This window comes from Schistocerca nitens, chromosome 5 (assembly GCF_023898315.1).
Source record: "Schistocerca nitens isolate TAMUIC-IGC-003100 chromosome 5, iqSchNite1.1, whole genome shotgun sequence".
NCBI classification, from domain to species: domain Eukaryota; kingdom Metazoa; phylum Arthropoda; class Insecta; order Orthoptera; family Acrididae; genus Schistocerca; species Schistocerca nitens.
The window spans coordinates 821,928,921-822,073,099 of NC_064618.1; the positions used below are offsets into that span (position 1 = coordinate 821,928,921).

The 144,179-nt window shown below is 41.4% G+C and overlaps 1 protein-coding gene across 1 annotated transcript; it reads right to left on the reverse strand.

Annotated features, from left to right (window-relative positions):
- Positions 1-25,793: 25,793 nt before the first annotated feature.
- Positions 25,794-73,033, reverse strand: LOC126259812 (ras-related protein Rab-24-like). Its single transcript, XM_049956851.1, has 5 exons — positions 72,821-73,033; positions 71,241-71,329; positions 53,884-54,010; positions 30,253-30,400; positions 25,794-26,151 (listed from the first exon to the last, which is right to left on the reverse strand). Exons 1-5 carry the CDS (start codon positions 72,932-72,934, stop codon positions 26,039-26,041), a joined length of 591 nt encoding a protein of 196 aa, XP_049812808.1. The 5' UTR covers positions 72,935-73,033; the 3' UTR covers positions 25,794-26,038.
- Between the last annotated feature and the right edge of the window lie 71,146 nt (positions 73,034-144,179).

Sequence of the window (144,179 nt, forward strand, 5' to 3'; positions counted from 1 at the left end):
ATATATTTTTATTTTCATTTTCATTTCACCTCATGTTACACTTTCCACCTTCTAATACCATGTCACCCTCACAACACCCCCACAACGACCCCATTAAGTTTTATTTACATTCCCTCCGCAAACATGCCTTCGCGCTAGCCAGATTACGCTCCCATATTCTATTTTCTCAGGCTTGTCTGACATTTGGCATTACCCCCGAAGGCCTCACACTTAAAGTTCCCATCTCTGGCTGCAACCCTTCTTTCCACCAGTCCCTATACCAGTTCCAAACTGAACAATCCATTGCCCTCACCCACCTAATCCTTCACCTACACATCAACTCAGCCAATGAACACACCCGTCAACTCCTATCCTTAATAAAAGTCCTTAATCTTTCCTCTCCCACATCCACACTGGCTGTTCAGAGCATCCTCCTACAGGCCAACAGTAAATTAGAACAGCATGCCACCCTCCACCTCAAAAAACTATCCAATCTCCTGGTTTCCCACCTCCGGAAAGGCAACTCACTCACCCTTCACAACCTTTCCAGCAAACCTCAACCTCCTCTCTTTGCACACCAACCCAGTCTCTCCATCTACTCAATCTCCCACTTCCAGCTCCACTCCCTCCAAAACCTCAAAATTCCAATCAACACAACCTGGAACCACAACACCCTAATTCAGTAGATAACCTTTCGTCCAAACCTCTCTCCCAATCCGAAACCTCTGTCCTATCCAAAGGCCTCACCTTCAGCCCCACTCCCAGATTCAACCAAACAGCCCTCGTCAAAGATTTACTGTCCTACACTCGTACTCTCTGCTGGAAATATCACTTTGCCATGAAGAAAAATGATCCTAATCCTACTCCTAATGATCCAACTCTCCAAGACACCATCCAAATTGAACCCTGCGTGGAACAGTTCCGTCCTCCGTCGCAGCGGGACCCACCTCCTCTTCCTCAAAATCACCCTCTCCAAACCTTCCAGGAATTTCTGACTTCCAGCCTTGCATCTCAATCCTTCTTAAAAAACCTTGATCCTACTTCCAACATCACCACTGCTGAAGCCCAGGCTATCCGTGATCTGAAGGCTGACCGATCCATCGTCATTCTTCCGGCGGACAAGGGTTCCACGACCGTGGTACTTGATCGTCGGGAGTATGTGGCTGAGGGACTGCGTCAGCTTTCAGACAACACCACATACAAAGTTTGCCAAGGTAACCCTATTCCCGATGTCCAGGCAGAGCTTCAAGGAATCCTCAGAACCTTAGGCCCCCTACAAAACCTTTCGCCTGACTCCATCAAACTTCCTGACCCCACCGACACCCCGCACCCCTACCTTCTACCTTCTTCCTAAAATCCACAAACCCAATCATCTCGGCCGCCCCATTGTAGCTGGTTACCAAGCCCCCACCGAACGTATCTCTGCCTACGTAGATCAACACCTTCAACCCATTACATGCAGTCTCCCATCCTTCATCAACGACACCAACCACTTTCTCGAACGCCTGAAATCCTTACCCAATCTGTTACCCCCAGAAACCATCCTTGTAACCATTGATGCCACTTCCTTATACACAAATATTCCGCACGTCCAGGGCCTCGCTGCGATGGAGCACTTCATTTCACGCCGATCACCTGCCACCCTACCTAAAACCTCTTTCCTCATCACCTTAGCCAGCTTCATCCTGACCCACAACTTCTTCACTTTTGAAGGCCAGACATACCAACAATTAAAGGGAACAGCCATGGGTACCAGGATGGCCCCCTCGTACGCCAACCTATTCATGGGTCGCTTAGAGGAAGCCTTCTTGGTTACCCAGGCCTGCCAACCCAAAGTTTGGTACAGATTTATTGATGACATCTTCATGATCTGGACTCACAGTGAAGAAGAACTTCAGAATTTCCTCTCCAACCTCAACTCCTTTGGTTCCATCAGATTCACCTGGTCCTACTCCAAATCCCATGTCACTTTCCTTGACGTTGACCTCCACCTGTCCAATGGCCAGCTTCACACGTCCGTCCACATCAAACCCACCAACAAGCAACAGTACCTGCATTATGACAGCTGCCACCCATTCCACATCAAACGGTCCCTTCCCTACAGCCTAGGTCTTCATGGCAAACGAATCTGCTCCAGTCTGGAATCCCTGAACCATTACACCAACAACCTGACAACAGCTTTTGCATCTCGCAACTACCCTCCCGACCTGGTACAGAAGCAAATAACCAGAACCACTTCCTCATCCCCTCGAACCCAGAATCCCCCACAGAAGAACCACAAAAGTGCCCCACTTGTGACAGGATACTTTCCGGGACTGGACCAGGCTCTGAATGTGGCTCTCCAGCAGGGATACGACTTCCTCAAATCCTGCCCTGAAATGAGATCCATCCTTCATGAAATCCTCCCCACTCCACCAAGAGTGTCTTTCCGCCGTCCACCTAACCTTCGTAACCTGTTAGTTCATCCCTATGAAATCCCCAAACCATCTTCCCTACCCTCTGGCTCCTATCCTTGTAACCGCCCCCGGTGTAAAACCTGTCCCATGCACCCTCCCACCACCACCTACTCCAGTCCTGTAACCCGGAAGGTGTACACGATCAAAGGCAGAGCCACATGTGAAAGCACCCACGTGATTTACCAACTGACCTGCCTACACTGTGATGCATTCTATGTGGGAATGACCAGCAACAAACTGTCCATTCGCATGAATGGACACAGGCAGACAGTGTTTGTTGGTAATGAGGATCACCCTGTGGCTAAACATGCCTCGGTGCATGGCCAGCACATCTTGGCACAGTGTTACACCATCCGGGTTAGCTGGATACTTCCCACCAACACCAACCTATCCGAACTCCGGAGATGGGAACTTGCTCTTCAATATATCCTCTCTTCCCGTTACCCACCAGGCCTCAATCTCCGCTAATTTCAATTTGCCGCCACTCATACCTCACCTGTCATTCAACATCATCTTTGCCTCTTCACTTCCGCCTCGACTGACATCTCTGCCCAAACTCTTTGTCTTTAAATATGTCTGCTTGTGTCTGTATATGTGTGGATGGATATGAGTGTGTGTGCGAGTGTATACCCGTCCTTTTTTCCCCCCTAAGGTAAGTCTTTCCGCTCCCGGGATTGGAATGACTCCTTACCCTCTCCCTTAAAACCCACATCCTTTCGTCTTTCCCTCTCCTTCCCTCTTTCCTGATGAGGCAACAGTTTGTTGCGAAAGCTTGAATTTTGTGTGTGTGTTTGTGTGTCTATCGACCTGCCAGCGCTTTCGTTCGGTAAGTCACATTATCTTTGTTTTTAGATATATTTTTCCCACGTGGAATGTTTCCCCCTATATATATATATATATATATATATATATATATATATATATATATATATATATATATAAAGAAAGATGATGAGACTTACCAAACAAAAGCGCTGGCAGGTCGATAGACACACAAACAAACACAAATATACACACAAAATTCAAGCTTTCGCAACAAACTGTTGCCTCATCAGGAAAGAGGGAAGGAGAGGGAAAGACGAAAGGATGTGGGTTTTAAGGGAGAGGGTAAGGAGTCATTCCAATCCCGGGAGCGGAAAGACTTACCTTAGGGGGAAAAAGGACAGGTATACACTCGCGCACACACACACATATCCATCCACACATACAGACACAAGCAGACATTATATATATATATATATATATATATATATATATATATATTATATATATATATATTATATATATATATATTATATATATATATATAAAGGAAAAAATTTATAGTACAATAGATGGAGATAGGAGGATATGCATTTCTGGCGTTACAACTAGACGGTGGCCATGTTGAGCCACTTTTAACCAAAGTCGCAGTAGGTACACTTGACCACTTGTGGTCGCAAGCACAGTTAATAGGACACATAACACTTGACCAAAACACAGTGTGGTAGATCCAGCCAGAGATGCCACAGGGGTAAATGTCATTTTTGGTTTCATTTTTCCTTATTAAGTTTTGCAAACTTTGCGATTAATATTGTGGGATTACACAAGGTCCTTATTAATTGCAAGAGATAGGAAAAATTTGATTGTTTCTGTTGGCCCTGCTGATTGGGTACACTTCTGGATCTGACTGACACTGCCAATGTCGCTGGCCATGACCAGCTATTTTCATTGTCTGAGCAGTTGTGGCATTGTCTTTCCTCACACATGAAATAGTCTTGTACTACGTGGAGTCTGAGAGTGGTTCTCCTTAATTTTCCTACGTAATATACAAACTCTGATGACAGCATTTATGTGCATCGCCTAAAGAACCCAAGCCTGGTGAAATTATCCCAGTATCTGAGGTGAGTACTGCATTCCTTCACCAACAATGTGTCATTGTTTTGCTCATAAAGCCTGGTGTCATCATTAAATGGATTCCTTACCTGGTTTATAGATAAAATTTGTGCACTCAAAGAGTGTACTTTTAACGATGCACAGCACATCAGTTTTTCACTGGGTGGATGCCTCACTGATTTGACGTATGTAACTCATTAATTGCATTGCACTTAACCACTTCATTGTAACACCTTTGGGATGCTTAATTCACTGTGTCATGATTTTTTCTGATTCACATGCTTGGATCAGACATGTTTGGACTTCACATAGAACATTTACGCATATATACAAATATATGAAACTTAAAGCTAATTACAAAATTGTTGGAAATGAACTTTACATACAGACATCTCTATGAAGGATTAAAGTTTTTTAAATCTTACATATTTTTGACATTTAAATTACTGGTCCCATCTAGCATCACCTTACTAGCTTGTTTTGAGGTAAACTTCCTTCTTAAAAACTATTCCTTTTTCCCTTTTATATTTATTATAGTTGTCTCTTTCAGACAGATAGAAAATGTGAATACCAGAGAGAAACATCTGTGAGCTGAGTCTGAAAATCATGAATATTGCTGTCATCATACATGCAAGAACATTTACATCACATAAGGAGAGGATAGGAAAGAACTTCATTAAGCAACTTATTAGTCAGCTATTTGTTAAATTTTGTCTATTACTAGCTACCTTCATCTTCAAAAGTTATTGCATTGAGCAAACATTAGTGTGGACATATATCTTTTATAATATTTCTAAGAACTTGTAATCTTGTACCTTAGTTGTTGTTGTTGTGGTCTTCAGTCCTGAGACTGGTTTGATGCAGCTCTCCATGCTACTCTATCCTGTGCAAGCTTCTTCATCTCCCAGTACCTACTGCAACCTACATCCTTCTGAATCTGCTTAGTGTATGCATCTCTTGGTCTCCCCCTACGATTTTTACCCTCCACGCTGCCCTCCAATACTAAATTGGTGATCCCTTGATGCCTCAGAACATGTCCTACCAACCGATCCCTTCTTCTGGTCAAGTTGTGCCACAAACTCCTCTTCTCCCCAATCCTATTCAGTACCTCCTCATTAGTTATGTGATCTACCCACCTAATCTTCAGCATTCTTCTGTAGCACCACATTTCGAAAGCTTCTATTCTCTTCTTGTCCAAACTATTTATCGTCCATGTTTCACTTCCATACAAATACTTTCAGAAAAGACTTCCTGACACTTAAATCTATACTCGATGTTAACAAATTTCTCTTCTTCAGAAACGCTTTCCTTGCCATTGCCAGTCTACATTTTATATCCTCTCTACTTCGACCATCATCAGTTATTTTGCTCCCCAAATAGCAAAACTCCTTTACTACTTTAAGTGTCTCATTTCCTAATCTAATACCCTCAACATCACCCGACTTAATTCGACTACATTCCATTATCCTCGTTTTGCTTTTGTTGATGTTCATCTTATATCCTCCCTTCAAGACACCATCCATTCCATTCAACTGCTCTTCCAAGTCCTTTGCTGTCTCTGACAGAATTACAATGTCATCGGCGAACCTCAAAGTTTTTATTTCTTCTCCATGGATCTTAATACCTACTCCGAATTTTTCTTTTGTTTCCTTTACTGCTTGCTCAATATACAGATTGAATAACATCGGGGAGAGGCTACAACCCTGTCTTACTCCCTTCCCAACCACTGCTTCCCTTTCATGTCCCTCGACTCTTATAACTGCCATCTGGGTTTCTGTACAAATTGTAAATAGCCTTTCGCTCCCTGTATTTTACCCCTGCCACCTTTAGAATTTGAAAGAGAGTATTCCAGTCAACATTGTCAAAAGCTTTCTCTAAGTCTACAAATGCTAGAAACGTAGGTTTGCCTTTCCTTAATCTTTCTTCTAAGATAAGTCGTAAGGTCAGTATTGCCTCACGTGTCCCAGTATTTCTACGGAATCCAAACTGATCTTCCCCGAGGTCGGCTTCTACTAGTTTTTCCATTCGTCTGTAAAGAATTCGTGTTAGTATTTTGCAGCTGTGGCTTATTAAACTGATTGTTCGGTAATTTTCACATCTGTCAACACCTGCTTTCTTTGGGATTGGAATTATTATATTCTTCTTGAAGTCTGAGGGTATTTCGCCTGTTTCATACATCTTGCTCACCAGATGGTAGAGTTTTGTCAGGACTGGCTCTCCCAAGGCCGTCAGTAGTTCCAATGGAATGTTGTCTACTCCGGGGGCCTTGTTTCGACTCAGGTCTTTCAGTGCTCTGTCAAACTCTTCACGCAGTATCGTATCTCCCATTTCATCTTCATCTACATCCTCTTCCATTTCCATAATATTGTCCTCAAGTACATCGCCCTTGTATAGACCCTCTATATACTCCTTCCACCTTTCTGCTTTCCCTTCTTTGCTTAGAACTGGGTTTCCATCTGAGCTCTTGATGTTCATACAAGTGGTTCTCTTCCCTCCAAAGGTCTCTCTAATTTTCCTGTAGGCAGTATCTATCTTACCCCTAGTAAGATAAGCCTCTACATCCTTACATTTGTCCTCTAGCCATCCCTGCTTAGCCATTTTGCACTTCCTGTCGATCTCATTTTTGAGACGTTTGTATTCCTTTTTGCCTGCTTCATTTACTGCATTTTTATATTTTCTCCTTTCATCAATTAAATTCAATATTTCTTCTGTTACCCAAGGATTTCTACTAGCCCTCGTCTTTTTACCTACTTGATACTCTGCTGCCTTCACTACTTCATCCCTCAAAGCTACCCATTCTTCTTCTACTGTATTTCTTTCCCCCATTCCTGTCAATTGTTCCCTTATGCTCTCCCTGAAACTCTGTACAACCTCTGGTTCTTTCAGTTTATCCAGGTCCCATCTCCTTAAATTCCCACCTTTTTGCAGTTTCTTCAGTTTTAATCTACAGGTCATAACCAATAGATTGTGGTCAGAGTCCACATCTGCCCCTGGAAATGTCTTACAATTTAAAACCTGGTTCCTAAATCTCTGTCTTACCATTATATAATCAATCTGATACCTTTTAGTATCTCCAGGGTTCTTCCATGTATACAACCTTCTATCATGATTCTTAAACCAAGTGTTAGCTATGATTAAATTGTGCTCTGTGCAAAATTCTACCAGGCGGCTTCCTCTTTCATTTCTTAGCCCCAATCCATATTCACCTACTATGTTTCCTTCTCTCCCTTTTCCTACACTGGAATTCCAGTCACCCATAACTATTAAATTTTCATCTCCCTTCACAATCTGAATAATTTGTTTTATTTCATCATACATTTCTTCAATTTCTTCGTCATCTGCAGAGGTAGTTGGCATATAAACTTGTACTACTGTAGTAGGTGTGGGCTTCGTATCTATCTTGGCCACAATAATGCGTTCACTAAGCTGTTTGTAGTAGCTTACCCGCGTTCCTATTTTCCTATTCATTATTAAACCTACTCCTGCATTACCCCTATTTGACTTTGTGTTTATAACCCTGTAGTCACCTGACCAGAAGTCTTGTTCCTCCTGCCACCGAACTTCACTAATTCCCACTATATCTAACTTTAACCTATCCATTTCCCTTTTCAAATTTTCTAACCTACCTGCCCGATTAAGGGACCTGACATTCCACGCTCCGATCCGTAGAACGCCAGTTTTCTTTCTCCTGATAACGACATCCTCTTGAGTAGTCCCCGCCCGGAGATCCGAATGGGGGACTATTTTACCTCCGGAGTATTTTACCCAAGAGGACGCCATCATCATTTAATCATACAGTAAAGCTGCATGCCCTCGGGAAAAATTACGGCCGTAGTTTCCCCTTGCTTTCAGCCGTTTGCAGTACCAGCACAGCAAGGCCGTTTTGGTTATTGTTACAAGGCCAGATCAGTCAATCATCCAGACTGTTGCCCTTGCAGCTACTGAAAAGGCTGCTGCCCCTCTTCAGGAACCACACGTTTGTCTGGCCTCTCAACAGATACCCCTCCGTTATGGTTGTACCTACGGTACGGCTATCTGTATCGATGAGGCACGCAAGCCTCCCCACCAACGGCAAGGTCCATGGTTCATGGGGGGGCTTGTACCTTAGAGCAACAGAATATTCGTTAACACATTTATCCCTTGTACCTTAGAGCAACAGAATATTCGTTAACACATTTATACATTATGTGCAATTTAATGTAATGCATGAATAAGGATCTTCGTATACTTCCTTTCATGACATTTGCACAGTAGCCTAATCATCATTATGTTTGGTGTTCAAGGTTTGTGTCAGTATTCCATCACACAAACTGTCATTAGTGCAACTTTGATCTATTCTTCCTCTTTGTAAGCAATACAACAGAGTTTGAGCTTGCCATTGCAGTGTGAAAGAACAAGTGAAGTTTTTATTACCACTTGTACTTATAAAGTAATGGATTAGGGAAATCCCTTATTGAGTACCTGCCATCTAAACTTAATACGAGGGCGGTTCAGAAAGTAACCTCCGATTGGTCACAGTGCGGGTTGTGGGGGGAGTAGCGACGCCATCTGTGCGTTCACGCACTCAACAGGTCAGTCGGCATCAAGCCGTGGTCGAGTGAACGTCGTACCTGCGCTAGTTTAGTTTTTGTGGCAGTTTGAAATGTGTGCTGCAATAGAAAACCCCACCAAATGTGAAATGCGTGCTGTCATAAGGTTTTTTACAGCCAAAGGACATTCTGCAGCAGCTATTCATCGTGAGCTTTGTGCCGTGTACGGACCAAGAGTTATGAGTGAAGGAGTTGTCCGTGAATGGGTACGTTTATTTAAAAGTGGACGAGAACACGTTCACGATAACGCCTGTCCTCACTCTGCTCGCAGAACAACGGCCCTTCTTGAGTCCTTCAAGTGGGACGTTATCAACCATCCACCTTACAGCCCAGACCTGGCGCCAAGTGATTATCACCTCTTCATGCATTTGGAGAAATGGCTCGGGTCACAGCGGTTTGATGACGACGAAGAGCTCAAAGATGCGGTCACAGGCTGGCTCCAGGCACAAGCGGGTGATTTTTATGCAGAAGGAATTTCAAAGCTTGTGAAGAGATACGATAAGTGCCTCAATCGCTATGGAGACTATGTAGAAAAATAGTGCAAAGATGTAGTTGTAAGATGTATATATTAAAATATTTTTATTTAACTTGGTGTATTTTTTTAAATCAACCGGAGGTTACTTTCTGAACTTCAATTGGGATGTGCACTCAGAACATACCCTATGCAATATTAATTATTATATAAATTCTTAAATGTACGTGTCATCTCTCATAGCTAGACACCTTTTCCACTCATACATACACAATACATACATATATGTATAAATTTTTCTAGACACCTCTGTTTATTTGTTTTCCAAATAACAAATTGCTCTATTACCTTCTTGTTTCAACATTTAACAGTGAATTTACCTGTAGTGAGGTGTTTTCAGGATTATGTTTTGTGTCATGACATTTTAACTGACATTGCAGCTTGCTTCTGCTCACTGTGCCACATTGAATACATTCACGCGTATAGTTGTGATTCCCTTTGGAGTTCTAGCACAGTAGTAATTCAGTCAGATATAAGTTTTGTTAGCTATACTTTTTTGTAGTTTAATTGGTTGTATTTCATAGCAAACTTAGCATATAGCATTCTTAGATTAAGTAGGTGTAGCTAGTAGAGTATAAAGCGTATTTAGTTGTAGTATAACTCATTTTTTTTGTTCACTTAACAAATAACTTTGTTGTACATAGTCTTTTCTCCCCCTCCCCCCCCCCCCCTCTCTCTCTCTATCTATCTATGACAAATCATTCTGTTTCTGACTAAAGTTAGTAAACATAAGATTTATTTATATGAATAGTCAAAGAGTTTGTCAACTTATTTTTAGAGCTACCTTTTAATTCTCTACTTACGTACTTATAGTGTCAAACTCAGTCTTCAAAGTTCCCATGCCTTCGTGTAGATTTCTAAATTCTTCGCTTTGAGAGTCGACCTTGGCACTTAACAAACCCAAATTTGTCATTTGAATATTTAGAGTTTCCCTCTGAGCATTTAAAGCTTCAGTCTGAGTATTTAATTGAGAATTTACTAAGCCTAGTTCTTTACTTAGAGTCACACTTTGAGCTTTGATTAAATTTACCAACTCAGCCCAGTCAGGCATTTCTTCGCTAATTTTCATGGCCATAGCTGGGTCTTGAGTTTCCCCAACCTGTTGTATATTTTCCATACTCTTGTATACTTTAGCTCTTGTAAGCATTTAAAACTAACTTTAAATATGATAACTACACAAATAAAGTTCACTCAAAAGAATCTTGTATCACTTCATTCTAAAGTAATGAAGTTTTGTTTCACACTCACCTGACATAGAATTCTCATAGCGTAGGTGAGCAGATGTGGAAGCAGGTCGGCACTGGAGAACAGCAACTGGTGCCAGTGGTGTCAGATGTACATTGGTTTCCACGTCTGCATCCCCGTGATGTGTGTGAGAGCTGTATACTCTCTGCACTGTATCTTCTTGGTTGAAGCATTCTATGCATATTTCTTCTTAGACAAATACATCAAAATCTTCCTTGCTGTTTTATCGTTGTGAATTTTTCCTGTCTTCACCATTTTTCATTCAAATTTTGCTCCATTAGATACTTGAACATATTCCAATGTCTCAGAGTACATTCCTTGTCGTATTATATTTGGTTGCTAGGGCAACACACAGCTTCTTTTCATGTTTTTAATGAAAATTCAACTCATTCAATTCATTAAAAACAAGAAAAGAAGTTGTTGTGTGTTGCCCTAGCAACCCATGAACCCTCCCCCATGAACCATGGACCTTGCCGTTGGTGGGGAGGCTTGCGTGCCTCAGCGATACAGATGGCCGTACCGTAGGTGCAACCACAATGGAGGGGTATCTGTTGAGAGGCCAGACAAACGTGTGGTTCCTGAAGAGGGGCAGCAGCCTTTTCAGTAGTTGCAGGGGCAACAGTCTGGATGATTGACTGATCTGGCCTTGTAACACTAACCAAAACGGCCTTGCTGTGCTGCTACTGCGAACGGTTGAAAGCAAGGGGGAAACTACAGCTGTAATTTTTCCTGAGGGCATGCAGATTTACTGTATGGTGAAATGATGATGGTGTACTCTTGGGTAAAATATTCTGGAGGTAAAATAGTCCCCCATTCGGATCTCCAGGCGGGGACTACTCAAGGGGACGTCGTTATCAGGAGAAAGAAAACTGGCGTTCTACGGATCAGAGCGTGGAATGTCGGATCCCTTAATTGGGCAGGTAGGTTAGAAAATTTAAAAAGGGAAATGGATAGGTTGAAGTTAGATATAGTGGGAATTAGTGAAGTTTGGTGGCAGGAGGAACAATACTTTTGGTCAGGTGAATACAGGGTTATAAATACAAAATCAAATAGGGGTAATGCAGGAGTAGGTTTAATCATGAATGAAAAAAATAGGAGTGCGGGTAAGCTACTACAAACAGCATAGTAAACACATTACTGTGGCCAAGATAGACACAAAGCCCATGCCTACTACAGTAGTACAAGTTTATATGCCAACTAGCTCTGCAGATGATGAAGTACCTGATGAAATGTATGATGAGATAAAATAAATTATTCATGTAGTGAAGGGAGACGAAAATTTAATAGTTATGGGTGACTGGAATTCGAGAGTAGGAACAGGGAGAGAAGGAAACATAGTGGGTGAATATGGATTGGGGAGAAGAAATGAAAGAGGAAGCCGCCTGGTAGAATTTTGCACAGAGCATAACTTAACCATAGTTAACACCTTGGTTCAAGAGTCATTAAAGAAGGTTGTATACATGGAAGAATCCTGCAGATACTAGAAGGTATCAGATGATTATATAATGGTAAGACAGAGATTTAGGAACCAGGTTTTAAATTCTAAGACATGTCCAGGGGCAGATGTGGACTCTGACCACAATCTATTGGTTATGAACTGTAGATTAAAACTGAAGAAACTACTAAAAGGTGGGATTTTAAGGAGATGGGACCTGGATAAACTGAAAGAACCAGAGGTTGTACAGAGTTTCAGGGAGAGCATAAGGGAACAATTGACAGGAATGGGGGAAAGAAATACAGTAGAAGAAGAATGGGTAGCTCTGAGGGATGAAGTAGTGAAGGCAGCAGAGGATCAAGTAGGTAAAAAGACGAGGACTAGTAGAACCCCTGGGTAACAGAAGAAATATTGAATTTAATTGATGAAAGGAGAAAATATAAAAATGCAGTCAATGAAAGAGGCAAAAAGGAATACGAATGTCTCAAAACTGAGATCGACAGGAAGTGCAAAATTGCTAAGAAGGGATGGCTAGAGGGCAAATGTAAGGATGTAGAGGCTTATCTCACTAGGGGTAAGATAGATACTGCCTACAGGAAAATTAGAGACCTTTGGCGAAAAGAGAGCCACTTGTATGAATGTCAAGAGCTCAGATGGAAACCCAGTTCTAAGCAAAGAAGGGAAAGCAGAAAGGTGGAAGGAGTATATAGAGGGTCTATACAAGGGTGATGTACTTGAGGACAATATTATGGAAATGGAAGAGGATGTAGATGAAGATGAAATGGGAGATACAATACTGTGTGAAGAGTTTGACAGAGCACTGAAAGACCTGAGTCTAAACAAGGCCCAGGGAGTAGACAACATTCCATTGGAACTATTGACAGCCTTGGGAGAGCCAGTCCTGACAAAACTCTACCATCTGGCGAGTAAGATGTATGAGACAGGCGAAATACCCTCAGACTTCAAGAAGAATATAATAATTCCAATCCCAAAGAAATCAGGTGTTGACAGTTGTGAAAATTACCAAACTATCAGTTTAATAAGTCACAGCTGCAAAATACTAACGCGAATTCTTTACAGGCGAATGGAAAAACTGGTAGAAGCCGACCTCGGCGAAGATCAGTTTGGATTCCGCAGAAATGTTGGAACATGTGAGGCAATACTGATCCTACGACTTATCTTAGAAAATAGATTAAGGAAAGGCAAACCTACATTTCTAGCATTTGTAGACTTAGAGAAAACTTTTGACAATGTTGACTGGAATACTCTTTTTCAAATTCTAAAGGTGGCAGGGGTAAAATACAGGAAGCGAAATGCTATTTACAATTTGTACAGAAACCAGATGGCAGTTATAAGAGTCAAGGGGCATGAGAGGGAAGAAGCGGTTGGGAAGGGAGTGAGACAGGGTTGTAGCCTGTCCCTGATGTTATTCAATCTGTATATTGAGCAAGCAATAAAGGAAACAAAAGAAAAATTCGGAATAGGTATTAAAGTCCATGGAGAAGAAATAAAAACGTTGAGGTTCGCCGATGACATTGTAATTCTGTCAGAGACAGCAAAGGACTTGGAAGAGCAGTTGAATGGAATGGACATTGTCTTGAAAGGAGAATATAAGATGAACATCAACAAAAGCAAAACGAGGATAATGGAATGTAGTCAAATTAAATCGGGTGATGCTGAGGGAATTAGATTAGGAAATGAGACACTTAAAGTAGTAAAAGAGTTTTGCTATTTGGGGAGCAAAATAACTGATGATGGTCGAAGCAGAGAGGATATAAAATGTAGACTGGCAATGGCAAGGAAAGCGTTTCTGAAGAAGAGAAATTTGTTAACATCGAGTATAGATTTAAGTGTGAGGAAGTCGTTTCTGAAAGTATTTGTATGGAGTGTAGCCATGTATGGAAGTGAAACATGGACGATAAATAGTTTGGACAAGAAGAGAATAGAAGCTTTTGGAATGTGGTGCTACAGAAGAATGCTGAAGATTAGATGGGTAGATCACATAACCAATGAGGAGGTATTGAATAGAGTTGGGGAGAAGAGGAGTTTGTGGCACAACTTGACAAGAAGAAGGGATCGGTTGGTAGGACATGTTCTGAGGCATCAAGGAATCACAAATTTAGCATTAGAGGGCAGTGTGGAGGGTAAAAATCACATAGGGAGACCAAGAGATGAATACACTAAGCAGAGTCAGAAGGTTGTAGGTTGCATTGAGTACTGAGAGATGAAGAAGCTTGCACAGGATAGAGTAGCATGGAGAGCTGCATCAAACCAGTCTCAGGACTGAAGACAATAACAACAACAACAATGAAAATTCCTGTTTTTTCAGTCCTTTCACACAGGTCGCCATATTCTAACATTGTGTCAACTTAAAGTGTGAATGTGGTTCTGGGTTATGTTGATTTATTTCCGCAAACCACATTCCACTTCTTTACGAGATGACTTACTTGGGGTTTGCAGCACTCTTCTCTACTGGATAGCCGGCTGCTGGAAACACCAGTGAAATAAGTAGCCATATAAACTTTACGTTTCGTCAACCAACGAGTATTTGACTTTCAAGCACAATAAAAATTCTCACTTTCAACATAATATGTAACTTTAATAAGTTTCTCATACAGTCTTATGTTAGAAACAAATTGATTTACATTCGAAAAAAAGTCTGCTTAGACACCATGACTTTCAGAAAGAGAGACTGAAATAATGTCCTGCCTCTCACAAGGCTGAGTCAAGAGTGTACAAGAGTACTTTTTCAACTGTTCTTGTTTCACATAACTATAGTCAATGGCACAATAAGCACAGAGCTGCGTATAGATTCCATGGTTCTTCCTTACACAATCAATCACTGACACATTTATGGATTGTCCAACAGGTTCTTGTCGGTCCCGTTCGACCGCCATGTCTACTTTCTTCCCATGACTGATTTTAATCCTGCACACACAAATGTGACGTGCAGTAGGTAGGATTTTACCATCCCACACTCATATCTAGAATATCATGTGTTCGAGACAGTAGAAGGTTGAGTGGTTCTAGAATTTACACAGAAATTCTCGAACCACTACACGGTTTTGCTGCAGGATGGCGTTTCACCTTACATTGCTCATGAAGTTCCTCTGTTACTCTGTACCACATTTGGAGAAAACCAAATCATTAACCAATTGTTCCAAACTGTGTGGTAGGCAAGGTCACCATTTTTAACCAGTTTGTTTGTTTTGTTTTAGGGCGTAAAAATAACTAGGGTCATACATGCCCATGTCAAAACTATAGAACACAAAGACAGAGAGGAGTTAAAAATCAATCCCAATCAATCTAAGAGAAGACAGCTAAAACAGGTATGTGGAGTAAGGTCTATAAAATACACAATAAAGATACGGAGGTCCAGAACTAAAATTTAAGTGGCCTTCACCGTATTAGTACAACAGATAAAAAGTAAAATGCATTCGACAGCTCACACATCATTTGCTAAAATGGCCGATAACTCAGACAGCAAACCCACACGGGAACATAAATGGTTAAAAACTGGGAATTCTGTCAGGAAATGCCAGACAGTGAAAACTTGGGTGCAATGTATGCAAAGTGATGGGGGAGCACCACTTAACAAATGACGATGGCTAGAAAGGTAGTGTCCAGTATGCAATGTAGTTAAAATAACATCTCAGAGCAGGAGGGCTGAGAGGAGGTCACCCAAGCCACTGGGAGAGGCTTAATAACCTGGAGCTTATTCCCATGAAGGGAGGACCAGTGGTGATGCCAAAGTAACACCACCTCCTGACAGATGGCAACACAGAGATCGTTGGAGGGATTATAAGAACTAGTGGGCTGAGGTACGAGGACTCCAGCCTCGGCAGCAGGGTCAGCAGCCTTGGTTCCTGTCAGACCAAAATGACCAGGAACCCACATAAACAGTGCAGTGGCTCCATCGAGATTGAGCAAGTGACAGTTTTCCTGGACCTGTTGCACTAAGGGATGGGCTGATAACACTAGCTTGGTAGTAAAGGATGTTGTGTGCAACATTAGCTGTTTCAAATAATGCAGTACATGACCTCAGTTCATATCTTGTAGAAAATAAACTAACGTTAAATCACAGCAAGACTCAGTTTTTACAGTCTGTAACACGCAATTCAACAACACCTGGCATTTTAATTTCACATAACGGGCATATGATAAGTGAAACTGAACAGTTCAAATTTCTAGGTGTTCAGATAGATAGTAAGCTGTCGCAGAAAGCCCATGTTCAGGATCTTGTTCAAAGACTTAATACTGCCATTTTTACTATTCGAACAGTATCATAAGTGAGCGATACTTCCACACGAAAATAAGTCTACTTTGCTTATTTTCATTCGCTTATGTCGTATGGTATTATATTTTGGGGTAATTCTTCCCATTCTACAAGGATATTTTTGGCTCAGAAACAGGCGGTTCGGGCAATAAGTGGTGCGAGTTCACGAACCTCTTGACGACCTCTGTTCACGAGTCTGTATTATGACATTGGCCTCTCAATATGTATATTCCTTATTGCCGTTTCTTGTTACCAATATTAGTTTATTCCCAGGAATAAGCAGCTTTCACTCTGTTAATACTCAGCAGAAATCAAACCTGCATTTGGATCAGACTTCCTTGACTCTAGTGCGAAAAGGTGTGCAGTATACTGCTGCATCCATTTTCAATAAGCTGCCACTCAAATTCAAAAATCTCAGCAGTAATCCACACATTTTCAAATCGAAACTGAAGAGTTTCCTCATTGGTCACTCCTATTCTGTCTCTGGTCAAACTTCTGGAGCAATATTTAGTGATCAACACAATCAAATGCCATAGTTAAATCAAAAAATATGTCAAGTGTTCAAAACTTTTTGTTTAGCCCATCCAGTACCTCACATAGAAAAGAGAATATAGCATTTCTCAGTTGTTAAACGACTTCTAAAGCTGAACTGTACATTTGACAGCAAATAGTATGATATAAAAGGATCAATTATCCTTACATACACAGCCTTTTCGATATCTTTCGCAAACACTAATGGCATAGAAATAGGTCTCAAATTATCTACATTATCCCTTTCTCCCTTTTTATAAAGTGGCTTTTCTACTGAGTACTTTAATCGCTCACGAAACAGACCATTCCTGAAGGAAAAATTACAAATATGGCTAAATACTGTGCTAATATGTGCAGCACAGGACTTTAACATTCTGCTAGACACTCCATCATATCCATGAGATTCATTAGTCTTCAGTGATTTAATTATTGACTCAAACTCTCCCTTGTCTGTATCACAGATAAGTATTTCAGACATCAGTCTCACAGAGGCATTTGCCAAGAAAGTTGTATGATTTCCTGTAGAAACAAAATTTTTATTTAATTCATCAGCAAAGCTTAGAAAATGATTGGTAAATACTGTACATATATCTGATTTATCAGTAACAGAAGTATTTTTACTGTGAACGAGATACTGGCAGAAGTAAAGCTGTGAGGACGGGGCGTGAGTCGTGCTTGGGTAGCTCAGGTGGTAGAGCACTTGCCCGCAAAAGGCAAAGGTCCCGAGTTCGAATCTCGGTCCAACACACAGTTTTAATCTGCCAGGAAGTTTCATATCAGCACACACTCCGCTGCAGAGAGAGAATCTCATTCTCGATACATCCCCCAGGCTGTGGCTAAGCCATGTCTCCGCATTACCCTTTCTTTCAGGAGTGCTAGTTCTGCAAGGTTCGCAGGACAGCTTCTGTAAAGTTCGGAAGGTAGGAGACGAGGTACTGGCAGAAGTAAAGCTATGAGGACGGGGCGTGAGTCATGCTTGGGTGGCTCAGGTGGTAGAGCACATAACCCGCAAAAGGCAAAAGTTACGAGTTCGAGTCTTGGTCCGGCACACAGTTTTAATCTGCCGAAAAGTTTCATATCAGCGCACACTTCGCTGCAGAGTGAAAATCTCATTCTGGAAATATCCCCCAGGCTGTTTCTAAGCCGTGTATCCACAATATCTTATCTTTCAATACTACTAGTTCTGCAAGATTCGCAGGAGAGCTTCTGTAAAGTTTGGAAGGTAGGAGACGAGGTACTGGGAGAAGTAAAGCTGTGAGGACGGGGTGTGAGTCGTGCTAGGGTAGCTCAGGTGGTAGAGCACTTGTCCGCGAATGGCAAAGGTGCTGAGTTCGAGTCTCGGTCTGGCACACAGTTTTGATCTGCCAGGAAGTTTCATATCAGTGCACACTCCACTGCAGAGTGAAAATCTCATTCTGGAAACATCCCCCAGGCAGTGGCTAGGCCATGTCTCCCCAATATCATTTCTTCCAGGAGTGCTAGTTCTGCAAGGTGCGCAGGAGAGCTTCTGTAAAGTTTGGAAGGTAGGAGACGAGGTTCTAGCAGAAGTAAAGCAGTGAGGACGGGGCGTCAGACGTGCTTGGGTAGATCAGGTGGTAGAGCACTTGCCCGCGAAAGGCAAAGGTCTCGAGTTCTAGTCTCGGTCCGGCACACAGTTTTAATCTGCCAGGAAGTTTGATATCAGCGGACACTCCGCTGCAGAGAGAAAATCTCATTCTGGAAACATCCCCCAGGCTGTGGCTAAGCCATGTCTCCGCAATATCCTTTCTTTCAGGAGTGCTAGTTCTGCAAGTTTCTCAGGAGAGCTTCTGTAAAGTTTGGAAGGTAGGAGACGAGGTTCTAGCAGAAGTAAAGCAGTGAGGACGGGGCGTGAGACGGGCTTGGGTAGCTCAGGTGGTAGAGCACTTGCCCGCGAAAGGCAAAGGTCCCGAATTCGAGTCGCGGTCCGGCACACAGTTTTAATCTGCCAGGAAGTTTCATATCAGCGCACACTCCGCTGCAGAGTGAAAATCTCATTCTGGAAACATCCCCCAGGCAGTGGCTAGGCCATGTCTCCCCATTATCCTTTCTTCCAGGGGTGCTAGTTCTGCAAGGTTCGCAGGACAGCTTCTCTAAAGTTTGGAACGTAGGAGATGAGGTACTGGCAGAAGTAAAGCTGTGCGGAAGGGGCGTGAATCATGCTTGGGCAGCTCAGCTGGTAGAGCACTTGCCCACGAAAGGCTAAGGGCCCGCGTTCGTGTCTCGGTCCGGCACACAGTTTTAATCTGCCAGGAAGTTTCATATCAGCGCAGAGTGAAAATCTCATTCTGGAAACATCCCCCAGGCGGTGGCTAAGCCATGTCGCCGCAATATCCTTTCTTTCAGGAGTGGTAGTTCTGCAAGCTTCGCAGGAGAGCTTCTGTAAAGTTTGGAATGTAGGAGACGAGGTACTTGCAGAAGTAAAGCTGTGAGGACGGGGCGTGAGTTGTGCTTGGGTAGCTCAGGCGGTAGAGCACTTGCTTGCGAAAGCCAAAGGTCCCGAGTTCGACCCTCGGTCCGATACACAGTATTAATCCGCCAGGAAATTTCATATCAGTGCACACTCCGCTGCAGAGTGAAAATCTCATTCTGGAAACATCCCCCAGGCTGTTTCTAAGCCGTGTATCCACAATATCTTATGTTTCAATACTACTAGTTCTGCAAGATTCGCAGGAGAGCTTCTGTAAAGTTTGGAAGGTAGGAGACGAGGTACTAGCAGAAGTAAAGCCTAGAGGATGGGCCTTGTGTCGTTCTTGGGTAGCTCAGGTGGTAGAGCACTTGCCCGCGAAAGGCAAAGGTCCCTAGTTCGAGTCTCTGTCCGGCACACAGTTTTAATCTGCCAGGAAGTTCCATATCAGCGCACATTCTGCTGCAGAATGAAAATCTCGTTCAGTCCCTTGGTGGATTGAGGCATGCTGTGATGCAATTCATGTGCAGAGATGTGCTCTCTACATTTTTAACCATCATCCTACGATGGCAAACTGCATTCATTATAAATAGATACGAGCACAGTGTAATTGCTATCTTTGGGGTAGCAAAATCTGGCTGATTTCATTAACTAGTTCTTTCAACATTGCCACTCCCTCCTTTGTCATGTGGGTCAACCTCCGACGGCTCTCTGGGACCAAGATCCATCCCTCAATTTATGGCCTGACAGTAGCAGACGATGTCATTGTGGACCCTATTGCTATCTCCAACACCTTGGTCCGCCATTTTGCGGAAACTTTGAGCACTTCCCAGTATCACCCTGCCTTCCTCCATCAGAAACGAGTAGAGGAGGCTCGAGTGATATCCTTCTCTTCTCAGAATCGTGAGTGCTACAATTCTGCCTTTACTATGAGGGAGCTAGATCATGCTCTCAGTTCATCCCAACCCTCTGCCCCAGGGCCAGATGCTGTTCACATTCAGATGTTGCAGCACATTTCTCTTGTGGGCAAGCACTTTCTGCTTAATACATACAAAGTCATATGGGCAGAGATAGGTCAAGTTTCCCAGATGCTGGCGTCAAGCCAATGTCATACCTATACCTAAGCCGGTATGGAAAACCACCTTCCTTTTAGCTACCACCCCATCTCTCTCACCAGCTGTGTTTGCAAGGTGATGATACGTATTATTCATGGCCGGCTGGTATGGTGGCTCGAGTCTCAATTTACTAACCACTCCACAGTGTGGATTTTGAGCGCACTGTTTTTCAGATGGCCATCTCATTGCTTTCTCAACCCCTGCCATGAATGGTTTTCTGTGGAAATCCCAAACTGTGCCTGTGTTTTTCAATTTGGAGAAAGCCTATGACACCTACTGGAGGACTGGTATCCTCTGTACTCTCTACATGTGGGGCTTACGTGGCTAGCTGGCCTGTTTCCTTGAGGAATTTTTAACAGACAGGTTCCTGTGGGTTCTGCCTTGTCGGACACCTTTATCCAGGAAAACAGTTTTCCACGGACCTGTGTCATTGACTAGTGTCTTCAACAATGTCTCAATCTCTTTACTCTTGGAGCATTGACAATGGCTTTAATTTTTCCGCTGATAAAATTGTTTGTATGAATTTATGGCGGCGAATTTGATTTCTTCCACTGGCCTTAGATCTTGAGCCTGTTGCTTTTTTGTCCGTTGAAACTACAGAATTCCCGGGGGTCATGCCTGATAGGAAACTCTAATGGTCCTCCCACATGTTTTACCTGGCAGCCTGCTGTACACAGTCCCTCAATGTCCTGAATGGTACTTCCTGGGGTGCACGTCACACCACCCTCCTCCATTTGTACCAGTTCCTTGTCTGTTCGAAACTAGACCATGGGTGTTTTGTTTATGCATCTGCACATCTGTCCCTCTTACACCGTCTCAGTACTATTAACCATTTTGACTTCTGTTTGGCCATTTGCGGCTTTTTCACTAGCCTGGTTGAGAGTTTGCGCAGAAGCTGCTGACCTACCACTGTCCTACTGCTGTGAATTTCTCCTCAGCAGGTATGCATGTCATTTGTCTGCCATGGGTGGCCACCCATCCTATACTTCCTTCTTCAGTGGCACCTTTGATCACCAGTATGGAGCATGTCCCTCTTCTCTGTTACCTCCTGGAGTTAGCTATTGGCTCTTGCTCTGGGAGCTTAACTTCTCAGTCCCTGCAATTTTCCTAGTGGGTGTGAACTCTTCACCACCTTGGCTTCGTGCAACGGCCCGTGTTCATCTTGGCCTTCATTTGCTTCCTAAGGATTCTAATCCAGCCTCGCTCTGTCACCTTCAGTTTAATGACCTTAGCATGAAAATTTGCATAGTACCTTTGTGTACACTGATGGCTCTCGGACTGACCGTGGTGTCGAGTGTGTCTGTGTCATTGGCCCCGACATTTTTCGGTACCGACTTCTGGCACACTGCTCAGCATTTACAGCAGCGCTTTTTGCCTTGTATCAGGCCATGGAGTACATCCAGTGACACAAGCTTTTTAATTAGGTCATCTAAACTTATGGACTGACTTTTTTCAGGTTCATGAACAATTTTTATCTGTTATTACTTTTATGTTGTAATTTCATGTACTGATACATTCCATGACCTTTGAGAGTTGCTCCTCAATTAGGTCCTACAGAACTTGATGTGTAAATAAAAAAATAAAATAAAACACAACAACCTCCAAACCTCCCCACATTTCTTCATAGCTGACAAATCCGGTATTGCAGACCTACTACATTTGCCACACCTTCAAAAACTTCCCCCCAGCACCATACTGAACCCAGAACTAAAGGAGACCTGAAACAGTTATGAACCTTTCCACCACAAGACTTAGTGCCACAGAAGTATCAGTCTTTCCAAAGACCTTACTTTTTGCCCCAGTCCCAAATTCAATCACGAGGGACTCAAAGACCTTCTTGTTTTCTCCCTGTCCCTCCTGTCTGAACACGTTTGCCACCAACCCTCCCAATCAGACGCAACCCAAAACCTACATTGAATCCTGCCGGACTGTTCCCTTCTCCATCCAACTCTGATCCACCCGCACTACACCCAAAATCACTCCCTGTTAACATACCAGAATTTCTTAATCTCAAACCTTGCCTCATCATAATTCCCCAAATACCTCCACATGCAAGCTAACTTAACATCTTCAGAAAGAACTACAATGCACCATCTTAAACCAGTTTGTGATGTTATTAGCCTACCTGCTAAGAAAGCCTCCACCACTGTTTTGAATTGCAAGGACTACCAGGCACAAGGAGTCCAACAGCTAGCACATTAGTCCTCCAACAAACCCCACCAGTGACCTCTTTCCAGAAATCCAGCATCACAAATCTCTCCTCATATTCTTAGGCCCATTCCAAAACCTTTCCCTACAGTCCATCTCTCTCCCCGCCACTATCACTACCTGCACTCCAACTTTCTACATGCTTCTTAAAATCCAAAAAACCCAACCACCTAGAACGCCCCATTGTGACCATTTACTGTGCCCCCACAGAGAATCTCTGCTCTCACAGACAAACAACTTCTGCCTATGATATACCAACCATTTCCTCCACCGACACACTACAATTCCCATTTCTTTACCACACATTGCCCTACTTGTGAATATTGGTGCCAACTCCATTTACAGTAACACCCGTGGCCTAGTTGCTATTGAACAATAACATTCCAAATGCCCAATGGATTCCAAACCAACAAGCTCCTTCCTAGTTGCCATGAACTACTATGTCCTCACCTACAATTACTTCTCTTTTGAAGGCATTATTTACAAACAATCCAGGATAGTATGGACAGTCCCATTCCAACCCACTGATGGGCCATCTAGAGGAATCCTTCTGAAACATCCAGAATCCCAAACCATCACTTTGTTCAGATTCACTGAGAACATCTCCATGATCTCGATTGAGGGTGATGACATCATATCCACATTCCTCCGGAACCTCAACACCTTCTCTCCATTCGCTCCACCTGGTGCTCCTCAACCCAACATACTACCTTCCTAGATGTTGACCCCCACCTCTAAGATGGCTATACCAGTACCTCTGTCCATATCACACCTACCAACCACCAGCAATACCTCCAATTCAACAGCTGCACCCATTTTCCATACCAAGAGGTCCCTTCCATACAGCCTATCCACCCATGGTTGTCACATCTGCAGTGACGAGCAGTCCCCCTCTAAATACACTGGCAGTCTCATTGAGGCCTTTACAGACTGTACTTATCCCCTCAACCTTGTACAAAAACATATCTCCTGTGCCGTATCTTTCCAGTTGCCCAACACCTCCTGAAGTCTCACTGTCCGGCCATAGAGAAGCATTCCTGTTGTGACTCAGCACCATCCAGGACTGGAGCAACTGAATCACATTCTCTGTCAGGGTTTCAAATATCTCTTGTTGTGTCTTGGAATGAGGAACATCCTACCCACTATCCTTCCCACCTCTCCCACAGTGGTATTTTAGAGCCCACCCAACCTACACAATATCCTCTTCCATCCCTCCACAACACCTGCTGGCAACCCCTTGCCTATGGCTCATATCCCTGTAATAGACCTAGATGCAAGGTATGTCCCACACATCCACCACCACCACCACCACCACCATGTCTGATCACAAGCATCTATCCCACCAAAGGCAGGGCTACCTATGGAGCAAGTCATGTGATCTACAAGCAAAGCTGCAACCACTGCACTTCATTTACATGGGCATGACAACCAACAAGCTGTCTGTCCACATGAATGGCACCAACAAACTGGCCAAGAAACAGCTGGACCATCCAGTTGCTGAGCACACTGTCCATTACAATGTTTATTTTAATGACTTTCACAGCCTGTGCCATCTGGCCCTTCCTACTTACACCAGCTTTTCTGAACTGCACAGGTGGGAACTCTCCCTGCAATTTATCCTACATTCCCGTAATCATCCTGGCCTCAACCCTCGTTAGTCATTGTCCTTCACCTATCTCTCCCTTTGCTGTTCCCACTCCATGGCCTTCTATTCCTCAAACACACCCACAGTCTTCATTTCCCTCCTTTTCCACCCCCACACTGCTCTCTAACATCCTGACTGCACCTAGCTCCCACACCCTCTCTCCACATCCACATCTTCCCTGTCTGCTCCCACAAACAGCACCTTACCGTCACCCACTAGTACCCTACTCTCCTCCTCCTCCTTCCCCCACCTTGCTACCCCCATTATGTGTGGTGTGAGCCGCATTTGCGTGAAGGTGTGGGTGTATGTTATCCGTTTCAGAAGGCGGCCTTCTGGCTGAAAGTTTACATATTTAATAGCCATTTTGCTCCATGTGTGACTCAGCATCTCCGCAATATGGTGAATAGCAATCTATCCTTTTACACTGGTGTTCAAGTACTGGTGCTGTAAGGAATTGCGAATAATGTTGATTATTTTGATGTGTGTGGCTGGCAGGTACTGTCTCCAGCTGCAGTTCACGAATGTTAAGTTTGCGACTCTACAGTCTCTCGCTACGACTACCAACTTAAGTATAAATTGATAGATACATTAACTCTTCTTTGAACAGAGTGATATTTACCTCTTCTTTCTCAAAGAAGAGAAAGATGTGGTGTCTGGCTGCAAGACAAAGAATGCAGTGTAATACACATAAATAATCACATCATGTGTTCCAAAGTTTGCAGGCTATGGTGTATCCAGAGATCATTTTCAGAATGAAGTAATTTAGAAATGAAAGAAACTGCCTAGATTTCCAGAAGATACATTTTAAAAATTTTTACACAAACGTATACAGTTGCCCAACATACAAATAATTGAAAGTGAAAATTTGATATCAGCTTAAGGAAACAGAATACACACATTTGTTAATCTTTCTTTTTGTACATCTCTTTTTAGATAAGATCTATCACTTCTCATAATACCTGGAAATTTAGTTGACAAGAGGATATTGTTTTCTTTATCATTTTATTACTGCAATAGACAGCAAAAGCTCAGTGAACACATGTTAACCACATCTTCCTTGCTCAACTTGTCCTGTCTCGTGCTGAAATGAGTTTGCAACCTCATGCACCAACCCTAGTCAGTCACTGTTGGAATTATGGATATTCTTTGCATAGTGCCGTATCTCTCAAGACATCATTAGGCTGACTATTGTACTAGACTAATTTGGTACCACTACCTAATCAACACACAATTTCATTTTAAAAGCTATTTCAACTGCTATAGATAAACCACCTAATATTTCCCAAAACTGGGTGCTGCATAAGCACTATTTGTTTGGGCTGAATTCACCTACATTTTGCAGATATGCAGCTGCGAATATCTGGGGAACCAACAGAAAAATTTGTCTCAAGACTCATAGGAGATACACCCAGTAGAATCTCGATTATGACAATCATTGAAAGATGGAATAGGAATTAACAATATGGAAAAATGTTTCAAGTATAATGTGCAAAATAATTTTAATAAATATCTTTTTATAAATAACATGTGAATAACAATTGTTAAAAATACTATTTAAAGCAAAAACTTCTGAAGTACCATCCACATTACTCTCTTTTAGAACAAATATTGCATAATGCGGTACATAAAATGTCTCTTCCACATACAGTAATAAAATATATAATTTTTCACAGCCTTTATGATAAGACGGATTCTTCTGACAGAGGATTTGAAAAATTTGTTGACACTTAGGGACAACAGTTTCTTCGCTTGTTCAGTTGAGTGAGCGTAATTGTCTCCTCAATTTTATTGGGTTCCGGACTGTCTAGATAATCCTCAGCGATCATCTGAAAAAGCTTATCTGAAAATTTAAAACAGAGTGAACATATGTTAAGTATTGCCTATTAACAAAACATTAAATATAGTTACAATAATTTTTAGCTGTTGGTACAGCACATCCACTTATTAAAGAGAGACACAAAAAGTTTTTGTGGGGAACACAATTTACGAACAAGGATAGGTTACTCAACATAAATAAAAACTCGGAAAGCATTGCATAGCAACATGGGAAGTATAATTAAGGCTATATAATACCACTACCCAGTTTTTGGGTAAAATAATCATAAGATGTGAGAAAGCTGCAGGGAAACATTGCATTAGTGGGGGCAGGCCGGTATCCGCAAGTGTGGCAACATGGGTCAGAATAACATACATACAAGGCGACTGCAAAATGAGGCTCACCGAACTCAGCAGAAAACTGCACCACACAGCAGTAATAGCCACAGCAGGCAGGTCAATGGCATCACACCAGGGGATGTGTCTTCTTGTGGGTGACATGACTTAGGGTCGGGTTTCAGCAAAGCAAATGCACTTCAGAGTGGTATATACTTTAATTTTGAGGTAGAAGCATTCTGTCATCACCAGAGTCCAGCAGCATCACCATGCCGCCAAGGGCCACACCAGGCAGAGAGACAAACGGGCATTGCCAGCAGCATGACTGGGCTGCCCCTGCACCACCAGCACAAAGTTCCTAATGGACTTAGTGCCACTGCCTTGCCAACCTGCCACCCGTCCTTGCTGCCTCCAGCTCTGAGCTTATTGTGGGACTTAATGCCTCAGTGCCAGTGCACTGATTCCTAATAGAGGGCAGCAAGCTGAAGCCCACACTCTGCCATCTCCATGCACCACTGCAGCACATGCGTGCTAAGCCAAGGGACCACCATGATTCCATGCCGCCAAGAGAAATTGGATGGCGCTGATGTCATGGCTATGGCCTCTGGAGACCACTGGCCTGCCACAGGCTTTCTGCCAGCATCACAAGGCACCTATGCAGCACCCAGTGCTGAAGCCATTGCCTATGCGTCAGTGTCAGCCAGGGACAACAGAGTAAGGTTTATTTGCCCCACTCAACTGTGTAAATTGTGTATTGAATTGGAACAGTATATTCTTTACTGTCAAAAATGTTCCCATTGTGACAACTGGCCTTTCAACACCACTCACTCAACGCCCTCCCTCACTCCAAGTGCAACTGCACTCTTCAGCTATCACAAAGTGAACTACAGTTGTATTGTTACAAGGGTAGTCAAAACATTGCAAATATCAATTTACTTTATACCATGTTTTAAGTTATGTATATAGGTTTTGTTAATAGTTAGTAGCATATGGTTTGCGTATCGTAGGAGGATGCGGGACATCGTGTGACAGTCAGTACTAAGAGAACAGGTGTGCTGCTTAAGTGTATATGAGCAGTACAGAGTTCGGTTGTGTGGTATTTGTGAGCCAGAAGAATGTCCATCGAAATGCATCCCATGTACGGTGACTACTGTTTATCATGGAAAACAGTGTTTAGACTGGGTATAGGAGTTTAGCAGGGAAAGGGAAACCATCAGATCGAGAGTGTCATGGCCATCTTGTGGCAGTGACAACTGAAACCACAAAAGGTATACGGAATGTATCATTATGACTTCACGTGTGCTGTAGGCTGTTCACATGAAACCATTTAACACTGTGCACAAGCAGTGCAAGTTTCATTAACTGGGTGCCCTGCATGTTGACTGCATGAACAGGGTTGTTCTGCCTTTGCAGCACCTTACTTGGTACTCTGAGGAAGTAAAGGACTTCGAGATATGAATTTATACAGGGTGGGTGATGTTCACAACTTTCAACCAAAACTGAACAACTGTCCATGGCATGGAAACATTCCATCAGACAACAGGGCTGTGCTCATCACAGTTTGGGACATGCAATGGGTCATACAGATGAAATTTCAGCCACATGGTGAGACAAAGTGTGTTGTACTGCAACACTGGGAGCTCCGACAGGCCATTCGCTACAAGTGACCTAGCCACCCAACGAAGGGAGTTTTTGTTCTTTATGACAATGCCTGACCTTACAGTGAAGCAAATGTGGTAGTTGTTATGAACACTTCATTAGAAATACTTGGAACATCCATCCTACTGTTCCAACTTAGCATCCAGTGACTCATCCATTCAGGTTCCTAAAATATTATTTGGGTTTCTATCATTTTGAAAGTGTGGTGCAGCTGAAAAGGTTACACACACACACACACACACACACACATTGGCTGTGACTGCAACCAAAACACTTATTTACTTCTGGTTATCAATAACATGTAAAGAGATGGTAGAGAGTCTAAATGTACAGGGTGCATAAGTAGAAGAGTGGAATAAATTTCAGGAAGTTACTTTATTATTGCCTCTATCCTCTTTTGCAGTTTATTGACTTAAACACACATTTATTCATATAAACATCTGAGACTGATGATGGCAAATGAAACTGGAATGTCATACCAGTCTTTTTGGTTTGTATGCCATAATGGCTTATTCTCTAATACAGAGTACAGAAAGGCACAAAATACACTGGGGTATGATTGATTTCCATGACTCTTTGAATACACTAAATCTCTCAACAATTTCATTACTTGCCAGCTTTCTCAGATATTGGTGGGGAGGGGAGGGGGGGGGGAGAAGAAAGAAAATGTTTGCTTGGAAATGCTCGTTCATCTTCGGGCTTATTCAGAATAAGCGTTTCTTCCTTGTCTTCTACAATTTCACTCTAGTGCATTTCTTCTCTATAAGAATTCTTTGAAGATTTTATTAAAACATCAAGGTGTTAAACTTTCTTCAGTGTTGCTTCTCTTTTCCTTCTGCCCAAGATTAGCACCGAGTTCCACTTAGTTGCTTTCTTCCAACCATTTTCTTCAGTGATTATCAAAATACTGCTAAGTAGCATCCATTAATGACAGAGCAGAAATCACATAACTCACTTGCACTTCATTTAACCAACTAACACAAACTATATTCAGTCGTCTGTACGAAAATCATATAGAGAGCATCTGCTACACTTTAGTATTCTAGCAACAAGCACTAGGAAAGTTTCAGGAAATATGTCTTGTTTATGAAGAGGAAAAAATAATATACACTAATATTTTCATTGGAGTTAGTTAATTAACACCATTTAAACCACTTTGTAGCAATCATCAACCGAAAAACAAAGAACTAATAAACTCCACTACTAGTATAACGAACTATTTCTTATCTTTGCTAATAATATCAAGAGTAAATGACTACATAAAACACTTATGCATTTTGCATGAACTAATTTTTCCTTGTGAGAGGGAGATTTAAATTTTAGGAATAATTTTCCATGAATATTGCCACCCTAGGCAGTTGCCCAGTTTGCACCCCCCTCCCTCTCATGCATGGTTGCTTACATCTTTGGGTAGGTTTAGTGACATCTCTGAACAGTCAAAGGGACTATGTCTGTGATACAATATCCACAGTCAACGTCTGTCTTCAGGAGCTCTTGGAATTGGGGTGATGCTAAACTTCTTATTGAGGTTTGTACTTTAGTGTTATCTTCAATCATGTTACACTTTGATCAAGGTGGCAATGTAAATATTGATACCATTTCAAAATTCCCCAACAGAAGCAGTGAGGCTTCTATGAATTTCATACTGTTTAGTTAGTGAGTATACTACCTACCTTCTAGTTCCAAATAATAACTTTTGTCAAAATTATTCCAAGACCAATTCCATCTACGTGTGTTTGGCAAAAATTCAATAACCGAACATATTAATTGTTCAGTTTACACATTATTTTTGTTTCCCTGTTTACAGCATTTTTTGAATTTTCTTAAATGCACCCTTTATATGAGTGTAGGAATAAATAGTTTCTCTACAAATAAAGATATAGATCTGGCTGATTTTATTTAATTACTGATTAATTCTAATTCTTTTTGGATCAGTATATAAAAACAGTGTGATCATTTGTAATAAGACTTTTTTAAACAAACAAAAGCACAAGCCATACAAAATAAAACAAAAATCCACCTACAAGTGGCGAACAGGACAGAATGAACTTTTTATGTGGGGAAACATGACTTATGACAAGTATTAATCATAAATTTCATAATTCCCAAGTACACCACTAATATTACATACCAACATTATACCCAGTTTTGCTTGATGTTTCTATAAAATTTGCTTGCAGGCCCTCTGCATATTTTTCCGCCATCCCGATTTCAACTTGTCGGGGTGTGCCTTCCGAAACGGTGTCATATTTGGTACCGCACAAATATACTTTGCAGTCCTAAGCAAACATAAAAAAATATAGACATAAAATGACAAAAGTAATTTAGATCAACAGCAACGAGGAGGAAAAATCTCTGCATTTTAGGAGTGAATGACTACTTACATTTTAAAGATTATATATATACAGTTACAAAAACAATATTAGGGAAAGGGTAGCTGCTACTCACTATATAGCGGACATGCTGAGTCAAGTCCTTCATTGAAAACACACACACACACACACACACACACACACACACACACACACAGTGCAGCCAGGAGGTAGATGGAGGATGGGAAAGAGAGGGTGGGGGTAACGGAAAAAGACTGTGTGCTGGTGGAATAGAGGGCTGCATAGTCCTCGAATGGAAACAGGACAGGGGCTAGATGGGTAAGGACAATGACTAACAAAGGCTGAGGCCAGGAGGGTTACAGGAACATAGGGAGAGTTCCCAACTGTGCAATTCAAAAAGCTTGTGTTGGTGGGAAGGATCCACATGGCACACACTGTGAAGCAGTTATTGAAATGAAGAACAGTGTTGGGCAGCATGCTCAGCCTCAGGGTGGTAGAGTTTTTTGGCCACAGTTTGTCGGCAGCCAATCGTGCAGATTGACAGCTTGTTGGTTGCCATGCCCATGTAGAATGCAGCACAGTGGTTGCAGCTTAGCTTGTAGATCACATGATTGGTTTCACAGGTAGCCCTGACTTTGATAGGATAAGTGATGTTTGTGACTGGACTGGAGTGGCTGGTGGTGTGAGGATGTATGGGACAGGTCTTGCATTTAGGGCTACTACAGGGATATGAGCCAGGAGGCAAGGGGGTTGGGAGCAACGGATGTGTAGGGATGGACATGGATATCGTGTAGGTTTGGAATGCTGCAGAACACCACTGTGGGAGGGGTGGGCAGTATAGTAGGCATGACGAGATTTAGTCGAAACCCTGGTACAGGATTTAATGGGACTCTGAGGTGGTGGGTAACTGGAAAGATAAAGTTGGGGGGGGGGGGGGGGGGGAGGGGAGATAACTACCGTCTGCAAAGACCTCAGTGCGATCCTTTGTGTATTTTGAGAGTGACTGCTTGCTTGTCACTGCAGATGTGATGGCCATGGGTGACTAGGCTGTCTGGAAAGGACTTCTTGGTATGGAATGAGTGGCATTGTCGAAATGGAGGTACTGTTGGTAGTTTGTAGATCTAATATGGACAGAGCTACTGATGCAGCGATCTCTGAGATGGAGGTAAACATCGAGGAAGGTGGCTTGTTGGGTTGAGCAGGACAAGGTGAAGCAAATGGGGAGAAGCTGTTGAGGTTCTGGACGAATGTGGATAAGGTGTCCTCACCCAAGAGCCAGATCACAAAGATGCCAATGAATCTAAATCAAGTGAGGGGTTTAGGATTCTGTATGTTTAGGAAGGATTCATCTAGATGGCCCATGAATAGGTGATGCCATACAGGTCCAAATAACTGTATCCTGGATTTGTTTGTAGGTGATACCTTCAAAGGAGAAGTAACTGTGGTGAGGTATAGTTGTTCATGTTTACTAGGAAGGAGGTGGTTGGTCTGAATCCATTGGGTGTTGGGAAAAGTACTGTTCAATAGCTGTAAGGTCAAGGGCATTAGGGATGTTAGTGTAAAGGGAGGCGGCATCAATAGTGATGAGCAGGGCACTGTGTGGTAAAGAAGCAGGAACTGTGGAGTCTGGAGCATGTGATTGGTATGTTTTATATAGGAGGGTTGATTCCAGGTAACAGATGGAATGAGTTGGTCTACGGGAGGAGAGATTCCCTCAGTGGTGGCATAGTAACCAATCACAATGGGGTGTCCTGGGCAGTTAGGTTTATAGACTTTAGGAAGCACGTAGGAGGTTGGAGCACGGGGAGTGATAGGGGTGAATAGAGAGATGAACTCTGGGGAGAGGTCGGTGTTGGCCTAAGGATTTGAGGAGAGACTAGAGATCCTGCTGGATTTCTGGAATGGGGTCACTGAGGCAGGTTTTGTGGGAGGATGAATCTATGGCTGGTGGAGTCCTTTTAGCGAGAAAGTCCTTGTGGTTCAAAACAATAATGGCGTAGCCTTTGTCAGCATGTAAAGATAATGTCAGAATCAGATTTTACACAGTGGATTGGGGTTCTTTCTGCATGGTTAACCCTCACCTTCCAAAACTCACTCCCACCACCACACAGCATCCAAAACACAGTTATGAACCTTTACTCCAAAAGCCTTAGCCCCACAGAAATATTGGTGCTTTCCAAAGGCGCCATCTTTTGCCCCACTTCAAAATTCCATCATTTAGGACTTGGTAAAGACCATCTCTCCACCCAGGCTGTATAGCCACTAACTCTACCAATCAGACTTAACCAGAAACCAATGTTGAACCCTACCTAACTCAGTTCACAACTCCATCCAACGGTGATCTACCTACACTGCCCTCAAAACAATCCCTGTTAACAGAATGTCTTTACTTCTAATCTCTCTTCACCATAATTCCCCAATACTCTTAACATGCAAACTAATCTTACACCGACAGAAAGAACCGCAATCCACCACCTAAAAACTGATCCTAACCTTAGAATCCTACATGCTCACAAAGGCTACACCACTATTGTCTTGAACTGCAAAGATTACTTGGCATAAGGACCCTGCCAGCATCATCGCCAGTCTCCTCAAATCATTAAGCCCACCCCAGAATCTCAACCCACAGTCCACCTCTCCCCTCAACACTACCACTCCCAACACTCCCTCCGATTTTCTACATGCTTCCTTAAGTTATAAACCCAATCAACCAGGACACCTCATTGTGGATGATTACTGTGCCCCCAATGAAATCTCTGCTCTCTTAGACCAACACCTTCAATCTAATAGACAAAACCTACCCTCCTATATAAAAGATACCAACAATTTCCTCCACAGCGCGCGTGTGTGTGTGTGTGTGTGTGTGTGTGTGTGTGTGTGTGTGTGTGTGCGCGTGCACGCGCACGCACGATGTCCACATACACTTGTCACAGTGCCACAGAGGCAGGCTGGTGGGTGTGGTATTATGCTATAGGGGATATTCACCCGGGTTTCCAAGTGATTTGCTGTAATTTTCGAAAAGGCACAATGCCATCTGTGGGCTACATAAAAATTACTATGGACCAGCTGCATCCCTTCAAGCTCAATGTCTTCCCTGACAGTGATGGCATCTTGCAGTGGGATAACTATCTGTGTCAAGGCCATATTTATGCTACAGTCGTTTGACAATCATGACAGTGAACTTGCGCTGAAATGTTTGTCACAATATTTGCTCGATCTGAATCTAATAGCACACATGTGGGAAGCTACTGTGTACCGGCTGTACGCTCACAAACCATCAACCCGTGATTTATGAGAATTGCATAACTTGCATCTATGTCTACTGGCACGTACCTCTGGAAACATAACTACGACTTCATGAATACATCACATGCTCTTTGCTGTGGTATTGCGTTCCAATGGTGGACTGGCACGTACCTCTGGAAACCTAACTACGACTTCATGAATACATCACATGCTCTTTGCTGTGGTATTGCATTCCAATGGTGGACTGACACGCTATAAATCAGATCATAAAATTTTAGTTCACCAGTGTACAACATAACATACAAGTGACTCCCATAACAAAAAAAGTGAGTAGATTATCAAATATTAATTCAAATGAAACTATATGGTTCCAGAGACATTTTCAAGTCCCAAATGTCCATGACATATGCATTCAGACTGAAGTTATGAATGAAAATTTGTACCAAGGTCGGGATTCAAAGTGGGCAATGGGCTGAGGCATGAACGGGAATTTGGACTGAGGAGGGAAGCGTGCTAGGTAGCATGTGCAGTTGTATGAAGCCACTCTGCCAGGGTGTCACAGAGGTTATTCCACATCTGCCTAGTGAAAGTAGGACCCGTGTTCAAACCCTGGCCTCTGCAAATCTGCCACATCACTCTACAGATATATGAACGTTTATTGTTAAGTTTATTTACAGAATCAACCTGCAGTGGCAGCTTCTTCCTGTTACTATTTAAAATGACTGGTACCTGTAAGCCTGATGACTGCTTCATTAAAGGCTAGATTAACAAATTCTGATTTGTGCTAATCTCCTCTCACTGATAACGGGAGTCACTTCTAGATTATACACTCAGTCCATTCCATGCCAAGTGCTCTAATTATGGAAAAAGCTCCCACATGATCAGCACAGATTTTGCAGAAATTGTGTGTGAGCATTCACACACATTTCTGTGAAGATTGGTAAAGTTTTACTTTCACCACTATGATACTTGCAGAGATACAGTTATTTATTTGACTTAATCCTGCAGCTATGAAATGCACACCACTGAATTCTCGCCAACTTTGAGAGATAATTTCTCCAGCAATATTTCCTTGAAAGAAATAGAATTAGGCTTCTTTTACAACTTTTTGGGCTCTCTTAAGTGAGATGATAAAGATTTGCTGTGAAACTTTCACGTGGATAAGTTGCAGCAAAGCCAGCCAAAAAATAGATGCTCGAATAAATGAAATTTAGCTTTTTGTACCTGCAGAATAAACTTCCAACTTTGCACATAACAACTTACGAATCCTAGGTCTCACAACATAAAATTTCCTTCTCCTACAGCTTTCCTGTAGTTTACAAATTGATTTTTGTCCACTTTTAGAAAAAAAGCTTCCTGAAAACTCTCAAACTGTTTTTATTACAATGATCATGCTCTAAAACACCTAAGAAACTAGATTTGGTTTTGAAACGAGAAGGTGGAGGAGCATTGAAAAATGCGCCTTATTCTGCTGGTACTCAAATTAAATATGACAATTATGTTCTGAAACTTAAGTACTATCTGGGGAATGTAATATCTGAAGTCCTGATAGCTACGAAGTAAGACAGAGTCAGAAGAATTCAAACTTAACAAAAGGGCTGTCTTCTCATGACTCCTGAAGACAAATTGCAGTCTTGTTTTTCTGCTATAACAACAACAGAATCTAGCTGATTATAAACTTCAATAGTTAACTGTACATTATCCAGGTACTTGACATCACAGTAGTAAAATGGTTAATTAACAGGTGCAACACACGGCATATGAACTGCCCATGTTTTACACCATCACATTGTAAATTTTAGTGAATTTTTCACAGCAGTCTGCCTAAATTTTAGCAGTTCAAGTTATAGAGGGTTTTGAGAATGATTATTTTTTCAATGCTGCTGATGTGCTAGTTTGATTATGGTTTTGAAGTACAGCATATTTTGCTTTCAGATAGTTTGTGCTTTATATGGAACAGTAGCACAGTGATGAAAAACTGTATAATTTTTTGCTGTGGTCCCTGGTGGCTTAACCATCGCTAGTTACTTTCGAAGTGATAAAACTATAATCAGTTCATCATAAGAATAAACCTGATGTAAACACTGCACTATGTATTCTTCCGCATTTGCTGGAACCTCATTAGATTCCCTTTTCACGTGGGACTGCAGCCAAGCTGTCTCGAGTAGTGTCAAGTACAATAATAAGGGTATGTTTTATGCTGTGTGTTACACGCACATCAACTTAGCGATAATACGGGACAACAGCTTTACTGGCGCATTGAACTTTGACAGCACTGGCCGGTTAGCTGGTATAGCTAGCCTGCAGTGACGTGGCCAGCTACAGTTCACGCATAAAGAGAGACAAGTAGAGGAGCAATACAGCTTCGAATGTCATTAATTTTTCAGCAGAATGAAATAATACACTGCAAATCTCCCAAAATACACTCCTTAGACGACTAGACGAAAACCACAACATGTTATTTTTAGCTAACGTACTACTGTAATTAAAAACAAGAATTATGAAAATTCCTGACTTAACCACACAGTAATTTTTCTGCATATGCTGTGAGTAATGTACGAGAGTATTGAAGGATTTCACTGTATAGTTAAATACTGAAGCCACTGAAGGTATTACTTACAGTCACTGGGGAGATCTGAACCAACCACGGATAACTGCGTTTGGTTCACATTCCATTATGCTACTGAATGTGCTACACGTTCACTGTGGGTTTTTGTATCAACTGCAATATATACATCATTGGGAAAATTTCAAAGCTGATAATCTCTGTAAATTTATGAAAAACATTAAGAACAGCATATTTCTTGCCACTTTTCAACCGTGTTCCACGTGCATGTTTCACTACAGACCACAATGCTTCAGAGGCTGTGACTGTACACAATGTTTGAAATAAGACCTACGTAGCTAAAGCACGATCAAGGAAAAAAAGTTGATGGCTGTTAATACATTTCAATACCTTAAAGTTTCATTTCATGCAACTTCTTAATAATATATCTAACACATAAGTAGGACCTACTTCCAAGAGCGTAACAATACCAGTGTAGGTGTGCTATGGCTTCTGATCAATCATCATGTTTGTGTGTGTTTACATCAGGTTTGTTCTTATGATGAGTGGATTATAGCACCCCCATTGCCATAGGAGCCACACCCAATAGCTGTGGAACAAAAACCATGGGTGGGTTTCTTTACACAAGATCCCAAGCCTAATGATACATCTGTAAGTGATGAAAGCTGAAGTTAGAAGAGCCCGTATGTTTACTTCAAGCTACTTTAAAGTTTTTAAACTTTTTATTAATTTGCTGTAGAGTGTCGTGTGAGCACAATGCATAAAATCCTATGAAACATCCTGCATTGTTATCTGTACAAATCACCACTGTTCTGGAGTTGCTTTCTGCTAACCTGGCAGCAAGACAAACATTCTACCATCTGAGCTACCCAATCAAGACTCACAACCCATCCTCACAGCTTCAGTTCTGCCAGTACCTCATCTCCTACCTTCCAAACTTCACAGAAGCTCTTCTGCGAGTCCCAGTCCGGCACACAGTTTTAATCTGCAAGGAAGTTTCGTATCAGTGCACACACTGCTATAGTGTGAAAATCTCATTCTAGATGACAAACATTTGCTCTGGAACTTCTTCCTCATTTGGAAGTGGACAATGAATTTCAATGGACAATTCTGTGGATAGACACCAATTTCCATCTCCAAGAACATGTCAACATGCAGACTTGCAAAATATGGGCAACAGGAAATAGACACCACAGCAACCAGTACCATTTCATTCTGAAAATGGTGACTGGTGCACACTGTGGGCACTGTTTATTGCAGGGCTGTATTTTTTCTAGGAGGTGAGCCCTGTGGGTCCTGTTACCTGTATAATCACTTGTACAAGCTATGAGAGTTTTCTGTGCACCAACATCATTCAACTCTTCCACAGTGTGGATATGTTGGTAGGGTCATTTTTATGCAAGATGACTACTCCACACAACACGCCCAGTGAATTGGCTGCTGCATCATCGGCATTTAGGAGATGCTACAATTACCAGCAATCCTTTCCCTACACCCTGGCCATCCACATCATCTGATCATCTGCATAACCTCTGGTTGTGGGTTTATCTGAAAGATTTGTTTAGTGTTCCAATTACAAACTTAGCTAAATTGAGGCATGCATTGCACAATCCAGTGACTGTGTCCCTAGAGACACTATCTGTTGTGGGGCATACTGTTTCTTGATTTCAACTGGTGGCAGAAAATGGTGGGTAACATGTTGAAGATGTCTTGCACCAGTCTCACGACAATTAGAAACTGATGTCATTTTGTTTTTTTAGTTGGTTTTTGGTCTCCACACAACTAAAAGCCAATTTTACCCACACTATGACCTTGCCATGAAGGATGGGATTGGCTACAACTACAGTAACTGTTTACTGCCGAACTTTTACAGTCATATAGAGTGAACAATACAGGTGGTGTAATGTGCAACTCAAACCATAGCTGTTGTACTGAGGGTATCTGTCATTTGTATCTGATCCCATTAACGGTAAGATGCTTACACTGCCATCTACTGGTGTAATTTGTTGATTACCTTTGTTCCACGATCTTTCCCCCTGCATCAATAATACGCTTGTCAAATCTGATGTCATTCTGAGCAGTGGTTCTTTTTCTACAGCATTTGGAAATTAACTTTAATAATGGACACCCCCTGTACTTTAAAATAGAATCAAACTAGCACATAAATAGCCTTGCACAATAAAAAGAAATTCAAAGTTCTTTATAACACAAATCATTTCCAAAAATGTCAGGCAGACTGTCATGAACTTAACCAAAATTTCCATTTGAAGGCAGTTTGTGTGTGTGTGTGTGTGTGTGTGTGTGTGTGTGTGTGTCAGATTCAACTATTTTAATACTGTTATGTCCAGTGCCTTTATAAAGCACAGTTAAATTTTTGAAGTTTATAACCAGTTTGATTCTGTAGTTCTTACAGCAGAAAAATAGGCTATAATATATGATGAGTCATGACAGACACCTTTTTTTAAAAATTTTTATGAGTTCTTCACCTCAGTTTTATTTCCTAGTCATCAGGACTTTTCGTATTACCTTCCGCAGATAGTACTACATAATTTTAGAACACAACAGAATGTGTCAGATTTATTTTGAGTACCAGCTGTATTTTCAATGTGTCTTCACCTTTGTGTTTTTCAGGGACTTAAATGCTCACATTGCAAAACAATATCTAGTTTTTAGATGGTTCAGAGCATGGCCTTTCTAATAAAACCTTTTAAAAAGGTTTGGCCTTTTAACAATTGTCAACTTAACCCTCAATTTGTCAACTACTGGAAAACAATAGGAGAATTAAATTTGATATTCTAAGACCTTTTATCGGCAAGTTTTTGTATGCAAAGTTTCCTGTTTATTCTTCAGTTACTTCTAGGGATATGAAGAGCTGAATTTCACTTTTTCACGTGTATTTTTTTCACACAACTTTGCTTCAAATTGTCAGTATGAAAATTGCTCAATAAATCTTCATTATTTCGCTTAAAGTGCAAAAAAATGCACAAGATAGCCTAGTTTTGTTTCTCTGAAGAAAATTTTGCTGGAGATATTATGTCTCAAAGCTGTCAGAAACTCATTGATGCATTGTTGAAAGGTGTGCTATGGGGTCATGTGTCCCTATCTTCACAAGTATTGAATTAGTGATCGTGAAACTTTACCAGTGTTTATTTGGAACATATGTGAATGTTCACACAAAATTTTATGAAATCCATTATGTTCATGCATGAACCTTTAGACCACTAGGCATGGAATGACTCACTTATGAGCCATTTAGCTTCACAAACTCCTTTCATCTCTTCTTCTGCCTTTCTAGGTTTCTCCACACTTATAATTTATAATCTAAAGCTAGTGTGTGAGGACGTCTTTCACATCCTTTCCATGCGTTCTCACCAACTTTTTTTTTAATTTGCTCCTGGTCTACCTACACCTCTAGTTCTTGTCATATTGCTTCATTCTTGTGTGACCTGATCTACAGTAAAGTGTCATCCTTCTTAAAAAATTTAGTTTTGCACTCTGTATTCTACATAAATATTCTTTTTTTATGGAAAGGATAGTTGCTACTCACCATATCACAGAGACACCATCACAGAGAGAGACAACAAAAAGACTGTCCAAGTGCAGCTGTGAGAACATGCAGGGATGAAGTGGGGAGGGGGTAAGGCAGCTACGAGCAGTTGGGAGGTTAAACGGAGGATGGGGAGGGGGTATCAGAACAGGGATAGAAGTGAAGAGACTGGGTGCATTGGTGGAATAGAGAGCTGTGTAGCACTGGAATGGGAAAAAGGAAGGAGCTATATGGGTAAGGACAATGACTAACAGAGGTTGAGACCAGGAATGTAGGATATACTGCAGGGACAGTTCCCACCCTTGCAGTTCAAAAGCTGGTGTTGGTGGGAAGGATCTGGATGACACAGGCTATGAAGCAGTCATTGGAATGAACATTGTGTTGGGAGGCATGCTCAGCATCCAGGTGGTCCAGTTGTTTTCTGGCCACAGTTTTTCAGTGGTCATTCGTGCTGACAACTTGTTGGTTGTCATGCTCACGTAGAATACAGCACAATGGTTGCAGCTTAGCTTTTACATCACACAACTGGTTTCACAGATAGCCCTGCCTTTGATGGGATGGGTGATGTTTGTGACAGAACTGGAGTAGGTGGTAGTGGGAGGATGTGTAGAGCAGGTCTTGCATCTAGGACTATTACAGGGATATGAGCCATGAACCAAGGGGTTGAGAGCAGGGGTTGTGTAGGGACAGATGACAATATTGTGTATGTTCAGTAGCCGGCAGAATATCACTGTGGGAAAGGTTGGAAGGATAGTGGGTAGGACATTTTTTCATTTCAGGGCATGACGAAAGGTAGTCTAAACCAAGACAGAATGTAATTCAGTTGCTCCAATCCAGGGTGGTACTGTGTCACGAGGGGAATGCTCTTCGGTGGCTGGACACTGGGTGACTGGAAAAAATAGGGCACAGGAGATCTGACTCTTACTAGGCTTTGGGGGGGGGGGGCGTTGTTTTGGTCCATAATGGCCTTAGATCTGACTCTTACTAGGCTTTTGGGGGGGGGGGGGCGTTGTTATGGTCCATAATGGTCTTAGTGGGACCCTTGGTGTATTTTGAAATGGACTGCTGGTAACTGCATATGCACTGGCCACATGTGGCTAGGCTATATGGAGGGGACTTTTGGTATGGAGCTGGTGGCAGTTAACGAAGTGGAGGTATTGCTGGTAGTTTGTAGGTCTGGTATGGACAGAGGTACTGATGTAGATATCTTTGAGATGAAGGTCAACATTGTGGAAGCTGGGTTGAATAGGACAAGGTAAAGTTAATGGGGGAAGGTGTTGAGGTTCTGAAGGAATGTGGATAGGGTGTCCTCTCCCTTGATCCATTTCACAAAGATGTCATCAATGAATATGAACCAGGTGAGGGGTTTAAGGATTCCTCTAGACAGTTCATGAATAGGTTGGCATAGGATGGTGCCATGTGGGTGCCACAGCCGTACCCTGGATTTATTTGTAGGTAATGCCTTCAAAGGAGAAGTAATTGTGGGTGAAGATATAATTGTTCATGGGGACTAGGAAGGAGGTTGATGGTTTGGAATCTGTTGGGCATTGTGGATGTAAGTATAAAGGGAGGTGACAAATAGTGACAAGCAGGGCACCATGTGGTAAAGGAATAGGAACTTTGGAAAGTCAGTGAAGGAAATGGTTGGTATCTTTTATATAGGTGGGTAGGTTGCAGTTAATATGCTGAAGGTGTTGGTCTATGAGAGCAGAGATTCCTTCAGTGGGACACAGTAACTGGTCACAATGGCTCATATCCCTGTGATATATCTAGACGCAAGACCTGTGCCATACATACTCCCACCACTACCAACTACTCCAGACCGGTCACAAACCTCACCCATCCCATCAAATGCAGGGCTACCTGTGACACCAATCATGTGATCTATAAGCTAAGGTGCAACCACTGTGCTGCATTCTACGTGGGCACGACAACCGACCATCTGCATGGATAGCCATCGAAAACCTGTGGCCAGAAAACAACTGGAGCAGCCTGTTGCTGAGCGTGCTGTCCAACATGATGTTCTTCATTTCAATGACTGCTTCATGCCGTCCGGATCCTTCCCACTAACACCATCTTTCCTGAAGTGTGCAGGATGGAACTCTCCCTGCAATATTTCCTACGTTCCTGTAATTCTCCTGGTCTCAACCTTCATTAGTCATTGTTGTTACCCATCTAGCTCCATCCCTGTTCTCACTCCAGCACTACTCAAGCATTCTACTCCACCAACATGCTAATTCTCTTTACTTCTCTCCCTTTTTATTTTACCCTGTCTCCACCCTCCAACATTTCAACCACCCCCTTCATCCAAACCCGGTTGCCTCTCCAATCATGCACTGCTGTTCGTAGTCTGCTTCAGCTGCCAGAGAGAGAGAGAGAGAGAGAGAGTGTGTGTGTGTGTGTTTGTGTGTGTGTGTGTGTGTGTGTGTGTGTGTGTGTGTTTTCTGACAATGACCTTGTTGGCCGAAAGCTTATTCTATGACAGTCTTTTGCTGTCACTATCTGTGATGAGTCGGCGAGCATCTCTGCTATACCATGGTGAGTAGCAACTATACTTATTGTTACATTCCATCCGGGATTTCCCATTGTTTAAATATTCTGCTTTGGCATCCTTGTTGTACTGCCACACAAAAGGAATGGAAGAGCCATTCTTTACAAGATTTTTGTTGTCTCGTTTTACTGGTTTTATTCCTGAAACACATTAAAGATAATGCCAAAGTGTATGTTCAAATCACATCGGATCTTTACTAGTTTCATGTCCAATCTGACAGCCAAAATAGCATATGTTATTTTTTCTAAAGCCATACCATCAAAAACCTTTTAGTTCTGAAACGAAACAACAGATCACACAAAGTTTATTACATTTACCATAGATGATGTGTAACAGCTCTTAAGCACACTTACACTGATAACCTCAATTTCATTATTGAAAAATTGTTACAAAATGAAAGACTTCATGTTTCCACCTGGTGTACTGAATGACTGTTCTTTCTAAATGAAGACGAATGCAAGATAGTACCCACAAAGAGAAAGCATACAATGCTATTGAATTAAAAGATTAGTTGTAAACTTCTTGAGTGTGTTACAGTGTTTAAATATTTTTTTGGTTAATGTTATGAAGCAATACAAAATGGGATAAACATGTGAAACCAGTAATAGGTAAAGCAAATGTATGACTTACAAGGAGACTGTATGGCCAAGGACCAGGAATGCTCTGCCTAAAATAAAAAAAATTACCTAACTGACTATTTCTTAGTGAATTGTATCCAAGTGAACTATTATATCAGTTTGAAATAGCTTTATTTTCTGCATATAAATATCTAAAATTTCACTTATTTTCCAATACTAGTATTTTACATCACCTAGCAAATCCACATGCCATTAGCTGCAAAATCACACCTACAGGAAATGCTTGCAATTGGTTGTAACTCAAGTGTCTCTCTTCATGATCTTAGCATATGCTATGCATAGCCAGTGACTGACAGGCCAGAAAGAAGCAGGTAAGATGTGGTGAACTATGATACGTTTTGTAACCGATAATGCTGATTCGAGCTGGGAATGGCTGTTTACATCTGTGGAGCACATGCAAAATATTTTTGTTTTGCTTACTAATTGGTTTTTCCTTTGCCTTCAAAGTGGATAATGAAGGCGCAAAAACATGTCTTATCTGTCTGTGATTAGTAATCACTTACGCGTTTTCCTTGCTGAAACCAAATCATGTACCACGCAGAAATAAAAATGTATGTTGTACAGAAGGATTCAGGACAGATCTTTACAAATTGTGCACTCTTCAGTCTTGTGGTGTAATTTCAACCTTGTATAAGTGTGTAACTTCTAATTACAGGAAAACATTTTAATGCACACTATGCCATCCAATATTTCAATTTACAACCACCTTTTTTGTAGTTAGACAAAAAGCTGCTTATAAAATACTGCTATGCACTCACTACTCAAACATTTTTGTTACCTATTAAACATGCCATCATTGAGGCACGTCTATAATAATCACGTCTAAATTATGAAACTTTTATCCTTGTCAATGTACTTTGTTCAGCCACATTACCCACCTAAGAAACTAACTATAATGGTTTGTCTTTTAGGACAATATTTTATTAAGAGTAATCTACAGTGACGTCAATGCTGCAAACCAGCACGCTACGCACACCACAACATTTGCGGCACCCAAGATTATGGCACCTGACCCCACTGGCCACTATGACACAGCCATGGTGGTACCACAAAATTCAGCTGGCTTTCCTGCAGGTTCCCAAACACCAAGAGTGGACGGCCATGGGTGCTTTGGCACGCATGCCTTCGCACACACCGTGTCAAATACACGTCTTTGGTGATTGACCATCGATTACGGCAGCCTATATTCCTTATTGCAATTTGTGCAGATATTTTCTTGTGGACACTGGTTCAGATGTTAATTAGTTCCCAAGGGCATGTTCACAAAGTTTAACGACATCACTGATACAACTCTGAGCTGCCAACGACTCAGATCTCTGTACAGGCAACGGGTGATCGTGTGTTACAACTTGGCAAAAAACTTCACTGCCCATGGACCATCTTCACTACAGTCTTAAGTGAGCCAGTGTTAGAGAGTCTTTCTCTAGCATTTTAGTCTTCCAGCAGAACTTCAGCCAGCAGCTCTCCTAGACCACACATCTTGACACTTCATCCCAGGGGATTTCACTCCAGTAATGCCTCCACCGGTGTACACCACCTTGGGTTCCACTGGACCAGCTTAACTCTGATAAAAGAAATAGAGGAATGCTTGGCTACTGTATTTTACGGACTATAAGATGCACTTTTTTCTTTCAAAAGTTGCCTCCAAAATTCAGCTGCATCTTATACTCTAAATTAATTTAAAAATTCCATTGTTTGATTTAAAATTCCCAAAGTCTTAACAATGGCAACATATTCAATGCTGCAGGAAACCTGTCTATGTGGCAACATTGGATTCAACTGGCAGCAGCAGTGCACCGAGATGACGAACATGAGATGCAGGGATTCGTAAGCCTGCTAAGACTGTCTTCCTCCCGCCGCCATCACAGACCCACAACACTGTCAAGCCTAAGATGCACCATTGCAATCTATGGTACCAGTTAAATTAACTGAAAGTGATCTGTGTTATCAGCAACAGTACAATATTTTTGTTAGTAGCCAGTTTCATACTGGAAAAAATGGAAGCTATTAATATGACACAGGTTACAAATTTAAAGTAATATAAACTAAGAATTTGTTTAAAGTCTAGCTTTGCAATCTAATAATGAAAAGAGTAGTAAAATACATAGATTCCCTTGCTAATGGAGGAGAATGGAGCCAAAATGATAAGAGACTTGGAATTAGACAAAATCACCAAAGAAGAAATAGACGCAAGGAACAATTTTAGAATAAAAGTAGAAAAATGGGAGGTTAAACCAGAGACAAAAGCCCAAAGAACCGGAACAAAATGGAGCGAAGAAAGAAGAACTAAATTCTCGCGAACAATGAAAAACTGGTGTGCAAATAAAAAGAACCAGAAGAACGGAAAATGAACGATCTTTACTTAAGATCCTTCCACTCTGGGAGCTTCGCAACTAATAATAATAATAATAATAAAATAATAATAATAATAACACAAATTTTAATTTTTAAAAATCACTTAAAAATTAAGGTGCGTCTTATACACCGTAGTATCTTGTAATCCATAAATTATATCATTCAAGAATATGCGACGATCACAGACGATCATGACAACAACATTACCTCAACCCTTCTCACGAATCAGATGATTTGCACAGAAAATGAAAATTTGCATCTCCATATTTACAATACTTCAAAAGATCTTGCGCACATGCTTAAGCAGTACAAAAAGCTTACAGCGACCTACACATCAGCTGTACCTCCCCAACCTGCCACCAGGCAAGTGTGCCGCCGACACATCTGAACACTGCACCACCATCACATGTTAATACGGCGCCTTCCGATTCTACTTTCAGCCCATTAACCTCACATCCCAACCTTTCCATCTCATGTGTGAACACACGCCCATGTGCCATCTGCCATGGCAGAATGCATTATATTGTTACTTTTCTGTTCAAGTCAAAACAGATCGATGACCACCTAAAGTCAGGCACCATTTGCCTCTCAGACAGCCTCTGGGCCTCACCTGTAAGACTTGTCCCAAAAAAGGACAGCTTTCTTTGACTGGTGACTGGAGAGTGCTCTATTTTTGAACTATAAATGATAGTTATCCCATCTCTAACATTCAAGATTTTACACACACTCTTGTGGGTACAACAGTCTTCAGTGTGACAGACTAGAAAAAGGTACATCTTCAAATATCAATGCACAGGAATTGCCAAGATGGCGATTTTTACATCTTTCACACTTTTTGAATTCCTATTCACTCCTAATGGTCTGAAAAAAAAAATAGTGCCCAAACTTAGGAAAGATTCGTCAATGGTGTCATCTTCGAACTAGAGTGTTACGATGCGTATCTCGACGATATCTTATTTTCTCCAACAATGACACAAATGTAATCTCCAACTAGCTCTCGCTGCCCTTTACAATGTAAGAGTTGTCATAAACAAAGAGCTGTTACAACTGTATAAGTCATAAATAACCTTCCTCAGATACAGACTAAATGGTGATGGCATTAAACCCATGCTGAAACAGACAACAGACTGAATTCATTCAACAATTGCAACCTCCACAAACTTCTTACCACGATTTCCAGCAATTCCTAGGAATACTCAGTTTTGATCATCGACATCAGCCACATGTGGCAGAGTACAAACTCCCAATCACTGGTGCCATTCTGAACCAAACACACACAGCAAGAAGAAATTGGTATGGACACCGCACATGCAATCCGCATCTGACCGTGCAAAAGCCAGCTTAATGGAAGTAGCTGTACTTGTACACCCTATTCCAAATGCACAACTGACTGTCACTTGGGCATTTGTGACTATGGCATTAGTGCAGTCCTTCGACAAGTAGTGTACAGCAACACACAATCTCTCCGCTTTTTCCCAAAGGAACTTACAACTTCACAGTCAAAATGGTTCGCATATGAACGTGATCTCTTCGCTGTGTACTAAGTGGTACAGTCCTTCAGGGAGGACACTGAAGGCAGGCGGTTGGTGATATATGTGGACCACAAACCACTGGCAGGTAATACATCACCCATTAAGGACCTCAACACTTTATGCTTCCGCACTTTGATTTAATCTCTTAGTATACAACCAAGTTCAACACTTCCATGGTGCTGATATCATTGCAGACTACCTCTCATGCATCAATACCATCCCACTCCATGTTGACTACACTACCCTTGCGTGTGAGCCAGAGCTCTGCCCATCAATCACAGATTCTAGCAATGAATGATGCCAGGCACTGACTTTTGCTTACTGCATGTCGTCACACAAAACAGTGAGACCACTCACTTCAGCATCCATGTGCTGGTCAATCTTTGATCAAATTCACAAGCTAGCCCATCCAGATATCTGACCTGCAGTGAATCTTGTGCCCAAATGATTCATACGGCTGAATGTAAAATGGTACTGCCCTACTTGGGTGCAGACTTTGATGTCTTTTCAATGCTGCAAGGTTGGGCATCATGCACAACAGCGACTCACTGATATACTTCGTGCCCGGTTCTGGCATGTGCACTTAGACCTCGTCAGTCCCTTTCCAGAATTTGAGGGCTTCAAATACATACTGTCAATTGTCGATCATGTCTCACATTGGGTCCAAGAGGTACCTGTTAAGATTAAGACAGTGGAATCTACCACTTGTGCCCTCATCGAGGTTTGGGTGTCACGGTTCGGTTGCCCCAACACAATCATCACTGACCAAGTATGACAATTTGAATCAGCCCTCTTTGATGCACTCTGCTGCCTGTGCAGCAGCACACAAACTCAGACTACAGAGTAGCACCGACAAAGTAACAGTATAGTAGGACGCTGGAATCTTACTCTTCAGACTGTGCTCATGTGTCATGCAGGTAGCTGGAATGAAGCACAAAACACCACTGATCCACACCCAGTAACAAATGGAGGTTCTCTCTTTAATATCTCAAAAGTGCTGTACCAAGAGCACCCAACATATTTCACATTCTTCATTTGGTCACTCATTATCACAGCCTTTGGGAAATTTATCATGAGGAGCCAGCAACATATTCCGATTGTTAGCATTGCACTTGTCTCCTTTGTATGGAACTGACGGAACAATATATGTGAGTGAATGAAATCTACAGAATCACAAGAAAGGAGAACAGTTTTGTAATTTCTGTGTGTTATTTTCATAGGACCTCATCTGTATTGTGTACCTAAGTCAGGCAAATTGAGCTTAAAAAACTAAACACAAACATTCTGGAAACTTCAGAACCTTGTCAATCACTCAAATGAATCCAAATGCTAAGGCTGTGTGGAGTAGCCAGCAATAAGTAATTTTGGACTGCAGAAAAATGGCATACACCTTGCAGTAATCGCTATTATGACCAGAAAGATATGTTTTTCATAAAGCTTTATAACTGAAATGCCATTACAAGAACTGGAAACTTCGAAGCCAGTGCTAGTATACTTCCCCGGGATTGAACAGTGCAAGTCTGAATGCCTACTGCCAGTGAAACGGGTGTCATACTGTACCATTTCATTTCTTACAGGGCAGGATAGTACAAAAGAGTGTGAGTGAGTGTGAGTGTGTGTGTGTGTAATCAATTGTTAGAAAAGGCAGTGTTGAGTAGGTATTGGACCACAGTTTAGGGTAACTGTAATCTTGCCCATTTGACTAATTGTTTACTTGGCAGTGTAAGATGTGTGGAGCTGTGCTCACATTGAAAGCATAACACTTATCTGAGGGCTGCACTAGGACACTATACATACTGTGCCAGCATCCATTGCCCAGAAAACACAAACATCTCAGGTTCCAACAGGATTGTCTGTGCTCTGTCATTCAAAGTGACAGTGTTTCTGATATTTTCAACCTCAGCCAGTTCTACAGTTGCTACATATGTGCTTCATTCTACCATTGTGATCACAGTTTGATAGCCAGCATTTCTGAACACATACCAGATATATGTAAAGCATTATGCTTCAGAGAGCTTTTAAAATAACATTCAGTCTTACCTAACATGTAAGAAAGAAAGTACGAGGTGTGATTGGAAAGTTTTAAGAATGGATCTGCTATTTGTTACTGGTTTTGTGGACAGGTACATGGAAGGTGAAGAGTAAGTCATTGCCTTGTCCTTGAACGCCCTCTGACAGAAAATTGTGTTTCCTTTATTCAGTTCATTGTGGCAGCTGGCTGAGTGCGGGTCTGTAAGGGCCTCTTGCCGGAGTCTGTCTGTGTGAAACTGGACATAAAAACATAGCAACGAGTTTGTGTGAAATTTTGTTTTAAAACCGGGAAATCAGCTTCAGAGACTTAATGAACTATTAAAAACAGCTTTCGTAGATAATTGTATGAGCCAGTCAAATGTTTTTGTCCTGTTCAACAGATTTAAAAATGGCCGCGAATCATTTGAAGATTAACCACGATCTAGCTGTCCTTCCATATCAGAAATGAATGAAAATGTTGTGAATGTTCGCGACTTAGTGCGCTCTTATTATATACTTACAATTAGGGAGATGGTTGATGAACTTTAATTCTATGTAATTAAGCGAATTTTAACTGAAGATGGGAACATGCCTTGAGTGTCCGCAAAATTCATTGCAAAAGTGTTGTCAAGTGACCAGAGACAATATAGACTTTGAAGAGCGACAAGATCTGATGAATCTGACTAAAAATGATCCAGATTTGTTGAATAGGGTAATTACAGGTGACAAATCGTGGGTATATGGATACGAACCTGAAACCAAAATACAATCTTTGCAGTGGAAGGCTCCAGGTTCACCATGACCGAAAAAAAGCACAGCAAATTTGGTCAAAGGTGAAGACAATGTTGGTGATTCTTTTTCAACTCTACCGGTATTGCGCATAATGAATTTACCCCAGGAGGACAGACAATTAACCAGGAATACAACAAATGTGTCCTTGAGCACTGGTGCTGAAGAAAAGGCCTGCATTCTGTAAAGACAGTAGTTGGGTATTGTTGTTGTTGTGGTCTTCAGTCCTGAGACTGGTTTGATGCAGCTCTCCATGCTACTCTATCCTGTGCAAGCTGCTTCATCTCCCAGTGCCTACTGCAACCTACATCCTTCTGAATCTGCTTAGTGTATCCATCTCTTGGTCTCCCTCTACGATTTTTACCCTCCACGCTGCCCACCAATGCTAAATTTGTGATTCCTTGATGCCTCAAAACATGTCCTACCAACCGATCCCTTCTTCTTGTCAAGTTATGCCACAAACTTCTCTTCTCCCCAATCCTATTCAATACCTCCTCGTTAGTTACGTGATCTACCCACCTTATCTTCAGCATTCTTCTGTAGCACCACATTTCGAAAGCTTCTATTCTCTTCTTGTCCAAACTAGTTAGCGTCCATGTTTCACTTCCATACATGGCTATACTCCATACAAATACTTTCAGAAATGACTTCCTGACACTTAAATCTATACTCGATGTTAAATTTCTCTTCTTCAGAAACGCTTTCCTTGCCATTGCCAGTCTACATTTTATATCCTCTCTACTTCGACCGTCATCAGTTATTTTGCTCCCCAAATAGCAAAACTCCTTTACTACTTTAAGCGTCTCATTTCCTAATCTAATTCCCTCAGCATCACCCGACTTAATTCGACTACATTCCATTATCCTCGTTTTGCTTTTGTTGATGTTCATCTTATGTCCTCCTTTCAAGACACTGTCCATTCCGTTCAACTGCTCTTCCAAGTCTTTTGCCGTCTCTGACAGAATTACAATGTCATCGGCGAACCTCAAAGTTTTTATTTCTTCTCCATGGATTTTAATACCTACTCCGAATTTTTCTTTTGTTTCCTTTACTGCTTGCTCAATATACAGATTGAATAACATCGGGGAGAGGCTACAACCCTGTCTTACTCCCTTCCCAACAACTGCTTCCCTTTCATGTCCCTTGACTCTTATTACACCATGACAATCACACTTCAGGAAAAAATTTCCTTGAATGTTTCCAAGAGTGGAATCACCGTTAGAGTCCGTGTGTTCAGTCAGAAGGGGACTATTTTGAAGGAGATATATCACAGTAGCATGTAAGTACCACCATTGTATAATTACAAGCCCATTCTTAAAACTTTCCAATCACAACTCACATGAACAACCAGCTCCACTGCAGCGAATTTTATATAACTGGATGTACTGCTCCTCCTTCGGTCACTTTTACTTTCACATACCGTACTGGTTGGTTATAATTAAAGTGCTGCTACTGACAAGAGGTCCAGTGTGGACTGTGATTATCATATGACAGAAATGGCTCTGAGCACTATGGGACTCAACTGCTGTGGTCATCAGTCCCCTAGAACTTAGAACTACTTAAACCTAACTAACCTAAGGACATCACACACATCCATGCCCGAGGCAGGATTCGAACCTGCGACCGTAGCAGTCGCGCGGTTCCGGACTGCGCGCCTAGAACCGCTAGACCACCGCGGCCGGCCATATGACAGAAAAACATGGTACGTATAATAATAAATTAATGCGGAATGAATTTATACTGGAAAAAATAGTTCCGATTTTGACCACCAGTTGCAAATCTGGCATTGTTCATGCAAGAAAGACGTGTAGAAATGTTTCCATATGTAATAGTTTAGGAACGTGACATTGGCAGAAAAAGTCAAACAAATCAGAACGGCATAATGTTCATGCTATTATTAACCACCGCTTACCCAATTTGTTCAATACGAGCACCAGAGGCATCGAGTTGCTGCATCTGTAAAACGACATTTATCAACAGTTGCTTGCAGCAGTTCCGATGGAATCTGAGCAATGTGTTCCCCTATACTGGCCTTCAGATGAGGTAGATACTGAAGGTATCCTGGGTAAACACATTCTTTTAAACATCCCAAAGCCAAAAGTCACATGGATTCAGATCAGGTGATCCTGCAGGCCATACATCTGGAAAACCTCTGTGGATAATATGTTCATGAAAGGTTCTATTAGGCAGATCATATCTTCCACTGGATGAGATACATGAGGTATTGCTCCATCCTGTATGAAAACAGTTCCCACACAGTTGCGATCTTGCAAAGGAGGAATCGTATCTCGATAATGTGTGGGCATCATGACACCCCTGACAGACCCTGTGGGTGTATCCTCTTCAAAGAGGAGCAGATCGAGAATGTAGGTGCTTGGGAATCCACACAACACAGTCACATATGACGAATGCAGTGGCTCTTCGTGCACAACACAAAATTTAACAGTACCCCAAATTTCGCAGTTTTATGCATTCATTGCATCCTCTTGTACAAAGTGTGCCTTGTTACTCCATAGAATATTGCCTGGTCACATTTCATCAACTTCAATCTGTCAGAAACCAAAGAGCAAATTCAGAACATTGCTGTGGATCATGAGGTTTCCGCTGCTGCACCATTTGCATCTGGTATGGGTACCAGTGTGCTGTAGACCACTAAACTTTTCGTACAGTTGACCACGGGATGGACAATTCTTGTGGTACTGCATGTGCACTAGCACTACCTGGGGAATCTATTGCACGGTCAGTTACAGCAACAGCAACTTCTTCAGGAACTTCCACTGGGATAGGACACCTTTCTCTTTCGGATGCCACAACAAGCTGATCATCATCATCATCATCATCATCATCATCATCATCATCATCAAATCATTTAATGATATTGGGCCTCTCCTCAGAACTTTCAGTCTGATGATACTCTCATTGCAGCACTATAATTGCTGCCCTTTGTATGAAAGTTTTTCACTAACAGCTCGTGGTCTTTTATCTGTAGCCATCCTGTTCTTGTTATGGCTCATCGAATGACCTTTAGTGCCATACAAACAGTATACAGTGCCAGATTTGCACCTGGTGGTTAAAATAGGAACTATTTTTTGTGTACATCCATGAAGTGGGAGATACTGTCAAGAAGCTCTTGATAATTCTTTTAGGGGGTGGGCAGCCACATACCACAATGGCTCATTCCCTGTCACTCTCAGCACGAGCTATATACCAACCATAAGCAGTAGTTAAACCACAGTTTTTAAAAATCAATGTATATGGAATAATACTCTCGTAATTAACGCACTTTGAAATATTAAGTATTTTAAAATCTGTGCTTTATAAAACTCAATTTCAATGCTAGGTTAAAAATGCAGAATTCCTCGAGATTTTATGAAATCACTTTAATTCCCCGACATTTCCCTAATTTTTCCGAGTAAAATCTAAGTTCCTGAGAATTTCATGTTTTCCAAAAGAACCATCATCCTGACCAAGTTTCACTGCCATATGATAATCAGAGCCTACACTAGACCTCCAGGAAGGGGTGCACTTTAATTACAACTATAAACATTTGGTAGTTCACAATGGAAATGTCTGGCCATATGTGACAAGACATGTGCAAAGCATCTCTGAAGAACCACGACTACTGCTGCTTGCCTGGTTTGTGTGTACACCAACATCTCGCTCATCAAACACATTTCTGATACACTTCGTTGTCAAATTGTTCCTCAGTGTCTTGCAGCTGTCAAACTGTTCCTACTTGGCTAACTTCTGAGAAATAATTAGGATGGAACTCTTCAAGAACACATCCCATCCTCAGATTCCATACTACAATGTTTATGGTCTGATTGCATGTAGTGGAGCTTCACAAACTGCTGAATTCCTTAAGCCAGAGATAGTGTACAGTTCTGCACTCATAATTATTTATGGCCATGGATCTAATTTATCAGATCCATAATATAAAGGTCATTTCAGTCTCGTGTTGTTTCATGGGGTTTCAGTTTTTAGAAGCGTCAGTAATGGATCAATCTCGTTATGAAATGTTATTCTAATCAATTTGTTCAACACACATGAATCTGCATCGTGCACTTATACTTAACTAACGAACTAGAAGGATTATACTGTCTAATGTTATAAATCAATTACTTTTGTAACATTTCTACAAAGAACAAATCAGATTTAGTTGCATAGAGTTCAGTGGCCATTTATTAACACTTACCTCTTCAAATCGTCTTAATTCATTAACCCAAAATTTGGCTCTATCCCATGAAGCACGGTTAGTAATATCATAACATACAATAGCAGCTTTGGCTCCACGGTAATATATGCGACTCATGGCCTCGTACCTTGAATGTATGCCATAGAAAAATCAAATTGTTAGTTAATATTACATTTGCATGCAGATTATTTTAGGCAGAGGTGCTTAGGGTCTTACATACAAATCAGATGATGTACTTGCAAATGACAATATGATGTAGTCAAAGTAGAGAAACTTTCAGTTAAATATTTGTAAAACATTTGGGCAGAGTTAAAAATGCGGAGTACTTGAAAACACTACATACTAATTTTCATTTGAACATGATTATATATATACATCCATACACACACACATTCCACGTGGGAAAAATTATCTCCTTCCCTCTTTCCTTTCCCGATGAAGCAACTCTGTCTTTAAATATGTCTGCTTGTGTCTGTATATGTGTGTGTGTGTGTGTGTGTGTGTGTGTGTGTGTGTGTGTATATATATATATATACCCGTCCTTTTTTCCCCCTAAGGTAAGTCTGTCTGCTCCCGGGATTGGAATGACTCCTTACCCTCTCCCTTAAAACCCACATCCTTTCGTCTTTCCCTCTCCTTCCCTCTTTCCTGATGAGGCAACAGTGTTGCGAAAGCTTGAATTTTGCGTGTGTTTGTGTGTCTGTCGACCTGCCAGCACTTTCATTTGGTAAGTCACATCATCTTTGTTAGATATATTTTTCCTACGTGGAATATATATATATATATACTCCTGGAAATTGAAATAAGAACACCGTGAATTCATTGTCCCAGGAAGGGGAAACTTTATTGTCACATTCCTGGGGTCAGATACATCAAATGATCACACTGACAGAACCACAGGCACATAGACAGGCAACAGAGCATGCACAATGTCGGCACTAGTACAGTGTATATCCACCTTTCGCAGCAATGCAGGCTGCTATTCTCCCATGGAGACGATCGTAGAGATGCTGGATGTAGTCCTGTGGAACGGCTTGCCATGCCATTTCCACCTGGCGCCTCAGTTGGACCAGCGTTCGTGCTGGACGTGCAGACCGAGTGAGACGGCGCTTCATCCAGTCCCAAACATGCTCAATGGGGGACAGATCCGGAGATCTTGCTGGCCAGGGTAGTTGACTTACACCTTCTAGAGCACGTTGGGTGGCACAGGATACATGCGGACGTGCATTGTCCTGTTGGAACAGCAAGTTCCCTTGCCGGTCTAGGAATGGTAGAACGATGGGTTCGATGACGGTTTGGATGTACCGTGCACTATTCAGTGTCCCCTCGACGATCACCAGTGGTGTACGGCCAGTGTAGGAGATCGCTCCCCACACCATGATGCCGGGTGTTGGCCCTGTGTGCCTCGGTCTTATGCAGTCCTGATTGTGGCGCTCACCGCACGGCGCCAAACACGCATACGACCATCATCGGCACCAAGGCAAAAGCGACTCATCGCTGAAGACGACACGTCTCCATTCGTCCCTCCATTCACACCTGTCGCGACACCACTGGAGGCGGGCTGCACGATGTTGGGGCGTGAGCGGAAGACGGCCTAACGGTGTGCGGGACCGTAGCCCAGCTTCATGGAGACGGTTGCGAATGGTCCTCGCCGATACCCCAGGAGCAACAGTGTCCCTAATTTGCTGGGAAGTGGCGGTGCGGTCCCCTACGGCACTGCGTAGGATCCTACGGTCTTGGCGTGCATCCGTGCGTCGCTGCGGTCCGGTCCCAGGTCGACGGGCACGTGCACCTTCCGCCGACCACTGGCGACAACATCGATGTACTGTGGAGACCTCACGCCCCACGTGTTGAGCAATTCGGCGGTACGTCCACCCGGCCTCCCGCATGCCCACTATACGCCCTCGCTCAAAGTCCGTCAACTGCACATACGGTTCACGTCCACGCTGTCGCGGCATGCTACCAGTGTTAAAGACTGCGATGGAGCTCCGTATGCCACGGCAAACTGGCTGACACTGACGGCGGCGGTGCACAAATGCTGCGCAGCTAGCGCCATTCGACGGCCAACACCGCGGTTCCTGGTGTGTCCGCTGTGACGTGCGTGTGATCATTGCTTGTACAGCCCTCTCGCAGTGTCCGGAGCAAGTATGGTGGGTCTGACACACCGGTGTCAATGTGTTCTTTTTCCATTTCCAGGAGTGTGTGTATATATATATATATATATATATATATATATATATATATATATACACACACACACACACACACACACACACACACACACACACACACACATCAGGAAAGACGGAAGGAGAGGGAAAGAATGTGGGTTTTAAGGGAGAGGGTAAGGAGTCATTCCAATCCTGGGAGCAGAAAGACTTGCCTTAATCCTACTCCCAACATCACCACTGCTGAAGCCCAGGCTATCCGTAATCTGAAGGCTGACCAATCCATCGTCATTCTTCCAGCGGACAAGGGTTCCACGACCGTGGTACTTGATCGTCTGGTGTATGTGGCTGAGGGACTGCGTCAGCTTTCAGACAACACTACATACAATGTTTGCCAAGGTAATCCCATTCCTGACGTCCAGGCGGAGCTTCAAGGAATCCTCAGAACCTTAGGCCCCCTACAAAACCTTTCACCTGACTCCATCAACCTCCTGACCCCACCAACACCCCACACTTCCTAAAATTCACAAACCCAATCATCTCGGCCGTCCCATTGTAGCCGGTTACCAAGCTCCCACAGAACGTATCTCTGCCTACGTAGATCAACACCTTCAACCCATTACGTGCGGTCTCCCATCCTTCATCAAAGACACCAACCACTTTCTCGAACGCCTGGAATCCTTACCCAGTCTGTTACCCCCGGAAACCATCCTTGTAACCATTGATGCCACTTCCTTATACACAAATATTCTGCACGTCCAGGGCCTCGCTGCGATGGAGCACTTCCTTTCACGCCGATCACCTGCCACCCTACCAAAAACCTCTTTCCTCATTACCTTAGCCAGCTTCATCCTGACCCACAATTTCTTCACTTTCGAAGGCCAGACATACCAACAATTAAAGGGAACAGCCATGGGTACCAGGATGGCCCCCTCGTACGCCAACCTATTCATGGGTCGCTTAGAGGAAGCCTTCTTGGTTACCCAGGCCTGCCAACCCAAAGTTTGGTACAGATTTATTGATGACGTCTTCATGATCGGGACTCACAGTAAAGAACAACTCCAGAATTTCCTCTCCAACCTCAACTCCTTTGGTTCCATCAGATTCACCTGGTCCTACTCCAAATCCCATGCCACTTTCCTTGACGTTGACCTCCACCTGTCCAATGGCCAGCTTCACACGTCCGTCCACATCAAACCCACCAGAAAGTAACAGTACCTCCATTATGACAGCTGCCACCCATTCCACATCAAACGGTCCCTTCCCTACAGCCTAGGTCTTCGTGGCAAACGAATCTGCTCCAGTCCGGAATCCCTTAACCATTACACCAACTATCTGAAAACAGCTTTCGCATCCCGCAACTACCCTCCCAACCTGATACAGAAGCAAATTAACAGAGCCACTTCCTCATCCCCTCATACCCAGAACCTCCAACAGAAGAACCCCAAAAGTGCCCCACTTGTGACAGGATACATTCCGGGACTGGATCAAACTCTGAATGTGGCTCTCCAGCAGGGATACGACTTCCTCAAATCCTGCCCTGAAATGAGTTCCATCCTTCATGAAATCCTCCCCACTCCACCAAGAGTGTCTTTCTGCCGTCCACCTAACCTTCGTAACCTCTTGGTTCATCCCTATGAAATCCCCAAACCACCTTCCCTACCCTCTGGCTCCTACCCTTGTAACCGCCCCCGGTGTAAAACCTGTCCCATGCACCCTCCCACCACCACCTACTCCAGTCCTGTAATCCGGAAGGTTTACACGATCAAAGGCAGAGCCACGTGTGAAAGCACCCACGTGATTTACCAACTGACCTGCCTACACTGTGAAGCTTTCTATGTGGGAATGACCAGCAACAAACTGTCCATTCGTGTGAATGGACACAGGCAGACAGTGTTTGTTGGTAATGAGGATCACCCTGTGGCTAAAGATGCCTTGGTGCACAGCCAGCACATCTTGCCACAGTGTTACACCGTCCGTGTTATCTGGATACTTCCCACTAACACCAACCTGTCAGAACTCCGGAGACGGGAACTCGCCCTTCAGTATATCCTCTCTTCTCGTTACCAACCAGGCCTCAACCTCCGCTAATTTCAATTTGCCGCCGCTCATACCTCACCTGTCTTTCAACAACATCTTTGCCTCTGTACTTCCGCCTCGACTGACATCTCTGCCCAAACTCTTTGCCTTTACAAATGTCTGCATGTGTCTGTGTATGTGTGGATGGATATGTGTGTGCGCGCGCGCGAGTGTATACCTGTCCTTTTTTCCCCTAAGGTAAGTCTTTCCGCTCCCGGGATTGGAATGACTCCTTACCCTCTCCCTTAAAACCCACATCCTTTCGTCTTTCCCTCTCCTTCCCTCTTTCCTGATGAAGCAACCGTTTGTTGCGAAAGCTTGAATTTTGTGTGTATGTTATATATATAATAGAGGGAAACATTCCACGTAGGAAAAATATATCTAAAAACAAAGATGATGTGACTTACCAAACGAAAGTGCTGGCAGGTTGATAGACACACAAACAAACACAAACATACACACAAAATTCAAGCTTTCGCAACAAACGGTTGCTTATCAGTCTCTTGAACTCCCTCAAATGGGTTACATTATTAAAGACACTTGTTTAAAACTGACTCCTTAAACAGTATCAGGTTAAATAAATTGTTATTAATAACTTATCCGTTCTGTAACTCAACAGCTAGTTTGTAACGAATAAATTTTTAGTGTCTGTAACAATGAATATAATACTGAAAATTGAGGTAGCCTACTGGTAACATTATCCAGTGGATCATAAATTCGATCCTGTGCTACAGTACAATGAAACCTTTCTATATGACTGAAGTCTTGACATTATTTAATGAAAGATTTTTTTGTTCAAGAGTATCTATGGCAGATGTATGTGAATTATGTCAGACTTCAGTTCCTTTGTCTACTATTAGTGATTGCTGAAGATTCGAAATTTCCTGGTTGATTATCAGCCAGATACGTGCACCCAGGCAGCTGGGGCAGAGCATATGCAACCCCACTGCACCAGCCGAGTGCATATGAGCAGGATGGCCAAAAGTTTTGCATTCGCACAGAGTGTGTGCAATTGAGTCACTTGGCAGTTAACCTGTGTACAGCCTACACCTGCCCAGGTCCAGCTGAGGGCCGCCTGGGAATATCATGAATGGTCAGACTTTTTTCTCATCCCTTTAGCACTTTTAAAACCAGTTTTACTTAAATGACTTTCTGGTTTCTATTACTACTAGTGGTAACTCAGGCAACTGTACTTGCCGGGGGTTCAGAGGGGCTATGTACTGTGATGCAGAAGGATCATCTAAAATATAGCAAGAAATTGGGAATTTGTATCAATTTTATAGAAAATTAAAAACATTTATTAGGTACTACCACCATATATTATACGATTACCTCATACTGTAAACAAATATCTTATCAGAGGTGCCTGTAGCAATTTTCTTCATAAAATACCAGTCTATTCCTGTAAATATTAAGCTGATACATGGCAGCTACTTAGCTAAGAAAGTAGCAGCTTTCTCTGAAATAATAGCCTTTATACTAACTTAACTGACTCAAGCACAATACTATGAGGGTCATTCAAATAAAAATCTTAAAAAGTTCCATGAAAATTTGAAAAGTTGTATGAGCTGGTCAGTGGCAGGAGTGCTCCTTGAGGATCAGAAAGTGACCGACAGGTGGCAGTCTGTGCTGCAATGCAGGAAAAGGCATAAACAGCCACAACAAGCAGAATAACAGCACAGTACAGTGACTGTGTTTGTCATAGCAGGAAGTTTATTAGTGGTGTAGGAAGTTTAAAAGCAATATAACTTGTGGAAGATTGCTCAAGAGTCAGTGAAGGCTCATTGCATAATGACTGATGAGAACATAGTGGTAGTGGAGGAACATGTACAGGAGAACAAATGAGTAACTCTGAACAAAGTAGCCACAGGTTTGAAGATTAGTACCGGTACATAGCAGGATATTGTTAACACAGTATCGCACTCCAATAATGTGTCAGCAAGACGGGTGCCATTTCAGTTAATTGCCAAAATAAAATACCGTTGTGCCAATGACTTAAGAACTTTTGCACCGTTTCCATGTTGAAGGTGCGATTTCTGGCAAAAATCATTGCAGACAATGAGACTTGGGTCCACTATAACAAAGCAGAAATGAAAAGGTAAAGGAGGAACAGTGCCACAGTTATGTGGGCTGGGCAAATGCCCAGTGGACAGGACATTCCCAAAGCAGTTTTAAATGCCCAAAATTTGAGCATTTATGAAAAGTACTTTTTAAAGTCTTTACTGCTAAAACGCATAATTTAATAGTTAAAATAATGGATGGGACAATAGTCCCGATATTGAAAGTTAGTAAATGTTTACATTTATACATCTACATTGAAGTACCAAAGGAAATGGTATAGCCATGCGTATTCAAATACAGAGATATGTAAACTGGCAAAACACAGTGCTGTGGTCGGCAATGCCTATATAAGATAACTGTCTGGTGCTGCTGTTACATCAGTTACTGCTGCTACAGTGGCAGGTTATCAAGATTGAAGTGAGTTTGAACATGGTGTTACAGTCAGCATACGAGCGATGGGGCACAGGATCTTTGAGGTAGCAACGAAGTGGGAATTTGCCCATATGACCATTTAACGAGTGTATCGTGAATATCAGGAATCCAGTAAAAAATCAAATCTGCGACATCACTGTTTCCAGAAAAAGATCCTGCGTGAACGGGACCAATGACAACTGAAGAGAAACGTTCGAAGTGACAGAAGTGCAACTCTTCTGCAAATTTCATTGCTGGGCCATCAAAAGGTGTCAGCATGTGAGACATTCAATGCAACATCATCAATATGGGCTTTTGGAGCTGCCCTTGACTGCAGGACACAAAGCTTCACGCCTCACCTGGGCCCGTCAACACCAACATTGGACTGTTGATGACTGGAAACATGTTGCCTGGTCAGACAAGTCTCGTTTCAAACTGTATCAAACAGATGGACATGTACAGGTATGGAGGCAATCTCATTACTCCATGGACCCTGCATGTCAGCAGGGGACTGTTTAAGCTGGCGGAGGTTCTGTAATGGTGTGGGGTCTGTGCAGTTGGAGTGATATGGATACCCTGATACATCTCGATATGGCTGACAAGTGACACGTACTGAAGGATCCTGTCTGATCACCTGCATCTATTTCTGTCCACTGTGCATTCTGACACACTTGGGCAATTCCAGCAGGACAATGCGACACCCCACATGCCCAGAATTGCTACAGAGTGGCTCCAGGAACACTCTTCTGATTTTAAATTCTTCCGCTGGCCACCAAACTCCCCAGACACGAACATTATTGAGCATATATGGGATGCCTTGCAACGTGCTGTTCAGAAGAGATCTCCACCCCCTCATACTCTTATGGATTTATGAACAGTCCTGCAGGATTCATGGTGTCAATTCCTCCAGCAGTACTGCAAACATTAGTGAAGTCCATGCCACATCATGTTGTGGCACTTCCGTGTGCTCATGGGGGCTCTACACGATAGACAGGTGTCACAGTTTCTTTCGATCTTCAGTGTGTGTGTGTGTGTGTGTGTGTGTGTGTGTGTGTGTGTGTGTGTGTGTGTGTGTGATTCTTTGCCTTTTTTACTAAGAGTGAAAGGAAAGAAGAGAGAAGCACTTAGTTTTATTAGCATTTCAACTTGCTGTACTAACGAGGGACACTTATCATCCTCATTAGCCAGACCTAGCTCCTAGAGATTCATTTGTTTGGTACTCTCAAAGAAGCAATGGGAAGCAGGCATTTCAGAAGTGGCAAAGATGTGAAAACCATGGTGCGCAACAGGCTATACATATGACCAGACGAATTCTTTCATCACGGTATCTATGCACTTCCAAAAAGGTGGAAAATGTTCTTTCAATGTCAGGGAGTCTACGTCAAAAATGACATGTAAATTTTTTGTTCATTGTTACCAATAGCACATTTAAGGTTTCCATTTGAATCACTCTCGTATTAGGCAGCAGATTGTTTGTTTACTGTAGAGCACATTAAATCTCAGAGTTGTTGCTTCTCTTTTGCTTACATATCCCTTGACTTTTTCTACATCCTTTAAAAAAAGGAGAGAAAAAACGACAAGGGGCAAAGAAAAGCAACATAGCCAATCTCTCACAAAACAGAAAAATAATGCTAAACAATGGCTAGCTTACAAAAATAATTAGGTGCACACAGACATATTCTCAACTACTGCATTAATACCTATCACTAGAGCTGAAGCTTGTATTTTTAAGGTGACAGCTTTCAACATTCTAAAATACTGAGTTTTCAAAATTTAATTTTCACAGTTGATCACAGATCAGTCACTTAAGAATTTCAAAGATTTTATCTCTTATGATTGAAACACAAGACACCCATGGAAGCACTTAAACTGAAGAACATGTACGACAACCAACTAAATCAAAGGTTTTACATACGAGACCACAGATTGACATTCATGGATTCATCATTAAACTCAAGGGATTATTCTTTTAATGATTTATACTCTCTGTGGAGTTATATGATCACTTTTCATTCAATTAAAAAGAAGTCTGCTTTTTAATGTTTAAAATCTTTGCAACAATAATATCACAACACAGCCAAAATAAGCTTTGTACAGTATCACACAAATGGTGCAGCTTTTTTTCAAGCATTTGTTTTGATTTATTTTATCTCTCACTATTTAAAGCATCAAATACACATCAGACACAAATCAACTCTACTACAAGTGAGAAGGCAGCGAAACACTTCATTACCAATTAACCAACCAACAATATTCGTTCCCACAGTTTCTAGCCATATTTCAACTATCCACATGTAATACCATAGAAGTGAAGCCTGTCCTTGCTGCTGCCACTTCCTGCTGCTCTCATTCCAGTGATGATCCGAACACTGACACTAGGGTAGTCACTACCTTGACATTGCAGTCTCCATCTTAGTTGTTGCTGTGCCACCATCTACTCTAGGATTACGGGTCCTCCGCTTTGTCACACCTCTGTCTGAAAGCACCGCACATACTGCGTTGCTAGTCTTCACCATTTTGCCTCTTGTCACCGATCTGCCAGCACATGGTCTCTCAAGCATAATAGCACAGAAGAAGAGATAGCTTTTCAGTCAAAGGCACTGTTCCTCATTTTTCTTTTATTTTACTGTTAGCCATAAAGTTTTGGGTCCCTTTGCTTGTAACTATGCCTCATATGCATCCAGCAGGAAGGCCCTGCTGAAAGCAGTAGAGATGATCCCATCAGGGCATGCAGGCAGCTGTACAAGCTGCACATTGAGGCAGAACATTCACACAGGCCACCCTTGAGGGGTCTAGAGAAGCTGAAGCCTCACAATTCACTATTGTTAGCAGCTTTCTGGCAGTTACATTCACCCCTTCTATCATGAAGGGATCTATTGTAAAGGCATTGATTTTCTTGCAAATATATTTAATGTTGGTCACACATGCTTGCAAGCAGACAATTTTGTGTTGAAAGTGGCATGTTTGAAGTTACAAGGTTGCACAGGCACTCACATCGAATCAGTCTACACAATGAAGAACAAAAAGATCTGAATCCATGACACAGGGCTTAGCAGAACAATACTATGATAAAAGAAGAATTAATAGTTATTGTGATAAGGTGTCCACACTCTGGTAAAGGCGAGGAGATGACTGAGGCATTTGCCGACAGTGTGAATGATTGTGCGTGATACTTATAATTCAGGAAGGGAAGGGCATGTAATGCTGTCTCAGCACTGGATATGTTCATTGATGGTATCAATCCACAAACTAGCAGTAAAGTCACAGTAGTGTCATAGTCCTCAAAGCAGTCCATTTAGTGATATTGTGAGAGGAAGCTGGCAATTTGTCTCCACACCTTCGCACAATAGTGATCTGTGTCACAAATTACTAATGACACAAATTGCAGACAGGTTACAGTGTCGACATATGTAGCGCTCCTTACTTTAATGGTACAAAAATTTGACATTTGGGTATTAACTGCCCTCAGTCATGGAGCAGAGCAAACCATGGTCATGGAAGATCCCTGAACTACAGAGGCAGTGGGAGAAAAAACCAGCGAGATAATTGGACAGGTGCGATCATCCGTCCCAGTTCCCAGTAAGAGCTGTTAGCCCCATTAACTTTCTTTGGTCACAACAGGTGGCAAGTGTGACTGTATTGGGGAAGATGCAAGGAGGAAAGGTGACAGTTTCTGTGAAGTTTGGAAGGTAAGAGATGAGGTACTAGCACAAGTAAAGGTGTGAGGACAGATTGTGAGTCATATCTGGACATATCTTATTTCAGGGCATGACAAAAGGTAGTCAAAATCCTGGCAAAGAATGCAGTTCAGTTGCTCCAGTTGTGAGTGGTACTGAGTCAGAGGGAAATGCTCCTTTGGGGCCGACAGTGGGACTTTGGAAGGTGGTGGATGACTGTACAGATAAAGCATGGGAGATCTGTTTCTGTAAAAGATTGGGAGGGTAACTTTGATCTGTGGAGGCCGCAGTGAGACCCTTGGTATATTTGGGGAGGAATTGCTGATCACTAGATGCAACTGCCACATGTGGCTAGGCCATATGAAAGGGACTTCTTGGTATGGAATGGTTGACAGCTGTTTAAGTGGAGGTACTGATGTTCATAGGTTTCATATGGATGGAGGTACTGATGTACCCATCTTTGAGGTGGCGGTCAACACCGATGAAGGTGGTTTGTTGGGCTGACGAGGACGAGGTGACATGAAAAGGGGAGAAGGTGTTGGGGATCTGTAGGAATGTGGCCAAGATGTCTTCACCCCCAGTCCAGATCATCAATGATCCTGAACCACGTGAGGGATGTGGATTCGTGGAAGTTAGGAAAGATTCCTCTAGATCACCCTTGAATAGGCTGGCACAGGATGGTGCAATGTGGGTGCCCCATTACTGCACCATGAATTTACTTTTAGGTGATGCTTTCAAAGGTAAAGTAATTATGGTCGAGGATACAGTTGGTCAAGTTGACCTGGAAGGAGGTTTTAGATGGGAGAGCAGGCTATGAGTAAGAGACTGAGTGTTGGTCTACAAGAGCAGAGATTCTCTCAGTGAGGACACAGTAACCATCCACAACAGAGCATCCTGAGTGGTTGGGTTTATGGACTTCATATATAGAAGTTTGTAGAGTGGTAGGTGTGAGGAAAAAGTTAGATTCAGGGGAGAAGTTCTGGGATGGTCCTACAGGTTTGATGAGAGACTGGAGATCCTTCTGGATTTCTGGAATGGGGCCACTGTGGCAAGGTTTATAGGATGAATGACAGCTTGTGGAGTCCTTCTGCCAAGTAATCCCAGTGTTTCAGAACCATAGTAGTGGGACCTTTGCAAACACTTTATCCAATACAAGATTTTTCCCTACATTCCTATTATGCAGCTCTGCAGGTATAAATGTCTTGACTTTCTGGTATCCTTAGCATGAAGATGTGCTTACCAATCACCTGCGCTACCTGTGAATGAGTGTTAGCAACTGCACAACTTCCCCACTGCAAGGGACGCTTTGCAGATTTATAATACTAGGCACACTCATGAGCTCTACATCATTAGCAAAGACTGCCTAACACATTCCACTTTGTCACTATCTGACCTTCAACACTGTTCAAATTATGAATTATTTGTGTTCAGACTTAACTTTCCGAACCAATATCTCCAGCTGTAAAATCAGTCTCGTCTTGGCTCAAATTGTAACACTTTCCTCCCTGGGAGTGATAACTACAGTCCAGGATTCTCTAATCTAGTTAGCAACAGCTGTCTGTACTCCATACCCGCACAATTAACTTTTAGCGTAATTTGTTTTAATGACCAGCTTGTTTCTCAGTCTTAGAAGGTTCCCTTGAACAACAGTGGTCTATTATTCAATAATTACCACTGTAATGTAATCTTACAGATCAGTAAACTATAGGCTTCTGGATATATGGTATTAACCATGTTACCAGCAAATGAGCAGCCCACAGTCCACGAATGGGGGCATTGGTGTGGATAGCACTGCAGCACATGCAAATGACTGGCAGTAATGTTACCTAGTTCCACCTGTACTACTATAATTCTGCTTTTCATTTGACTACCCACATGGCTCATATACACACTTATTAATTAGCCTACTTTTTCGTATTTGTTTACCAACATTTAGGTATTTCGTGGAATAGCTGCAGGTACTAACTGAGAAACTTAAAACCAGGCTACGGTCGCAGACCATAGGAAAATAAATCGTGAGGGGATACCTTATAGGGCAGGAAAAGATCTTGCACATACCTCACACATACATTTATCTAGAATTTAGAAATTAAAGGTTGTCTTAAAAGCTGCAATATCTCTGTATCTGATTACATGTTCAAGCAAATGGGATAAATCTCAAATCATTCTGTTAATGACAGCGCAGTTTAGTAGCACACTAGTCTCCTATTTTAATGTAATAAAATTTCTTAGACATTGAGTAATGTGTTAACATTACTTTACACAGAACAATTATGTGGGGCAAAATGCCTATTGGCATTATCACAGGATAGAGTTTAGACTAGAATCCCTTCAGCCTTACTTGATAATTTTATTAATGTATTTTGTGGAACAAACTGAACTCATGTTCTACTGCATTGGTCATTAAGATTACACTGAATGTAAGTGTTTGTCACCCTATTCCTTCTATCCCATGTGACATGGACCTCCTTTTGCACGACTTCAGAAGCAAATATCTTAAGCTCAGTTTCCCCAATTTTTAGTGATTCTGATAAGAAGCTTAATTACTTTGCAATTTAAACAAAGATAAATAGCCTATACAGTTTACCCTCCTAATTGTAATTCACTAAGACACTCTGAGCTTATATTGACATAACAGAAATAGTCCAAATCAGCCTAAAACCCCCCACTAAACTGTCATTTTTTACTGTTTAAAACACCATCATACACCACCTCTAATGCCCACGTAATGGAGTTCCGGACCATAGCTCATGAGAAACCAGGCAGGGGAAATCTATCTCCAGCAAACGTGCAGCCACCTCGTCGATGCACTCACCACATCACCTCGCCTCACAGTACCTCTCCACTCATCTTCACAACTTTGCTTGTAAAGGCAGGATGCAATGTAAATAGCCCTGTCACCCACTGTTACCCAGCAATGTAAATTTACATCCCTTAACACTCCAAAATAGTTGCAATCATTCAACATCATTTAGTCTGTAAGGTCCCTATTAGTGTGCACTGCCTGTCCAAGGGACAGTTCAACAGAAACACATTGTAAAGTCATTCCTACAGAAAGAAAGAGGAATGTGTATGAGGCCACAGTTTAAAGGGAATAAGGACTTACAAAATTTTTGGCTGGAAAGATTCTGCTTGTTACTAGACTGCTTCCATTGCTCACTGCCCTATACAGGTCAATGTTGTTGGCTTGACAGAGCTTCCACATTGGAAGCCTGCTGACAGACATCTAGCAAATATTCATCTACAGCCCTCAAATAGTGGAAGTGTGGGAGGATGACCAAGTGCGGCCGCAGTAGATGGGAGCAGAATGCTGGGCTGGATTGGTATTGCACCCTCTGCAACTGGCTATAACACACACCTTCCTGCATCTCCTTGATCCACTACATCTTTTAGCTGTATTGGCTCCCTGCGAACACTATGTTTTTCCCAGATGCATCTTATATACTTCCAATTATGCAATAAACTAGGCAATGTATTTTACTGATTTCTCTGGTCTTCTTTAAAAGTTACTTCCACTGGGCATCCACACATCAGCCTAGCTCCTCAGTCCTGTTTACTGTCACAGCAGTCACAAATTAAATGGAAGAGTTTGTCTTGCTTCCTACTTTTGCCGATAGGTGGGCAACAACAGTAAGTGGCAGTGGAAAGAAACAGATCACAGACATCAGGCAGTTAGTTTGGACCTCGGTCAACATAACCTCATTCAAACATCAGTCGATTTGTGTCTGCATCATAAAGTTGTTCTCAATTGAAAATGTCAGTTTATGAGCCTAATTCTCATCATTTGCGGGAGGTGTTACTGTTTTGTTTCAATATGAAGAAAACAACAGCTGAGTCTCATTGAATGATCTCAAGTATGTATGGTAAGGACACTATTAGTGAAAGAATGTGTCGCGATTGGTTTCAACGCTTCAAGAACAGATTTTAACGTCTTACACTGGCATAGTGGTGGAAGAGAGAATGTTCAAATGGCTCTGAGCACTATGGGACTCAACTGCTGAGGTCATTAGTCCCCTAGAATTAGTTAAACCTAACTAACCCAAGGACATCACACACATCCAATGCCCGAGGCAGGATTCGAACCTGCGACCGTAGCGGTCTCGCGGTTTCAGACTGCAGCACCAGAACCGCGGGGCCACTTCGGCCGGCGAAGAGAGAATGTTTTCGAAGATGCAGAACTGGAGACATTGCTCAGTGAAGACCCAGTGTAAAACTCAAGAAAAATTGGCACCATTAGTGGGAGTGACACAGCAAGCCATTTCAAAACGTATCAAGGCAATGGGCAGGATTCAGAAAGAAGGAACTTGGGTCCCGTGTGAGCTGAAACAAAGAGACATTGAACAGCGTCTGTGTGTTTGTGAAGAGTTGCTTCAGAGGCAAAAATGGAAGGGATTTCTGCATCACATTGTGACCGGGGACGAAAAATGGGTTCATTACGATAACCCTAAACGCAAAAAAATCAGGGGGATATCCCGGCCATGGTTCCACATCGACGGCCAAACTGAATATTCACAACTCCAAGATCATGCTCTGAATTTGGTGGGACCAGCTCGGCTCCGTGTACTATGAGGTGTTAAAACCAAGTGAAACAATCACAGGTGCTCATTATTGAACACAATGCATTTGAGCAAAGCATTAAAAGACAAACAGCCGAAATGCAGTGAGAGGCACGATAAAGTGATTTTGCAGCACAACAATGCTCGACCCCACATTGCAAAAGAGGTCAAAACGTACTTGGAAACGTTCAAATGGGAAGTCCCACCCCACCTGCCGTATTCTCCAGACATTGCTCCCTCTGACTATCACCCGTTTAGATCAATGGTGCATGGCCTGGCTGACCAGCACTTCTAATCTCATGATGAAGTCAGAAATTGGATTGATTCGTGGATCGCTTCACAAGATGAACAATTTTTCGATGCGGGATTCGTACACTGCCCGAAAGATGGGAGAAAGTAGTGGCCAGTGATGGAAAATACTTTGAATGATACATGTGTAACCAATTTGTTTCATTTAAGCCTCAAATGTTGTCGAAAAAACGGCGGAAGCAAAGTTGTACACCTTGTATATTTAGACCTAATGAGAGAAAAATCATCACGCTCTTAATTACCAATGAAAGACAAATTTCCAGTGCAAAAATTTTATACATCATAGTTGCCAGAAATACTGTTACACACATCACTGTTTTTCTCCCATAAAAACAAGTAATTCCAAAACAACTGTCAAAGAAATTTGACACAGTCTAGAAATGTAGAAACAAAGAAGTGTGAAAAACTCCGAAACTCATTGCCTCTTTACTTGGAGCTCCTCAGGGCGGGGTGGTTTATCAATGGAATAATGAGAAGGAAGAGTACTTAAAGTGATGCAGGAAGATCTATAGATGTTTACAAAATGTCCGAGAACAAATTAACCAAGTTTCATATTCACTGTTGTAACAAAAACAAAGTGCCTTCTTCAAGCTGACAAAAGCTGAAGATGGTTCAGTTAGCACGAGTGTTATTCACATGGATTTCAGTGGGACCTTCACTATTGTTTATTAGCATGGAGTCCAAAGCCCACACTGGAGTAATTAACAAACCACTATTTACACAGCAGTGCCTCACACTTTACCAGTTCACTTTCATATGCTATAATATTTGATTCTCTGAAAGACAATAAATTAGCTGCTCAAGTTTTTAAACAGAAAATACTTCAGAGACAAAGAAATAAATTTCCTAAAAATAAAGTGATTTAAATATTCATGAACTAGTGAACATTCCAAATTAGCCGATACAGCTTTTCAGCAAAGAAGACTGTGGTCTTGGATAAATTGGCACTTTGTACATTCCATGCAAAAGGCACTATTGATGGTATTGGAGGAATGGCGAAGCAACATGGGTGTTAAAGGTAGACAAGCTCTCATTACAGATCGATAATCTTTTGTGCCAAATCAATAACTCAAAAGTATTACAGCAGTTCCGGCAGAGGTTAAAAGCCATGCTGACCAGTTACAGCAGCATTGGAGTGACATCAGATCTCTTCAAACCACAACAACTACTCCTGTGTCCACACCATATGGGAATACGTGAGTTAAAATGTGATGTCTGGGAAGATGGTACACTCTTCCATATCAAATCTATTGCAAGATATAGTTTTGATGAAGAAACACTAATTCTTTTACAATCAGTTCAGTGATGAAACCTTTCCCTTGTCTTCTTGTTTGGTGGGTTACTCAAACTAGAATCTGAATGAGGACATTTGCAAAAAATTACTTGGAGGAGTTGCCCGTGAATATTGTGGAAAAAAAAAAAGAAGGAAGTTTTAGATAAATTCTAAAGCGTGTAAGAACTAAATTTGTATGGCTAGAAAAGCACGATACTAATGAAATTGACATTTCCCAAGTGGTGTCTGCTTTATCAAGAACCTATCACAGATTTTCGGGAAAGGTTAATTTTTGCTGAAATGAAATTAAACCTTTTAAACTAAATTTGTGGTCTGTTACCTAAATGCTCTTCATTTATTTATAAATATATCAATACCCAATGATTTTAACATTGTTAGGTACATAACTTGAGACTAAGTTGAATTAATGTGTTACACCTCTACCACTAAAATGTAACATCTGCAGCATTACCACTTATTTTATAATAGCCGTTTTAAACTTATTCAATATCTAATATTTTCATACATGCTGTTCCTTGTATTTCATATTTATATGACTTGTTTGACACCATTAAGATTTACTGTGTAAATTATCTGCAGAACAAGAAGTTACCTAGTACCACAAATTTCTTTGCACAGAAGAAGCTCAAAGATATAAGAATTTCAAATACATAATGGAATCGTCTGACATGCAGAATTTACCATATAGTTCTGTTATTGCCGCAACATACAAAAGCTGAAGTATTTTGATAACTTTCATTCAATTAACAAAACACATTACCATAATGACTACCAGAAAGAAAAGGCTTCAATTATAGCATACCGTTCACTGCCTGCTGTGTCCCACACTCCAACAGTAAATTTTTTCCCTCGTAAAGTCACTACCTTGGCTGCAAAGGCGGCGCCAATGGTCTATAACAGATCACCACACTTTTAGTACTAGCTGCCTCAATCCAGCTAGAAACAAAATCATGACTATGCTAAGTATAAGGTTTTTCTCCTATGTGTAATTATACATAGCGGAATAAAATCCTGATAGGTACATGTAATCCTTCAGAAACCTATCGCGATAATTCCACACAGACCCAACAGAGATTAGATTAGGCTTAGATCAGCTGTAATTTTCGTTCCAAACAATTCATAGGGAGAAGATTCTCCAGGATGTAGGACATGTCAAAGACAAAAATACACAAATATTCACAAAGAAAAACCTGCATGGTAATGTTATCTTCGACAGATATCAAGTGAAATGTTCTTTGTGGATATGAAAGAAGTAAAAAATTCTTAAACATTTTCGTTTGAAATGTAAAAACTTGTCACAAAAATGTTCATTACCCTCAAGTGCATACAATGTTTTGGCTATCATAGCCATGTATCATCAGGTCGAAAAATCATTTCTTAATACATTTACAATGATCCCATTACTGCAATGAGTTAGTTAAGGTCAGATAGTACTCGAGTTATTTGATATTATTAGTAACACACACACACACACACACACACACACACACACACACACACACAAGACCGTTCTGATAAGAATTTGATAAATGCAATGGGAACTGGCTACCAATAAATCTTTTAGGATCCTCAAACTGAAGTTGATAAGCAGTTACAGTTTTTATTGCCCTGGCGACTTACTGAACGTGTGTGTTCCTGAATAACGAAAACCATTTCGAGCTAAAGCGAGTGACTAAGTGTACAAATATTGTTCTTATTTCTAGCACTGATTCTATGAGCTGAGCTATCGGTCTGAAAAAGATGAATATTTCATTAGCGAATAAATATACTGGGAGACGCAAGGGTTAACATTTCCAATTTCTTAACAGGCTTTTGCAGGGGTTCCTTCCTGAGTTCACACAGCATGTAATTATTACGCTTAAGCTTCGCCTTATGAGTTACCCCAAAAAACAATCCTGTATGACATTATGTAACGAACGTAAGCAAAGTATACCATGGATCCTATGTCAAAAAATTAGAACAGTATTTTTTTTTTTTTTTTTTGAATGATCGTTTGGGACAATAATGCTATCAACGGATAACCAAGATGATTATGCTTTCAAACCCGATCATGACAGCATAGCTCTGTCGAAACCGGTCACCCAATAAATTTTTTTTTTTTTTTTTTTAGCGGTCTTGGCTTATGAAGTTTCCTTCGATTATCATACATTGCAGATCGCCCCCAGACTGGAAGTTGAACATTACTGGCGAGCTTGAACAGCGGAAATTTCTTGAAACAAAACAAATTTATCAACAGGTCATCTTGTCATTTCAAGTTATGAACAAACATCATATGACACACAATATACCAAGTAAATATGCCTAATAAAACATCATTCGTATATACTGTATATGCAAAAGTAAAATGACATTTGTGTATAAACAATGAATTGAAACACGTACATTTTGATATGGGAGATTACTCCTAAACCGGTCGTGGACATATCTTTCAAGAAGACTTGTTTTACCTACATATTCACTGCCCAAAAGAACAACTTTCACGTCCACTTTACTCATAGTCACTTCCCCGGTCCTCCCTTTTCATATTTGCTGCTATTACATGAGTCACACCAATCACTTCAGTTCATGCTAAGGCTTTGCCTCACAGAACTACCATTACGTTACAAAGCGTATACGTTGAAGATAAAATTACTTCATACAGATAAAAAAAAATGCTATGAGAAATAATGAAATTTCTGAAAACAGTTACATACATTATCTCAAAGAGGAACTTACTGCGTCTCATTAAAATTACAGATATAATGCGCTACCACAAATGTAAGCAATAAGCATAAAAGTAAACGTTCAGAATAATTTGTATTATTTTTTAACGGCTGTTCTAATTTCTTACATGAAGGTAGCATTAATGGTCCAAGAAATTTAACACAGAATTGTAAACGAGGGTTCAAATCGTTTAAGTGCTAAGTTACACAAAATTCAAGTCTACCAAATTCAGTGAATAATAAAAGAAGAACATATTACGGTGAGTAGTGGAAATAGGTGAAAAACCTGTCGGGTTTTGCAGAATCTATATTTGTATTTATTTTGCATCCATGTCGCCCGCGTACTGATACAAGATTTATCTAGGAAAGGAAAATAGATGGATAAATGCAGACATTAGAAAAGGCCTCACAAACACTTAACTTCCTCAATTCTTTCCAAAAACATCATACTGATTTACAGTTCTTAGATCGCTAACAGTGGTACGAAAAGACCTACAGGAGGGTAATGTATATTGCAAAAAACCCTTTCAATGACAAAATAACATACACTGCAGAGAATAAAAGCAAAGTAGTATGGTATGTCATAAAATATGAAATTATAAAAGGTAGGCACAAGTACAATAATATAAGAATCAAAGATGGAGGTAGAGTAATAGAAAATCCTAAAAAATTTGCAAATTTCATAAGAGTTTATTTCTCTGACATTACAGAGGAGTTCTTTATTGTTTTTTTAATTGGCTTCTAGCATACAAACTTTTTAGCCATCACAAAAGTTTTTTATTTACATTCACACAGTGCGTGTCAAAGGGTATGTCCCATTGTATTAGTTATTAGGATTTTTTTCCCATTCCATTCACCTTTAGAGCACAGCAAGAACGATTGCCGAAATGGTTTTGTGTGTGCTGTTGGTAGTCTAATCTTAATCAAAGAGTTCACGGGTGTATTGTTGGTACATAGTGTCCGACGGGGACAATATTTCGGTGATCAGACAAGTCGCCATCGTCAGGTGCGCTGACGAACTGTGCTCCTGACTTTTTTTTCCCCTCTTTGCCCTCCGGGGCAGAATGGGCTATTTTAGAGCTTACTGTTTGCTCACTTCAGCCATGGGTTTTTACCATTTCTTTTTATTTCATTTATTTTCTTTTTCTTGCCTGCCTGAACATCATTTGGTCACAGATATGGAAAAGGTAAATGTAGATGGATAAGAGCTTTCGGCACATGTAAGTAGAAGCACTATGGAGAGGGGAGAAGTTGCCATTATGTTACAATTTATCATAGTGTGAAAAATTTAGAAACTAAAAAATTTTGTGAAGAGCAACATGTGCATGTGAGCTTAAACTAAATAATGATACTTTTGTAATTGTAGCCATGTATAGGGCCCCACTGGGAAATTTTCAGCTATTTTTGAAAAAAAAAGGCTTGGATTCTTTGTTGTGTTGTCTGTCAGACAGAGGTAAGCAAATTATTATTTGTCGGAATTTCAATATAGATTTTCTGAAAGAATCCAGTAGGAAGCTTCATCTTAAAGTATTACTTGGTTCTTTCTATTTGACAACAGTTATTGAGAGTCCTACTCGGGTAGTACAGGAAAGAAGCACACTGATAGATAATGTTTTTATAGACCAAGATAAATGTAATCAAATAAAAACTTTTCCAGATAAGAATTGTCTGTTTCATCATAATGCACAGTTAGTTACAGTATATGACATAGCTCCATACAGTAAAGCAAAACACTCCTCCAAAATAGTGCATTCAGTTAACGATATGGCAACTGCAAATTTAAGGGAAATCTTGCAACAGTTAGACTGGGATGAGGTGTACAGGAAACTTGATGCTAATTTAAAATTTAACCTATGTCGTAATACCTCTGTGAGAATTTTGGAAAGAGTGTCCCTAGGAAAACAGTAAAAGATATCCACATCTACATCCACATGGAAACTTTGCAAATCACTGCAATGTGCCTGGCTGGGGGGTTCATCAAACCATCTTCACAATAATTTTCTTTTATTCCTCTCTTAAACAGCATGCAGAAAAAACGAACACCTACATCTTTCTGTGTGAGCTGTGATTTCCTTATTTTATTATGATGATGCTTTCTCCCCGTGTAGGTCAGCGTCAACAAAATATTTTCGCATTCAAGAGAAAGTTGGTGATTGAAATTTCGTAAAACGATTTTGCCATAACGAAACACGCCTTTGTTTTAATGGTGTCCATCCCAAGACCAGTATCATGTCCATGACACTCTCTCCCCTGATTCGCCATAATGCAAAACGTGCTGCTCTTCGTTGAACTTTCTTGACGTATTCTGTTAATCCTATATGATCCCAGATCGTGCAGCAGTATTCCAAGAGTATGGATAAGCATAGTGTAGGCAGTCTCTTTAGTAGCTCCGTTACATTTTCTAAGTACCATCTCAGTAAAATGCAGTCTGTGGTTTGCCTTCCCCACAACATTTCCTACGTGTTCTTTCGAATTTAAACTGTTTATGATTGTAATTCCTGGGTATTTAGTTAAATTTACTTCCTTTGGTTTAGACTGATTTAACGTGTAACCGAAGTTTAACGGATTACTTTTAGCACTCATGTGGATGACCTCACAATTTTCATTATTTATGGTCAACTGCAATTTTCGCACCATTCAGATATCTTTTCTAAATCGTTTTGCAAATTTGTTGTGATCTTATGATGAGTTTACTAGATGATGCACATCTGCAAACAACCTAAGGTGGCTGCTCACATTGTCTCCTAAATCGTTCATGTAGCTAAAGAACAGCAGAGGGCCTGTAACACTAACTTGGGGAACACCAAAAATCACTTCTGTTTTACTCGATGGCTTTCCAACAATTTCCACGAACTGTGACCTCTCTAATAGGAAATCACGAATCCAGTCACATAACTGAGGCCATATTCCATAAGCTCGCAATTTCACTACAAGCTACTTGTGTGGTATAGTATCAAAAGCCTTTCAGAAGTCCAGAAATACGGAATCAATTTGAAGTCCCTTGTCAATAGCATTCAACATTTGGTTTGTGTAAAGAGCTAGTCGTGTTTCACAAGAACGATGCTTTCTAAATATGTACAGACTGTGTGTCAACAGACCATTCTCTTCAAGGCCATTCATAATGTCTAAACACAATATATGCTCCAAAATCCTGCTGCATGTCGACGTTAATGATAGGATAAAAATTGTAAGAAACCATCTAAAAAGCCACGGCTTGCTAAAGAGATAAAACTATCCTGTAAACAGAAGAGGGAAATGTATCTTTAAGCTAGAAGGGGTAATGATACAGAAACATCAAACATTATAAAAACTACTGCACTGTATTAAGGAAAATTATTAAAAAGTCCAGATGTATGTGCGTTATGTCTGAGACTAGCACCACTCATAATAAAATTAATACAATTTGTAGCATTGGTAAAAGGAAAACAGGCAATCGAATGCACAGGAAGACTATTTCTATGAAACTCAATGAAAAGTTTGTTAACAGAAAGTAAGAAGTAGAAAACATTTTAATATTCGTTTTTTAAATGTTGTGGACGAAATACGATCCAACTATTCATAATAAAATGCAAGGCTATTTATGGAGAGGCAATACCCATGCAATTTGGTAAAATTAAGACCCCACCCATCTCTCCTACTGAAATTAGGAAAATAATAGATTTAGCCAAAAGTAAGAGCTCACATGAAATTGATGGCATTTCCAACAAAGTACTAGAAGCTTGAAACTTCCAGGCAGATTAAAACTGTGTGCCAGACCTAGACTCGATCTCGGGACCTTTGCCATTCGCGGGCAGGTGCTCTAACAACTGAGCTACCCAAGGACGACTCACTACCCGTCCTCACAGGTTTACTTCCGCCAGTACCTCATCTCCTACCTTCCAAACTTTACAGAAGCTCTCCAGCGTACCTTGGAGGACTAGCACTTCTGAAAGAAAGGAAACTGCGGAGACATGGCTTAGCCGCAGCCTGGGGGATGTTTCCAAAATGAGATTTTCACTCTGCAGCGGTGTGTATGCTGATATGAAACTTCCAGGCAGATTAAAACTGTGTGATAGACCGATGCTCGAACTCGGAATATTTGCCATTCGTGGGCAAGTGCTCTAACAACTGAGCTACCCGAGGACGACTCACGCTCCGTCCTCACAGCTTGACTTCCGCAAGTACCTCGTCTCCTATCTTCCAAACCTTACAGAAGCTCTCCTGCGAACATTGCAGGACTGGTACTCCTGAAAGAAAGGATATTGTGGAGACATGGCTTAGCCACTGCCTGGGGGATGTTTCCAGAATGAGATTTTCACTCTGCAACGGTGTGTATGCTGATATAAAACTACCTGTTAGGTTAAAACTGTGTCCCTGACCGAGACTCTAGCTTGGAAACTTAGCCATTCACAGGAAAGTGGTCTAATAACTGAAATACCCAAGCACGACTCACGTTCCATCCTCACAGCTTTACTTCCTCCAGTACCTCGTCTCCTACCTTCGAAACTTTGCAGAAGCTCTCCTGCGAACCTTCAGGACTAGTACCTCTGAAAGAAAGGATATTGCAGAGACATGGCTTAGCCACAGCCCAGGGGATGTTCCCAAAATGAGATTTTCACTCTGCAGCGGTGTGTGCGCCGATATGAAACTTCCTGGCAAATTAAAACTGTGTGCCGGACTGAGACTCGAACTTTTTTTTGTAACCATATTTATTTAAATATATTAACAATGATACATTAAAAAAAGACATTTTATTCTATTAACCTATTATATTCCTAGTGTTGGTTAATATTACTGTCATTTTGTATGTTTTCGTTTTTATATTTTCCTTTTTAGTTTTTCTGTTATTGTTGTTCCTTAAATCCTTTTACATGGCCATTTGTCGTCTTTTTTTTTGAGGGGGTAGACATTGCAGGAGAGGTATAACAGTTTACATTTGGCATCGATGCATTGATTTTGAGTTTATGTTTCTGTATGTGATGCACTTGTGATGCCACAGGCACATTGTGTATTCTGGTTTGATCTCTTCCTCTAGTTAGACTGTTAAGTGGGACAGTATGAGGGAAATGTCACCATGATAGGTGGAGCAGAAGTGGAAGAACCTTTTTTTACATATACTACAGAATATACCTAAATTGAAGAAGAGAGAAAATTTTGTCATATTACATAAGAGGAGCAGAAAGGAGAGTGTGAGTAATCAATAGAATTTTATAGGCCCAAAGTAAAGGAAATCATTTAAAAAATATCTAATAATAGTAATGAGTAGTTGGCACTTTCCACTAAGTAATGCTCCTTTCCTAGTCAGTATAGTAAAAAAACTGATTTCATTAAGAAGAATCACTTTATACTACTATACTTCACTATTGGGACCTTTGCCTTTCGCGAGCAAGTGCTCTAACAACTGAGATACCCAAGCACGACTCACGCCCCGTCCTTACAGCTTTACTTCCACCCATACCTCGTCTCCTACCTTCCAAACTTTACAAAAGCTCTCCTGCAAACCATGCAGGACTAGCACTCCTGAAAGAAAGGATATTGTGGAGAAATGGCTTAGCCACAGCCTGGCGGATGTTTCCACAATGAAATTTTCACTCTGCAGGCAAGTTTGGAAGGTAGGAGACGAGGTACTGGCGGAAGATGAACATGACCGAAATGACAAGTACTATTGAGCTTACACAGAGCTCTAACTTTGATGATACATTGATGACAACAGATGAAACTACATCACGTATCTCCGCAAGCAACATTCTGCTCGCACAGGAAAACATGGAAAACGAAGATAACATTGTTTTTGATTATACATTACCGTCACCTATTGTACGTAAATGTCAATTTACAAAGTACAGTTGTTAACAACCAAAGTACATTAAATAGCAGCCAAAATAGCGCGCTTGCCGCGATACTTCAAAAACTTGATAGCTTGGGCACCGAAATAAAAAATACAAACACCAATTTGCGAACGGACATAAATACAAAATTTGACAGTTTGTCGCAAAACCTTACCATAGTCATACAAGACATAAACCACATAAAACAAGAGCAAAAACAAGTTTTAAGAGAATTTCAGGATACAGTCACACAGCAGATCAGTGATTGGACAAAGAATTTTCGCGAGGAGATGAATGTAAAATTTAAAGACATGGAAAAACAACTAAAACAAGATGTACCTTCCAAAGTAAACAATGACATTACAGGTATAAAACAGAAATTAGACACTTTTAACGAGCAGAATGAGACAGTAGAGCAGGAAATAAAAGCGATGAAAGACACACACACGAACCTGGAAGCTACACAAACACAATTAACTTTGAGAGTAAAGAACGTATCTACTGTAGTAAACAAACTGCACAAGGACTGCGAAAATATACCAGCAGCAATAGATGAACTCACTTTGAAAGTAGCATCACTTGAAATCGAATCAGGCTGTGCCAAAAAGGAAAGAGACAAAATTAATGAAAATTTATCTGACGTAATTTCAGAAGCTGAAGCAGGTACTTTAGACAAAACCAGTGCCGCAGTTGAAAAAGTTATTCAACAAAAGGAAAATAACATTACCGCCAAAATGAAACCAATTTGCAATCTACTGAGCACAGGATACGCAACTACATCGGTGAAACTGATACAGAGACACCAGTTGTACACAAAAAACAAAGTGCCAACCACAGCAAACCAAATTAATGTATGCACACAGATCATTTCAAACCCTACAAAAATGGCTCTGAGCACTATGGGACTTAACATCTGTGGTCATCAGTCCCCTAGAACTTAGAACTACTTAAACTTAACTAACCTAAGGACATCACACACATCCATGCCCGAGGCAGGATTCGAACCTGCGACCGTAGCGGTCACGCGGTTCCGGACTGAAGCGCCTAGAACCGCACGGCCACAACGCCCAGCCGCAAACCCCACAAACATTGCCAATAGTAATGACAGACCACAAAGTGTAAGTTTACATGGCATAACACCAGAATCAGTACATACACGAAGTGTAAATAATTATGACAGATCTGTAAACACTGCACAAAATGCAAACAGCTTGTCCACTATATTTGTGCATGAAGGTCTATTAAGACACCGTCAATTTCCAACATTTACAAGTGAAGGTAAGAAGATGAACCCTGTTGTGTTTATTAGTACTTTTCGACATGTGTTTCCTAGAAATTGGACGGAAGCACATAAGATCAGGTTTGTTGTTGGGTGCATGCAAGTCGATATACTTTTGTGGGCGACCGAGGTAGCTATCAATCGACCTAATATATGAAGAGAAAGTAGTAACTAATAGGGCGTCAGACAGCCAAACACCACAACAACGTGACTTGAACGGTCAATACAAAAAGCCAGACACGAACACAGAACAAAGCTGGTGCGCGTAACTGCGAGGATACATCAATCATGGTAATGGATGCGGGAATGGAAATGGCAGGAACAAGAGATTTCAACAAAACTTTCCACATAACAGGAACGGTTACCATCCACAAGCTAATTCAATCCATCCTCTCAAAATTATGCACTGCGTGTAAACGAAAACAGTCAGCCGCATTGGTGGCCAGCGCCTGGCAACAACAACATACAACACGCAGTACCGCAGCCAACCTTTGCGCAGCAAAATCACAATACGGCAACATTTCACAACAGCCATATGAACACACAAGAAAGCATGTTACGAACTGGAAATGATACACACTGGAGAAACAATCACACAGTACAACTGACAGAAGTTGTCCCGTGTACCGAAGTAGATCAGACTACACCGCAGGAAAACCCGAATTAGTCGTCCTTGAGCCCCATACTATAGACCTTATAAGCAATGGGGGCAAACCAGAGTTGCAAACATGTTTCATACGATTCGATGAGCAGGGATACATAAAGGACGATCTATACTTACATGAACTAAAATCGGCGAAAAAATACACTGGAAGAACAAGTGCAAACAGAATTCAGAGTGAAAATTCTTGGTATAGACGCACAGTTAATACGTGATACAGGGTCCACGACTAATTTAATGTCTGAAGCATTTTTCACTGAATTAAGAAGACGGAATAAATTTCCTACTCTGCCAGTACAAAACTGCAAAGTTCAAACCGCTACAGGCGGCAAAACCAAAGTAGTAAAACACTAAGTTCTTATCACCGTGAACACTGAACAATTCTCTGTGCAGTGTAATTTTTTAATAGTAGACAAATTTATAGTCAACTGCTTGATAGGTATGGACACATTTAGAACCTACAAAACCCAAATAGATATAAGTAATGGTAAGTGCCATTTCTTTGTGAAGGACCAAAGATTTTCTATCAGCCTGATTACCACACTAGAGAGATATGACAAAGTAAACCGAGAACCCCATGTCACTGTACAGTATTCATGTCCCACCTTGTATTTGTTGAACAAATGTGATATCGAACACGAGAACGACACTGCAGTTAACCAGGAATTAGAACAAAAATTGAACGAATCAAATATTCTAGATGCTACACAACGACAACAGCTTTCTGACTTACCTTTTAAATATGCAAGTGTTTTTAATAAGAATCCAGGAGTAATCAAATATTATGAACATAAATATAATGTCCATCCTCACGAAACATTTTGTGTTATTTCTTACCCTATACCGTGGGCAAAGCATGAAGCAGTTAAACAGGATATCAATAGAATTGTCGAATGGGGTATCATACAGCCATCATTTTCACCATATTGCAGCCCAATACTACCAGTTAGCAAACCTGATGGATCAATACAACTGGTTTTAGACGCTAGAGGCATAAACAAAATCCTAGTACCAGTAAGAACAAAACCAGATAATTTCGATGAACAACTGCCAAAATTTCATAATACCAAATATTTCGGCACCCTCGACCGCAAAAAAATCCTACTGGCAAATGAAGTTACAGTTATGAATTTCAAGTTCAACCCTTTGGCTCAAACATTAGCGCAGGAGTATTTATATCAGCTTTGGACAGGGTCTTAGGACCAGAATTGCTCAGTAAAGTTACCATTTATGTTGATGATATGTTAATAGCCACATCAACTTTGGCAGAACACATCAGTATAATAGAAAAGGTATTTCAGAGATTTACAAAGCATGGAGTAACAGCAAATCTAAAGAAATCTAACTTTGCCAAAGAACTAGTGAAATTTTTAGGGCATATCATATCAGAACAGGGTATATTACCGGACACAATGAAATTAAATGCCATACGTAATAGCCCACCCCCAAAGAACAGAAAACAATTGAATGTATATCTAGGACTAACTTCCTTTTTCCGAAAATTTATACCACAGCAGCTTATGAATTGCGATGCCCTACGTAACCTGTTGAGAAAGAATAAGCCTTGGTTATGGGATGAGAGATCCCAGGAGGACTTAACGAAAATTAAAAATGCATTAATATCAGCAAACATTTTGGGTCATCCTGAGATGTCCAAAGACTTTTGTTTAAGCACGAATGCCTCATCTCAGAGCTGGGGGCATGTTTGTTCCAGATACAAGAAGAAGAAGGAAAAACCATACCCAAAGTCTTCAGCTTTGCCAGCAGAACTTTATCAGAGGCGGAAAGATCATATTCCGTATCAGAACTGGAAAGTTTAGCAGTTATTTGGGAGTTTAAGAAATTTGAGTATTTTCTTTGTGGTAAAAACACTAAAGTCTATTGTGATCACCAATCATTATCTTTTCTCTTAACATGTAAACTATTACACTGAAGATTAGCGAGATGGTGTTTGTACCTGTAGGAATTTAATTTTGAAATAATATACATAAAAGATAGTCAGAATATTATTGCAGATGCACTGTCGAGGTTGCCACAGGGACTACACGAGTTCAGTGAACTGTTTGAACATGATCCAGAAATCCGTACATTATTGATGCAAAGTAGCACACAAAAATCAGACTCCAAAAATTTTGTTAAAAAATGGGAATGATATAATAGTAAGACAACAGGTGAAAGAAGGTAATAAAAAATCTTAACCAGAATGCAAACCACAAGTTAAGTAAATGGTATCAGTTATACAAAGGCGTTTTTTCCACAGGAAGCACGAAAATTCTAACCATTGGTGTGTATGCCTTCCAGAGGAATATATCGACGAATTTATCAATCACACACACGAAGTAGGGGGACACTACAGAGTAACAAAACGTACAGACAAGATCTCCAAACTTTATTATTTTCCTAATTTACGACGACACGTTTCACAAATATTAAAAAAGTGTAAAATTTGATAAAGAACAAAACCATCCAATATATCAAAGTTCACAGAACTATACCCCATACTAACCAAAACTCCACTGGAAATGGTTTCTCTCGATATGGCAAAGCCATATCCTAGAGCAAAAGGTGGTGTCAAATACATAATAGCTCTTTATGATATTTTCACAAAGTACATCAAACTTTATGCCATCAAAACCACTGCATCCAGTAACGTGATAAGGAGAATCGAAGAGGATTATTTACGAAGAGTAGGGAAACCCAGAGTCATATTAACAGACAATGCAGCCTATTTCGTAGGAAGAAAATTAAACAAATCTTGGTAAGTTTTTTCCACCCAGAGGCAAATCCTGTGGAGTGGGTGGTTAAAGAATTCCATAGATTTATAAGGACTTATGCTTATAATAAACATTCACTATGGATTGAATACGTGACTCCATTTACGTAAATAGTAAACAATCTCCCCCATTCTTCCACAGGTTTCACTCATAATGAAACTATGTTTAACACAATGCAAACTGATGAAAGGGAATCACCCATACCAAAATTACCTACTAAAGAGTTAACTTTACAGGATAAATTCAAACAAGCAATAATTATACTGGAGAATAATGCAGAATACAGGATGTGAATATACAACAAAAAGTTAAAACGAGTTACACATTTTTTTGAAGGGCAATGAATCCTCATGAGAACACATCCCAAATCGACAAGATCGGTAAGTTGAACAAAAAATGGCAATTAATATACTCAAGGCCATATTATTGAAAAATACCTTATCCTGGAACTTATAGGTTGGTATATGAAAAAACGGGGACAGACAAAGGTCTCCATCCTCACAAAGACTTAAAAGCTTTTCACGAGTAGTGAAACAAGTAAAAAAAAATTATGGGTACTTTTGAATGAAATATGCATAGACTTAAGTAATTTTCTTGTTTTGTAAGGAAAGACTAACATTTGACTGGAAGGAAGTGTAAAGAAACAGCTTCACGAGAAGCAAAATGCAAACTGGAGCAGCATACGACTCAGCTGTGCACGTTCAACAATGCATCTTTACATCAGTACTAGGGAAGAGACATTGACCTTGTGCAAGTGCAACAGGCTAACTCGCGGTGCAACCAAATAGAAACGCGTAGCTGCACAAGTATCAAGCGCAATTTCAAAATAAATAAGAACACATAACAACAATATTTACTATCAGGGAATGAAACAATGCAATATTACATTTTTATCAACATGCAAGGGTTGCGTCAATACTAAAATATATACTTGTAACCAGAATTCAAAGAAATCATTACAATGAAACATAAAGGACGGTTTAGCTAACAAAAGGATAAGATACCATAGGAGATTTCAAAGTAACTTTCTTTGCAGAGTAAATGAATAAAAGGAATACAAATGTAAGTAAATAAATATATAAACAAATAAGAATGAAATATGAAAAGTGTCTACAAACGAATGTGATGACCGACTATATGCATGGCCTATGAGCTATGAAACAAATTAGTTTTTAAGTTAGTTAGAAGTGTTTTATATTGCAGCGACCAGTGCATCGACATTGTGCAGAAGAGATTTACGATGGGTGTTATAGGTACCAAATGAAAAAACGGAGGCGCACCTCAAGGAAATGATTTAGTGATTAGTATGTCTATGTGTATATTTTGGTCATCAAGCAAATGAAGAATAAGAATATACATCGTCGTAGTGCAACTACAAAACATTTACCTGTACCTACTGACTACAAAGTGCACATAAACACGGAGGCATGTGACCTCAAATAAAACTAATCAATTCATATCAATTCATATGCGAATGTAAACGACATTTCTGCATAATCGTAAAGAGGTAAGCATGACGTAATGCAAAAACTTTTGCGTTACGAACATGAAGCTACACGTAAACAATTACAAGCAACACAAAGGTATATGATATATGATCGTTAATACATTTCAGTTCCATGAAAAAGGAGTTCCCTGATAAGTGATTTAAGAATGGACGAATAGCATTTCCTTAGTAATCTATAAACCATTAGAACAGTATTCCTTATTCCCTCCCCAACACAGGTGGCGGTGCCAAAGCGTAGTTAAGTCGGCAACGCGTATCCTAGGAAAATATTCATCTCTCACAACTGATGTATGTGTGACTGGAAAATAAAATTTGGATGCATTAAATGCATATATAGTAACACAATGTAAAGGAATGTAAATAAGTAACTTGTATTTATGTACAAAGGAATTTTTTGAAGTTAAAAAACGAACTGTACTTACCAGTAACTGTAATTGGAGAAGGAATTTTGTAATGTTTTAGTATTTAAGAATTTTCTACGTTTGATACAAATAATGGGTGTAATGTCAGCTTTAGATATAAGCCACTGTAATATGCATTGTTACATCATAATGTTTATATGAATTTTATGTGTATATCAAGCCATATGTTAAAGATGAACTTGAAAAACTAACAGAAAGGGAAAAAACCTCGAGGACTAAAAACAATTGTCATACCAAAGTGAACAACGAAATAGATAGTGGTATCCAAAAGCATGTGCAATAGTGCAACGAATCAATTATGGTGATGTCATGCTACACAACGTCTGATATATTAATCAGCAAACAACAGTTGTGTAAGCATCACTTATCTTGCCGTCGGGTGTTGATGTACAGTAAAAAAAAATGGTTTAAATGGCTCTGAGCACTATGGGACTTAACTTCTGAGGTCATCTGTCCCCTAGAACTTAGAACTACTTAAACCTAACTAACCTAAGGACATCACACACATCCATGCCCGAGGCAGGATTCGAACCTGCGACCGTAGCTGTCACGCGGTTCCAGACTGAAGCGCCTAGAACCGCACGGCCACACTGGCCGGCGGGACTGATGACCTCAGATTTTAAGTCCCATAGTGCTCAGAGCCATTTGAACCATTTTCGCATTCGGAGGAGAAAGTTGGTGGTTAAAATTTCGTGAGAAGATTCCGCCGCATAAAAAAAGCCCTCTGTTTTAATTATGTCCACCCCAAATCCTGTGTCATGACAGTGAGACTATCTCCCCTACTTTGCGATAATACAGAATGTGCTGCTCTCCTTTGAACTTTCTCTATGTAATCTGTTAATCCTATCTGGTAAAGATCCCAGGCAGCGCGACAGTACTCCAAAATAATATTGACAAGTGTAGTCTGGGCAGTCTCTTAAGCAGATCTGTTTCTAAGTGTTCTGCCAATAAAACACCATCTTTGCTTTGCCTTCAGCACAACGTTTTCTATGTGTTCTTTCCAATTTAAGTTGTTCATAATTGTAATTCCTAGGTATTTAGTTGAATTTATGGCTTTTAGATTTGACTGATTTATCGTGTAACTGAAGTTTAACGGATTTCTTTTAGCACTAATGTGAATGACCTCACACGTGTCATTATTTAGGTTCAGTTGCCAATTTTTGCACCATACACATACACTATGTGATCATAAGTATCCGGACACCTGGCTCAAAATGATTTACAAGTTCGTGGCGCCCCCAATCGGTAATGCTGGAATTCAGTATGGTGTAGGCCCACCCTTTGCCTTGATGATAGCGCAGTTCCAGACTGAAGCGCCTAGAACCGCTCGGCCACTGCGACCGGCCGATGTGCAGTATTCACCCCACTGAAAATGTGAATACGATGGAGAAGATCCTTCCCGGGCCGTATAAAAGATGAATTATCTGCCGCAGCATCGGTTCTTGTAGAGTAAACGCACATGCACCGCACTCACAATGGAAGACCACGCCACAGCAAATTATTCGACTGATAGTATGGCACTCAGAGTGAAAATGACACTAAAAGTGCGAGTGGAAGCGCGGACGACCGTACCCAATAATATGTGGAAGATTTAACGGTTGTTGCGCAGTCAACAAACATATTTAGCGCGCATGTGCACAGAGACTAGAAATGTTGCCAAAGAGACAAGTAACCTCTCTTGGAGCGCCCTCATGTAAATACTTGGTAAATTATCATTCCATATGTAAGTTGTGAGTTTTCCTATAAGATAATGTATAATCTAAACAAGCTGACATATCCCAAAGATACAAAGAGAAATACACTGACAAATAAAGGTCATTGTACCTCTTGTGGCACAAACTTAAATTTAAGCTGTACAAGTGTATACAAAACACTATGCGCCTCTATTGCATGTCACCGCACAGCGTGGGGACAATTGTATAGGTACATAAGGAAAAGCCCCAACAAGCTATGACAAAAACTTAAAACCGATGATAATAGTTATTTCCGCGGCCGCTGTAAGAGTCGATAAAGTTATATTTTCCTACGCCAGTAGACAAATAGTAAATGATAAAAAAAACTCCTTTCAATTTTTTGTCAATTAATAGAGAGACTCTGTCTTTAGTCCTCATGGAGACAAGACGTTTTTCTTGTGAGTCAATGTGTTGTCTGAATAATAATCCTATGAAAATACTAAGTCCGAAAATTCGTGTTCTTTTGTGCAAAACCACGAAAGTTTTCTTTCTTCCGCGCATCACCTCAATGACAGGTCAAAAAGCGGCCTTCATCGGAAGAAGCTCGATTAAGAACTGTTATACACATGGTCCCCCCCCCCCCCCCCCCCCGCCTCACATGAACCACGGACCTTGCCGTTGGTGGGGAGGCTTGCGTGCCTCAACGATACAGATAGCCGTACCGTAGGTGCAACCACAACGGAGGGGTATCTGTGGGAGGCCAGACAAACGTGTAGTTCCTGAAGAGGGGCAGCAGCCTTTTCAGTAGTTACAGGGGCAACAGTCTGGTTGATTGACTGATCTGGCACTGTAACACTAACCAAAACGGCCTTGCTGTTGTGGTAATGCGAACGGCTGAAAGCAAGGGGAAACTACAGCCGTAATTTTTCCCGAGGACATGCAGCTTTACTGTATGATAAATGATGATGGCGTCCTCTTGGGTAAAATATTCCGGAGGTAAAATAGTCCCCCATTCGGATCTCTGGGCGGGTACTACTCAAGAGGACGTCGTTATCAAGAGAAAGAAAACTGGCGTTCTACGGATCGGAGCGTGGAATGTCAGATCCCTTAATCGGGCAGGTAGGTTAGAAAATTTAAAAAGGGAAATGGATAGGTTAAAGTTAGATATAGTGGGAATTAGTGAAGTTCGGTGGCAGGAAGAACAAGACTTTTGGTCAGGTGAATACAGGGTTATAAATACAAAATCAAATAGGGGTAATGCAGGAGTAGGTAAATAATGAATAAAAAAAATAGGAACAAGGGTAAGCTACTACAAACAGCATAGTGAACGCATTATTGTGGCCAAGATAGACACGAAGCCCACGCCTACTACAGTAGTACAAGTTTACATGCCAACTAGCTCTGCAGATGATGAAGAAATTGATGAACTGTATGATGAGATAAAAGAAATTGATGACTATCTGACAACCTCAGCTACGGACAGGTGTTGTTGTTATACCTCGATGTGGACAGCTGAAAATGTGTGCTCTGACCGGGACTCGAACCCGGGATCTCCTGCTAACATGGCAGACGCTCTATCCATCTGAGCCACCGAGGACACAGATGAATAGCGCGACTGCAGGGACTTATCCCTTGCACGCTTCCCATGAGACTCACATTCCCAACTGTCCACAATTCTACATATGTATTACTGTACCTTATAGACATTTGCCCACCCACTATATGTATTAATATAAAAGAAATTATTCAGGCAGTGAAGGGAGACGAAAATTTAATAGTGACTGGTATTCGATAGTAGGAAAAGGAATAGAAGGAAACGTAGTAGGTGAATATGGATTGGGGCTAAGAAATGAAAGAGGAAGCCGCCTGGTAGAATTTTGCACAGAGCATAACTTAATCATAGCTAACACTTGGTTCAACAATCGTGAAAGAAGGTGGTATACATGGAAGAACCCTGGAGATAATAAAAGGTTTCAGATAGATTATATAATGGTAAGACAGAGATTTAGGAACCAGATTTTAAATTGTAAGACATTTCCAGGGGCAGATGTGGACTCTGACCACAATCTATTGGTTATGAACTGTTGATTAAAACTGAAGAAACTGCAAAAAGGTGAGAATTTAAGGAGATGGGATCTGGATAAACTGAAAGAACCAGAGGTTGTACAGAGTGTCAGGGAGAGCATAAGGGAACAATTGACAGGAATGGGGGAAAGAAATACAGTAGAAGAAGAATGGGTACCTTTGAGGAATGAAAGTTTGAAGGCACCAGAGGATCAAGTAGGTAAAAAGACGAGGGCTAGTAGAAATCCTTGAGTAACAGAAGAGATACTGAATTTAATTGATGAAAGGAGAAAATACAAAAGTGCAGTAAGTGAAGCAGGCAAAAAGGAATACAAACGTCTCAAAAATGATATCGACAGGAAGTGCAAAATGGCTATGCAGGGACGGCTAGAGGACAAATGTAAGGATGTAGAGGCTTATCTCACGAGGGGTAAGGTAGATACCGCCTACAAGAAAATTAAAGAGACCCTTGGAGAAAAGAGAACCACTTGCATGAACATCAAGAGCTCAGATGGAAACCCAGTTCTGAGCAAAGGAGTGAAAGCAGAAAGGTGGAAGGAGTATATAGAGGGTCCATACAGGGGCGATGTTCTTGAGGACAATATTATGGAAATGGAAGAGGATGTAGATGAAGATGAAATGGGAGATATGATACTGCGTGAAGAGTTTGACAGAGCACTGAAAGACCTAAGTCGAAACAAGTCCCTGGGAGTAGACAACATTCCTTTAGAGCTGCTGACAGCCTTGGGAGAGCCAGTCCTGACAAAACTCTACCATCTGGTGAGTAAGATGTGTGAGACAGGCGAAATTCCCTCAGACTTCAAGAAGAATACAGTAATTCCAATCCCAAAGAAAGCAGGGGTTGACAGATGTGAAAATTACCGAACTATCAGTTTAATAAGTCACAGCTGCAAAATACTAACGCGAATTCTTTACAGATGAATGGAAAAACTGGTAGAAGCTGACCTCGGGAAAGATCAGTTTGGATTCCGTAGAAATGTTGGAACACGTTGAAGCAATACTGACCCTACGACTTACCTTAGAAGAAAGATTAAGGAAAGGCAAACCTACGTTTCTAGAATTTGTACACTTAGAGAAAGCTTTTGACAATGTTGACTGGAATACTCTCTTTCAAATTCTGATGATGGCAGGGGTAAAATACAGGGAGCGAAAGGCGATTTACAATTTGTACAGAAACCAGATGGTAGTTTTAAGAGTCGAGGGACATGAAGGGGGAGCAGTGGTTGGGAAGGGAGTGAGACAGGGTTGTAGCCTATCCCCGATGCTATTCAATCTGTATATTGAGCAAGCAGTAAAGGAAACAAAAGAAGAGTTCGGAGTAGGTATTAAAATCTATGGAGAAGAAATAAAAACCTTGAGGTTTGCCGATGACATTGTAATTCTGTCAGAGACAGCAAAGGACTTGGAAGAGCAGTTGAACGGAATGGACAGTGTCTTGAAAGGAGGGTATAAGATGAACATCAACAAAAGCAAAACGAGGATAATTGAATGTAGTCGAATTAAGTCAGGTGATGCTGAGGGAATTAGATTAGGAAATGAGACACTTAAAGTAGTAAAGGAGTTTTGCTATTTGGGAAGCAAAATAACTGATGATGGTCGAAGTAGAGAGGATATAAAATGTAGAATGGCAATGACAAGGAAAGCGTTTCTGAAGAAGAGAAATTTGTTAACATCGAGTATTGATTTAAGTGTCAGGAAGTCGTTTCTGAAAGTATTTGTATGCAGTGTAGCCATGTATGGAAGTGAAACATGGACGATAAATAGTTTGGACGGGAAGAGAATAGAAGCTTTCGGAATGTGGTGCTACAGAAGAATGCTGAAGATTAGATGGGTAGATCACATAATGAGGAAGTATTGAATAGGATTGGGGAGAAGAGGAGTTTGTGGCATAACTTGACCAGAAGTAGGGATCGGTTGGTAGGACATGTTCTGAGGCATCAAGGGTACAGGAGGGCAGCGTGGAGGGTAAAAATCGTAGAGGGAGACCAAGAGATGAATACGCTTAGCAGATTCAGAAGGATGTAGGCTGTAGTAGGTAGTGGGAGATGAAGATTGCACAGGATAGAGTAGCATTGAGAGCTGAATCAAACCAGTCTCAGGACTGAAGACCACAACAACAACAACATACACATGGTCAAAAGATAAATACTTATGGCGGAAGAAGATGAATATAACCTAGGACACCAGATGTAAGTTCACGACACCACTGGCTCAAAAGTGAAAGTTAATTTATTCGCTGCAAAAAACTCATAAAAATGAAATATGCCTTTTTTTTTTTGTCATCAGTCTACTGACTGGTTTTATGCGGCCCGCCACGAATTTCTTTCCTGTGCTAACCTCTTCATCTCAGAGTAGCACTTGACTTGCAACCTACGTCCTCAATTATTTGCTTGATGTATTCCAATCTCTGTCTTCCTCTACAGTTTTTGCCCTCTACAGCTCCCTCTAGTACCATAGAAGTCATTCCCTCATGTCTTAGCAGATGTCCTATCATCCTGTCCCTTCTCCTTATAAGTGTTTTCCACATATTCCCTTCCTCTCCGATTCTGCATAGAACCTCCTCATTCCTTACCTTATCAGTCCACCTAATTTTCAACATTCGTCTATAGGATCACATCTCAAATGCTTCGATTCTCTTCTGTTCCGGTTTTCCCATAGTATACAGTCAATTTGTTTAATTGTATATATATATATATATATATATATATATATATATATGTATATGTATACTATGGGAAAACCGGAACAGAAGAGAATCGAAGCATTTGAGATGTGATCCTATAGACGAATGTTGAAAATATATATATATATATATATATATAAATTTGCACACCAGGAAGGATGTACTGCTGCTGCTGGTTGTCATTCTGTGCGTGTTTTTAAATAATAACAATGATATAAAAAGTAACTTATGATTTACTGACATTTTTTCTTAACGATCTTATCTTTTATTTACAATAGTTTTTTACTGTAATTTCTTATTAAATTTTTCTTTACAAGGCTATTTGATATACAAATGGCATACTTTTCAATTATGATAATTTTTGTAGCAATTTTTTGCTATTTGTTGTACAGACCGTGGGGTTTTCTTATACAAAGAAATTTTTTCTTATACACAACAATTTTCAGTCTTTATGCAGTTCTTACTTCCAAACTATTTTCTTCTGAGAACTTACGACTAGCACATATAAGATCTAAAATACATTTCCCATTTTGTTTCTGTATACACTTTTATACAATATGTACATTAGATTTGATCACTCTGGTTATAAAATATATAGTTCTTTCAATTTACCCACTATGTAATCAACGGTTTCTGATCTACATATATGAGGAATGCGGACTATCCCCAGCAGGTGAAGAGAAAAACCACACACACACACACAATAGTTTTTCATATAGTATGCAGACAATATATAAGCACACGTAGCGTGCAATGAAGCATTCATACTCTGTTACACACATAAAAATCTATGACAAAACGGCTCATCAAACTATTCTGCACGTACGCACCAACTATTTACACATAGCCACACACTTGACCACTCCAGTGAACAGTGTGAGTACTGGAGGGTTCTGATTCCACCCCCACAGATTACCGTTTGTCGTCGTGATGGGACAGTCCTACTTTCAGTTACAGTGCAATATGGCTCTCATAGCCTTGCAGAACAAAAATTACCTGGCGCACCATGTGTGGAGCTGCACCAACGCTTTCAAGAAGACATATCTTGTAATCTTCGATCGTGAAGGCCTCAGAGGCCGCACGATTCCCACCTTTAGCCTGCCTCTGGATGATGCCTACATCTGTATGGTAGGTATACATCTTTCATCTGAGTCCTACAAACTCCTTAATCTCCAAACCATTTGTCTCGTCTTTCATCACCTTTTTGTTATGAGGTGTTATCCCAAGAGTATTATCAACTGCATAATCGGACCAATCGAATTATTCGTGATTTCACTTGATTACTTCATATGAATCGCAGCCTTTCACCCAGTTGATGAAACAATCTGCGTCAATATAAAGCAACTTAGGAACGCAGAATTTCAGATTAGCAAAGTCATAGTGAAAGCGGTACATGTGGAGTATGAAGAGCTCGAGAATACAAATACCAAGATAGACAGGTTTCATGAAATGCACTGAAAGCGACTAGTCTCTAATAGAATATGGTGGCCCGTTTGAAATTTGGGCTGGTGATGCAATCTCTAGCGGCGTAACGCCTATCCCACTGGTAAACTAAGTAAATTTTGCGGTACTCTCTTAACATTCTCGATGCTTTTTTCGAGAACTGAATTAGTCATTAATTTGTAAGAGTCTTTTTCGAAATTGCACGTCGTGAGAGCCCTCTGCTTCGTTTTCAAATCGATGTACTCCTTTTACCAGAGACGCTGCTTGATGGAGATTCATCCGCAACGTGAGACACTGAACGAGGTTTCTGTAGTGGATAATATAGTGACGTTTGTTACCCAGTTTTGTCAGCAGCTTCGGGATGCAACCGTTTCATGGACCAAGTTCTCCAAACACAGAGCCGTGCAGATGTGGTTGGGATATTCTAGCTCTATCTCCAGAATTTATCCCTCATCAGCATCATCAGCCACATCAAGGATCTCTCCTTCCTTCAGTCTATCGACCATCTGTTTGGACAGACATCAGACATTGCCATAAAAGTTGTTTACATGCAGGTAAAGAATGTAACTTAAATCGTCAGATGGCCTGTACTCCTCCTCACTAATTTGCAGATTATTCTACTTCTTCTCACTCATTTCCAGATTATTCGCCTTGGCATACCTGTGCACCCACCGGCAAAGCCCACCCCCCTGAATCCTGCCGCTGCAGTCATGGACTGTGCGGCTGGTCCCGGTGGAGGTTCGAGTCCTCCCTCGGGCATGGGTGTGTGTGTTTCTCCTTAGGATAATTTAGGTTACGTAGTGTGTAAGCTGAGGGACTGATGACCTTAGCAGTTAAATCCCATAAGATTTCACACATATTTGAATTTTTTTGAATCCTACGTTCAGATGTGAGGGTCATGTCAAGAACGCGAGAAAGACCGATGGTGACCCGCGTCTTCCTTAGCATTGCGTCCCATGAAAGCCCAAGCGCTGTGAAACAGAAGACAGCCCGACGAAGTATGTACTCAGGCATACACTCCAGAACTTCTTGAAAAACTCCGCGAGTAGCTGGACTTCAGTGTTCATGTATAATCTGGCATATTTGCCTAAACTGGTGTTGCAAATCTCCTTTCAGACTTGCACTACATGCTCATAATCCACATCCGATATGGCAGTGTCTGTTAGTTTACTGGAAAATGAGGATATGTTGGTCAGTGTGGTTTCATTAAGTTTATCCATTGACTCCACGTATTTGTATGGAAAGACCCCCTTCTTCGTCAAAGACTGTGTCATCAGGATTGTAACTCTAATGATATGCATGTCCTCGGCACACATCTTCTCATCAAGGTTTTGAAGAGACACGTGGATGAAGCAAAGCAAAACTAGGAACTGGAGCGTTATCCCTGGTGTGATTCTTATTGAGAATGAGATGTACTTCTTAATGGTATCAGGAATGACATTAGCGTTATCATCCTTCAACTCGAAATCACCCAAGTGCTGAACTAGGAAATGGGCGTCATAGCCGCTCAAATTGTGGAAAAAGACGTGTGTGTGTGCCATGGCATCCCACATTGAGCACAGCTGCAGGAAGACTGTAATGTTATAAACGACCAGTAGCATTTGCTTACAACTTACTGATCATTATGCTATAGCTGGAAAAGTGTCGTGCTGCACCCGTCAGAGAAAACTTTAAAAGGACCTGCTAATGGGTTCTTATTCACTTCTGTGTTTCACCATATACGAGGGCCGTTCAGAAAGTAACCTCCGGTTGATTTAAAAAAATACACCAAGTTAAATAAAAATATTTTAATATATACATCTTACAACTACATCTTTGCACTATTTTTCTACATAGTCTCCATAGCGATTGAGGCACTTATCGTATCTCTTCACAAGCTTTGAAATTCCTTCTGCATAAAAATCACCCACTTGTGCCTGGAGCCAGCCTGTGACCGCATCTTTGAGCTCTTCGTCGTCATCAAACCGCTGTGACCCGAGCCATTTCTTCAAATGCATGAAGAGGTGATAATCACTTGGCGCCAGGTCTGGGCTGTAAGGTGGATGGTTGATAACGTCCCACTTGAAGGACTCAAGAAGGGCCGTTATTCTGCGAGCAGAGTGAGGACGGGCTTTATCGTCCAAAAAAACGATACCGGAAGTCAGCATACCACGGCGTTTGTTCTGTATAGCCCGTCGTAACTTTTTTATTGTTTCACAGTACACGTCTTGATTAATGGTTGTACCACGTTCCATGAATTCAACCAACAACACCCCTTTGGCATCCCAAAACACCGTTGCCATCAGTTTTCTGGCAGAAAAATCTTGCGAGGCTTTTCTTGGTTTGGTAGGCGAATTTGAATGTGCCCACATCTTTGATTGTTCTTTTGTCTCAGGGTTCACGTACTTAATCCAGGTTTCGTCACCGGTCACGATTCTGTTTAACAATGGTTCTCCTTCGTCCTCATAACGTGACAGAAAGTCTAATGCAGAGGCCATTCTTTGAGTTTTGTGGTGGTCGGTAAGAATTTTGGGAACCCATCGTGCACAGAACTTACGGTAACCCAATCTTGCTGCCACTATGTCGTACAAGAGAGTCTTAGAAATCTGTGGAAAACCAGTAGACAACTCCGACATTGAGAAACGTCGATTTTCACGAACTTTTGCATCAACTGTCTGAACGAGTTCGTCAGTCACCAATGATGGTCTACCACTCCTCTCTTCATCATGACCGTTTTCTCGTCCACTTTTAAATAAACGTACCCATTCACGGACAACTCCTTCACTCATAACTCTTGGTCCGTACACGGCACAAAGCTCACGATGAATAGCTGCTGCAAAATATCCTTTGGCTGTAAAAAACCTTATGACAGCACGCACTTCACATTTGGCGGGGTTTTCTATTGCAGCACACATTTCAAACTGCCACAAAAACTAAACTAGCGTAGGTACGACGTTCACTCGACCACGGCATGATGCCGACTGACCTGTTGAGTGCGTGAACGCACAGATGGCGTCGCTACTCCCCCCACAACCCGCACTGTGACCAATCGGAGGTTACTTTCTGAACCGCCCTCGTATATCTCATATTTTATTAACTTCCAACAACCGAACCGTAACAATCAGAATTATAGTGGTCAATCGTCTCGCTGTGAGTATGGCCGTATTGTTTCCAGAATGAGATTTTCACTCTGCAGCGGAGTGTGCGCTGATATGAAACTTCCTGGCAGATTAAAACTGTGTGCCCGACCGAGACTCGAACTCGGGACCTTTGCCTTTCGCGGGCAAGTGCTCTACTGGCAGAAGTAAAGCTGTGAGTACCGGGCGTGAGTCGTGCTTCGGTAGAGCACTTGCCCGCGAAAGGCAAAGGTCCCGAGTTCGAGTCTCGGTCGGGCACACAGTTTTAATCTGCCAGGAAGTTTCATGGCCGTATTCCTTATCTCGAAGTTAAGTGATTCAGATTTTGGTTCGTATCTGTGCGGGAGAAAAATGAGGGCGTAAGAAAAGAAACAACGAAAAAATAGTTCTGATGGCTTGTGTGCTCTTACTGGACGGGAAGAAATTGAACGTTCGCGACCACCAAAATGTGCCAGAGCTGCGGTGTCCATATTATTCGCATGTACAAGGGCCATTCACGACAGGAAACGAGAGAAACCGGGAAGTACCCGCGTTATCACGCACTCAGCGCAGATAGGGGAACGCAGGAATGCGACTCAAGGAGAGACAGTTTGGAGATATCACGCTTGGAGTTTTAACTGTTGCTTGCGTAAATATTAACGATGGTTTTCCGAGTATAGATTAAGACACGTGTGACACAAGTAACATTGTCAGTTACAGCGATATGAGAGTTACACTAAATACAAAACGTTGAGTGGTATGAAGAGGAAAGACCCATAAGTTTCGCAAGTGGAAATAAACTGGCACGTAAGAAACCTACAAGCAGAAGAAGGGTTAATGCCTTGTCAACGTCGTAATATTTAGCGTTGGAGCCCAGGGATAAGAATGAGAAAGGAAACGGCTTTGTACGAATAATAATCCCATTACTATGCCTTTAGTTATTTAGGGATAAAACAGAAAACCTAAATCAGAATTTTTGGACCGGAATTTGGATTCTTGTCATCACGAAAACGAGGTGTGCTGCCGAAACAGCTCATAAATTAGTGTAAAATTATAAATAAAACAAATTTATGTTAGTGCTGTAAATCATCTGGTAGGCTGCTGAGATAGAAGTATAATATCTTACTCTATAAAGCTTGTGTGACATTTTCATGTGAGTATTAGTTTATTTGCAGTTTTCTTTTGACTGATACGTAGATTCAAAAGAGATCAAGCGTGTTGCACATGAAGTTATCTGTACAAGACATAATTTTGTAAAATAAGTTTTAAATATATCACTATATTTCAACATCACACTGTTTTACAAAGAGAAATTAAATAGGTAAGAACGTAGAAGAATCGAATGAGAATGCGGAAAAAAGAGGACGAGAGAAGAAGAGTAATTATATATCAAAAAATAAAAATAAATAAATATGTCTTATTGCCACCGTTTGGCCGTCTAGCACGCAGATATATGCTGATTCACAATGCAGAAGACATGCTGTGTGCCACTGGTTACCACAAAGTTTTAAATCCAGACAAGGTCGAGGATGGTTCTTACTAATCCCCCACTCGAATTCCACAACTTGACCTTCCGTACCAAATACTGACAAGAAAACCAAATAAAGGCAAGAACTCATCCAAAACTAATCTGTACAATCGAAATATCGTGAACTGGACAGATTGCACTTACTGAAGTGTGTTTCGTGCAGAGCGTAATTGTTACCGGTAGCTTAAAAATATCTTCGGTCAGAGAGACAAACGGAAAGAAGCCATACATCGTGACAACGAGACACGCTAAGACCAAACTCCAACCACGGCAGCTTTCCTGAAGCAGTACAGCAATAAAAAATAGTAGTTGTAGTTGAGGCTCGCTATTATACGTTTTCTTTACTCTAAACACTGTTTCGTTCTCATTCTATCAGGATATTTAAGATACATTTTTAGCATTATATTCACTCTCATAGTGCAACTGATCTATAAATGAGAGAGAGCTCAAAATTCTTACACACAATTAGAGTCATTAGTCAAAGCATCTCATAAAAAATCTTATAATAGTATAAAAACGGGACACTATTCCCCTGAGGTACCATTTTCTTTGGAACCACTGACTGCACAGCTTGGAAAAATAGAGTACAGACAACATTCACATCAAGTGTTTTATGCCTCCAGTTTCCTTCCCCGATGCTTATCTGTGAAAAAGACAAGTAATTTATTTTACTACAACAAAAATATTTAAAAATGTAACTCAAACGTCACCGACATCATCATCATGTTATAAATTTTTCACGAAATAATAGGCAAGGGAGGTGGAGGAGGTCATTCTAAATATCTGTACCAATTTTTGTTTAACTTCAGTCATTTAGGAGGAAAGTTTACCTGAGTGATGAAAATTCAAGTTTTCAGTAAATCGCAAAAGAGGATTTACAGATTTATTAATTTACCACTACGCTCGTTTAGAACATTCCAGCTGCATACTCCAGTTGTCCTGTTTTCTTATCCTCCATACTCTTTCTCTTCATTCTTTTCTTTATCCTTGACTCCTTGGTAGCAGCTTCTGCAGAGGTCTCTGCTTCAGTTATCCGCCGCTTATCAATAGCAGTTAGAGCTGATGCCATATTACTTCCTGTCTGGATGTTCAATTTCTTCATAACATTGATCCTTGAAATTGCACCTTCATTGGATGTTATTATTGCAGTCATTACACCAATCTTCAGCACTGTCAGCCCAGCAAATACAGTTTTGGGTATTCTCTCCCATATACAGTTGTTGAAGCTTTCATTTGCATTCTGAGAGAGACCTTGCATACACTTCCTAAGCAGATTTTTATTTGTCAGATCCCCATATATAGGCCTAATTACCTCCATTACAGCAAGTGGCAAAAAATGCTTGTGGGTATATTGTATGCTTGTAGCATTGCTCAGCCAGTACCTGCATCACGAATCTTCCACTTTTGGACACAAACCATGCTGTGGGCTTTCATCTGTTGACATCTGTGAAACCATGTTGCCCAAACAACTCGTCTCATGTTCTCTAAATCTCCTACATTTCTCCTTACTGCTAGTCCATAATATTGAGTCAAAGAATCAATTTCACTTTCTGCAAGACAACCTGGACCACCTATGTGTTTTCCGTCTGACAGTTTTTTTCCACTGAAGTCTTTACATAATTTTCTCAGCCGAGTTCCCATTCTTTTTTGTACACGCCCAACACATTCAAGCTTTTCTATCAGAGAGTCACCATGTGATCCGCCATTAACAATAGTAGTGTGTTCTTTACAGTCTCCATCCCCAAGCTAGCCTACATACCTCACACCACGACTGACCTCTAATCTTCAAACAATGTTTAGAACTCCTTTCGTTTCCATGTTTCCACTTGTGCCATCAAAGTTGTTTACACAAACATGGGAGCCAATAAATTTACTCGAACAACCCTGGCAGTGCTTTGTTAGGAAGGGGAAACGCTGCTCGAATGATGTGCATATCCTCCCGAGGTAGAGTTTCAGTAAGTTTCTGGAGTGGCACCTGCATAAAACGTTGTGAATTAAGGAGGAAGAGCGTAATTCTTGGGGTCATTTGTTTGAAGAATGAAATATATCTCTCAACGCTTTCAGGTAGGGCACTGAACTGATTTTTCTCTATGCTAAAACCACGCAAGTGTTCAACAAGGAAGTGAGTGTCATATCCACTTATATTATGGAAGAGAACGGGTATGTGCCTTGGTAACTAGTACTTCAAATTGCATGTATAGAGAGCTGACAGCGGTCCCTATGAGGAGTTTCCACTTTTCTGTCTAACGACAGTCCACAAATATGACAGCCAACTGAGTTTTTGCACAAATCGTCATTCTTGCTGGCTTTCAAATAAAAAAATGAGGTGGCCCTCAACTATGTACCCTCAGAGTTGAAATATTAAAAGTTTTGGCTGGTTTCGTTGTCTAGGGGTTAGGATACGTGGTTGCCGCATTGCAAGTCAAATACTGCTGAGTCTACAGTACACAATATGAATATAGGCTATACATGAATCGAATGATCGAAGGTTCCAATCACTTGGCAACTGCGAATTTTGAATGTAACGTAGAAATTTATAAATGAAAGATTGCAATTAAATAAAATCTGCAGTTACTGTTTCTAACGACCTTAAATGATGAGTACGATAGCAGAAGTACCTTTAAGAATGCCGTTTATTACTGCAAACACTTATTGGTGTCGATGATCCAGCAGTTAAATAAAATATAAGTTGAATAACAGGGAAACAACAGATTCCTACTTCACATAATCAGTTATGAGCAAAACATAGCTCGCGAGATATTCACTTCTAAACGCTTACTACGTCTTCACTGCAGAAGCCAAGGAAATCTCACAAGTGCACAAGTCGGCACTACGAAATATTTCTATCTCCCGCGACCACGCGCAAACTGCTCAACACTCTCCAAGTATTTCCTGCTTCCCGTCCAGCACTCTCTGTGTCCTCTCTGCGTCCTGATCGTTGCGCCGTCCTGTTCAGTACTCCCCCTCCATTCTTCGGTTGTCACCTACCGTAGAAACGAGCGCTGTGATTGGCTATAGCGCTCGCACCATGTCTCTTGAAACGTAACATACCATTAAGACCCACTTAAAACGAACATTTTCCAGTCTAATTCAGGATCGCACATGTAAACAAAATATGTAATATGTCTAAAAATTATTGTTACTAAACTAATTATTACACCCCAATTACCTTAAAGTACAGAAGCTCTGTAAATGAAGGGAACATTTTCCATGAAGGGAACCTCTAGTAATTAATAAAATATGAAAATGCATTATTGTAATTTGGTATTCGAGAAGTTATACTCGAATAAAATAACAAACACAAACTAATACAGAATTGTACTTGCTGTTCTGGAGCAAACATAAGTTTATACATGCATTTTCAGTTTTTATATGTTAATTTTAATTGTTACTTAATTAAAAGGTAATTTTAAACAATGCCGAGGATTGTTTGGGATTGTTAAGAAAGTGTAAATAGATACAGCCACATTGGCATAATGAGTCAGCCTGGTTTTGGTTTTTGAGCAGTGAGCATGTAGCTGCTCCTCTTGTATTGTAAGTATTGTAGGCTAATGTAGTAATACTTTGATTCTGTTTTGAAAGTATGATAAATATGATGAAACTTTACACAATATTAAATTAATTTAACTCTCCAGTAGTTAATTTACAGTCACCATTAATGGATTCAGGATGACGACAGTGCCAGATCCTGAGTAACTATGAGTAACCTCATTATTACGGGTAGTTAAGTCGGGTTTCATCTCCAAGTCAACGCACACTCACAAACATATTAAAACACATACGAAATACTGGATTTAAGGTTTAAATAACTTGAAATTTAGTAAATATTCCTACCGCTGGACCATAAACACTCTCTAGCACACATTATTAAATACATAAACAAATAAAATAAACACATATAAAGGGAATAGAAACCACAAGAAGGCAAGTAGCCTAATGTCTCTGTGCTTTCTAAAACACAGTAAATATTTAACCATTTTTTTCATGAATAGTATACATCGGATATAAACAAAGACATAGAGGAATAAATATACAGGGTGATTCAAAAAGAATACCACAACTTTAGGAATTTAAAACTCTGCAACGACAAAAGGCAGAGCTAAGCACTATCTGTCGGCGAATTAAGGGAGGTATAAAGTTTCATTTAGTTGTACATTTGTTCGCTTGAGGCGCTGTTGACTAGGCGTCAGCGTCAGTTGATGCTAAGATGGCGACCGCTCAACAGAAAGCTTTTTGTGTTATTGAGTACGGCAGAAGTGAATCGACGACAGTTGTTCAGCGTGCATTTCGAACGAAGTATGGTGTTAAACCTCCTGATAGGTGGTGTATTAAACGTTGGTATAAACCTGAACGTCAACTACCCGAGGCGATGGATCGGCCGCCAGGCAGCCCGTGACAGAGCACTTCATCACTGGCCTCCAAGAAGCCCTGATCTTACCCCCTGCGATTTTTTCTTATGGGGGTATGTTAAGGATATGATGTTTCGGCCACCTCTCCCAGCCACCATTGATGATTTGAAACGAGAAATAACAGCAGCTATCCAAACTGTTACGCCTGATATGCTACAGAGAGTGTGGAACGAGTTGGAGTATCGGGTTGATATTGCTCGAGTGTCTGGAGGGGGCCATATTGAACATCTCTGAACTTGTTTTTGAGTGAAAAAAACCTTTTTAAATACTGTTTGTAATGATGTATAACAGAAGGTTATATTATGTTTCTTGCATTAAATACACATTTTTAAAGTTGTGGTATTCTTTTTGAATCACCCTGTATTTATAAGCATGCTGCTACCAATTTTTCGTGTAACTGTGGAGTACTTATGGCCTGACGCGATTAATAGTAATCGACCACTTTGACCTCCAATAACTCACGTAATATTCAAGTTACATGCCTGTAATTCACCAATTTAGGTTTACACTAATAGCTTTCTATAGACACGTCAATCGACAAAATCTGACAAACCGTTTAGATTTTGGAAATTCGCTGTATAGTTTACAGTCAGATACTAAACTTTATCCAAGAAAGATGTTAAAAATCTGATTACACCACCAGAGTCGTTGTGCAAATAATGGCAATGTACATGTTTCTTTTTAAGGTATCATGATTCTTCTGGCTATTATTAATTTCTACATGAGCTGTGAAATGTGTACTATTATGGTTTCACAAAGTCCGCTATCTTTGGCACTCCCGGCATACACTTCTCCTTCATCGACACAAAGCACAGTCCTCGACACTGCGCCAACATGGAATTCCCAGCCACGCGGTCGACCTGGACCACACACTGGGGCTGCCCCTCTTGCTCCGGCACCACCCAGTTGCCGTCGAGCCGCGGTCCGCCGAGAGGCCCCCGCGTGGCCATGCCAACTCCAAACTTAGAATATTTTCAGAGCACCACAACTCGCCCGTTATCTCACATTCTCCTTAGATTTTGGCCATGGGCACGCTGTTGCTGTAAAGCTTATCAACCTCCCGCGGAAGTTCTTCGAGCTCATTGAGAAGCCAAACCGCAGGATTATTCCCGACATAGGATATGTAGCAATTAAGACTTAAATCATAGGGCGATACAATTTGGTTCGCTGCCACGTATGGTACGTGTTCCTCTGTAAAGGTGATGTGTGAGGTTTTAGGATCACCTTCAGAGCGGGTCACAGGAGCGAGGAGGCATTCAAATTCGCCGTACACTACAAACGGGCATCGCTCCTTGTGGTGAGTATTCTTGAACTTTATGAATTCGTTTTACTCAGCAGGCATACTAATACGAACCGGGTCATTGGAAGCACAGTCTACTAGATGCGCCGCTAATTACGTGTCTGAGGGGAAAAAATTCAGGCACCTGAAGCAAATATGCTATTTTTTCTCATCGAAGGATAAGAGCGTATTTACATACATCTTAGGCTCATGGGCAAATTTTGAGTAATGGAGAGGGCCAACGACTATATGCTGTTTCTGCTCATGTGACTTGCTCCTGGCTATAAATATTCCGATATTCTGCGCATCAAATTTACTTATGTCCCGGATCTTGACAGGTAACTCGATACCGTCAAAGTCATACCCAGGGAACATGTTTTTACACATATGGTATATTTCTGTACGCTGCGGATCTTTCGTGTAATTACTCTCGTAAACCAGGATTGATCATGCAAAACAAGCCTGATCCTTCTAATATGCTATATCTTTAGGTAGCTCGATATAGCTGGACCCTCCATTTACTGGATCACAAACAGGTGTATGGATGTCCAGACATAGTATGTCGATTGACACGCAATCAACATGGATTTAGAAAAATCGTTCTTGTGAAACACAATTGGCTCTTTACCACACGAAGTGTTGAGTGCCTTTAACAACGGATTTTCAGACTGATTGCGTATTTCTAGATTTCCAGAAGGCTTTTGACTCTGTACCATATAAGCGGCTTGTATTGCAGTTGCGGGCTTATAGAATATCGTCTGTTACGTGACTGGATTGGTGATTTCCAGTCAGAGAGATGACAGTTAGTAGTAATTGGCGGAAAGTCATCGAATAAAACAGAAGTGATTTATTGCGTTCCACAAGGTAGTGTAACAGGACCTCTGCTGTTCCTTATCTATATAAGTGATTTAGGAGACAATATGAGCAGCCGTCATAGGTTGTTTGTAGATGATGCTGTCGTTTACCTTCTAGTAAAGTCATCAGAAGATCAAAACAAATTGCAAAACCATTCTGAAAAGATACACTATGTGATCAAAAGTATCCGGACACCCCCAAAACATACGTTTGTCATATTAGATGCATTGTGCTGCCACCTACTGCCAGGTACTCCATATTAGCGACCTCAGTAGTTGGGGTTGGGTTCTTTGGGGAAGAAGACCAGAAATCGAGGTCATCGGTCTCATCGGATTAGGGAAGGACGGGGAAGGAAGTCGGCCGTGCCATTTCAAAGGAACCATCCCGGCATTTGCCTGGAGCGATTTTAGGGAAATTGCGGAAAACCTAAATCAGGATGGCCGGACGCGGGATTGAACCGTCGTCCTCCCGAATGCGAATCCAGTGGTCTAACCACAGCGCCACCTCGCTCGGTACCTCAGTAGTGATTAGACATCTCGAGAGAGCAGAGTGGGGCGCTCTGCGGAACTCACGGACTTAACGTGGTCAGGTGATTGGTTGTCACGTATGTCATACGTCTGAACGCGAGTTTTCCACACACCTAAGTATCCCTAGGTCCACTGTTTCCGATGTGATAGTGAAGTGGAAACGTGAAGGGACACGTACAGCAGAAAAACGTACAGGCCGTCCTCGTCTATTGACTGACAGAGAACACTGACAGTTGAAGAGGGTCGTAATGTGTAATAGGAAGACATCTATCCAGACCACCACACAGGAATTCGAAACTGCATGGGGATCCACTGCAAGTACTATGACAGTTAGGCAGGAGGTGAGAAAACTTTGATTTCATGGTCGAGCGACTGCTCATAAGCCACACATCACGCTGGCAAATGCCAAACGACGCCTCGCTTGGTGTAAGGAACGTAAACATTGGACGATTGAACAGAGGAAAAACGTGTGTAGTGCCAACAGTAAAATTCGGAGGCAGTGGTGTCATGTTTGCACCCCTTGCTGTTTTGCTTGGCACTATCACAGCACAGGCCTACATTGATGTTTTGGTTCAAATGGTTCTGAGCACTATGGGACTTAACTTCTGAGTTCATCAGCCCCCCTACTACTTAAACCTAACTAACCTAAGGACATCACACACATCCATGCCCAAGGCAGGATTCGAACCTGCGACTGTAGCGGTCGCGCGGTTCCAGAATGTAGCGCCTAGAACCGCTCGGTCACTCCGGCCGGCCAATTTAGGTTTTAAGCACCTTCTTGCTTCCCACTGTTGAAGAGCATTTCGGAGATGGCGATTGCATCTTTCAATATGACCGAGGACCTGTTCTAATGCACGGCCTGTGGCGGAGTGGTTCCACGAAAATAACATCCTTGTAATGGACTAGCCTGCACAGAGTCCTGACCTGGATCCCATAGGACACCTATGGGATGTTTCGGACTGCCGACTTCGTGTCAGGCCTCACCGACCGACATCGATACCGCTCCTCTGTGCAGCACTCTGTGAAGAATGGGCTGCCATTCGCCAAGAAATCTTCCAGCACCTGATTGAACGTATGCCTGCGAGAGTGGAAGCTATCATCAAGGCAAAGGGTGGGCCTACACCATACTGAATTCCAGCATTACCGATGGAGGGCGCCACGAACTTGTAAATCATTTTGAGCCAGGTGTCCGGATACTTATGATCACATAGTGTATGTGTATGGTGCAAAAATTGGCAACTGAACCTAAATAATGACACGTGTGAGGTCATTCACATTAGTGCTAAAAGAAATCCGTTAAACTTCAGTTACACGATAAATCAGTCAAATCTAAAAGCCATAAATTCAACTAAATACCTAGGAATTACAATTATGAACAACTTAAATTGGAAAGAACACATAGAAAACGTTGTGCTGAAGGCAAAGCAAAGACGGTGTTTTATTGGCAGAACACTTAGAAACAGATCTGCTTAAGAGACTGCCCAGACTACACTTGTCAATATTATTTTGGAGTACTGTCGCGCTGCCTGGGATCTTTACCAGATTACATAGAGAAAGTTCAAAGGAGAGCAGCACATTCTGTATTATCGCAAAGTAGGGGAGATAGTCTCACTGTCATGACACAGGATTTGGGGTGGACATAATTAAAACAGAGGGCTTTTTTTATGCGGCGGAATCTTCTCACGAAATTTTAACCACCAACTTTCTCCTCCGAATGCAAAAATGGTTCAAATTGCTCTGAGCACTATGGGACTTAAAATCTGAGGTCATCAGTCCCGCCGGCCAGTGTGGCCGTGCGGTTCTAGGCGCTTCAGTCTGGAACCGCGTGACCGCTACGGTCGCAGGTTCGAATCCTGCCTCGGGCATGGATGTGTGTGATGTCCTTAGGTTAGTTAGGTTTAAGTAGTTCGAAGTTCTAGGGGACTGATGACCACAGATGTTAAGTCCCATAGTGCTCAGAGCCATTTGAACCATCATCAGTCCCCTAGAACTTAGAACTACTTAAGCCTAACCAACCTAAGGACATCATACACAACTATGCCCGAGGCAGGATTCGAACCTGCCACCGTAGCGGTCGCGCGGTTCCAGACTGGAGAGCCTAGAACCGCTCGGTAACACCGGCCGGCAATGCGAAAATATTTTGTTGACGCCAACCTACATAGGAAGAAACGTTCATCATAATAAAATAAGCGAAATCAGAGTTCGTATGGAAATATATGGGTGTTTGTTTTTTCTGCGCACTATTATAGATCGGAATAACAGAGAATTATTGTGAAGGCGGTTCGATGAAACCTCTGCCAGGCACATAAGTGTGATTTGCAGAGTATCCATGTAGATGTAGAAGCAGATATTTGGCTGAGAGCTTTAGCTGATCTCTTAATTTCCATCTCGGAAAATCACGTGGACTCGCGAAACCACCCGGCGATTGATGTGGTCCGCGTTACACGGTATTATCCACACAAAGATAATGAAGACTTGTGTCTTCAACGCCAGAGGTATGTTTGAGATGGTGTGACAGTACAATGCAGAGAATGCACCGCAACTAATGGCGGGATACTGTGGGTTATTGACTACTTGAGGAGCTCCATTTCCACGACAAGAAGGCACGCTCTTAGAAACCCAAAAGGGTCGCGGTACTTTCCTGCCTGATTCTTGATCCTTGTGTACGAGATTCACTTCTCAAAGGCATCTGCAATCACCGAGTATTCTAATTGCGATATAGTGTCACTGACCTAATATCCTCCACTAAAAGGATGATAGAGGGAACTGCCGCTAGCCACAGTATCATCCCTGTTACTAATACCACTACTGCCAGGGGACAAAGTGGTCCATCCTGATGATGATGGTGAGGTGCACAGAGGTACACGCTGAGGCACACACGCCTTGAGACGTCGACGATTCCGACGAGGATGAGTAGGTTGAGGCGGTGCTACTGGGTCAGGCCAGTGGGAGCAGCCTGGCTGCAGCGACAGCTGCCGATATTGCTCCTCTAGGCTTCAAATGCTAGCTTGAGCTCGATCCACGGAGGCCAGAGCGGTGCTGGGGTACCAGCTGCAGTGGCTTCGGCCTCTCGCGTCACAAGTAGCGGCAGTGAGGCGTGTCTCACTGTGCCACGCTTTGGAGAGGCAGGCTTAACCGCCACCAGTACCCGCGCCATAGCATCCTGCGGGTATGGAGATGTGACCACTTTAAAATAACGAAAATATTAAGTGCATCGCCTGCTGCTACAAGAAAAGAAAGAAGCAGAGTGAGTAATTACCTTTCCCAGTCTTGGTCCATGGCGTGAGCGTTTTATCATTTTCGGGTACCTCCACCACCTGTTCAGGAATGTCATCCTCCTCTAAAATGTCCAAGTCCCACTGCTTTTGTAACTCCTCTAGAGCCATCTCCCTGACCCATTCAGGCATCCTGTCGTCGAAATCTATATGATTCCACAGATCCATCAGAATCCTTCTTTTTCCACTTACAGGGCTGCTCGGCTGTCTCAGTGGGTGCTGGAGACTGTTGCAGTTGGTGAATAGTCTCCAGCTGTCTGTCCATGGCGTCTAGTGCCTCTAGAATTGTTGCTGGTATATGTTTTTTTTTTTTAATTTTACTGCTACCACTTGTACAAAGATATTTTTTCTATACTTACGCGGCTGTCGCGGGTTTGTTTTCTCTGCTGGAGGCTGTTCCACAGCGTGTGGCTGGTGTATTTTTTCAGTTTCCAGCATCGTCACAAGACTGGCTTCCATTTCAGCCATTGAAGCTATAACAAGAAGGAAAAAAAAAAAAAAAACCACCGCGACAATACAAGAACAAGTTACGCTACTACCATGAAGATCTTTTTTTTATACTCACATGGGAGTTCTGCTTGTGGGCTTTCCACAGGGAGAGTCCGCTCCTCCTCCTCCCATCTTTCCTTGCATTCTGGATAAAATCCTGGAGTTGGGCTGTAGCAAGGAAAAAGAAACGGAATTATTGAGGAGAATTTGTTAACACCCGAAATATTTTTACGATTTCGACATCATAACCACATATTCCCCCCCCCCCCCCCCCCCCCCCCCATGAACCATGGACCTTGCCGCTGGTGGGGAGGCTTGCGTGCCTCAGCGATACAGATAACCACATCGTAGGTGCAACCACAACGGAGCGGTATCTGTTGAGAGTCCAGACAAACGTGTGGTCCCTGAAGCGGGGCAGCAGCCTTTTCAGTAGCTACAGGGGCAACAGTCTGGATGACTGACTGATCTGGCCTTGTAACATTGCCGGCCGAAGTGGCCGTGCGGTTAAAGGCGCTGCAGTCTGGAACCGCGAGACCGCTACGGTCGCAGGTTCGAATCCTGCCTCGGGCATGGATGTTTGTGATGTCCTTAGGTTAGTTAGGTTTAACTAGTTCTAAGTTCTAGGGGACTAATGACCTCAGCAGTTGAGTCCCATAGTGCTCAGAGCCATTTGAACCATTTGAACCTTGTAACATTAATCAAAACGCCCTTGCTCGGCTAGTACGGCAAATGGCTGAAAGCAAGGGGAAACTACATCCGTAATTTTACCCGACTGCATGCAGCTCTCCTGTATGGTTCAACGATGATGGAACCTTCTTGGGTAAAATATTCCGGAGGTAAAATTGTCCCCAATTCGGATCTCTGGGCGGGGACTCCTCAAGAGGACGTCGTCATCAGGAGAAACAAAAGTGGCGTTCTACAGATCAGAGCGTGGAGTGTCAGATCCCTTAATTGAGCGGGTAGGTTAGAAAATTTAAAAAGGGAAATAGATAAGCTAAAGTTAAATATTGTGGAAGTTAGTGAAGTTCGGTGGCAGGAGCAACGGAACTTCTGTTCGGGTGAATACAGGGCTATAAATACAAAATCAGATAGGGGTAATCCAGGAGTAGGTTTAATGATGAGTAAAAATATAGGAACGCAGATAAGCTACTATGAAAAGCATGGTGAACGCATTATTGTAGCCAAGATTGACACAAGGCCCACACCCACTACAACAGTGTAAGTTTATACAACTATAGTGTTAGTTTATATGCCAATTAGTGCAGCAGATGACGAGGAGACTGAGGAAATGTATGATGAGATAAAAGAAATTATTCAGATGGTTAAGGGAGGCGAAAATTTAATAGTCACGGGGGACTGGAATTCTGTAGTAGGAAAAGGAAGAGAAGGAAAAGTAGTAGGTGAATATGGACTGGGATGGAAGAGGAAGCTGCCTGGTACAATTTTGCACAGAGCATAATTTAATCATAGCTAACACTTGGTTAAAAACCATGACAGAAGGTTGAATACTTGGAAGAGACCTGGAGAAACCAGATTTCAGATTGATTATATAATGGTTAGACAGAGATTTAGGAACCAGATTTTAAATTGTAAGACATTTCCAGGAGCAGGTGTGGACTCTGACCACAATTTATTGGTTATGAACTGCAGATCAAAACTGAAGAAACTGCAGAAAGGCACGATTTTAAGGAGATGGGACCTGGATAAAATGAAAGAACCAGAGGTTGTAGAGGGTTTCAGGGGGAGCATTAGGGAACGATTGACAAGAACAGGGGACAGGAATATAGAAGAAGAATGGGTAGCTTTGAGAGATGAAACAGTGAAGGTAACGGAGAATCAAGTAGGTAAAAAAGACGAGGGCTAGTATAAATCCTTGGGTAACACAAGAGATATTGAATTTAATCGATGAAAGGAGAAAATATAAATATGCAATAAATGAAGCAGGGTAAAGGGAACACAAACGTCTAAAAAATGAAATTGACAGGAAGTGCAAAATGGCTAAGCTGGAATGGCTACAGGACAAATGTAAGGATGCAGAAAAAAATGGTTCAAATGGCTCTGAGCACTATGGGACTTAACATCTATGGTCATCAGTCCCCTAGAACTTAGAACTACTTAAACCTAACTAACCTAAGGACAGCACACAACACCCAGCCATCAAGAGGCAGAGAAAATCCCCAACCCCGCCGGGAATCGAACCCGGGAACCCGGGCGTGGGAAGCGAGAACGCTACCGCACGACCACGAGATGCGGGCTAAGGATGCAGAAGCATATATCACTAGAGATAAGATAGATGCTGCCTATAGGAAAATTAAAGAGACCCTTGGAGAAAGGAGAACCACCTGTATGAATATCAATACTCAGATGGAAAACAGACCTAAGCAAAGGAGGGAAAACAGAAAGGTGGGAGTATATAGAGGGTCTATACGAGGGAGATGCACTTGAGGGCAATATTATGGAAATGGAAGAGGGCGAGAGGAAGACGAGAAGGGAGATTTGATACTGCGTGAAGAATTTGACAAAGCACTGAAAGACCTAAGTCAAAACAAGGTCCCAGGAGTAGACAACATTCCGTTAGAGCTACTGGTAGCCTTAGGAGACTCAGCCATTACAAAACTCTTCCTTCTGGTGAGCAAGATGTACAAGACAGAGGAAATACCCTCAGAATTCAAGAAGAATATAATAATTCCAATTCCAAAGAAAGAAAGTGTTGACAGATGTGAAAATTACCGAACTATCAGTTTAATAAGTCACGGCTGCAAAATACTAACACGAATCATTTACAAAAGAATGGAACAACTCGTAGAAGCCGACCTCGGGGAGGAATGGTTTGGATTCCAAAGAAATGTAGGCAATACTGACCCTACGACTTCTCATAGAAGATAGGTTAAGGAAAGGTAAACCTACGTTTATAGCATTTGTAGACTTAGAGAAAGCTTTTGACGACGTTGGCTGGAATACTCTGTTTCACATTCTAACGGTGGCAAGGATAAAATATAGGGAGCGAAAAGCAATTTATAATATGTACAGAAACCAGACGGCAGTTATAAGAGCCGAGGGACACGAAAGCGAAGCAGTGGTTGAGAAAGGAGATATTATGCAGTCTGTATATTGAGCAAGCAGTAAAGGAAACAAAAGAAAAATTTGGAGTAGCAATTAAAGTCCACGGAGAAGAAATAAAAACTTTGAGGTTTGCCGATGACATTACAATTTTGGCAGAAACAGCAAAGGACTGGAAGAGCAGCTGAATGAAATGGAAAGTGCCTTGGAAGGAGGATATAAGATGTACATCAACAAAAGCAAAACGAGGATAATGGAATGTAGTCGAATTACGTCAGGTGATGCTGAAGGAATTAGATTCAGAAATGAGATACTTAACCCTTTGTTTCCTGACATAAGATAAAATTTACTTTTTAACATTTTCTTTGCAGAATTTATGCTGTTGTGGCCTCAAATGATGGTAGGATTTTTTGTAAAATTTTATTTTATTTTTCACAACTTTCTCTCCTGGTACTCAGAAGTACCGTCAGACTCCATGGACAGAATCACAACATGCGCAGAAAAATGCTCCAATTTTTATAACTTGTACTTAATGCCACATAAATATTAAATATTTTTACATTAGAAAATTAATTAACAGAAATATGATATTTCTGAATTTTTTTAAAATTTCGCATAAATTTATTCTAGAGCAACTTCACAATACATAGTAACTTACCTATACATTTTTGACAGTATATACATATCACATATTTAGTGATACCTCATGATATTGTAGGAAACAGTTCTTTTTCTCATTGCAACACAAATACACTTTACATGTGCTACACTGAGAATGTTGTCTCGACTGAATTTTATTTTTCGCACACATTTCGCATCGTCCTCTTTTACAACTGAACACTACAAAATGGTTCCCTCGGTTGCCAAGACGTGCATCCTTCAGAACAGAAAAGCTATCCTTCCTTCTCTTTGGGAGAGTTATTTCATCTTTACCATAGTTTCTCTTTTTGAGATTTGGCACTTGCTGTTCATTCATTACCCCAAGTGCCACAGCACGCCTGAATTCCAGCAGTGGCAGTGCCCCATGTAGATCACTGAAAATGACGTAAGCATTGACATAAGCAATTTCTATTGCTCCCCAGAAGGGACGGTGCCACCATTTCTTTGATCCCTTGTCAAGACCATAAGTTGAACGTAATCTGTTTGCATGATCCACACCACCCATGTTTTTGTTGTAATCACATACAATAACTGGACATGGTATAGTCATACTAGTTCCATCTTTCTGTTCTCTTGTCACTACGCTCTGTTCAGTGCTATGGAAGTTTGACGCAAAATACACTACTTTATTTTCCTTCCATTGAAATACTGTTAGGTCTAAAGATGACTCTCTGTGATTTGATTTAGACATTTTTCTTTAGGTAAATTCCCTGGCAAACCTTTCCTGTTTGTTCTAATTGTTCCACAGGCAAATGTATTTAGGGATTTCTGTGTGAGAAAAAGTGGACAGAACAACTAGTGAGAGGTAACGCACTGTTGCTACAATAAAGTGTTCGCACAAAGTGACGGTACTAATAAGTCGGCCTTATAATTTCCACTTTATCTCATTCACTTGAAACGTAATGCTTCAAACTATTATAAAAAAACAAAGAAGGTAAGTACGTACAATGGAAAACTTAACGGAAGTTTCAATAAATTGCGCACAAATTCAGGCAACACCATGGAAACAAGCACATACAATCTTCTGTTTTCACAGCAGCGCGCGAAAAACAAAGCTCTGATCGCTAGAGAGGTCTATGTATTGCACAATAACATCTATGAAACAGTAGAGCAGAGTTACTGTTACGTACCGACAGGCTCTCAGATCACGAAACTGCACCACGAGAAAATAATGAGAATCAAAACTTACTGGTACTTTTAAGCACCGTCAGGCAACAAAGGGTTAAAGTAGTAAATGAGTTTTGCTATTTGGGAAGCAAAATAACTGATGATGGTCGAAGTAGGGAGGATATAAAATGCAGACTGGCAATGGCAAGAAAAGCGTTTCTGTCGAAGAGAAATTTTTTAATGTCATGTATAGATTTAAGTGTTAGGAAGTCCTTTCTGAAACTATTTGTGTGGAGTATAGCCATGTATGGAAGTGAAAAAGACAATAACGTTTTGAAATGTGGTGCTACAGAAGAATGCTGAAGAATGGGTAGATCACATAACTAGAGGAGGTACTGAATAGAATTGTGGTACAGCCTGACCAAAAGAAGGGATCGGTTGGTAGAACACATTCTGAGACATCAAGAGATCACCAATTTAGTACTGGAGGAAAGCGTGTGGGTTAAAAGTCATAGAGGGAGACCGAGGGATGCACACAGTAAACAGATTCAGAGGCATGTAAGTTGCAGTATTTACTCGGAGATGAAGAGGCTTGCACAGGACAGAGTAGCATGGAAAGCTGCCTCAAACCATTCTTCAGACTGAAGACTACAACAACAACAACAACAACAACAAAACGACCACTTATTTACAAAAATAAATCATTATTTACTTATATGGCAGTTCATATTCTTCAATTCTACGTCACTTTCCGCTAACACTGATGCCATCGGATGTGCACTTTATTTTTTCAAAACTGACATAAATACACAGGCGAAATGACAATGGCAGAATGAAAGCGACTGCATCATGACGAGGATTTATATACCCCTCCACCCACCAATTCACCCAGGGCTATATTACCGAATTTATGAAGTGGTACATACATGCATAAAAAAAGTTTTTCATCACCCCGGTTCCCAGAACTCCTGAAGATAGACGTTGACTGTGGATATTGTATCACAGACACAGTCACTTTGACTGTTCGGAGATGTCACTAAACCCACCCAGACATGTAAACAACCATGCATGAGCAGCGCCTATTAGACGGAAGGGGTCCGACAGCCGATCAGTTCCAGTCATTCCACCAGGAAGGAGGTATACGGTTCGTTTTGTCTGTAGTTCAACCATGCCTAGACGGTCAATACCGCGGTTTGATTGCGTCCGAATTGTTACTTTGTGCCAGGAAGGGTTCTCAACAAGGGAAGTGTCCAGGCATCTTGGAGTGAACCAAAGCGATGTTGTTCGGACATGGAGGAGATACAGAGAGACAGAAACTGTCGATGACATGCCTCGCTCAGGCCGCCCAAGGGTTACTACTGCAGTGGATGACCGCTGCCTACGGATTACGGCTTGGAGGAACCCCGACGGCAACTCCAACATTTTGAACAATGCTTTTCGTGCAGCCACAGGACGTCGTGTTACGACTCAAACTGTGCATGATGCTCAACTTCACTCTCTACGTCCATGGCGAGGTCCATCTTTGCAGCCACGACACCATGCAGCGCAGTACAGATAGGTCCAACAACATGCCGAATGGACCACTCAGGATTGGCATCACATTCTCTTCACTGATGAGTGTCGCATATGCCTTAACCAGACAATCGTCGGAGACATGTTTGAAGGCAATCCAGTCAGGCTGAACGCCTTAGATACACTGTCCAGTGAGTGTAGCAAATTGGACGTTCCCTGCCGTATTAGGATGGCGTTATGTGGGCCTACGTACGCCACTGGTGGTCATAGAAGGCGCCATAATGGCTGTACAATACGTGAATACCGTCCTCCGACCGATTGTGCAACCATATTAGCAGCATACTGGCGAGGCATTAGTCTTCATGGACGACAATTCGCGCCCCCATAGTGCACGTCTTGTGAATGACTTTCTTCAGGACAACGACATCGCTCGACTAGAGTGGCCAGCATGTTCTCCAGACATGAACCCTATCGAACATGCCTGGGATAGATTCAAAATGCCTGTTTATGGACGACGTGACCCACCAGCCACTCTGAGGGATCTACGCTGAATCGCCGTTGAGGAATGGGACAATCTGGACCAACAGTGCCTTGAGGAACTTGTGGATAGTATACCATGACAAATACAGGTATACATCAGTGCAAGAGGACGTGCTATTGGTTATTAGAGGTACCGGTGTATACAGCAATCTGGACCACCACCTCTAAAGGTCTTGCTGTATGGTGGTTCAACATGCAATGCGTGGTTTTCATGAGCAATAAAAAGGGCGGAAACGATGTTTATGTTGATCTCTATTTCAATGTTCTGTACAGGCCCCGGAACTCACGGAACCGAGTTGATACAAAACTTTTTTTGATGTGTGTAGGATATGCCGTACCTTATATTTACAACTTGCCTGTGCTCTTACCTTAACAGACTCCGTATGGAAAGCCGGCCGGTGTGGCCGAGCGGTTCTAGGTGCTACAGTCTGGATAGCTGATGATAAAACATTTAGAGGAAATACAACCTATGCTATAGTGTTGTACAAGATTTTCACAACAAGTACCGATACTTTAGCGATGTGAAAACGCATGTGTGATCCGATTTCTTCTGACAGCAAAACATAAATAATATCGTACGATATATTTCCCAAGTTTTTATTGGCTAGGATGCTATTGCGACTCACAAATAGATGTAAGTGTGTTTCATTTGCAAATGATTCTGCTACAGGAGTCCTGTATACAGGAGCGGAGAGTACAAGCCATACTGCGACAATGGGTCACGGTTGTTACCCATCCTTACGTTCCTCCCAGCAGCAGCTATTCACGTGTAGATTGGCAGGAGGCTACTCCCCTGCACCTCAGTGATAGCCTGCTGTTCTATCATTATTACTAATCCATCCCGTTTAGGACCACTGGTTACACTGGCTGGAGCAACTCCTAGTGCTAGATTAATAGCGAAAATATCCATTCCACATCCAGCAGTTATTGACGAAACTGGATGAAACTACTGTCTGCTCTTTAATCAATGGCAACTACTCCTGGCCAACTCAAATTGTTTAAATAAACGATATTCTGCACTGAACACAAAATAAAGACTTACATCTGTCCTCTTCGGCAGCTCAGCAAAGACAGAAGATCCCTCTCAAGTGGAGAAGGAGAAGGGGAGGGGGGGAGAGAGAAGTGGGAGGGCCAATAGCGCCCTCTGGCGGTGGTGTTGCGAACTATGTCAGTTGGTCTCTGAGCCTCAAGGTGAACACACAAAATCTGATATTCCGACAAATTTGAACTTACGCCATGTTTTGAATTTCTGCCAAAATTTCAATTCCTCGCTATTTCCAGGGAGGGGGGGGGGAGGAGGGAAGGGGAGGAGAGGAAAGGGGGAAGGGACCCATGTGCCAGCTGGGGAAAATCAATGAGATTATCAGGTGCTAGGGGGTAATTAATTGATTAGAATAATTAATTCGATGTAAATTTGATACCAAAAGCACGTCAGAACGCAGTTTGCTCTGCTACTGTCATGAACACTTAGTGTTTGTGTATTTGCAGTGAGCCACATTTATCATATTCAAATAGCAAACTTGACCTATGACACTAAACACATGTAGATTATAAGACATACAGTGAAGCGCCAAAGAAACTGGTTAGGCATGCGTATTCCAATACAGCAATATGTAGAATACAGCGTTGCAATCAGCAACGCCTATATAAGACAATAAGTGTCTGGTGCATTTGTTAGATTGGTTACTGCTGCTACAATGGCAGGTTATCAACATTTAGGTGAGAAACTTCCTGGCAGATATCAGCGCACACTCCGCTGCAGAGTGAAAATCTCATTCTGGAAACATTTAGGTGAGTTTGAACGTGGTGTTACAGTCGGCGCACGAGCGATGGCACATAGCATCTCCGAGGAAGCAATAAAGTGGGGTTTTTCCCATGCAACCATTTCACGAGTGTACCGTGAATTTCAGGAATCCGGTAAAACATCAAATCTCCGATATCGCTGCGGCCGGAAAAAGATCCTGCAAGAACGGGACCAACGACGACTGAAAAAAATCGTTCAACGTGACAGAAGCGGAACCCTTCCGCAAATTGCTGCAGATTTCAATTCTGGGCCATCAACAAATGTCAGCGTGCGAACCATTCAACGGAACATCATCTATAGGGACTTTTGGAGCCGAAGGTCCATTCGTGTCCCCTTGATGACTGCATGATACAAAGTTTTGCGCCTCTCCTGGGCCTGTCAACACCGACATTGGACTGTTGATGACTGGAAACATGTTGCCTGGTCGGACGAGTCTCGTTTCAAATTATATCGAGCGGATGGACGTGTAGAGTTAAGGAGACAACCTCATGAATCCATGGGCCCTACATGACAGCAGGGGACTATTCAAGCTGGTAGAGGTTCTGTAATGGTGTCGGGTGTGTGCAGTTAGATTGATATGGAACTTCTGATGCATCTAGATACGACTCTGACAAGAGTCACGTACGTAAGCATCCTGTCTGATTATAACACTGCAACAGCATTTACATAGCTTACGTAATCAAATACCAAATTTGGTTTATTACTTATTATGCCCCAACAGAACAAATAGTCCTGTCACGGAAAAGCCACGTATAACACTCCTGTCTGCTGTTATTACTGCACCATAACCTCAATGCCAGAAACAGGTTGTAACATAAAACTATTTTGTAAAAGCAATTATGGTACAAAGCAGCAGAGCAGTGTTACCCTCTGGGAGGAATTTTGTTAAGTTGACCGTGTTGTACCTAACGGAAGTGGCTTATCGGAAATGAAAGTCAGAATTACGTAAATATTTGAACAATACTAAACAAAATTTTGCCTATCTGCACTGTTCAACGGATAAAGAAAACGGCCGCCAGCCTAACTAGGCAAGAGAATGATTTACATTCTCGTTTAAGAAAGTAGGCATAAGTAACTATAACGGACAAACACAACCTAGACTTGGCCACACGCGAGTGCAATGAACTCTGACACACATACGTTTTAAGATTGAAGCTAACAACTGGAGCAGCACAAAAACTATTTGCAAAATTATAACATGTACAGAAAAACACTATCACTTTCAGGGCTTACACAAACTGAGTGGTCTTTATACTGTTAATATGCACACAAGAGAGACAAACACTTAGTAATCATGAGCATATAATTTCCTACTATGCAGTTTTCTACTTTTACTACCGTGAGACATAAAATTAACATTAATGTAAGATACTGACCCACTTTCTGAGATTAACAACAGGCAGTAATGTGATCATTTACTAAGTAAAACTCTATAAGCCTCAGTTTTGAGAGATTTTAATTAGAAGTTGGCAACAACGCATTAATAAGCAGTTTTACTAGGAAAATTATTTCAGCAAGCATCATTAACTCTAACTCACTCTATTGCCACATTAACTTCAACTTTCACTTTACTATGTTCAAGAGGCATTAATTAGAAAACTGGATTTTTAACGTACTTTCAGTAAGGACACTCGGTAATCACTTTAGTTCAAACGGAGAGGACCCTGAGAGGTGTTATGATGAAGAGAAAAGTCAAGGTAGGTACATAAATTCAGATATAAATTACCTTATATTTCAGCACAATAACACATCCATTAAACTGATCCTTCACTGTACATCATTATAGTATTACGTTACAGTGATTGCGCAATGTGGTGGCAACTGCATGTTGGTAGGTGGAATTACAGGCAGAATTGCTGGACTCTGTCATTTCTTGGTGGCGATGATAGATACAAATTCTAGAATAGTTCCAGCTATTTATCCATCCATCCGAGGCCTTAGAAAGAAACAAGAAAAGCCTCTCTCGGAATCAGCACAATATGCATCCTTTACATAGCGGTGCTTGGACTCGAAGCTCATCTCCGACTGGTGGCTCGTCCCCGACTCGTGGCTCGTCCCCGACTGACTATCAGTTCCACCTTTTCCACCTAGGCCAACCACAATTTGCGCGCGCTACACAGTTCCGTTCCCGAGGGGAACCACCACACCTCTTATACACAGAATTACTAAGATTCCTAAGTGAGGATCAGCAGTTTACATAACAGCAACCAAACGCATTGAATAACACACAACATTTGCACATATTAACATGTCTACAAAAAATTATTCACACAAAATTACAATTATAAATAGTAAGTTTTGTTCCCTCCAAATGGGACAAAGCATTTAAACGAGAGATATGCTACACAGCATACAATCAAATCATGACATCAAAGTTTGTATAAAGAAAGCAGTATACAATTTTATGTTATCGAATCAATCACACACATTTACAGAAGCACAGCAATGTAACATTAAATGAAACAAATAAATCAGCACAGCATTAGAGCTATGGTGTTACATGATCACCTGCGTCGATTCATGGCCATTGTGCATTCCGACGGACTTGGGCAATTCCAGCAGGAGAATGCGGCACCCCACACGTCCAGAACTGTTACAGAGTGGCTCCAGGAACAGTCCCCTGAGTTTGAACATTTGCGCTGGCCACGAAACTACCCACACATGAACATTATTGAGTATATCTGGGAGGCCATGCAACGCGCTGTTCAGAAGAGATCTCATATTCTAACGGATTTATGGACAGCCCTGCAGGATTCATGGTGTCAGTTCCCTCCAGCACTACTTCAGGCATTGGTTGAGTCCATGGCACGTCGTGTTGTGACATTTCTGCGTGCTTGCGGGGACGCTACACGATATTAGGCAGGTGTACCAGTTTCTTTGGCTCTTTAGCGTATAAACAAAATAAATAAGCATAAACAAAACATTAAGAAATATGAAACTATGTTCTATGTACAAAACCTGTATTGCACATGTTTCTTTAAATCTCTCTGATGGTACAATCCTCTGAATTTCATGCTTCATGGCCTCTCTTCTCGCCCACAGGACTGAATAGGATGTACGGAGATATGTTTTGTGGGGATCACCTTCATATGATATAACTTCAGGTTTACTGGAGAAAACTTTAGCATAATCCATCAACCACTTCTCTAACTCGAGTTTCTGGTCTTCTGAAAACATTCAGATTCTTCCATTTCCTTGTATATGATCGGAGCTCAAAGTATGAGGAATAGTGACTGCAGGTAAGTTAGCCTGACACTTAGAGCCCGCAGTGAGGAAACTCCGAGCGTTTCAGTTCTCCAGCGAAGGCAGCTGCCATGGGTAAGATGGATGAATAAAGCAAATATAAAATGAGGGAACCTCTCAATAAAAAACTGAACCAAACCAGTGGCAGAGAAACCTGTCGCATGATTTAAAGACAACAACTAGAGGAATGTGTGAAAGAAGGCGCGCCCTCGCTACAAAATTTAGTTTAAAAGTTATTAAATGTAAAGCATTTCGAATATAAAATGATATTTAAAAATTAGTAACTCACTAACGCCTTAAGGGACTCAGACAAACGTAGTGTTTATGATAGCGCTATTGTAACAGGATTTTTGTGAAAATTTCAAACTACACGCCTGAATCTATATTCCGCACATAAAAAATTGAATTTTCTGGCAAATAAAAAATGTATCAATATAAGTAGTTGCAGCATTAGAGAAGAGAAGTAATTAGGGATGTATGGCTGTAATTAGTTTAATTTTTTAGTATTTATTAGTGATATAACCATGCCAGATATCGGCCACATAAGCAAAAACTCTACTTTTGTGAAAACCATTAAAGCTGTACAAAAACCAAGAACTTAAAAGCTGATCAAATTTACGTCAAATTTCCTGTGTAATATGTCCATGTAACATTAAATTTATTGTTTGTGTATGTTTCCGAAAGTCGGAAATACTTGAGACTCACATTCAATGTGATCCTATAAAGCAAGTTTCGGCCATTTTCGTGCGACACAGATTCGCGGCCGAGCGAGCACTTGGATTTCGGCTCCAGCTGGAGCGGAGCTCGCGTGTAGACAGATCAATGTGCGGCTGGAAGTCGCATCGTGCATGTAACCGAAATATTTTCTGAGTATTCGGTCGGTACTTGCAAAAATATCGTATGTGACGATCGCGAGGAAGTTTGAAATAATTTTAGCTTGTGTGGACGTAGAATAAATTCGCGTCGCGTGATCTGTTGGATGGGACCTTTAACCCTCCTCAACTACGGTGGGTCGTATGCCACCCAGTTCAAAGTTACAGTGTGTTTCAAAAATGACCGGTATATTTGAAACGGCAATACAAACTAAACGAGCAGCGATAGAAATACACCGTTTGTTGCAATATGCTTGGGACAACAGTACATTTTCAGGCGGACAAACTTTCGAAATTACAGTAGTTACAATTGTCAACAACAGATAGCGCTGCGGTCTGGGAAACTCTATAGTACGATATTTTCAACATATCCACTATGCATAGCAATAATATGGTGTAGTCTCTGAATGAAATTACCCGAAACCTTTGACAACGTGTCTGGCGGAATGGCTTCACATGCAGATGAGATGTACTGCTTCAGCTGTTCAGTTGTTTCTGGATTCTGGCGGTACACCTGTTCTTTCACGTGTCCCCACAGAAAGAAGTCACAGGGGCTCATGTCTGGCGAATAGGGAGGCCAATCCACGCCGCCTCCTGTATGTTTCGGATAGCCCAAAGCAATCACACAATCATCGAAATATTCATTCAGGAAATTAAAGACGTCGGCCATGCGATGTGGCCGGGCACCATCTTGCATAAACCACGAGGTGTTCGCAGTGTCGTCTAAGGCAGTTTGTACCGCCACAAATTCACGAAGAATGTCCAGATAGCGAGATGCAGTAATCGTTTCGGATCTGAAAAATGGGCCAATGATTCCTTTGGAAGAAATGGCGGCCCAGACCAGTACTTTTTGAGGATGCAGGGACGATGGGACTGCAACATGGGGCTTTTCGGTTCCCCATATGCGCCAGTTCTGTTTATTGACGAAGCCGTCCAGGTAAAAATAAGCTTCGTCAGTAAACCAAATGCTGCCCTCATGCATATCGCCGTCATCAATCCTGTGCACTATATCGTTAGCGAATGTCTCTCGTGCAGCAATGGTAGCAGCGCTGAGGGGTTGCCGCGTTTGAATTTTGTATGGATAGAGGTGTAAACTCTGGCGCATGAGACGATACGTGGACGTTGGCGTCATTTGGACCGCAGCTGCAACACGGCGAACGGAAACCCGAGGCCGCTGTTGGATCACCTGCTGCACTAGCTGCGCGTTGCCCTCTGTGGTTGCCGTACGCGGTCGCCCTACCTTTCCAGCACGTTCATCCGTCACGTTCCCAGTCCGTTGAAATTTTGCAAACAGATCCCTTATTGTATCGCTTTTCGGTCCTTTGGTTACATTAAACCTCCGTTGAAAACTTCGTCTTGTTGCAACAACACTGTGTTCTAGGCGGTGGAATTCCAACACCAGAAAAATCCTCTGTTCTAAGGAATAAACCATGTTGTCCACAGCACACTTGCACGTTGTGAACAGCACACGCTTACAGCAGAAAGACGACGTACAGAATGGCGCACCCACACACTGCGTTGTCTTCTATATCTTTCACATCACTTGCAGCGCCATCTGTTGTTGAAAATTGTAACTACTGTAATTTCGAAAGTTTGTCCGCCTGAAAATGTACTGTTGTCCCAAGCATATTGCAACAAACGGTGTATTTCTATCGCTGCTCGTTTAGTTTTTATTGCCGTTTCAAATATACCGGTCATTTTTGAAACACCCTGTATATTTCGAGCCACGGCTAACCTAGGAGGCGCTCCATACTGTCTCCAAGGGCACGTTCTCGTCAGTCGTGGGGAAGCCGTTGACTCGGTCACATCGATTTAAGGTACGTACACTTCTTCACCATCCCCCCTTTTGGTCGGATCTGAACCAACGGCAGTGCAAACGTATCAGTCCGGATGCGACCCCACTGTAGTACGTATGATCTATTAATGTATTTGCGTTCGACAATTGTTATGTCTTTACATGATTTTCGTTTGTGTTTATAATGTCTATTGTTAACTCGTTCATTTATGATTTCAGAAAAATGGCATTCAACACAGTTTTTTCCACCCCTGAAGAGATTTTGGGAGACTTTCGACGGCAATGCCTCGAAGATGATGACGATGTTACATCTGAATATAACAATGAAGTCGCATCTGAAAATGAAGATGAAATCCTGCCCGACGTACGGGTTTCAGATGACTTTGATATGGACGATGATATCGAAAGCAGATCAAACGACGAACGAAAATATAATGCAGTCGAAAGTCAATTTGAGTTGGGAAAGGATGGAGAAAGTATTTGGACGAACACCTATGAATTGATTTCACTTTTCATCACTGATGAAATGATACATACAATTATCATGTGCACAAATGAAGAGAGAGATCGCGTAGGCTGCAATTACAATAAAGACTATTCGTTCACTGGCCACACGAATGACGTTGAATTTAGAGCGTTTATCAGCCTCCTATTTATGAGCGGCGCTTTGAAAAAATCGACAATGAATACAGTTGAAATATTTTCGAAAATTTATGGGCCTCCGATTTTTCGCTCCATTATGTCTCTCTCATGATTCCAGTTCCTTCTGCAACATTGCCGCTTTGACGAGAAAAACACAAGAGAAGATCGTAAACAAAAGGACAAATATACTGCCTTTCGGGAGATTTGGGATCTATTCAACGCCAACTGTTCCGATATTTTGTTCCCACAGAATTCGTTACTGTCGTTGGGACTCTACTAGCATTCCGAGGACATTGTCCTTTCAAAACGTATCTCCCGTCCAAACCGGATAAGTACGGTCTAGAAATAATATCGCTTATTGGCGCGAAATGTTTTTATCTCTGTGTAGGAATACCGTACGTGGGTAAAGAAACCACAAAAAAGGGCGACTTGTCCTTACCAATGCAATATGTTGTGAAAATTACCGAACCACTTAGTGGCAGTGGTCGGAATATCACCGCTGATAATTGGTTATCATCGATTGAGTCGGTTGAAGAACTGCGGGAAAACAAGCCGCAGATTCCTCCATCGTTCCTCAACATTTGCTTCTGATGAAGAAAAAACGCTTGTAGCATACCCTCCCAAGAAAAATATAAAAGTCGTCTTGGTATCATCAATGCATTTCGATGGGGAGGTAGACGGTGTCTCGAAATTACCAGAAATAATTCGATCTTACAACATGACTAAAGGAGGAGTCGACGTGTTGGACAAATTGAGCCATTCTTCGTCCACGAAGAGAAAAAGCAGTCAAAGGCCAATGCGCTGCTTTCATGGTATACTTGATATCGCTGGGGTAAACAGCCTGGTTCTTTACAAATGGAACATGAACACGGAGCCATATCCCAATACAATCCGTTAGACTTTTCTCAAAAACCTAGCCACTGCGTTAGCTACTCCGTGGATGGTGAAGAGATTCGTTAACGAACGTCTTCTTAGGTATTTGAGAGCGAATATAGGAGAACAGCTGGGTAAAAAGCTGACAAGATTTGCTACTTCTTCGGCCGCCAGTACGACCAAAAAACGAAGACGGTGCGACTTCTGCGTCATCTACAGGAAAGGAAATTCGTATTGCACTTCCTGTTGGAAATCGATGTGTGGGGAACATAAAATTGTATTATGCTCCGACTGTTCCTCGACCTACAACGAAGAATGTTTGTGATAAACAATTGTGATTATTTTGTTGTTTTTTTCTGGTCAATTTTTTGTTGTTTTGTTTGTGGAATTCTACATTTTATAATGTGACGTTAGATGTATGTATTTTGTTTAGTAGCATGTCGACATATTTTAGTCTGCAACTGTAAGGGCTGAATTTACCAGACTGTCTGAAACTGTAACGACCAGACTGAGGTTACCGTTTATACGTAAATAAAACTTATATCTGATTACGTTTCTCCCTAACTTATGTTCTTCATCGTATAGTATCATTAGTTTTCATTGGTATCCATTTTCCACATGCTTAGGATTTTTTTTTCTTTTTTTAACACATGGCTCAATAAAAGCGTAGGTCGGATCCGACCCAGCAGTAGTATGTGTGTGATCTGAAACCACCGTAGTAGAGGAGGGTTAAATACTTCGCGATTGTCGACGGGAAAGAGTTTGAAACATTGTGAGGCGTTTGGACTCTGAATAATTTTGGGTTAGGCGACTTTATCTAAACATTTATGAACTGTTTTGCAGTTAACTTTGAGGGTGATCTGCAACTGAAAATATCGTTAGTTCGCGATTACAGAACTTCAGCGTCACGTGTCCGCTTAATCTTTAGCAAAGCCACCTTAGTTTTAATTAAGTTTAAGACAACACTCCACCATTGATTATAAACGACACTGGCCGCTCGGAAGAGGTTGAACTCCATGCCCAAAAGACAACTGACTTTTAACCTGTTCACCACTCGAAATGTGCAACTAATGGCTCCGTTCTCGAATTTAACGTCAGTCTGCACTAGCTTCTCTGTCCTCTGGCTTCTGGTACCAGTACTATCAAACACCAAACAATCCTGTACTGGTAGAGTTGGTACTTTCATAGCATCGGTAATCCTTCTAACAGCAACAACGTTCATGCTGGGACTTGTGTCAGATAATTGATCATTTTATATCACACGATTTGCTATCAAATGTACAGTTCGGATTTAGGAGATTAGATTAGATTAGATTAGTACTTGTTCCATGGATCATGAGTACGACACTTCGTAATGATGTGGAACGTGTCAGGTTAATAAAAGGTGTCTGTACTGGATACTACATTACACAAAATATTACATGACACTTAATTTTTTGTGGTGTTGGGGAAATTACCCACTTACTATATCCAAAAATTCATCTAATGAGTAGAAGGAGTCGCCATTAAGAAATTCTTTTAATTTCCTTTTAAATGCTATATGGCTATCTGTCGGACTTTTGATGCTAGTAGGTAAGTGACCAAAGACTTTTTTGGCAGCATAATTTACCCCTTATTGAGCCAAAGTTAGATTTAACCTTGGGTAGTGAAGATCATCCTTTCTACTAGTGTTGTAGCCATGTACACTGCTATTACTTTTGAATTCGTTCAGATTGTTAATAACAAATTTCATAAGTGAATATATATATTGTGAGGCTACAGTGAAGAGCTCTAGCTCTTTAAGTAAGTGTCTGCAAGATGATCTTGGATGAGCTCCAGCAATTATTCTGATTACACGCTTTTGTGCAATGAACACTCTTTTACTCAATGATGAGTCACCCCAGAATATGATGCCATAAGAAAGCAGAGAATGAAAACAGGCGTGGTAAGCTAATTTACTGAGATGTATATTGCCAAAATTTGCAATGACCCTAAGTAGCTGAGTTCAAACGTTTCAGCAGATCCTCAGTGTGTTTTTTCCAGTTCAACCCCTCATCAATGCACACACCTAGAAATTTTGAATATTCTACCTTAGCTACCGATTTCTGATCGAAGTCTGTATTTATTAATGGTGTCATTCCATTTACTGTGTGGAACTGTATATACTGTGTTTTGTCAAAGTTTAATGAGAGCCCATTTGCAGAGAACCACTTAATGATTTTCTGAAAAACATCGTTTACAATTTCACCAGTTAATTCTTGTCTGTTGGGTGTGATAGCTATACTTGTATCATCGGCAAAAAGTACCAGCTTTGCATCTTCATGAATATAGAATGGCAAGTCATTAATGTATATTAAGAACAGCAGAGGACCCAAGACCGAACCTAGCGACACCCCATTCTTGATTGTTCCCAAGTTTGAGAAATCACCAGTTTTTTGCATATTATGTGAACTGCTTATTTCAACTTTCTGCACTCTTCTAGTTAGGTATGATTTAAACCATTTGAGCACTGTCCCATTCATACCACAGTACTTGAGCTTATCTAGAAGTATTTACACAATCAAAAACCTTTGATAGATCACAAAAAATCCCAACGGGTGACTTCCGGTTACTCAGAGCATTTAATATTTCATTAATGAAAGTATATATAGCATTTTCCGTTGAAAAACCCTTGTGTAAACCAAACTGACATTTTGTTAAAACTTCATTTTTACAAAGGTGTGAAGCTACTCTACAATACATTACTTTTTCAAGAATTTTGGGTAAGGCAGTCAGAAGAGAGATTGGGCGGTAGTTGTTGACATCAGACGTATCCCCTTTTTTATGCAGTGGTTTAACAATGGCATACTTCAGTCTATCTGGGAAAATACCCTGCTTCAGAGAGCTATTACATATGTGGCTAAGAATCCCACTAATTTCTTGGGAACAAGCTTTTATTATCCTGCTGGAAGTGCCATCAATTACACGTGAGCTTTTATTCTTCAGAGAGTTTATTATCTTCCTAATTTCAGAAGGGGAGGTGGGTGGAATTTCAATTGTATCAAATGGTGTGGGTAAGGCCTCTTCCATTAACTGCCTTGCTTCTTCTAATGAACATTTAGATCCTATTTTCTCTACAACATTTAAAAAATGATTATTCAAAATGTTTTCGACTTCTGGCTTGTCTATCAAGTTTCCATTCGCTTTGATGGTGATGCCGTCATCCTGTACTCTAGGTTGCCCTGTCTCCCTTGTAATAATATTCCAAATTGTTTTGATTTTGTTACCAGAGGTTGTAACGCCGGAAATGCATATCCTCCTATTTCCATCTATTGTACTATAATTTTTTTCCTTGTTTTGTTACCTCAAGATATGACATTTCTGTGTCTTTATATATTGTAATTGTTTTAATATATATATATATATATATATATATATATATATATATATATATATATGCATTTATGTCGATGTATAATTGGTTTGTTTTGTAAATATTATTTGTATTTTACGCTAGGTCTTGCCTAGGGAAAACTATGCTATCGAACGAATACATCAATAGGTCGTCTGGAGAACGAAAGTGTTTAGGATCTTTGGTAGTGTTAACTCTGTCGCGTGGAGCGCGGGCAGAGGGAGTCTGGCTGCAGTAGTGTAGGGGAGCAGGTGTGTTGTGTGACGCTCCCGCGAGTTGCCGCGCTTTCGGGGTTTGGCAGCATGTAATTGCGCTCGACTTGCTATGATAGTTTATGACACGGTGTCGCGGACGGGAAGCATTAGCTGGCGCACATCAAGAGCACGTTTCGCCTGGTGACAGTGTCGAGAAGAAGGCGCGCCAACATCCAGCTTCTGCAACAGCAACGGCCGACAATGAGTGACTGTCGCCACCTCCTCGACCGACGACTTCAAACCTTCAATCAACCAACAAGGAAGACTGGAAGCACGTAAAGTTTTAGAACTGTATGGCAGACCTCAGCTTTTCAAACTATTCCATTTTCATAACTAAATTACAGCAACGTAGCATGAACCTTTGTTGCTCATTGTCCCAATTGCATTACCAAGCAGGGTCCCTTACTTTTCCGGAATGAACCCGAGTGTCGTTGAAATTCAAACGCCAGCATCATTCGATTTCACTGCTTTAACTTCAAAGTTCAGTTAAGGTATTCATAGCTGGCTACGATATTTAGATTACACAAGCACAAATTAAGAGTGCGAGTTTTGTTAGCATATTTTAGCTTACCTGTGACTGCAGCTCAGCTTGGTATGTACTAAATTTTACTATTGTTAATTGTTCAGAATCATTTAATTCAAGTTCAAAATTAAACCTATTATTTCTAAATTGCGTGGATTCAAGTAGCTTCTGAAATGATTGTTGAGGTAGCCCAAGACTAACCTTATTGTATTGAATTTCGTAATGCTTCAGAAACAAAGTTCACTATTAATTTCAGTCACTAAATTAACTCTCAATTTTCCGGTTTTATTAATTCTTTTGCTAAATTAAGTCAGTGTGTAGCGAAATTTATTACTTCTGACAAACATTCAGTTTTCACACTACACGTGTCAACCTTCAGTTGCCACGCTTTTAGTGCTAATTATATGTGCATTAATCATTCATTTTCAGTTACTATAGTAATTGTCCATAGGACTGGCGACCGTAATTTTCCCCAAATCTCAAATATCTAATTACCGCTAGGTAATTGTTAACGTAACGGCCGCACATTTACTTTCTTTATTAACTTTACCCCTTTTCAAAATTAATTTCCACCAGTTTCATTTGCATTTTTCCTTTCATTTAGATGTAACCCTCTCCTCCCTCTTTACCGACAGATTAACTTCGGGGACGATTGCTTTTCCCAAATTTCCATTAGGTACACGCAGTTTAATTTTTCACTGTCATTAAGGTCGATAAGTGAGGGGGAGGTTACAAGGTATTAATCTCAGACATGATGCACATGCTTCTGGACTTTTTAATAACCTTTCTTAATGTAGCACAGTAGTTTTTATAATATTTGGCTGTTTCTGGGTCATTACTCTTTCTTGTTGTTAGATATAGTTCCCTTTTGTGGTTAAAAGATATTTTTATTCCTTTAGTAAGCCATATTCCTTTAGTAAGCCAGAAGTCGTTGAACAACTGAAAATGCTATATTCTCTTTTCTCTGTGAGGTACTGAATAGGTTAAACAAAAGGTTTCGAACTCTAGGCATATTTTTTATTTAATTAAGGCGTTTGATTTTGTTGATCACAGAATATTGCTCCAGAAGTTGAAGGATTACGGAATACAGGGAGTAGCTCACAATTGGCTTACCTCTTACTTCAGCAATAGTCAGTAAAAGGTCATTATTTACAATGCTGCGAATGGCTGTGATATGGTGTCTAACAAGGGGAGGTCGCCAATTGTGCAATTCAGATTCGATTCATACTGCGCATAATAAAAGCTCATGGCCAGAGGTGTAATGTGGCAAAGCACGAAGATGCACTTCTCAGCCGTTGTCGAGAAAATCTACAGTTAAAAGAAACCGTTGCGGTGAAATGCTCTCTACCACTAATTATTTTCTACAGTGTCTTGGCGCAGCGGTAAGCGCTCGGGTTCGTAATCCGAAGGTCGCCGGATCGTATCTCGCGCCATGCAACCGTTTTTTTTTTAGTATTTGTTTTTTGTAATTCAAATGTGTACACACACACACACACACACACACACACACACACATATATATATATATATATATATATATATATATATATATTATTATTATTATTAGCGAATGTCCCCATGGGAGAACGATAAACAGGTGATTAACATTTCTTAATGTTCTTCTTATTTTCCCAGTATTTCTTCATTGCCTCCCCAAAGGCCTTCTTCCTTTCTTCGGTCCACTTTGGTCGGAAAGGTTTAGATTCCGTCTCTGGAGTAAACTTCCACTTGTCGATTTTTCTTCTGAATGTATCCCGGTCTGATGTGTTTGTTATGTCAATTTTTGCCTTTTTCAAATCCTTCTTAACTTCAGTTACCCAGGGTATTGTTGCCTTAAGTGATGTCATATAGTCCAATAGACGTTTAGTTAACCTGTTTCCAGGTAATCTGTCTATATGTCCATAAAACTTCATCCGCCTCTTCCTGATATCTGCCTCGATGTTTGATATTTTTTCGGTTGTCTCGGTAGTCTGCAGCCTGTATCCATCTTGTGTGTATCGTGGTCCTAGGATTTTTCTAATAATTTTTCTCTCTACTTTCTTAATTTCGTGTAAATCTAATTTTCTATTCAGGGAGAGTGTTTCACTTGCATATGTGACTGTTGGTTTGATGACTGTGTTGTAGTGTCTGATTTTAGTGCCTTTTGATAGACATTTCTTGTTATATATATTTTGAATAAGTCCGAATGCTTTCTTGATTTTCTGTAATCGGTTTTTTTGTGCTATTTTCTCAAGTCCTGTTGGTTCAATAACTTCACCGAGATACTTAAAGTGCTTGACTCTAGTTATTTCACCATACTTTGTTTTTAGTTTCGAAATATCTAATTTTGAGCAGATGAATTCTGTCTTCTCAAAGGAGATTTGCAGGCCAACCTTCTCAGCACATTCTTTAAGTGTCTCAATTTGTTTTACTGCTGTTTCTTCACTGTCAGTTATAATTGCCAAGTCATCTGCAAACGCTAAATAAGGGATGTTCAATTTTCCTTTACCTCTTCCTAGTTCAATTGGCTTCCACAAGCTTTGTTTCCTTAGTGTTACTTCCCACTCTTTCATAACTTTGTCCAAAACTATATTGAATAATAGTGGTGAGATCCCATCTCCTTGTCTTACTACTGTTTTAATTGAGAATGGTTCCGAAATTTCCCCTCTGAATTTAATTTTTGATTTGGTTTCTGTTAGTGTTTGTTCAATTAGTTTTCGGGTTTTAGTGTCTAGGCCTCGTTCTTCGAGAATGTGACATAGAGACTGTCTGTCTATGGAATCGTATGCCTTTTTGAAATCAACGAATGTGCAGATTATTGGTTTTGACCTGATTGCTTTAATCTTTAAAATAGTTTTAAGGTTGAATATCTGTTCCGGGCATGATCTATTAGGACGAAAGCCTGCTTGGTAATCTGAAATTGTATGTTCTAGTTGTTCTTGTGCCCTCTTTAGGAGACATGCAGATAGAATTTTGTAGGTAACTGGTAAAAGTGAAATGCCTCTGTAGTTGTTTACGTCTGATCTCTCTCCCTTTTTGTGCAATGGGTGAATTAGTGCACACTTCCACTCCTCTGGGATATTTTCTGTCTGCCAAATTTCTTGGATGATGCTAGTGATCTCTTTTAACGAATTTGGACCAAGGTTTTTCAGTAGTTCAGCTACAATTCCATCTTCTCCCGATGATTTATTATTTTTGAGTTTTCTAATGTGACTATAAATTTCTTCTTGAGATGGTGGTAGTGAAGTCTCATTCGTGTGTTCTGGTTGTAATCTGGGGAATCTTGTACTTGGTTGTGGGCAATTTAGGAGTTGTGAGAAATATTTAGCTAGTTCTTGGCAATTTTCTTTGTTAGTTAGTGCCAATTTTCCATTCTGTTTCCGGAAGCAGAGATTTTGTGGAGTGTATCCTTTGATTTGATTTGCGAATATTTTATAAAAATCTTGAGTGTTGTGGTTCTTAAAGTTTTCTTCAATTGTGTTTAGCTGTTCATTAAGGTATTTTCTTTTAGTTTGTCTAAGTATTTTAGCTGTTTGTTTTCTCACTTTGAAAAATGTTTGTTGTGTGGTTTCTGATTTGTCACAATTGTAATTTAAAAAGGCTTGTTGTCTCTCTTCTAATGCGTTATCACAATTCGAATTCCACCATGGATGCTTGGATATTTTCTTTAACGGAATCAAATCTCTTGCTTTCTGTATAATTTTCGTTCGGAAATCTTTCCAGTTGTTTGTTGGTTGTTTATCCCATGCTTCTGTAATTTCTGATTCCTTGATATTTTTCAAGTCAAATTTGGGAATTAGTGGTGATTTCCTTTGGCGTTTCCTTTTTGGAGTGAATTTAATTTTAACTCTGGTAAGGTAGTGGTCAGAATCTATATTTGCCCCTCTGCGGACTTGAACGTCGTGTATTTCTTTCTGGAAGTCATAGGAGATCGCAACATGGTCTATTTGAAATTCACCAAGCTGAAGGTTTGGTGATCTCCATGTTTTTTGTTTCTTGGGGTCTTTTCGAAGTGATGTTGTCACGATTTTTAGGTTGTTTTGCTGACATAACTCGATGAGTCTCATATATATATATATATATATATATATATATATATATATATATATATATATATATATATATATATATATACCATTCCCGGCAATCAGTTGCAACAATTATGTATAAATAAGTTGTTGAAAGTCGTTTGTCGTGGAAAAACTGGCGACTGCGAACATCATTATGTTTTCCGCAAACAAAGTTGTATTTCACAAATGTTATTAATTGTCTTCATAATGTTTACCACGTATAGTTAACGAAAGACGTAGAAACGATATTCCGAAACGAATACGTATAGTGTAAGTCAAACGTTCGAATTAGAATAGAGACACCACGAACACAAATTTGCTGTGGCAGGTATGAAATATAAACTCCGTTACTCACTCCTTACACTTGAAGGACAGATGTTGAATGGGCCGAAACGAGGAGCCGCCTAACAGCGTAGTTGCCTGCTAACTTCGAAAGAAGGTAGATGCGGTCCCTAGCGCAACTTATAACATCGTCGAAAATTAATGCGTACGTGAGAGCTTTGGTACATCCTGTTAAACAAACGGAAAAATGGAGGCGATACAATTGGAGAGCGATCCGGGCCCTTCGCATGAAAGTGATGTGATCGAAGAAGATTCTATACACAGTGAAGTGGCGAAACAACAACTGAAAGATGCGTTGGTGAGTTTTGAAAGCCTCCTTAGAACCGTCATCATCAATCAACGAAGAAGCCATGGTAATTGGGGAAGAAATGTTCCAGAATACGCTGTAAATGCTCGCCGAAAAAACCCGCGTTCATGATGAGGTACTGATAGACATTAATGAAATCGACGATAATAATGCCTACGAAGACGTTGAAACGAGTCCCATTGCCAACGAATCATCAGACGAATACGAGCCGGACGAGAAGAAAAAAAAGGGTACGACAATATTTCTCTGGATTACAAAATTAGAGCTGTCAATCTGGCCAAAGAACATCCAGGCTGGAGTCTCAAAACTCTACAAAAAAAGGGGTGCTCTCGTTTGACAAATATGGGCTATTTATCCAGGTGGGAAGAGCAAATCAAACGTGGCGGTAGCAAATTTGATTAATATTGTACCATCGATTTATGGGTGCATGATCGCTTCGTAGGAGCTCGACAAAACTTCCACCAAGTTACTACCAGAAACCTGCAGCAGTGGGCCTTGGGCGCTGCAAGTCAGTTTCAACTTCAAAGCTTCAAAAACATGGATCACCGAATTTAAAAAGAAGCATGGGATTCGGCAACGGAAAATCACAAAGTTTTTTCCTCGGAAAGAGACGGCTACCCAAGACGAAATTTTGGCTGCAGCGGACACATTTCGGATCCAGACGCCAACGTTGATAACTAACTTCGACAAAGATTTCATAATTAATACTGATCAAACAGGTACGTAAAGAGCTGTTCACAAATGTCATATGACGTGATGATAGAATATGATAATCTTATATATGATAGACAACACAGATTTCGTGTATTTCTTATATAAACGATATTTTTTATATTTTGTTTGTCAGGGTGCCAGTACCAGTCCACGTTCAACAGAACTCTCGCCGAAAAAGGGTCAAAGGCTGTCCTGGTAACCCGACACGACATGGACAAGGTGACGCATTCGTATACGGCACAATATTCAATCACGATGTCTGGACGAGTCTTGCCTCTTGTTTTCGTATGCCTCCAAGAGTCCACAGGTACGTTTGGACCCACCCAGAGTACAGAAGACAGTCGACGAGTACGCCAAGAAGTATACCAACGTTGTTATTACAGCCTCCAAATCCGGTAAACTAACAACGGGTTTGTTCATGGGCTTCTTGCATAATGCCTTGCAACCATACGTACAAAAGAAAGAATTTCTCCTTCTGATCGACTCTTGGGGTGGGCAAACAAACCCGGCGTTATACGATGAGATGTTCCAGGACGATAAGAAGTTACCAACGTGCACTATAACAGTCATTTCTCCAAAGTGCACTCCTCTCGTCCAACCGTGTGACGTGTATTTTTACCGGCAGGTAAAAAATTTGATGAAGCGCCTTCAAAATTGTGTTTTTTTAATCGAGCGAAACCGTGACATCAACTCCAGAGACGATTGTATAAAAATCCAATCCATCGTCCACCACCAATTGTTTTCTCCGATTTTTGCCGATATGATACGATACGCGTGGTATACCTCAAACCTGACGAACGATAGAACAATTTTTCAGAATGTCAATCAGGTGTGTTTCCCAACAGATAATTTAAAAAACAGTTGTTCTTGTAAAAAACGCATCGTTTATCAGATGTGCTCGATGTCGTGCTGTTTTCTGCTTTCCATGTTTCTATGATAACTATCACTCTGGTTCGTGCTATACTCCAGCTACTTCTGGTCACTAATTGTTAATTATGTGCGAATGTATACCGAACTTTTCAAGAAATTGTATCCACTTGAATATTATTTCTGATATTGTGTTTTATTTCAAGTATTATTTTCCACGACAAACGACTTTCAACAATATGTGTGTGTGTGTGTGTGTGTGTGTGTATACATTTGAATTACAAAAAACAAATAATAAAAAAAAGTTGCATGGCGCGAGATTCGATCCAGCGACCTTCGGATAACAAACCCGAGCGCTTACCGCTGCGCCACGACGCTGCAGGAAAATATTTGATTGTAGAGATTACTTCACCGCAATTCTCGACAACGGCTGAGAAGTTTGGTGCTTTGCCACATTACACCTCTGGCCATGAGCTTTTATTATGCGCAGCATGAATCGAATCTGAATTTCACAATTGGCGGCCTCCCCTTGTAAGTGGGGTACGGTCATAGGGGGGGGGGGGGGGTGCCCCAGGGATCAGTGTTGGGGGTCACTCCCGTTACTTACTTATATAAATGATATCCTCTCTAGTATTACTGGTAACACTAAAATATTTCTGCGTGATACTCAGATCGCGGCCAGTTCGAAGAAGGTTTCGAACTGTTTGCACGCCTGTCATAAAAACGGCTTTTGAGGCGGTAGTAAAGGATGCTGTGTGAAGCATTGACTCGGTTTCAAATAGTGCAGTTTATGAGATGGTTCATGCCTTGTAGAAAATGAACTGACGCTAAATCACAGGAAGACTCAGTTTTTACATTTTCTAACACACAATTCAACAAAACTCGCCGGCCTTAGTGGTCGAGCGGTTCTAGGCGCTACAGTCTGGAACCGCGCGACCGATGCGGTCGCAGGTTCGAATTCTGCCTCGGGCATGGATGTGTGTGATGTCCTTGGGTTAGTTAGGCTTAAGTAGTTCTAAGTTCTAGGGGATTGATGACCTCAGCAGTTAAGTCCCATAGTGCTCAGAGCCATTTCAACCTTTGAACAAAACTCGAAGTTTTAATTTCACAGAATGGACATATGATTAGTGAAACTGAATTGTTCAAATTTCTAGATGTTCAGATAGATAGTGAACTGTCGTGGAAAGCCCACGTTCAGGATCTTGTTCAAAGACTTAAAGCAGTCATTTTTACTATTCGCACGATATCTGAAGTAAGTGATCGTTCGATATGAAAATTAGTCTACTTCGTTTATTTTCATTCGCTTACGTCGTATGGTATTATATTTTGGGGTAACTCTTCCCGTTCTAAAACAATATTTTTAGCTCAGAAACGGGCGGTTCGAGCAATAAGTGGTGTAAGTTTGCGACCCTCTTGTCGACCTCTGTTCACGAGTCCGGGTATTTTGACTTTGGCCTCTCAATATTTATATTCTTTACTGTCGTTTCTTGTTAACAATATCAACTTATTCCCAAGAATAAGCAGCTTTCACTCAGTTAATAGTCGGCAGTTGCTAATGGATCATTCCTTCTATTGTGTCGAGGAGTTCGTCGAAAAATTAAGCTGATTCTTGTTCTATTGGATTGCGTTTGCTTAAACTTATGGCTTGACTTTTTTTGGATTCATAAACATTTTATTTTTAACTGTTGTTACTTTTATGTCGTAATTTCATGTACTGACCATGACCTTCGAGATTTGCTCCTCAATTTGGTCCTACGGAACTTGACGTGTAAATAAATAAAGAAAATAAATATAACGATCATTGGAATTCCTCGCACACCCACATTAACCATGGCCTAGACTAGTTCTTGTGCAGGTTTCGTACGCAAGTTGTAGTTGCTCGGTGGAAATGGTGCCCTCTTTCCGTCCCGTGACTATCATCAGGGAGCATGACAAAGTCGTGTCTAGTTTGACGCTTCGTTCGTTGTCAAGGTCACCTGTCACCTCAACAATACCAACTGCGTGATACTCAGATCGCGGCCAGTTCGAAGAAGGTTTCGTACTGTTTGCACGCCTGTCATAAAAACGGGTTTTGAGGCGGTGGCAGATTTGGCGTAGACCGCGCATTGTTCACCTGCCTGTTATCATAGTTAAAAGTTCGAGGCGGTGGCCGATTTCCGTTATTTTGGTGGCAGTGGTTGCCGAAATTCGAATACTACTGGTTCTGGGGGGTCACATTACGGATTGCATGGTATCCCTGATGAGACCTGTTGTTACTGTTCCTCGGACGCCGGTAAAAAGGTGTCGATATCTGAGTGTTTACATGGTTGTTTTGATTCGGCGGCGAGGGCCGTTGCCACAGCATCCGTCGCCGCTGCCGTGTTTGTTTGGGTGCGAGCCGGTGTCGACAGGCTGCGCGCTGTCGTTGCCGTTTGCAGAACTAAAATCTTCAGGGATGAAGTCTGTAGAATCTAGGGCCGAGAGGAAGTAACCAAAACTTCCGTCAGTTATTGGCTCTGAGCACTATGGGACCGTCGGTTATTGTGATTAGCTTCTCACGTATGTTAATCGGCAAATTTGTCTTTCAAATCCTCAGCACATCTTTGTGCGTATCAGGATTGTCCCCGTACGTTGTCTTTTTAATGTAGCGATCGAAGTATTTTCTCAAGCTACTCTCTTTTGGATTAGAAACTTACGTGCTATAAGCCTCCTTCCGAGGATGTTCCAGGACAGCTTCTGACCAAAACTTAACCAGGAGAGCTTTCTCAAACTCGCCACATGTGGTACATTTATCGGTCGCAGCATTTGCCTACGGGGTCCTTCGACCTGAATGTATGCTGCGACAAACTGAAGATCTGGGCAGGAAGACAACGGGTGTGGGGATGCTTCAGTAAGGATTCTTCCAAGAGTATTCCCGCTAAGGTGGGTGCTGCCCCCACAGATTCATTACACTACTGGCCATTAAAATTGCTACACCGCGAAGATGACGTGCTTCAGACGCGAAATTTAACCGACAGGAAGTAGATGCTGTGATATGCAAATGATTAGATTTTCAGAGCATTCACACAAAGTTGGCGCCGGTGGCGACACCTACAACGTGCTCACATGAGGAAAGTTTCCATCCGATTTCTCATACACAAACAGAAGTTGACCGGCGTTGCCTGGTGAAACGTTGTTGTGATGCCTCGTGTAAGGAGGAGAAATGGGTACCATCACGTTTCCGATTTTGATAAAGGTCGGATTGTAGCCTATCGCGATTGCGGTTTGTCGTATCGCGACATTGCTGCTCTCGTTGGTCGAGATCCAATGACTGCTAGCAGAATATGGAATCGGTGGGTTCAGGAGGGTAATACGGAACGCAGTGCTGGATCCCAACGGCCTCGTATCACTAGCAGTCGGGATGACAGGCATCTTATCCGCATGGCTGTAACGGATCGTGCAGCCACGTCTCGATCCCTGAGTCAACAGATGGGGACGTTTGCAAGACAACAACCATCTGCACGAACAGTTCGACGACGTTTGCAGCAGCCTGGACTATCAACTCGGAGACCATGGCTGCGGTTAGCCTTGACGCTGCATCACAGACAGGAGCGCCTGCGACGGTGTACTCAACGACGAACCTGGGTGCACGAATGCTAAAAAGTCATTTTTTCGGATGAATTCAGGTTCTGTTTACAGCATCACGATGGTCGCATCCGTGTTTGGCGACATCGCGGTGAACGCACATTGGAAACGTGTATTCGTCATCGCCATACTGGCGTATCACCGTGCGTGATGGTATGGGGTGCCATTGGTTACTCGTCTCGGTCACCTCTTGTTCGCAATGACGGGACTTTGAACAGTGGACGTTATGTTTCAGATGTGTTACGACCCGTGGCTCTACCCTTCATTCGATCCCTGCGAAACCCTACATTTCAGCAGGATAATGCACGACCGCATGTTGCAGGTCCTCTCCGGGCTTTTCTGGATACAGAAAATGTTCGACTGCTGCGCTGGCCAGCACATTCTCCAGATCTCTCACCAATTGAAAACGTCTGGTCAATGGTGGCCGAGCAACTGGCTTGTCACAATACGCCAGTCACTACTCTTGATGAGCTGTGGTATCGTGTTGAAGCTGCGTGTGCAGCTGTACCTGTACACGCCATCCGAGCTCTGTTTGACTCAATGCCCAGGCGTATCAAGGCCGTTATTATGGCCAGAGGTGGTTGTTCTGGGTACTGATTTCTCAGGATCTATGCACCCAAATTGCGTGAAAATGTAATCACATGTCAGTTCTAATATAATATATTTGTCCAATGAATACCCGTTTATCATCTGCATTTCTTCTTGGTGTAGCAATTTTAATGGCCAGTAGTGTAATATATTCTGACGGGGGACAAACCGGTCCTGCTTCATTATGGTTAGTTCAGTGGTAAGGATCAACCTACTCATACATTTCATGAATGCAGGCTGCCGTAACGTAGCGGCGGTAGTTAGTGATTTGAGCGGACGCGTGATCTCTCCACTCAGGAATGTCATCATCCTGTACACGTTTCATATCTGCCATCTCGTTGCGAATGGTGTCACCCACAGCAGCCAATATGAGTGTCGCTATACACTATCTCCCCATTCAGTGTTTAACTTTTCGTTAATCTGTTTCGTCCTTTTTTCCCAACCATTTGAGACAGCTGTTGTTCAATTATAGACTGTGCTGTCTGCAGTTTCTTTATGTCGTTCGTTAACTTATTTACTCCTTCCGGTAAGCCTTCGTAAGTTTTCTTTGGTTCTGAAATTTCGGTAGAAGTTATTGACAAAGCAGTATCAATGCTGGCAGCTAACTCCTTCTCTCGCTCGGTGAGTGTCGTGTTACGGGTCTGTCACGCTAGTCCATTCGCGCGGCCGTTTCTTGGTCATGATTATTCATCATTACTAAAGTTTTCTTAAACAACATCGTGTATGGATCTATATTATCAATCGTTTCCAGAATTTCGTCACTAGATACTGGATGTTCTTTTGACTCTATTTCAGAAACGGCAGAGTTCATTTCCTCTGTTGCCGGGCCGGCATTACTGCCGGCATCGACATAGCATTCAACATTCACTTGATTTACGGGATCTGTTGGTACCTCTTTTTCTATTTTCGTCATACTGTGGAATGATAAACGTTATTTGAAAATAATTTATGATATAACACTGTTTAAAAATTTTGCAACTAAACGCAACAAAAATGATCTCTGCGTACTGTTAAACAAGATGGATGCTACATTTTGAAACAGCAGAAAGCCATCTATGGTCCATGTTAAGTGCGCTGCCTAAAAGCTGCCATATTGCTCATGATCTTATACAACAATGCAATTAACAGAATTTAATGTAATTCAAAATAGAACTTAAAACAATTTAATTTGTGTTATGAATTGCTCAATGAGATATTTATAAAAGGAAATGATCGTGACTCGCGAAATGCAAGCAGTAGACAAGAGTATCCCTTACCTTTAGTTTTTCTCTTTTCTTCCATGATGTATTACACCATTATACCATACAATAAAATCTCTTCTTCAAATATTTTTATCTGATTTTCTTCTAATACAGGTTTCGTTCCATCGCTCTTCCTTCGAATTTCAGGACTTATTGCTCCGGAGTAAATTTTCAAACATGAAACAGAAAAGACACTAGATGAAATGACAAACAATAGTAGAAACTTGCAAACAATTTTTCGTGTCCCCACGGTAGGCGCCACATTTGCGTTGCCCTCCTATCCCGCAATGAAAGTTAAAAAAAGTTAATGGTTTCGCAATTTAACAATTTGCAAATGGTACGGCTTAGTGCAACAGAACAGCCGCATGGAAGCAAGCCGCACTGAGGATGGACAATTTCACTACGATGCATACAGCGTCACAGAAAAGCTGCCTGCTTTCATACAATACTTTACCTTACAGAAGTCCACCCTTTTGTTTTTTATGCATGGATCTGCATGGTATTGGGCCACTGAGTAGACTGGGCGACGTCATTGTTCTGAAACAGAAACCGATCAGACTCGCGTAATTTTGATTGCAAAAGATTTTGTAAAACCGAGAAATGATCGAATAAAGTATCTCAAAGGTGTTCGGGCACTTCATTGAATAGTAATTAACGAAGGACACCAGATGTGACCGATCATTCGTGTTCAAACAATCCGCCGCCATCCTCGCCTGCTTTCTCCTGGGAAATATGCAAATTACAATGTAAATTGCATCAAACATTTTAAAGAACATAGTTCTTAAATAGGAAAACAGCGATCTTTAATTATTATAAATAAATTAGAAGCAGTCTTGATCGCTTAACTTTATCTGATCATCTACAATACACAGGAATGACATGAACATACAAAGGACGAAATCATATATTTAATAGGTAGTAAATATTGCTGATATACCGTGAATGTTTGCCGGAGGCGGTGGCACATGGCAATCCTCTTGTTTGTGCCTGGTGGTGTGCTGGAACGTGAATTGGCGGCTGGTGTTCTTCACGTTGCAGTACACCACCAGGCACAAACAAGAGGATTGCCATGTGCCACCGCCTCCAGCAGACATCCATGGTATGTCAGCGTTATTTACTACTTATTAAATATATGATTTCGTCCTTTATATGTTCATATCATTCCTGTGTATTGTAGGTCCGAAGATGATCTGATAAAAAGATAGCCGGCCGAAGTGGCCGTGCGGTTAAAGGCGCTGCAGTCTGGAACCGCAAGACCGCTACGGCCGCAGGTTCGAATCCTGCCTCGGGCATGGATGTTTGTGATGTCCTTAGGTTAGTTAGGTTTAACTAGTTCTAAGTTCTAGGGGACTAATGACCTCAGCAGTTGAGTCCCATAGCTTCAGAGCCATTTGAACCATTTGATAAAAAGATCGAAACCGGTCACCATTAAAAAAGTTAAGCGATCAAGACAGCTTCTAATTTATTTATAAATTGCATCAGTGTTGAAGAGGTAGGATAGTGACATAGATTAATGACGGAGTCTACACAAATATATAGAGGTTCATAACGTTTGTATCCAGCAGTGACTGTTTAGACAGCTTGGATCTGCGCATGTCAAGAGGTTCCAAAAAAGAGAGAAATGATGTTACAGAAAGAAGATAAAAGAGCACTGTTCCTTCATTTATTCTCAATGGCTTTGAAATAACCGCTTTTACAACTTCTGGAAGTTTTGCTATGTTAAATCCAATGTTTGAACATTTAGCAAATGCATTTATCACAAACTGTTTTTTTTTTTTTTTTTTTTTTAGAAATCAGTCATCGTTTGCTAATTTTCTTATTACACACTATTACCTTATCAGTTATGAGAGTAATAATTTTTTGAGCAAAAAAAGAAATAACAATGTGAAGTCCTTCAGCCTGACACCATTTTTACATTTCATTTTAATATTATATTCATTAAGTAGAGAGTTGTCTATATGAGTGTAAATATCTTTGATTTTCAGAGATATGTTTGTCTTTGACCTTGGGTTCTATTCAGGTAAAGGTTACGTAATTATTTCACTGCATAGCTTCGAACTTGGCGCCTTTTTTGCGGAACCGACTGCCTCATTTTAATACTGCACTGTAAGTGGCTGGAGAGCGAGAGGGGGATGTGGGTGCAAAGCACAAGTGGGCTAGTTCCAACATCCCGGATTTTTTAAAGCTTTATTTTATTTGTTTACTGAGGTCACAAAACTTGCGTAATTTCACATCTGCATACTGATTGGCTGCCTCATTTTAAGACTATGCTGTGATTGGATGGAGGGGAGGGAGGGGAAGGGAACATGCATTGTTGATAAGGATGACGTCACTGATGAGACTGACCCTGCATGTAGGAACCAGCAATAACAGTTGCACTTTTCAAGATTAAGTGGCTACCAACTTGGGCCGGCCGGAGTGGCGCTACAGTCTGGAACCGCGTGACGGCGACGGTCGCAGGTTCGAATCCTGCCTCGGGCATGGATGTGTATGATGTCCTTAGGTTAGTTAGGTTTAAGTAGTTCTAAGTTCTAGGGGACTGATGACCACAGCAGTTAAGTCCCATAGTGCTCAGAGCCATTTGAACCATATGAACCAGCTTGGACTGTGACGTCAGTGCTATCGCAGTACCACATTTAAGTGCGAAGTGCACTAGAGTCGCCGGCCACAGTGGTCTCGCGGTTCTAGGCGCTCAGTCTGGAACCGCGCGACTGCTACGGTTGCAGGTTCGAATCCTGCCTCGGGCATGGATGTGTGTGATGTCTTTAGGTTAGTTAGGTTTAAGTAGTTCTAAGGGGACTGATGAGCACATATGTTAAGTCCCATAGTGCTCAGAGCCATTATTATTATTTTTTTTTCACTAGAGTCCCCATGGACGTATAACTGATGTTACTCTCGGAAAAAAGTGACAATCGTTATTCAGGTATATTTCTGTATTCGTAGTTTATTATCCTTTCACGGAGTCGATAATAGTTTTCTTTCTGTCACATGTCGTGCGCAGAGGCTTTTTGTTTCGTTCGTTCGACTATGGTAGACATGGGCCCGCTGTTGTTGCAGTGCAGGATTCCGAAGGAAGCGCAACGAACGTGGTTTTGTCTGACTGAGCGGCCATGCAGCGAGGTCTCGCGAGCCACTCGGGCGCCGGCTGTCCGGAAACCGGAGCAGCCGTGGGCAGTAGGTCGACCTCGTCGCTGATAAAAACCAGCCGCTGCGGCAGTGCGGGGATTCACGGTATTCGTCATAGCCTGCTGAAAGCGCAAAAACTCACAAGCGAGGGAATAG

Bases quoted from the DNA above. Each gene is read 5' to 3' on its own strand.
- LOC126259812 (XM_049956851.1), bottom strand. From the start codon at position 72,934: ATGAGTAAAGTGGACGTGAAAGTTGTTCTTTTGGGCAGTGAATATGTA. The intron at 71,330-72,820 runs GTACGTGTTTCA...GATCTGTTATAG, and splicing joins GTAATCTCCCATATCAAAAT to ACCATTGGCGCCGCCTTTGC. The intron at 30,401-53,883 runs GTAAGTGTTAAT...ATGTTTGCTTAG, and splicing joins AATTAAGACGATTTGAAGAG to GACTGCAAAGTATATTTGTG.